Consider the following 144,179-nt stretch of genomic DNA (forward strand, 5'->3'; position numbering starts at 1 on the left):
ACAAGACATTTCACACCAAACACCCCCACAATCACAAGTTGCCCACTTCCGAGCACACATACAGCAAAACAACATTATTTCCTCAATGAAGGAGCAGATACTGATCTTTTATGTTCTTATGAGAAGTGTAAGTGAGGAGAAAGACATCATCTGCAGTAGTGCAAGCAACAGGATGCTGACTGCAGCTCACTTATCGGCCACCAGTGTCACTAATGAAAAAGAATTTCTGATTCCTACATATAGAACCTTTAAACTTTTGGGTTGAGCCATGAGTGGTCTTTTCTCCTCTAACCAGCGTTTATAAGACGATGGCATAAACTGTAGCCTTCATCCATCAGACTACAGTAGAGGAGGGGAATCAGTCGCTGCAGTGTAGAAAAGACCACAACTTTGGCTTGGTTAGCTGTGACCCTTAAACTATACGTCTGCTTTTATTCTATATTTTTTCATTTTTGCCGAAGGGAAAGTAGTCTGTCTTTTTTTGGAAGAGCAGGGGAAGTAGTTTTAGTATTATTTTCCTTCTCTTGTGAGATGTATTATCTAAAAAAAGAGAGATCAAAAAAAGTCAAAAAGAGCATAAAGATGTGTTTTGCATCATGGTGAAGCCAAGATGAAAAAGTGACATTTTTTTCTCTATGAATGCAAAAACAGATTTCTTTTACTTGTGTAAAAGATCGTAGTGGATACACTCTTAATATAAACACACTTGCTATCCTGACAACTTGACAGGACAGGTTTGTTAATGTTGACCATATTTGACTCTGTAACCTGAAAATGACCCTTCAGTGTTACTGTAACACAATATGAAGTGATTTTAGAGTATGTAGGCTTCACTGCTGCTGATACATTTCATACAGCAGAGGAATATCGCCCTCAAGTGATTTAAATTCAGAACTGCATCAACATGTTCTCAGACTTTGGATTAGTTTGACTTTTCTATGAGAGGATATGAGCTTGAAGAAATATTGACTTAGATCTTGAGCGAAGTATCGGAGATTTTATCCAATTTTTTAGTTCATATTCCAAATATGTGTTGTTTCACCAGAACATGAATAATGAAGACTTCAATCATTTAAATAAAATGGCTAAAATATAAAACACTCAGGTACTTTGGTGCACATACACTGCACAATCCTCTATTACTTTCTAATTTCAACAACTGAAATACATCAAGATTTTTTCAAAATGTTCGATCTGGATCGACATTCAGACGGTGTGTCTGGTCGTTTTATTTGGAGGATTCGTTGGTCCCAGTAAGCCATGACTGTGTGACAGTGAGCCAACATGCACAGTACCAGGATCCTGAAACTGAAGCAGCTAAATGGAGTTTGGCCATCATTAATTTTATTGTTTACAACTATGCTTTTAGTACTGTTAACCATCAAAATGTCTTCTGTGAAAAAGGCCTGTTGCTTAAAGTCCCCTTCTGCTCAAAAATAGGTTTCTTCTGGATGTTTGAGCTTCGCTGTGCAGAATGATGTATGTGCAGAGTTTGACGCTAGAAGGCTGTTTTCACATTTATCTGCTGAAAGTGGAAAGTTTCTCTTAGCTCATTGGAAAATCTAAGTTTAAGGTGTGTACTTACGAGCATGATTTGTGACATTGCAACAGTTTTGGAATATGCAACTAACACAAATGTGATGTGGAAACTTGAAGCCTCTTGTGCACAAACACAGAATTAACTTTACAGTGAAGTAGGAGACATCTTGAAATGAGAAATATTTGCATGTTCATAGATTCTGAATTTTTTTTTATGAGGTAGAAGGAGTAGACATCATTTTAAAGATCTGCTCCAGACATGTTTTAAAACATATGAAAAGACTTTGGTTGTTGGGGAATACAATAGTTTCCCATTAAAAAATGTTTAATTACCACTTTCAAATCCTTAGAATAACATCTACTCCTTCTCCCTCATTAAAAATCCAGAATCTATGAATATGTAAGTTCATAAGTAGCATACTGGACCATGATTGGCTCCAAACTAGTTGTGATGTCACAAATCATGCTCGTAGGCCCGCCCCTTAAAATTTAATTTTCGGTGAGCTCAGAGAAACTTTCTACTTTCAGCAGATTGATGTGAAAACAACCTTCTAGTGTCAAACTCTGCACATACATTATTCTGCACAGTGAAGCTCAAATATTCAACTGCAGGAACAAGAAAAAACAACATATTTTTGAGTAGAGGGAGACTTTAATGATGTAATTTAGCTTTTTTTGTGGAAAAAAACATATCATACACAATTATCAATGAAAGTATTTATTTTTATATGTCTTAATACATGTCTGCAGGGGATCTTTAATGTAAGGTTTAGTCCGGTGCATCAGTTCTTGTGTAGTTGGGCGCGTCTGACACATGATGGCGCTGTTGTGTTGTTTTTAGACTGAGGAGGGACCTGACATCAGGAGAGAGACACGCAAACACTCACAGCCAGCACTATTTCTGTCACAGTGAGCTCATAGTGACATGATACCGGACACGACGGTGTTCCTGATCTTCAAAGGGCTCCTGTTGGACTCAAAATGATCATTTTTGCGTATGTTTCAGTTTCTTATTATTAAGACAATTTCTTCATCTCACTTTTGGAAATCTCCAGTATAACAATTCAATATTCATGTAGATTATGTGACGCTTAAATCAACTTTTTCAGTTGCCTTTTCACATTGTGCACTGCAGCCTCGTGTGATACAATAATCCAATAGGATTTGAGTCTCGTTTTAGATACATCTCTGATGTTCAATCCTGCCTTTGACCTGAATTAAAAATCTGAAATCTGTCTATATAGATAATATCCCTTCCTAACAATTTACCTTTAAATATTTTGAGGCCTAATTCTATAATCTGCAAGAGAATATACAACAGATTAAGTCTTGTGTCATCATGTATGAGTCGAGATGCCGAGATGAATCTCTTCTTTAATATCTTTAAATGAGCTGACACACACATTTAGCCCTCACCGATCAGATCTTGTCAACACTCCTTCATTCACTCATATTTTCCCTCTCAGCTGTATACGTGCTGCTGTCTCTCTCCCTCTATAAGCAGGAAACTGGAGCATAAAAGACTCTTATTCTCCATAATCAAGGTCAAGAGCGTTTTTCAATATAACCTTTGGGAATTAAAGCCTGGAACAGCGCCAGCTCGCCCTGCCAATCATTTCCACAGCCGGCTGAATAATACAAAAGTTGTTGACCTTTTGCACCTTAACAGATCAATAGCTTTATTTATTTATTATTATTAAAAAAAAAGAGTTCACAGAATTATCTATTAATATTTGTATTTTGTCTGGATCTCCTCTCTGCGGCGTGATGAATTGTTTCAAATAACAGATGGTGCTGGAGGGAGAGACAAAGCGGGAAAATCTGGTAGCAATTATCCTCAATTATGTTCATTGTTATTTCGAGCTAATTATTGTTATTGTCACTTTTGTTTGTGCGTCTTGCGGCGTTATAGCCTGCAATAAGCAGGCCTACGGAGGACAATGGGGAGCAGGGATATGTTGTGTCGATGAAATATGGCTTTTATAATTGAGCCTCGGCAGCTGCTCTAAATAAAACTAAAGATGTAAATGTACAGGCAGAAGTTTCATATCAAATTCCCCCAAATGTCTCTAGATCACATTTGTCTAATAGCGGGCCTAAAGACTGTTTGATACGAGCTAAATATCCATAGTTTTGCACTTCTTTAATTTTCATTTTTGAGGCATTAAACCTTCATTACGCACTGAGCTCAAGATTTAATTTGGTTATTTGAATTTGACAGAAACCTGGAAGTCTGAAAGCTGCAGTACTTGCTGTGAAAAAGGTTTTTTTTTAATGAATGAAAAACAAATAGAACATTGTATTTCCATGCCTTAAAGTTCCAGTCAAATCTTGTAAATTTTTAATCTTTCCATGCTTTGATATTTTAGGTAATGAGGTCGTGATTGTCCTGCAACCGAGAAATATCCATCCTGCTGAAGTGCCATTTAGCAAACTATTCCAGCAGGATCATGACTCTGCTCTGCACGGAACTTCCCCTCCAGTCAATTGTCAGTGTTGTGTTGCGCACCAGAATTAATGTTGTAGCTATAGATATGAGTTTTTGCAAGGACAGAGGGGACCCCGGACAGGACAGAGGACAGAGGAGGACAGAGCTGCATGGGGCGGACCTGACTCCACTCTCGCCTTTGTTTGGGGGCGGCTCCTCTCCTCTCCTCTCCTCTCTTCTCCTCCAGTCTTGTCCCCTCCTCTCCTCTCCTCCGGTCCCCTCCCCTCTTCCCCTCCCTTCCCATCCTAGCTCCCTCTCTTCCCCCGGGGCGGGAGAAGCCCGTGTTTGGTTCTCAGAGAGAGTCCTTTGGGAAGAGTCACAAAGCGTTTCTCCTCAGAGAGAGAGAGAGAGAGAGAGAGAGAGAGAGAGAGAAAGAGAGAGAGAGAGAGAGAGAGAGAGAGAGAGAGAGAGAAGCGCAGCGGCGAGAGAGAGCGGAGCCATCCGGAGGAAGCAGCGCTGCTCTGGACACCACAGACCTCAACACGTCCCGGACCGCTGGACTGAGGGCGAAGAAGAGATAGTAAAGAGCGAAAAGAGGAAGACACACGTGTCAGATAATGATGACATCTCATCTGGGTGCTAGCTGATCTCTCTTTTCTCTCTGACAGCTCAAACTGTGGATCTTTAAGCGCATCAGGAGTGACTTTTTAACAGCTTTCCACACTGGGTCAGTCCACTTCCTGCAGTCCTTCTGGCGATATAAATCGTGTTTTTAAGAGTTTGGACACTATTTCGATATGATTTCCCCTCCGTTTTAGCACCCACTCTCTGCTCAGGACAAGAAGGGATAAAAGAGTCCACTGCTTGATTTCTAGCGAAGCGCGCAGCAGCAGCAGCAGCAGCAGCAGCAGCGGAGAGCGCACCCACGTTGCTCCTCTTGAATCAGAGTGACGGATCCACGGGAGAACAAGTGCACAGCCAGGCGAGGAGAGACACGAGAAACGGAGGGACAGGCACCGAGCCACGGAGATTTGTTCATGTTCGGGATCCAGGAGAGCATCCAGAGAAGCGGCAGCAGCCTGAAGGAGGAGCCGCTGGGAGGCATGAACGCTGTCCGGAGCTGGATGCAGGGGGGCGGCGTGCTGGACGCCAACACGGCCGCCCAAAGGTGAGCTTTTGCCCGTGTCGGAGGAGACACGCTGCCATCCTCCTCCTGCATTTACCAAAAATCATGGAAACAACGTGATTTTTTTTCTCCTGTGTCAAGACTCCACAGCCGCCTGTGCAGGACATGAGGCTGTGTTGATGCTGCTGTCTGTTCGGCGCTGTCCGGAGAAAGAAACCTGGATTTAACTGCTGCTAGGATGATTTGGGAAATTGATATTCTTATGGAATGATACACCAGCACATTGAATAGCCTAGTTAATTTTAAGACAACGCACTAATATAGGCTAATTTCAACATGTGTTTGTGCCACAGATTTTTACGCACAAAGCTCATATTATGTCCGTTTTACTTGGCTGAGATTTAATGAAGCCAAAAGGACAAAATAAATAAATCATGGGTGTTTAAAATTTAGACAAAATTTTTTTACATGTTGCCTTTTTTTTTAAATAAACAAAGTTGTATTCAAGGGGAACAAAAATCCCCCCTTTGGTGCACAGAGTCAGTGATGTCAAGGTGAATAAATCATGATCTCATGAATATAAATAGATTTGATTATATTTTCAGAAAATCTTTTTGGGAGTTTTGGGAGTTTTTCATAAAATAGCCTCTCTGGAAAATCATTAAGATCTTCAAGATCAGCCTTAAAAGGTTCAAATCAAGCAAATTAAAAAATGTACACAGCTTATAGGCCTTCATATTTTTAAAACCTTATGTTTCCAAAGTTAAACTACTGTAGCCTCCACACCATCCTAACACCGACTCATCCGCGCCTGTGTGTCCGCAGTGGAGTGGGTCTGGCCCGGGCTCACTTTGAGAAGCAGCCGCCCTCCAACCTGCGGAAGTCCAACTTCTTCCACTTCGTTCTGGCTCTGTACGACCGGCAGGGTCAGCCGGTGGAGATTGAGAGGACCAACTTCGTGGACTTCATCGAGAAAGAAAAGGTTGGTGCAGAAACTCAAACTCACATTATTCTCGTTAATAAATATCCTGAAGGATTATTTATAATTTAGATTTTCTCAAGGCTTGATTATTCCATTGCTGTGTCACTGATTTTTGTTTATTATCACGTTTTACATAATTACAGTAACTTATCAATGTTTACTGTAATTAAAAATAACAATTATTACTAGCCTATTATTTGACTGTTATTATTATTATTATTATAGCCATTCTGTTGCTAAAATGATATATTTATAATAGTAAACAATAAATGCACATTGTAATTCAACTATACTGTAATTCATAAACCTCCTTCGATCCATTTGTGCATTTGACAAATAGAACAAAAATCCCTTTCGACATTGAAATGGTTTTAATTTACAGCTCTTTTCAACACAACCACTTTTCTACATAAACAACGGCGGGGCGACCGGTCTCCTCATCAGTTATGACACCGTTTAAATTAGCTGAAATTTACTGTTGGAATTTATTTGCCCTGCAAACATAACCGGTGATTACAGAGGAATTAAAAAGCCACAATAACAGCATGATGATTACACACGGTAGAAATTACAAGGCTGCCCCCGCTGTGAACATAAATCACGTTTATTTAAGTATTCAATAACTTGGATATATTCCGCAGGCCTACATCTGCAGAGACGTGCTTTAAAAAAAAACAAAAACATCCTAAAATGTTCAATAAACAGCTCAGTGTTTGTTGTGTGTGTTAAGGAGACGAGCGGAGAAAAGACCAATAACGGGATTCATTACCGGCTGCAGCTCCTGTACAGTAACGGTGAGTGAGGAGCCTGACACTCAAACACTCCTACACTTTATTTAACCAAATCAGCTTGAGGAAGAGAACAAATTCACAGTGACTAGCTGATGTTTTTTTTAGATTTAAATATGGATAAATGTGTATTTTCCTGGAAGCAGTGAGCTGAAGTGTTGCAGAAGGCCAACAGGCTGCCACAACTTGCAGAAACTGCACTTGTAGTGTTTGACAGTTATGTAATTTCTGGATTAATTTCACTGTTTCTGAGCAAGTGTTGCAAGTGATTTATTTAGCTGCTTTGTCATTGTCTCTAAATGAGTTTATCCATATTGAAGTGTTGCTGTCAATGTGGCTGTATGTTGTGCTGTTCAGGCCTATCAGACTCTCTCTCAGCTGGGAGGGAAACTATACAAACTGGCAGGGATATCACAGCTCCAGCCTCCTCTGGGATTAAGACATGTGGGCAATTAAAAGCTACAATTTGTGCTTTGCGATTATTGATTTGATATCTCTGGAAATGTTATGTTGCACCAACAAAACAGTATGAGAGTTTAATGGGTTCTGGGTGTTCGAATCACAGTTTTTTTTTTATTGTATCATAACTGGAGCAGAGAGTGTAACGACAGAGGATGTTGTACAAATTGTAAATCTTATGGTAATTTTATGATTTTGGGCTATAAAAATAAAATTGACTTGACTTTACTTAGGCTCAGTATTACAATAAAAACCACAGAAATTTAGTAACATTGATTGTCACAGTGTGAAGTGATGAACAGCTTCTGGCTGATCTTTAATACACACACTCGAGCTTCCAAAGTGCAACACTTTTCACTTGTGACCCCTTAAATGAGGCGATGTCAGGTTGCCTGTGTGAGCAGTTCAACCACAAAATGATTATTCCTTCTCAGATTGTCTTAAAATGATTTCAAGAGGCCTAAAGAGGTACATTTATTAAGAGGAATGTATTAAAAACAAAGATTATAAAAAGTAAAAAAAAATACATATAATTTTATATATATGTTAATCATCTGCCAGGCCTTAAGATTTATATTTCAACTCTCTTGGGGGGGGTCTTGACCCCCAGGTTGAGAACTACTGAGCTACTCCTGGAATAATTAATCTTTACCTGATTTGACTGAACATGATTATTAATGTGTGTGTGTTGTGCTTGTCAAAATCAAATGTCGAGTTTATGATTTCCTCTCTTCTCCTGCGTCCCAACAGGCATCAGAACAGAGCAGGACTTTTATGTTCGACTCATAGACTCCATGACTAAACAGGTAAACACACATTTTAACACACACACACACACTCACACACTCTCACAGCAGTCTGTCACCTCTCCTGTTACCTCTCTGACAATGAGCTGCTCCACTGATCCGCCTGTACTCCGCCGCCCTCCTCTATCTGCATGCACTTGCACACACACACACACACACACACAAAAACTGAGTGTTTATGTATGTGTGTGTCTGTGGGTGGGTGTGTGTGTGTGTGTGTGTGTGTGTGGGTGGGGGGCACGCACACTGCATGGCTTCAGGCGTTTTTTTGCCTGTACTTCTCTCGCTGTGATTAGAGCAAGGAGGCAGCGAGCGGGTGTTGAGGAACAGGAGCGTAATTCTGCTGCTCACAGTAGGAAGTGGAAAGATATAACGGCACCTCTGGGATTTGGTGTGCTGAGCAGCAAGCGTTTTCTGATCAGATCCAATTTTTCTGTTAATGTTTGTGTTTTTGTTTATATGTACTGTACGTTTATGAGCGAGAGACGGAGAGAGTATGCAGGGAGAGAAAAGAGAGACAACAGATAGAGGACAGACAGACAGACAGTTTTGTGCTCAATGTTCTTCAGGTAAACAGTCAGACTGAAGATTTTTCGTTTTGTTTTTGCACAAGAAACAGAGAGTGAGAGTTTTCTACGTGGTGTAATGCATTGTGTATGTGTGTGTGTGGCGAGATATATGGAGCCACACTATGCACTGAATACTTGCTAATGTGACTCCAGGCCCTGATAGGGTGTCACATTGCTGCCGCCGCTGCGCTGCACCACATGCTGAGTGTGTGTTTGTGTGAGTGTCTGTCTCTGGCAGGCCTAAGAGACCACACTGTTCCCTAATAACACTGTTTAGCTTGAGCCTGGTGGGGTAACAGACCGGCACGCACACACACACACACACACACACACACAGTCAGTCGGGCTTTGCTGCCAGTGGAAGGTCCAGAGAGAAAAAAATTTTGACCCCTTAAAACACACCCACCCACACACATACACACAGAGTTGTGTTTCCATCACTTCAGAGGACATTACATTGACCTACATTAATTTCTCGGAGACTTATCCTAACCTTAACATAACCCTGAACTAACCTTAACTTTAAACCAAGTCTTCACCCTAAAATTAATGATTTACGGTAAGGGGACTTTGCTTTTTGTCCCCCTAAGGGAGGCGAGTCCCCACAACATGAGGAATAGCTGGTCCACAGTTGAACATGTGCGGGTTTGCCTAAGTGCCTTTATACTGAATACCTGCATATGCTCTTTCCCATTTGTTTTCCTCTTATTCTCTCTCAGAAACTCCTGCCACCACACGCACACACACACACATACACATACACAGACCGACACTCATGCAGGCAGATTCCTCAGCGTCTTGGGGAAAAATGACTTTTCCTTTTCAAACATAAAATCTCTTTATGCTGGATAAAAAAACAGCCGTTATGTGTGTGTGTGTGTGTGTGTGTGATTCACAGCGGTAAAGCAATGGAACACTAACAGGTGGTCAAACCAAAACAGCCGTGTGGTTGGCTTCATTGGTCAGTGATGTCATGGCCACTTTCTCTCTCACCGCACACACACACACACTCACACGCACACACACACACATACACTGCTGGTCTGCCACTCATTGTTCCCAGTTACTGTTTTCTTTAGGAAAAAACAGAGTTTGCATTGCCGTTTACTAAAACTTAATTCACCGTTAAAGACACGCTGTGATCCATACACCAAAATTCAAAACACATGACTGGAATCTTCTGTCATTCCCGAACTGATTGACGGCCTTTTAACCAGTAATATAGTGTTTAACAGTAGACAATAGCTAAGTTGTTCATGTTTCAGACGCTGTTAAAGATTTTTTCTACATCCGTCAAGTTTGTCAGCTGAATTCCAGTTCCTGGTCTGGAAGTAAGAATATTCAAAACCATATTGACATAATTCAAAATGACCAGCAGCTTTACAATCTGCTGAGCTGTTCACTGCACGCAGCACATTTTTAAAAAGCGATGTAACATCGATTTAATATTTCTCTTTTTAGCAGACTGTAACAAACACAATTTCCCACAATCCCAAGATGTTTGAGGTTTTAACGTCGCCAGCTTGACACACAGAGGTCGTTCAAGTGGCTTTAAAGACGAGACGACCTCAAAAGAATAGAAAGAGGTGAAGTTTAGGAGAAGGAAGGATGAGGGTGAAGCAATTTAGATAAATTATGATATTATATAAACTTCATAATGGGTTCAAATACTAATAGCAAGTGCTGCAGATACTAATTCCATGTAATATAGATATTTATATAATATAGATAGTAAACTTTGTTTTTTCAGAAAGACAGATGACAAAAAAAACCTCAATGAGAGATTACATTGAGGCACAAAAGTTAGTGGAGCCGCAGCTTGTCTGCAAGTGATGTCAGAACTTTTTCTCTCTATGTTTCTGAACACGATTCATTCAATAACATACGAAATTCTTATTTTTTTTCTCAATTACTGTGCACACATATATGCATTTTATATGGTCAAAAATGACAGAAGGTAAAATGCAGACTTCCAGCTTTGGTTGTTGATCATTGCTCTCCAGTATTCAAATCTGTAAAAGTAAGGTTTAATGTTCTGCTATTTAATGTTGGATGTGCTACAGGATGATATTATTTGTATCATGTTGAGAATATTACTGAGTGCTGCTCTATAAGGTTAATATCACTGATTCTGTTTATTGATGATTCTACTGCCAGGAAACTAACAATGTTTGGCACTTAATTCCTATCCTGCTATTTCTTCATATCTATTCTTTATTGTGTGTGCGTGCACTGAGAGGACCAGAACTGATTGTGTAAAGTGGAGGAGAAGAACGTCTCCTACTCTTCAAAGAAAAAGCAAGACTTGGTGTCGGTTGATCACGACTCTGTCCCGGAGAATAAAACGTCTGTCACTGTGGCCTTGTCGGATCACTAGCTCTCTAGTCGACCTGACACTAACGCAGGAGGAAGTGTGTTCCCCTGCTTATCGCCGCCTTGTTTACACGCCGCGCATGTCACGCAACTTCAAAGGCTGGAGGAGAGAGCGGCAGAGATGCTGTATGAAAGGCTCGGTAGAGGCGGAGGAGAGGGAGGAGACAGAGGAGGAAAAAGGCAGATGAAAGAGAAGAGAGGAGCGGAGCAGACAAGGTGACAGAGTGATGAAGACAAACGGAGGCCGGGACGGTGTAGAGGAATTTACACACTTAGCCAAGAGCCTGTCATAGAGGGTAGATTTAATTGATTCTGGTAGTCATTTTTTTCTTGCTTGGACCTTCAGATGGCCCAGGTTGCCAAGTTGGACAGAGCAAGCGTTCTCAGGAACTTAACACATTTAGAAGTTTGATCTAGCAGTTTATGATCCACAAAATCAGTGAGATCATGGTGCAGTTAAATGGACCCCAAATAGGGTCAAAATAGGGTCAGAACAAAGCAAGGATTAGGCTACTAGATTTTTGCCCAGGTCTGGTGCAGGAGGAGATGAGTCAACATTATGAAAAGCAAGGACTCAGTAAGGAAAGAACTCCAAAGGGAAAAAGTGACCTGCTAACGTTACGATCAACCAGGATAAAGGAAGCATGGTTAATATGAGTTGTTATGTGTGTGTTTCTATTCTGTCTATTGCAGAGTTATTAGAGGGAGGTGATAGTTTTAAGAAACTTTAAAAAAGTGAACACATATAAGGATTTATTGACCTCTTCTGTGACTTTGGAGGAAAGCACAGTTACGTCAGTCCTAATTCTGTTCATAAAGATAAATGCCTTCACCTGGCCCAAGGTGAGAGGGTTTTCTTCTTTGTCTTTGTGTGTGTGAGAGAGAGACAGAGCAAACAAAAGAGCAAAAGTACAAAAAAAGAGAGAAGAAAAGAGAGGTTGAGATGAGATTGATTCATATTTGTCCAGGGTAGAAAGCAAGTTTAAAGGAAGTTGCCTGGCCCACTCTTTTCCCAGGGCACAATGAGCAGGTCTAATCAGAGACAGGAATATGGCTTCTACGGTACATTTCCTCTTCAAATCCTGTCTGTTTTATCTTTTTAGTACAGTTCCCACAGTCAGATTTGATTTCATTAAACCGCAATTGAAGGAAAATTTTACAGTTTGAATATTGATGGAGAGGGATTAGAGAAGCTATTTCAAATGGCTGTTGGATCAACCTCTATGTTGTGTCAACAGGAGCTTCTTTGCTTTGGCCGAGGTCAAAGAAATGAAAGGTTTTCAGTCTGGATATCTGCGTATCTTGCTCTCTGCATAGACTTATTTGCTTCCCATTTGGCTGACATTGCACATCAGCCCCTACTCTGCCATTATGTCCGTCATCATACAGCTTCTGAAGTGGTTCTTTTGGAAATATTAGCTTAGCACTAGCTCTGTCTACCTTAAGCTGCACTAACTGAGTGAGACACATTAAACATACTCATGCCTGCATTGACTGGGCATGCACATCTCTACGGTTTTGGACCACAAAGAACCCTTAAGGCTCCAGGATCATGTCTCGCTACATTTTCAGCAGGTGGTTTTCAACTGGAATATATGCACATGCATGAAAGATTACAACTGACAAGGGCCCAGGGCCCTGAAGCAAATGGGGGCTCCAATTCCAGAAACGCAGAGGGTCCCCGAGACAACTAGCTATTAGTATGAAATGCTTTAGGCTACAACAATATTATAATGGGGCCTTTAGACTGTGTAGCCGCTGTTGCTGCCCTCCATTAATGCTGCAGAGCTCAAAGCTAGTTTTTGGGGGCCACGTAGGCTGTAGTTCCTACAAATGAGGTACTCGGTCTACAGTCTCAGCTCATGTTAGGGCCCATGGGACATGCTCGCCCTGGGGCTCCTGGTGGGACAGTCCAGGCTCGCGTCAAGATTAGATTTATACAATATTACTCTCTAAAGGGACATTTTTGGCATTTTTATATGCTATGATGTCAGACGTGTATGTTAAACATTGTCAAATTTCCAAAATTTTAGGTGAACGTGTGTAAAAATGCTCCAAAATTCTCAAAGTTAACACTACTTCCTCCTCGTGATGACATCAGATTGTTCGTGCATGCCCACAAATAGCCGTCTGTTCTATAGCCTTTGTTGCTAAAGTTGTTCACATTGTCTGCTCGCATATTTCGGATCGATTCTGGCTCAAACATGTGTGGATGTATTTGAGTTTCCATTTTCGAGCAAAGAATGAGTAAAAGAAGTGAAATCCTACTGTTAGTGTTTTTTTACATTTACGTGCATGATATGTCCCCTTTAGAGCGCCTCTCCTTTGTCTTCCTATCTACTTCTTCAAACAACCTCATCATCTGTCAGTTCTTTGAGCCCAATTTTTCCAAATGGCAAAACATCTTCACTGTCTTTCCTGCACAGAATGGTGCAGTGCGAAGGAATGACAGGACAGGAACAGAGCTGGATTCCTGAGGAGTTCAGAATTGAGTTTTTGGAGCTGTTAAGTTCCTGTTTGACACTTGATAACCTTTATAGATCAGTAAGACTGAGGATTCATAATATGTGAGTGTGTATAATCAGTGTTACAATTTAGTGAGTCACTGTTTTAAGTTTTGCACATATGACATCAGTAAATGTTTTGCAGATTGTTAGGATTTTGAGCTGTGAATAAACCTAAACTTATGTTCCCTTGATGGCAGCAGGTAGTGTGAAACCCAGCTGAAGACTATGATAGAGGACACTGAAACTTCTTTATTGTTTCGTGAGAAAAGTGAACTCGTCACTCATTGAAACTCGCTGCAGTTTGGAACGACAGATCAAACAGACTGGAGTAGACCATAGACAGACAGGGCATGTGTGCTGATTGATAGATATGTTAGTGGTGTGTGACTTGTGCTGTCGCTTTATGCTGAGCTTCCTTTAAAAGAACCAGGACTATTGTATAACTGAAAAACTGTAAAGCTGAAGCCCTTTAATAAACTGTGGCCACTGCGAATACACAACTTTATTCTTTGGAGCATCAGACGTCAGAGATTCACCTGATCAGCATGTGAGCAGATGCAACATGGTTGTTATTTTGTGGATTTTCTAAAATACACCTCGTTCACAGGTGTGTATGTGTGTGTGTGTGTGTGTGTGTGGAGGGAGGGGGGGTTGACAGACACCCCATGCAGAGACAATGAGCGTGAGTGTGTGCAGAGGTGTTGCTGCTGAACTATGTGTTCTTTGAGGTGAAGTGGGAATTAACCTGTTAATCAAACAACACCCCGATGTCACTGCCTTAAACTGATGAAAGAAAATATACATATATCACAGCTACACTACAAAAAAAACACAATCTTCCCAGTTTGACATCGTCATTGTGTTGTTCCACAGTGCAGCTCTGCAAAATATAACCATCTGTGTGCAGTGGTCTGAAAAACATGCAAATATGTTTTCATGCATTCATGCACTGATGCAGACAATGACTGGCATCTATCTTAGTGTCTGAAAAATGTGCTCATGTTAACACATATCTTATTAAGTTAGAAGTCATTTCTGGAAGTGTTCCTGTATTTATATCTTTTGAGAATAGAAGAGTAGGAGGACAATAAGGTGATGTTTTTGTGTATTTGTCCTATTTATAATGTTGTTCACTGTTTAGGTTTGCTTTTAATTAACAGATATATTGATCCAATTCTACTCATGACTTTGGATTTCACAGTTTATCACAATTTAATGAAGGAACACACTTGAAACCAACATCATATCAGGGATAGAGAAGACTATTTTCTGGATTTGAGCTGCTTGTTTATTCTGTTTTTCTGTCTGTCTGCTAACGATGTATTTTCTTTTCCTCTCTGTTTCTTTCTTTTCAGGCGATTGTTTATGAAGGCCAAGACAAGAACCCAGAGATGTGCAGAGTGCTGCTGACACATGAGATCATGTGCAGGTGAGAGTGACTGCATCACATGTAATCCTTCCTCAGCTCACGTCCATCCTCATCACAAAAACCTTCCGGCTCCTCTCCTCTCCTTGCCCCTCTTCCCTTGATCCCCTTTCCTCCTGTAACATACTTTAATTTGCAGAAACTTCCCACCAATCACCTCTCTGTACTCGAAACATTCCTTATTTTGTCACCCTCATTAACCCCCCAACACATACACACCCAGACGCAGACATACACATGAAGCCGTATCAGTTGAGGAAGATGGGTTTTAGCTATCAGAGTTGTTGCTTTAATTATAATCTAAAGATGAATTTCTTCAGAAGTAGGTTGGGAGGAAAGAGTTCTATTTATGGAGGCATTTTACCAACCTATCCTATACAATAGAAAATGTGTGTGTGGATGCATGTGCGGTATGTGTGTGTGTGTGTGTGTGTGTGACGCCTGGTTAATTAGGACACAGAGAAACTCATTAGTCAATCTGAACCCTCCTGTTGTTTCATGGCTAACAAATGGGCCTTCCTCCACAATCTGACTATAAAATATAGGCAGGGACTCACACTCACACACACACACACGCACACACAAGTATGCATATGCATGCTCGCTCACGCACACCACAGTTATAAAAATTCAAATTTAGCACATGAATTAAGTTGTTCTTATTCCCTGACCTTGTCACTGAACAACTTTAACTGTAACAATATAAATTGGGGTTCATCTATATGCACAAGCAGGGATTTTAGCTGTGAAATCAGGCGCACTAATATTTTATTCTATAGCTCAGGCTGTTCAGCTGCAGACGTTTATGGAAAACCCATTGAAATTCTGATTTACAAGGAATTTATAAATAAATTGTGTTTGGCAACATATTTTATCGTAAATTATTGTTGTTCATCATGTGTGGAATTGAGGATATATAATGTATATGTACATACAGTATATATGAATTTGTACAGTAGAAAGCCGTCCATGCTGCATCTGTCCTGCAGGCTTGTTCAAAATATTCCTCCGAGGGAGCAACAGTGCAGCAAGTATGACTTCTGCAGTGAGTGTAGACACTCGCTTGTCTGCAACAGCCGCTGGGGTCAAAGTTACGGCTGTTGCCTCATGTTCTCACATGCTGATTCTGCAGCGGGGGCCTCACACACAACACACAACGCAGAACACACACACAAAGAGCTCAGAGCGTCCATTAATCAGTGTGGCTCATTGTCATGATGGTGCTATTAGCCATATGCTCCCAGCCAATCTGCCACCGCACAGCCCTGAGTGGCAAACCTGGTTGGAGCTCTGGCACGAACAGAAGGAAGGTTTTTCTTCAGAATAGATGGAGGAGGCTGCTGTGCTGTGTGTATCATGTGTTTTTAGAACAAATGTTGGTTCGTCTCTCTGTATTTCAGATGATGATGATGATGGCTTCATCCTGTGAAATGCTGGTTAGTGAATAATAGTAATTGCTTCTTGAAAATGAGGGGTACTTTCGTATTTGATACCTCTTTGGGGAATAGTACTCATGGATAATCAATTATATTTATTATTTCTTACGAAATTACAACAAAGAAAACAGCAGACTGTGAGCAAATACAGATGAAAAGAAACCTTTAGTGGCCTTGAAACTTCCAATTAGGACAGACAGACAGGCAGATGTTTATTTTTTTCATATAATGGAAAGGTTTTGGTCATCAGTGACTGATTATATGATAATGGAAGCATATAGTAAGGTTTTATTCCCTTTGGTCTGTGTATGCAGTGATGCTGTAGGATAAAAGTATCCACCAAGTGTCATCATATTGGTTTGTTATTGTATTTTATTGCTGTTTTCATACCAAACTTTCTCAGTTGGCTTTAGGGCTGCAACTAACAAGTCTTTTTTATTATTAATTAATCTCTCTATTATTTTTATGATTAACTTATTAATCATTTGGTCCATAAAATGTTAGAAAATTGTTCCCAGAGCCCAAATTGACATCATCATATTGCTTGTTTTGTCTGACCAACAGTCCAAACCCAAAGATATTTCATTTACATTGATACAAAACAAAGAGAAGTAGAAAATCCTTAAATTTGAGAATCTGAATTCTGTAGATGTTTGGCATTTTTCCTCGATAAATAATAATTAATCAATTATCAAAAAATGTTCACAATTAATTCTCTCTTGATTGACTAATTGATGGATTATAAACATTTATTACTAACATTTTCACATAAGGAACAGGTGAAAATGGCATCTCCAAATCATGCTATTGAGATTCTATTGTTTAAAAGTGTATGTACACACTGTATGTGTGTGTGTGTGTGTGTGTGTGGAGGAGGGATGCGGGGGAGGGCAGATGATTAGATCACCAGGATCCAGAGCAATAAGTGCTACATTACCCCCATCCCGCCCCTCGTTTTCCGTCCCACTCCCCCTCCATTTATAACCTCTTCCACCCTGCTCCCTTCTTCTCTTCCTCTACTCTTCTCCTTTAATCTCCCCTCCTCATCTACCTCCCCCCTCTCCTCACCCATCCTTTCCTCCTCAGGCTTGGCTTTCCTCTCTTTCCCCTGCTCCCAATTTTCCCATTCCCTTATCTCCCATTTTCTTCGTCCTCTCTAACCTCTCACTGGTGCTTCGCTGTTCTCTGACGGGACCGTGTAGTGACCCAGTTCATAGAGCAGCAGAAAGGAAGTGACAGAAGAGAGCAGAAAGAGAGGCAGAGCGGCAGATACCGGAGACAATGTGTAAGGTGTAACGTATCAGTCTCTTTCTTTCCACCCCTGCCATCTGTGACAGTGGGAAACCTGAGATGTCTCCCCTTCCTCTTCTTCTCACATAAACCTTTCCCCCTTGTTTAGGCTTTCCCTCCCACACTCACCCTTTCACTCTTCACCACCACTCCCACCTCTGGCTTCACCCCCCCCCCTCTTCTGCTTACACCTTTATTCATAATTGATGCACGCAAGAAAGCCTCCTTGACAGACTTGTAGTGTACACATTGTGTGAATTTCGGTGTGGACGCCAGTTCTTTTTTTTTTCTTACATGTGTGTGTCCCACCCTCTCCTCATTTGAGCCTCCAGGCCTCTCCACCCTCCACCCCACCTGTTCATCAGTACAATCAGGACAGAGCAGAGGTTGTCATGATGAATTTTAAAAGACCACAAAGGGCAACTGTTCTCTCAAACTCAATAATAGCCTCTTGAATTTGTTTTTTAAATAAGCAGTAAGTGAGTCTTTAGCGGTTCAAAACTATAGAAGATTGTCCTGTTGATCTGTCAGCTGTGATGTCACCTGGCTGCATTGCGTTATAAAGATAAAGTTGTAAGTTTCCTCGTCCTAACAGGTGCAGCAAAGCTAACAGGCGAGAGAGAGAAGTCGATCAACACACCCACAGTCCTGAGAGGAAGTCTAATCATTTATTAGAGGGTCCAAATTTAGCGACTGAGACCATAATGACTTGTTGAAAAAACGTATTAACTTAGTATTTCTAGAGAGAAGTTGACGCCTTTTGAATCGGAGTCAGCTGGAGCCAGCATCTGGCGGCTGGCGGTGGCATTGCACTCTAAAGTACTTCTGCATTGACTTCAGACTCAAGCTGCGGTAGATGCTGCTTGGTTTTCCATATATATATGCATATATATGACTATTATATGCATTCTGTGAGGAGACCATGTACCCCTGACAAATCATTGTATTCATTTAGCTAAATGACCATCTACAAGCCCTCTCTTCTAATTATATACTTTTATATACTACTATTTTGCAACAGCAAATATGTCTATGAGGAAACGTAATGTCACCCAGATTACATTCTCTATTGTTATAACGAGGAAATGCTGATATTGAACGTATCAGCCGCTCTTGCAATACAATAGTCACTTGTAGCAACTAAAGCATGATTATGGTTTTATTTCTGGTTATGTTGAAACACTCACAGCGCTTGGTAGATCATGGTCTAAACTGAAACTGTAATTTTCTCCTTTCCCTCACAAAAGTGCTTTTGTTGCTTAACCAACCCGCGTAACCAGAATCTGGATGATCTCCATTGACGAAGTCCTGCACTTTGTACGCCCACAACCCACGACAAGTGGATAGAGAAAATGAACCATACATTAAAACTGCTTCTTAATCATTTGGGGCTCTTTGAGATTAAACACCCAGGGATCCATGGAGGTCTTAATCCAGCTGTGTCTGTTTCAGCTGTGGTGATGTATCTGTTTTAAAATCTAAACTAACAGTCAGTCGACTCACTTTGGATACTACACAGTGTGTGTATTAAGATGTACGGTAGCAGGATTTTGGTACGTATCACAGCTAAGCTCACCAGCTGGCTAGTTCCTTAAAAACTTAGTGTATTTCTTTCAGATCCTGCTATACACTCACTTTCCGTGTCATATAAGTCTATTTTTATCCGCGCTGTCAGCACAGCCCTGCTCAGCACAGCACACTCACTTCTTTCTGAAAAACTCCTGTTGGCCTGTTTTAGACAGACTTGATCAGTCGCTGTGAATATGGTGATAACGTTCAGCACATCAGTGAAAATAAAATACACATATGGTGTATCGCATCCATTTAAACATCTAAATTTGAACTCTTATAATGCACCGTGTGTTCCTTGTGTCTAAGCCTTTTCTAACTTTGCCCCTTGTCTTCTTCTCTTCTCTTAGTCGGTGCTGTGACAAGAAGAGCTGCGGAAACCGTAATGAGACACCCTCAGACCCTGTTATCATCGACAGGTACTGTCTCCCACTTCATCTCTATCTTTTCCTCTCTCACACACACACACAGATGCTGGGTGAGTACGTGTGTTGACCTGTTTGAATGGAGGTGTGGGACTGGATGTTTGTGTGTTTAGATGATCTGCTGTCACACCTGAAATAGATGCTCCTTAGATAGAATCAGCTGCTTCTGATGGGAGGCAGGGTGAAAATATGAGCCAATCAGACAGATTCAGATTGAAAACAGAAGACAAAAAGCAGGACTCATTGGCGTTGGTGACTCGCTGAAAGCATTAGGAATTCAAGGTCCGTTTACATGTGCACTTGAGCTTCAGTAATGTGATCATTGACCTGTGCAGAGGGGACACAAATACACATCAGCTGCTCAGTTAGTACCTCAAAGCTGGCAGATTTAGGAACACATTCACACTTATGCACACCTTCAGACATGAGTGAACAAACAGTGCTCAGATGAGTGTGTTTTTGTTCTACGTGATGCAAAATACAAAGCTGTTTACTAGCAGGAGCTGTCTGTCGCTTTCACTGCTGCTTTTTCCCCACCTGTCTTCCTGTCTGCCTCTCTGTTTCATTCTTCCTTCCTGTCTGTCTCTCTGTCTGTCTGTCAGGGTGGAGGACTTAAGTTATTCCTCCCTTACCTCCCCCTCCTCCCTCCCTCTACGTCTCTCCTGCAGCAGCACAGAAAAATGGGTCATGAGCAAAGAAAAAAGTGACAGAGAAAAACTGAAATGAGATCCAACCTCATTTTAATCTGATTTCTTCTTGGCAGTTGTTTTAACCCTCTGTGAGGCAGGTTTTTTTTTATGTGTGCAGGTCTGTGTGTCTGGCAGAGCGATTCACAAGGAGAGGAGTGAAATAGTGCTGATTCTCGTCACTGTCACCACATCATCAGAGAAACCAGTAATCATTTCTTCATGTAACCAGTAGAAGGGAAAAAAAACAGTGTAACTCAGGTTACAAAATATCAAACTTACCTACATTTTTAAGGCTTTTTAAATGAGATATGATAAATATATGGTAAATGGACTGTACTTGTATAGCGCCTTTCTAGTCTTCCGACCACTCAAAGTGCTTTTACACTATGAATCACATTCACACACATTCATATGCTGAATGGATACAGGGGATACCATACAAGGTCCCAACCTGCCCATCAGGGGGAACTAACCATTCACACACTGATGGCACAGCCATCAGGAGCAATTTGGGGTTCAGTATCTTGCCCAAGGACACTGCGACATGCAGACTGGAGGAGCTGGGAATTGAACTGCCAATCTTCCGATTAGTGGACGACCCGCTCTACCTCCTGAGCCACAGCCCCCCAAATATATAACATGATGCAGGGAAAAAACGATTTTGTGAAAATATTTGCCTCATTAAGAACTCATTTAGGCAACTGATCGGTCATCATTGTTCACCTGAATACACTTGATATTTTTCTAACTGTAGGTTGCCTGATGTCTTACAAAACTCCCATTTGACAAACTCAAAATTCATTTTTATATCAGGTCCTGATTCTTGGCATTTTGGAAATACCAGGTGTTCACCCTGACAGTAATCATTTAGCACAGGTTTGACAGTCGAGACAGTCGAGACAGCCGAATCATGTTTTGTCTTCCATCAAAGGCCACAAAGGAAGGTTTTACTACAGGGACACTTTATTCCTCTGTGGTCAAATATACATGAACTGTTATTTCATGTGTTTTAAAAAAAATCAAATCAAATCAAATCAAATCAAATCAAATCAAATGTTTGCAAGACAAATATCATAGCAGGTCTAGGTGTCGATATGTATCACGATCTTACTACCCAAAATAACCTCTCGTCTCGTGTCGTCTCGTCTCGTCTCATCTCCCTCCTCTCCTCTTCTCTTTCTCACCTCTCCTCTCCTCTCCTCTCCTCTTCTCTCCTCTCCTCTCCTCTTCTCTCCTCTCCTTTCCTCTCCTCTTCTCTCCTCTCCTCTCCTTTCCTCTCTCCTCTCCTCTCCTCTCCTCTTCTCTCCTCTTCTCTCCTCTCCTCTCCTCTCCTCTTCTCTCCTCTCCTTTCCTCTCCTCTTCTCTCCTCTCCTCTCCTCTCCTCTTCTCTCCTCTCCTCTCCTCTCCTCTCCTCTTCTCTCCTCTCCTCTCCTCTCCTCTTCTCTCCTCTCCTTTCCTCTCCTCTTCTCTCCTCTCCTCTCCTTTCCTCTCTCCTCTCCTCTCCTCTCCTCTTTCTCACCTCTCCCACTTCATTTTTGTGTTTGTGTAGAAATCTTATGAAGTGGATAAACACTTGTGTCTCAAAGTGAGCTTTGATGGAGCTATTTCAAAGAGCATAAATCTCAGTTTGTGTGTGTGTGTGTGTGTGTGTGTGTGTGTGTGTGTGTGTCTGTGTGTGTGTGTTGTATGTGTGTGTGTTGGTGATCGACAGGTACACATTATTGTGTGGGTGTCATTTATATGTGTGCATGTGTGTATGTGTGTGTGTGTTGGACATTATAGTATCTATGCACCACAGCCTCCATTCTTCTGTTTTTGTCAGCTATCTCAAACGTCTCAGTTTACACCCCATTATATAGTTGCCTGCAGGGTGTGTGTGTGTGTGTGTGTGTCTGCATGTACATGTGTGTATGTGGGTGTATGGTTGTGAACTGGGTTAGGCCACTGAAAGAATAAGAGACACAAAGTGACAAAATAATGGATGATCATAATCATAATATGCTTATGACTGTACTGGCTTAAAGTTTGACGACTGTGTGTTTGTGTGTGTGTGGCTGAAGGAGAGGACCAGAGTGAATTGTGGGAGATGTCAGGGAACTTGGTCAGGATGGAATGTCAAGGTTACCGTGGATACCGTGGGATACTTCCTGTAGCCCCCCCCCCCTACTCCACTTCACAGTGGTTCACAGCCTCTCAGTTTAACATCTGGAACTCTGCTGTCTGACCCAAACATGTGGAGAGAGAGAGAAAAGGGCAAAATAGGAGCTAAAAGTGTGTCGCTGTTTGTATACACGCTGATATTTTAAGCACTCCTTATAATTCTTAAATATGTGCAATACATAACATTATTTGAGTTCCTTTTTGTAAAAATACATTTTCTCTGGACTTTAAAGAAAGGCTATTGTGTAGTAAGTCTTGTAGATGATGTATGACCAAGTAATTCTGGCCAACAGAGGTTTATCTCTATGATCCAGAATGAATCACTAAAAATATCTGCTATCATAGTTCATGTTTTTGCTTGACGGATTTGTAAAATCAAATTTCTAAAGTGAAGCCAACAAGCTGACAATAAGTTGTCAGCTCTTGAATGATGAAGATGAAGTCATGACATATTCTGCAGTTGATATGAGGACTTTGCGCTTTACAAACATCTTAGTTTCTGAATGGTAGAAGTGATTCTTACACCTCAATCAAACTTCGTGCTCAATACCCTAAATGATACCTGAGATAAATATTGGATTGGATTTATCTGAAGTGTTTGTCCAGTTGAATAAGACCCTGGTTTGTTTATCCCCTTAATATGATTTGTTTTGGCAGATCTAAACATGTGTAGTGTGGACTAAAACAACCGAGCACTGAGACCCTTCAGATGAAGTGGTCTCGGTCTATCGTGGGAAGTTGATGAGTGAAATCAACAGTTGCTAGCTAGCAGCTAGCTGGAGGATGAATTGAGGTCTGACCTGGACTAGCAACAAAATGCCTTTCTGATATTTGGGCAGTTGGGACATCCTTTGAGTCCGTCTTCCTGTGTTTACGTTATCGCTCATGCCCCGGACACATTGAGCCAATGAGAGGAATTCATTCAATATTTTAAATATTTCTGCATTAAAGACGATGACAAAGAGAAAGCAAAGAAGAATAACAGCCATTTACAGTTTTCATTAAACACGAGCACACAAGCAAGACTTTTAAAATTTGTTTTTGGCTTGTTTTCTAGTTTTAAATGTGTATTATTAAGTTAAAAAGTATCTCAACTGTGCAAGATTATAAAAGTCTTCATATGCTGTTGTCCCTGTGAGGAGGAAGTGTCCATCAAATATCTCACTTCTGTATCTATTAACAAGGCAAAATCTCCCATTTCAAAGTCTTCCTTTTTCATCATTATTTTCCATTTCATCAAACTGTAGATACTATAAGCAATGCAGTCCACACAGTTCATCATTCCCTACACCACAGGCCGCAAATAAACAGACAAACAAACAAACATTTTTGAATTTCTGTCTCTGTGAAAAGAAACTGAACCAAGTGGAAAATTTCACCAACTCATCCACTGATTAGGATCAGAGCAAACAAACCATAGGTTTAAAACGCCCTCAAAGTCAATCTGAAATGAAAACTTACTTTTTCAGCTGTTAATATAACTACATCTATTTACATTAACTTACAGACAACATACTGTATGTCGTTGAATCCATGCAGAATACCAAATGGCACAGATAACAGTTCAAACATCAGATGCTTTAGTGGCTCAGAGGAAACATGAGGAAACGCTAGTGACTGACTGTCAGTGTTTTTGGTGGGAAGCCAGTGAGGGATCATGTTCTTGTTATCGCTCTAATGACTCCTGCTGGCTTGTCGTAGCCTCTGGACACAGGAGTGTGGGGTCTATTGGGCAGCGTAAACACCTTCATATATGTTACACCGCTCTGTTGAAGCTCCTCACTGGCTGGAGAAAGGAAGTTGTGAGACTTTGTGTGTATTGGATGAGAAATGTGACAGTCAATACTCCAGCTGTGTCCTTTTTCTAGCATCCTGTTACAACAGGAAATACTTCAAATTAAGGAAAACAAGATGACGTCAAAATGACATTTTATTGTGGCTTCACCTAAAAAGTATTACTCTCAATGTTTATTGTGCTTTATTAAACTTGCCACTGGCTGCTGCTTTTATTTGTGAGTGTAAACAGGTAAGAAAATAGAAAAGGGTTTGTGTGTGTGTGTTTACATGTGATTGACAGCTCATTGCATGGTGTCAGTGAGGATATCAGTCCCTGTGTGCATTTGTGTGTGTGTGTATACATGTGTGACTGACAGCTAGCTCATTTGGCCAGTGTGTGTGTGTGAGAGTTTGTGTGTGAGTGTGTGTGTGGCCCAGTTAATCCATGTTGTAGCACAGTGAGTGTCCCGCTGCCTCTCAGGGTTAATATAGGGTTAACGACATGCAACGATATCCTATCATACGCCTGCTTGACTCCTAAAGAGCCACATCCACTCTTCCCCTCTGTGTGTGTGTGCGTGTTTGTGTGGCTGCCATTCAGTTTCTCTTCCTTGTATCTCTTACTGTCTTTTTTCTCAATCACTCAGTATCCTCAGCTCCTCTTTTTCTGTTTTTTTTCTCTTACCATTCCTCTTCAACTTCCCCCACTTCCTCATCTCTCTCTTTCCTCCTCTTTTTCGCTCTCGCTCCACCTCAGCCTCTCTCTCCCCTTCCTTCCCTCCCTCCTTCTTTGCCTTTGCCTTTGCCGTTTTACTCTCTATATGGCCCTGAGGGGTTACCTACCTCACTGCTCAGCTCGCAGCCTGTTTAGACTTCTACGATTGGCTTAATAGGCTCAGGCTGTGTGTGTGTGTGTGTGTGTGTGTAATTTTGGGGTGGTATAGTCTCAGGCAGAGTGTGCTCAGGGCTTAGATCAGTGTCAAGACTTGAGGAAGGCAGTTTGAGAGTGTGTGATATTGTGTGTGTATAGGGGTGTTATGGGTACCAGTGTGTGTCCTCTTAGAGGGGGCCCACATAAGCCTGAGGGGGTTAGGGGGTTCCCTGTGTGTTTGTGTGTGTGTGTGCACACTCGATCTTGTGTGTGTGTGTGTGTGTAATCTAAGGGTTAAGAGGGGTCACAGCTTGAGGAAGAGATGATGGGAAAGAGAGGAAGGAGGAAGGGATGGGGAAACGATAGGAGGAGATGAAGATGATTAAAAAAAGGTTTTTGAAGGAGTAAAGGGAAGAAAAGAGGAGCGAAAGGGAAGGCAGAGGAGAAAGGAGAAAGAGAGAGAGAGAGAGAGAGAGAGAGAGAGGGAGGGAGGGAACGGTGGAGGGAGGAGGCTTGTCTTCGCAGACAGAGGAGAGAAAGGAGGTGAGGGGAAGCAGAGCAGGGATTGTTTCAGGGGATAAGTGCCTCAGTCTGGGGAGTCCTGTCAATCAAAGAGCACTGGGTGGGGGAGGAGGGGGCGCTGTCAATCAGCTGGTATGAGGGGTGGGGGGTGAGGAGGAGGAGGAGGAGGGGGAGGTGAAGAAAGGCAACAGAGGGAGCAAAGGGGATCTAAACGATCTCTTCATCTTTTCTGCTTTTGTCTTCCTCACTATCTCTCTCTCTCTCTCTCTCTCTCTCTCTCTCTCTCTCTCCCTCTCTTGTCCTAGTTACCAAAATATCTCTGCCAACCTGGTCTGTCACTGTTCGCTCAACTGTCTCACACACACTCGCGCGTGCGCACACACACACACACACACACACACACACACACACACACACACACACACACACACACACACACACACACACACATCTAAAATAGACAGTGAGATATTATGCCTCCTCCTTTCTTGACCTGTCCTCATCTCCCTTTTCCTTCTTTGCCCTCCTTTTCAGATCTTTTCATCCTCTGAAATTCAAATTTGCTTTACTTGCAGGACAATTATTCAGTACAGTATAGCATATTGAACACAGTTGGTAATATAGGTATAATAACGCAGAACATTACTGTAAAAAAAAAGACACCAAAGTATTTGCACCACACCAAACTATATACAGGGCAACATACAGTATACACTACACAATGTGTTACTATACCACACAGTATGATATAATTAAATAAAAACTAATTGCAGCAGCCGAACCATTAAAAAAAATAGTACAGTTTATATGGTCAATACAGTTCAGTACAGTATCCTGTGTTGCTCTGCTGGTTTTCACTAAGTCTATGACATTCAGTACTCTGACATATTTTGCTGCTATATCAGTATCAATGTTTTTTCCTGAGCAAATGTGGAATTTTGTTTTGGCCTGTTTTGGTATTTGAGTTTTATTTCAGTAAAGAATAGGTTCTTATGTCATTATACTCGCTGCAGCGTAGCAGGAAGTGTTGCTCTGTCTCTGCTTCTTGTTGTCAGCAGATCTCACACAGTCTGTTTTCTCTGAGGCCACCGGTCTCAACGGCCATGCGGGTTGTGGTCACTCAGTCAGTATTTAGTTCCCAGATAATTTGCTTCTTGATGTTGTCTGTTCAGTTCTCTATTTACTTTGAGATTTTGTATTAGATTTCCAGTGGTTCATGTACTTTTTTAGCCTCTCTAGCATGGCTCTGTGGAAATGTTGGTCAGTCAGTCCAGACTGAAATATTGAAGCAATTATTGGGTGAATTGCCATGAAATATTGTACAGACATTCATGGCCCTCAGAGAATGAATCATACTGACTTTTCTGCTACCACCATTTAAAAAAAAAAAAGTATCAAACTATTGGATTGATTGCCATGAAATTTAGGATTCTGGACTTTGTTTTGATCTTAATTAAAAGAGGAAATTGGCCATATTCAGCTCGGCATCAACATCAACTTTGTTGTGTTTCTGTGGTTGAAGTAAATTTTTAAATGAGTGTCTATGCCATTTCTCACAGTCTTGGTTTGTCAAGAAGTCCCACACTTCACTACCAAATAGCAAATTTGGTTCAATTATGAATTTGAATCTTTTTACCGAGGTTCAGGTTGGTGAAGTGTGCATTAAAGACACAAAACAACTCCTTTATACACTTTCCCTCCCTCCTCTCTCTCTCTCTCTCTTGCTCTCTCTCGTGTTGCTGTATCACTTCCTGTGTTACAGGTCAGCGGTTGCTTGGAGTTGAGGACTACTGGGAATTATTCATACCATCGACTTAATGTCAGCATTCACTACTCTCACAGTGTTTGTGTGTGTGTGTGTGTGTGTGTGTGGGTGAGAGACACAGCGAGAGGGAGAAAGAGAGAGAGAGGAGTATGTTTTATTCATTTCCCTCATTTAGTCTCTCAGTCTGCACCTGTCCTAGCATTTAGAAGCTCGGCATTCACATTACTTGCTGATTTAGTTTAACTGCCCACTTTTATGGACACACACACACACTAACACACACAATTTTATGTCGACTAACTGTCCAAACTGAGAGTGTCTTCGGCTTGTTCAGGGTCACAGAGTTTTTCTTGTCAATATCGGGAGCAATGCTACTTATTTTGTGTTCATTCTTTCTTTTTCTCTCCTTTTATGTCTCTAATTTTTACTTTCTCTCCTTATTTTGTCTTCTGACTGTTTGTCTCTGTGTCTTTGAAGAAGTATTGTCTTTCATTCGCTCTTCCTTTCTGTCTCCCCTTCAAATATCTTTTCCAGAGTGCACCAGGAAATATTACAAGTAACCAATAATGTGAAATATGGGGTATGTTAGGGGAGGGGGGGTGTTTTTGCTAACTTTTGGAGGAGAAGGACTGAGGAGAGAAGTTTTTCATCCTCCCTTACTTTCTTTTTCTCCATCCATCTTGCTGTGAGTGTGTCAGGGGAATGGGTTGGGGAATATTAGTAAGGAAACTGAACAGCCATGGGGCATGACTGGAATGGGTCCGCACAGATGTGTAATGCAACCCCCCACACTTTTCCTCTTTCTGTCCTCCCCCTTTCCTCCTCTTTCACCTCGCTCATCCTCCCTTCCTGCTCCCGTGTCCCCTATACACTGCCCCCAACGCACACACACACACACACACACACACATACAGACACACACACACCCTTAGGCAGGGATCACGTTACCTTAAAAGCTACAAACACAGACATGATGGCCTCACACACACACATTTTCCCATCTGTTCCTGTCGATACCGTTATGATGCCTCGTTTACTCTGAGAGGCTGCTTGTTGTCAAAAACTACAATTACTTTTATGCAGTTTGTGTGACCGCTTCAGTGGACTTATGCTCAGAATAACTGATAGCATACAGCATTCAGGATGACAGTTTACTAGTGTTTGTAATTAAATTTTATTTGGAAAAGTTTTGAAACACATTTGTTATATTCTTTTGAAAGGAATAATTTATACCTTTCACTTTTTGTATTTATTACATTTGGTCAAATGCTAATACCTGTGCTATTGGGCTATATAAAAAAAAAGGCTTAGTTCTATGATGTTCCAATGAAAAATTAGTCCATTAAAGGACCAGCGTGTAGGATTTAGTGGCGTCTAGCAGTGAGGTTGTAGATTGAATACGCCTCCCCTCTCCCCACCCTTCCAAGCATGTAGAGCCTACGGTGGCCGCAAAACTCAGTGACATGACGGGCTCGATGGAAGAGGACCCGCTCCCTATGTAGATATAAAGGGCTCATTCCAAGATGACGAAAACACGATTCTTATTTTCAGGTGATTATACACTAATTAAAATACAACAAAAGTCTTTAATTCAAAGCAACACTGTCTCCTGAGAAATTATGTTCACGTTCAACTAAATTGCAACAGCAAATATATTTTTTAGGAAACATAATTCTGGCTGAATTACATTTTCTCTCAACATAATGAGAGAATGTTATTAAATGTATTTGGTAAGTTGCAAAAATGTAGGTATTGATATTTCATTATTTTGTCCATCAAAATATCCAATCTGGCACAACAGTATCTGCTGGTAGAGACTACAGCAATATTAAACATTTTTATGGTTATTTTTAGGCACTGGCAGCACAGCTAGGGAAAGATTGTGGTCTTGGTTTAATAAAGAAAAGTCAGCAGTGACTTGAATGTGTCTATTAACATTAACCCTTTTGCTTTGGTTGCCCAAACCTAAACACACACGGGACTCAGGATAGGATACAAACCCCGGTCTCTGGTACCAGAGTCCTGTGTCTTGTATGCCAGCCATCCACTCTGACCTCCTCCCTCCAACTTGCAATATATAAATGTAGCACTTAATCATTTGAAAAAATGTGGCATGTGAACATAATGCAGGCACAGATTATGTTTGCCAACACAATTTAATTGGGAAAACAATTTAGTAGTATATAAACATAATTTCTTGGAGAAAGGGTTGTTCAAGGATATTGGCTCTTCAGTCCTAAAGAAGTAATAAGCTTGATTCACACCTTATTATTCAGTGCTACATCACATTGATTTTAGAAATTTTCTGCATGGTGTGTTTGACACAGTAACTACAGTAGTGGTTACTTGAAGCAGTTAACTTTAACGTTTGCCATGTTGGTTCCTGGCTCTGACACAGAAACATGACGTCTCTATTCTTAATCCTGCGTACAAATGTGTGATGGCTCATTTGTTTCGCCAACGGGGGGGAAACAGCCGTCAATGAGCACAACAGCAGACCTATTTGAATTCCAGAAAAAAAACAAACAGATATGTGGTGGCGACATAGACGTCTGGAACCAGACTTATTGTACAGTATCCTCCAGAGATTTGTAAACCTGACACACTATGTCAGAAATCACTTCAAGCCTCAGGTATCACAGTTTCATTGTATCATGGAGAGAAAAGCAAACAGGAGACAGGATTTCATGCAAAATCTATATCAGTCATTTCCATTAAGTTAACTTACTAATTAACCTACTAACTGACTGATTTACTGACTTGGCTGATTGATCACTAATTTGCTCAGTCAGTGATTATGTAACCTGCTACTGGACTAGATGACTTCTTCACCGGCTGTCAGGCAATCTAACAAAAGACCCAAGTAGCTGACGTGTGTGTATGCGTGTGTATGTTTGTGTGGTATGTGGATAACCTTCTGGTGGGCGATGAGACTGTGGTCAGGAGGCCTCTGGGTACCTACTCACAGAGATCTCTCTTACCATACACCCATTACTGGACATCTATTAGTCACACACACACACACACACACACACACACACACACACACACATACACACATGGAGTGACGGGGAGAAGTACAGAGCGGCTCATTCACCAGAGGTGGTTGGTGGTGGTGTGTGCACATGTGTGTGTGAATATCTTAAGCTCTGTCATTAAAAAGCAAATAAATTTAGTTTATCTGGAAACTCCCTGCAGACTACACACACACACACACACACACACTTAAACACACACACACACACACACGTTAACAGACACACTGATGGGAGTGGGAATTTTCCCCTTACCATAAAGTGAACTGGTGGTTGAGGTGTTTTGGGAGGCCGCTGTGTGTTTACCTACTGTATGAGAGTTTGTACAAGTGTAAAAAGGAATTTAGAGAGAGACGAGAGGAGAGTGTAAATGTGCCAGCCATGCATCATTTCATTATTAATAGCCGTGTCGGAATAAAAATGCTAACCTTGTCTGATCTAACGGACGGCTGAGTCTGCAAGCACTACACTCCTGTGTGTGTGTGTGTGTGTGTGTGTGTGTGTGGTGGGGTGAGACACTAGTCTACAATGAGGTCTTGTTTCCCTTTGTTTGGGGTGAGCTGGTGAAGTCATTGTAACCCACACAGGTATAAATATCTGTGTGTGTGTGTGTGTGTGTGTGTGTGTGCGTGTGTGTGTGTTGGGGCGGTGTTTCCCGTACAGAGCAGGCCAGGAAGAGAGCACCAGTGTCCTGCCGAGAGGGGCATTGTTATCTACCTCCTAACACATGCACGCACACACACACACATACACACACACATACAAATGCATCACCCCTCCCAGACTGAGCCGCCTGATCCGCACACCGTCTGTGTTGCCACGGTAACACATAGCACACGCCCAAACAACAACAAACATTGTGTATTACACCTCCATAGACAAAAACATCCCACCACACACACACACACACACGCACGCACACGAACACACACACACGCAGTAATGCAACATATGTGTGTGGTGTTTACGAAATGGACTGTCCTGGCTTTGAGACATGTTACTGTTATTTCTGTTCTGTTATGGAGCTATAAAGCGAAAAGCTGAACTATACACACACACATACACACACACACACACAGAAGCAGGCAAATGCAGTCCTATAGAACTGCAGAGGTGTAATCTGTCAGACAGGAAGCTAGCGAGGTTAGAGGTCACCAAGCACTAATCGATTAGCCGTCAGTTAGTGCCGTGCTCGAGAGGAGAGCACAGCTGAGGCCAGCTCTTCCTCACAGTGTGTGTGTGTGATTCACACTGTTTTGAGCTTGTGTGTACCCATTAGAAATGGCTTACGTGTATTTGTGTGCTTATATTTGTGTGTGTGTGTGTGTGTGTGTGTGTGTTCCGTGGCAGCGCTGTGTGGGTGCATGTGTTGCTTGGACTTATTGATCACAGAGAATTTCAACTGAATTTTTGGTCTGACCCTCCGAGGTTAACTGCTGCTCTCTCCCTCTCTCTCTGTCTCCCTTTGTCTCTTCCTCCCTTTCCTTTCTTGCCTTCTATTTCTCTTTCTCCGCTACACTTGAACTCGGGTCACGCTGCGTAGGTGTTATCCAGCTTAAGTGTCAAACCCACCGCTATCATCAGGGTGTTTATTTAAAATGAAAGACAGTTTCTGTAAATCTGCATTTCTTCTCTATGACCTGTTGGCTTTTGCATAAATATAACTGGTCTTCTTGGAATATTTATAATGCATGCTTTTATGAAAAACCGCCCCAACGCCAAAAGGTGATGGCAACTTGGTGTTTTTTCGTTGCTTGTGCTGACATACAGATGAAGAGTTTCATTCCAAAAGCAACATTTAAACCTCTGTAATGTTTACCTGTCCAATAATCAGATGATGATGTTTTACTGGATTGCTTATATGACTGAACCATTAATATTCCTGTTTCCATGCTATAGAGCACAGTCTGATTATTAGCTGAAAAAACCAACATCAAGTCAGTGTTTCCTGCCAGCTTTTATCTTTCGACTACATTTTTCTTTCACAGAGCTACTGTATCTTCAAGCAAATATTGCACTAAAATGACTTTAGTGTAAAGTTCACCTAAATTACAAAAAAACATGTTTCTCCATTTCCTTAAAAATGGCCTAGTTGCATAGATAGATTTGGTTTAATATGTCCAAATTTTGAGACATAAACCTCTCAGATTCCTGCTTCCACACTAATATGATGGAGATGAATGTAATTTTGTTTGTGGTGCTCACAGCATAAAAACTTGACAACAACAGCACCCTGAAACAATATCCTGGTTTCTGTGCTTGATCCACTGATCTTATCTTAAAGAAGTACTAAATGATCAGGAGTGACACAGGAGTTTGTTGGTAGCTTAAAAAGCATGAAGGATGAAACACATTGACATTTCTCATCAGCTGAACATTTCTGATATGCATCGTCAAGCATTTGGATTGCATTGTGTGTTGCAAAACACAAAAAATCTTGCAGATAGAGTCCACCATAGATTAACATTAAAGTGTTTTTAAAACACTGAAACAAATTTCAGGTAACTTTTTCCCTTCACATTGTGTTTATTAGACCTTTTTTCCAGACAGACACACAAAGTCAATGTGATTGGGAGGTCGTATCCTGGATTTTGCATGAATTATTTTCTAACTATAAATCATATTCTCCATTCAGAAGTGTTGTGTGAGTCTGTGTCTCCCATGTCTGTCTAATTATCAGCCCCTCCGCAGTCAGCGGGTCTCATGGGAGGCTGGTAGGTGAGAGTGAGAGAGAGATATCAGGGGATTAGTTTTTAGAAGGTTTAGAAGGTGACCACCTCATTATAAGACTACATGTTATAATGATTTGTGGTATATAGTGTGTGTGTGTGTGTGAGTGTGTGTGTTTTATAATGATGCTCAGAGTCTCTTCCTTGGGGAACAGCAGTGTTTGTTGTCCTTCTCCAGGGACCCGAGCTCATGAACTTTCACCTTCCTAACTACATCCAAACCCACCTACCTAAGATTCCCCTGCTTTGAGTTACCAGTAACCTCCCCCCAACACACACACACACACACACACACACACACACACACACACACACACACACACACACAAAGACACAGCTAGAAAAAATACTCAGAGAAAGAAACATTTCTTTTCATGATTTAGGGGCAATTTTGCAGAATTGCAGGTTTTAACTGCAGCTGAAAGTCAGATGTTTGCCCATCAGTGACTATATGTTCATTTTACATGTGTGTGTGAATGTGTGTGGAGGCTGTTAAGCAGTAACAGATAGCCTGAGCGCGCTGTGCGGCGATGCTGTCATTACCGTTGTGCTTCTCCGCTGATGTGTCACGGCTGATGTCACACGCTCAATTGGCCCTGCCGACAGCCGCCATCACTCAGGCTGTTTACTACACTTTTACTACAGTTATCACTCACTGGCTGTCGCCGCCGCTGTGAGGACCAGACTTACTGCGCTGCTGCCAAAACCATGCGCTGAGATAACACTAGAGGCATACAAGTCTTCACACACACACACACACACACACACACACACACACACACAGATGTAGCGGCTTGTGCTCTTTGTCTTGCCCATCAACACACGGAAACACTCATTTAGGTAGGAGAGTGTGTGTATGTGTGTGTTTTTGTGAGTGTGTGTGCGTGTTTGGAGGAGTTAGAGGAAGAGAGGAAAGGTGGAGGAGGGGCATAAAACAAAACCTCTGTAGTTAGAGTCAGTGTTGCATTGTTTTTCATTTTGTGGTTACTTTTTTTATTATATATAGTTTATTGTGTATGCAAGTGGTGTGTTCATGCATGTGTAGTCAGGAGTGTGTGTGTGTGTGAGTTTCTATTCAGGCAAGTAGGCCTATGCAACTCTATGTACCTGTATATGTGTGTTTTCCAGTGTGTGTGTGTGTGTGTGTGTGTGTTTGAATCTAGGTTATGCTTCTTATTTCCAAATGATTAACTAACTCGCGTCTCTCAGACTGTTCGTTCCACCTCGGCCTGTGCCTACCCATAAGGCCCCGTGTCAGTAGGGAGCGCTTGATTTATGCCGGTTGAATATGTAACGAGAGGTTGTAAATTCACCAGCCGGGGCTACATGCATCACTATTCCGCACTGTCGTAATTTAGGTGCCATCCGCATATCTGAGATGCTAATTGGTTAAATTACCAGGTTAGTTCTGGAGATTTATACCCGTCTGAGAGTGGTGCGAGGGGAGAGAGAGCGATGGGGGATGGAGGGGTAACTGGGGGTTAGGTGGGGAGGCAGGACGGAAAAAATGAAGAGGGGAGGGTTGGAAAAGACTGCTTGAATAAAAAGTGCAGGGGGAGGAGAGGAGGAGTGCAATAGGGCAGAGGTGGAGGAAAAGATGGGGAGCAAGAGAGGAAAGATGACTACAGTAGGCTAGATGTTTGGGTTGATCAGGAGAGACATTTTGTTTCCTTTAACTGTCCAGAAAGTGTCAACTTTATGTTTTTTTAGCCACAAGTTTCAGCCTTGAAACTGAGCACTCTCAGCAACTGAGGATTACATGCCTTATTCATCAGCAGCAACATGACAAGAGCTACGGGAACCTACAAACACCCATTCATATATTTTATGTATAAATTAAAGTAGTTAATGCTTTTTCCTTGTTAGCAGTATCTTCAGAACTAATTCACACCTCTCTGTTGTACTGTCTGGCTTAAACATACCAATAGAGCCTCTCCTTCCAACGGTCAAAGTTAATGTTCCCTAAACTGAACCAAGTAGTTTTAGTTGGCTAAACCTAACCAAACCATAAAGCAGCATGAAATGATTTGTTTTGGCCACTTGGAGGCAAGCAGAACAAGCTGAAAATACAACATTGACATATTATCACCGTGATGGTTAACAATGTTAGAAAACAGTTGCTATTTACACATCCAGCAGACACAGAGCAACATTAGGAGCTGTGTTGGTGTCCACCTGACAAATGGATGTCCAGTATTCGCACTCTTTTTAGCTGTTTTGTTCACCAACTCCTGAGGGAAATATCTGGCTCCGTCACCAGCTAGCCGTCAGCTTTGTCTGTCTGCTGTTAGACGCTGGGCAGGTAGCGCCGCAGGCCGTATGAAACCAAAACAACAAGCTAAAAGAGGCTAAAATGCTTTGTAGAGCTGCAGAGGAATGGTGATAATTCTTTGTGTGTTTGTTTTACATTACACATAGTCAATGGATCAATTGTTAATGTATTAATCTTTTTTTACACATTTTGGCACATGAGGCAAAAACACTGGGTTATTTTGTCAATAAGGGACTGTAGGAGGACTTGTTGACAGCGACTCATGCTAACCACACCGCTCTGCATTTATTCATCCCCAACCAATTGTACCTATTGTATCAGCCAAAATGTGACACAAACAACAAAGGGAACGTTTACTGATATGAAAATGTTGCATGTTGAGAGAGTCAGCAGAGGAATAAAACTGGCATGAGGCATCCTTTTTGTCTGCTGCAGTGTGGATGGCAATTATTGACGCAAATTAGCTTATGTACACAAACACACACACACACACACACACATACACTTGAACGACAATATATATCTTTTCGTTCCCTCCCTGTGTGCTCCACCTCTCTCTCTCTCTCTCTACCATCTGTCTGCACTCAGTGCCAGCCGGTAATTAGTCCTTGTAAAGTCAGTGTAGTGAGGAGTCCCTGTGTTTAGATACTGCTGTCTAGTCAAACACTGGGGAAGGGGGGTGGGGGTGCTAACAGCCTGTGTTTTATCTGTCAAGTTCGCTGCTGTTATGCAACACACTTCAGGGTTAAGGTTAAATCTCAGGAGATGCAGCCGGAGTGTTGTGACTTTATTTACCAGTTAAATCAGTTTGTTTGCTGCAGTGAACGGGCAGCCACACATAAATGATGAGAGAGACTAATTTATTAAAATGTATTTGTTTTATTTTATGCTAATTCTTGTCTTTGAAAATCTTGTCCATGTGGAGCAACTGTTTATTTATGTGCTTGTGTGTGTTGTGCTAAAAATGAGTTGGTAAAAACATTACTCATACCTGCTTTATGTGGTTTAAGGGCCACTTAAGACATAAAGTAAAGTCAGACAGAACAAAGTAAACAACTGGTCTGCTTGCAATCAGCTCCTGAACAGGTTCACACAAAGCTGATGGGGCCTAACCCACACGCTGTCTGATTCTGTCAGACACTACAGTTTAAATTCACATTACGAATATAATACAGGATTAACTCTGACGAATTATGTATTAGGATTTAGTAGGTTAGCTCAGAACTCACGTTGCTACATAAATATGTAAATAATCAACTAATTAAATTATGTTTTAACTATATTTTTTGTAAATTATTGTAACATATTTTAAAAAAAAACATTTTTTTTGTGATTTAACTTGAGTATCACATCAAGTAAATGCCTTACATTGTGTAATTTACTCAAGAGATTATGAGATTGACAGATGTGTAGTAGTTTTGTACTACTTCAAACATGTTGGACAAAAACAAAAACTTCCTGTTGTATTTATCTTAAGATACTCATTTAGTCTAGGGAACAAGAAAATGGTTTGTTTGGGGCAGCTTTTCCTTTTTCTATATCTCTAACAAGCCTTATATAGTAATATGTCTCATAAAAACTCATTATCCTTATTTTCATAGTTATGGTAGCATTCTTTTTAGTTGCAATAGCTTGATAGATCTGGGGTTGGTGTATCACCCTCGTAAATGATTAGACATTTTATTTAGAAATAGAAATAAAGGTAGGAAAGTTATTAGCCAAGTAGGGCTGCAACTTATGATTAATATGTTGATTATTTTCTTGATTAATTGTTTGGTCTTTAAAATGTCTTTACTATCACAGAGGACTAAAGAAGCCAGAAAATATTCACATTTAAGAGGCTGGAGCCAGAGAATTTAGCATTTTTTCTTAAAAATGACACAAAGTGAGATTATCAAATTATCAAAATAGTTTGTGATTAATTCCCTGTCAGTCAACTAATTGATTAATCGACTAATTGTTGCAGCTCTATATCCAAAGTTTGCATTGCAAAGCGACTATGTGTCGTGGCCTGTCTGGTTGTCTGATTATTCGTGTTGCCTTCACTATCGGACTCCAACGTTAGTTGCTGTCTCTCTATTCTCACCGCTTAAGTTTATGAGAAAATGATGCAAAAACTGATAGGAATAATGCTTAAATATTCCTTAAAATCAAATTCCAAGTCGCAGTGCAACCTTAAAAATGTCAGACATTCTTAACAAACCTTGAACTGACAGAAAAGAGGGTAGAGATGTGGTGATCAAAGATTTACGGTGTGTCCTATGTGTATGACGCAAACTCAGAGGCCTTTCACTTGATGCCAGAGAGAAAGAATAGCATTTATTAATAGGACTGTTGTTATTGGTTTATGGACACACACACACACACACACACATACACACACAAAGAAAAAGCCCCCTAAGCAGAGCTGGGCTGAGAACAAAGAGTTTGTATTTACTGTAAGCCCAGGTGACAATACATGACAAACTGAAATAGACTGGTGGTCTGCACCCTGTATATGTGTGTGTGTGTGTGTGTGTTTGCCCTTCCATATACATTAGTTCTGCTCCAGTCCATGTGCATTTACATGTGTTTGTGTGTGTGTGTGTGTGTGTGTGTGTGTGGTAACACCCTGGGCAGCTCGCCCCGCAGATGAGATTTCCATCCGAACAGGAAGTAGATTGCTGCCACTTCCTGAGCAGAACACAGACACTCCATGAATGCTGTTTCATCACACACACACACACAAACACACACACACATTCACACACAAAATGGTTGATAGGTTTATTCTTGCAGAGTTGATTTATATGTATAACATTTGCACCTTTTATGTCTGTGTGTACTCTGTATGTGTAAATGCAACATGACATTTCCTGACTTCCAAGACACTCAGACAATAGGAGGTAAATTCAGAGTGATGTTAGTAGCTTTTCACTGTCTGGCCTTTTGCCTTTCTAGTCTCCCTCTCTCCTCTCTGTTCTGTCTACTCTCCACCTTTTGTTGTATGAGTATGAAAACAAATCCAGGAACAACTGAACTGATTCTGCATTTTGTTCTGTATTCACTTTATATTTTAGATTTGTATTTCCTCCTCCAGAAATAAAATTTATATGACAAAACAACGAGAAATACGTCAAAATTGTATGTGATTTGTGTTCTGCATGAATGTAGAGCACCAGATTTTTAATCGTGTAAAGATTTACTGTTCACAGACAGACAAGTAGGCAGGCAGAGATACAGTACAGCGCTGACAGACAGACAGAGTAGTGGGCAGGCAGGCAGGCAGACAGGGTGTGTAAGTTACTGTTGTTGCTTTTTATAATTAGTTCAGGAAGCTTCGACAATCATCTGTCAGTAAAGAGAGGCGGTATCAATCTCCGTCTGACAATAGCAGGAAAGACAAACACGCACATACACACACACACACAAAGCTCAGTATTCCACCACATTCCACCCTTGTGCGTGTGTGTGTGTGTATGTGTGTGAGTACAGTATAGGCTCGTGTTTAGTTAATGTATCTTATGTAAGTTAATCAACAGTGGGGAGACTCACACTTCTGCTAAGAGGCTAACACACTCCTTGTACACTTAACTGAAATGCTTCGGATGCTGGACGACAAAGGTTGTTTCTCTCTTTCTGAGATCAAATTAAATTTTAATGATGCCCGTCACCTGTGCAGCAGCAAACAGTGATGGGACACAGCACAGAATAAAATCAGAAAAGCAAAATAGGAGCATCCTAGAGGGAGATATTAAAATATACAACCCATTTTTAGTATGTATTATGGATTGACAAAAAATAAGGCATCATTAGGTTATGAAACATAACCTACTGATGAACAGTAGAGTTACTTGAGGGGAGGTAATATGTTAAGTGAAGGTTTCTTACACTAAAAGCTGTTAAAAACATGAAAGATACGTTAGACCAGTCGCTAACCAGACTCATCATCAGATAGTTTAGTAATAATAAGTTAAAATTCTGACCTTTAATGCTGCAGGCCAATCAGCATAACATTAAAAATCTTGTGAAGATCTTTAAGCTTTGTCAAAATCAGGCTACTGGTATCTGAGATATCACATACATAAGGGATTCAAGACTCCACCGCTTCACATCGGGGTCCTGCATCACTCTGTGGTTTATTTCGCAACAATGACCCGCTCGTTGTACATGATCCCTCTTATTATATGGCTGCTTACTAAAGAAATCAATAATTTGACACAAAATATTGATTTAAAAATGATTTTATTGCTTCCGCTAAAAAAATAGTCCGTTAGATTCTATGGTTGGAACTGCATATAGCTACATAAACTTTGTAGCTTTCTTAAGATTAGCCTGCTTAGCGTCATAATTCAAGTTAAGTACAGATTTAAATACCCAGTTGCTGGATTTGAATGTAGCACAATTCCTTATGTAAATGTAATGTTACAGAGCCCTAATTGCTACGTAACTGGCAATCAAGTACATTTTACTGTTGGAATTTCGAAAAGATGCATAAAATGAACGCAGCACGTGATTTAGGTTTTCTGCTCCATAACTGTTGAACTGTTGAACTGTCTGTTACCATTTTCTTTTTGATTAACCAGTATTTAAACCATACCATTTTCCATTTAGTGTTTATTTCATGTCCGTCTTCAATTCTGTCAATTCCTCTGTCGTTCAGCTCTTTGTGTCTTTTATCCTCTCTTGTTTTTTCTGCGCTGTTTTCTTGTTTTCTTTTACTTTTCTTTACTGTGGACAAGTCAGCCATTAACCAATTGAAAGTTTCGTGCTCTCCAAATATATTAAAATGAATATTAGAAAGATCACGAATGAGCCGACGTTGTTAAATTTACTGGACTTATTTCTGCCGATTGATATAATTAGATGTGGTCCTCCGGAGTCTATTATCAGAACTGCGTCCATAGCAACGGCCTGCTATTTATAGCAACGGTCTGCTATTCAGAAATAACGGACCGTAGAATGCTGTAATTGACCAATCAGGGCAAGTATCAACAAAGCTGTGCAATGAAGTTAAACAGATGGACTGACATGCATCTATCTATTAAAACTTAAAAACTCAACCTGTTTGTAAGATGAAATGTCTCACATCATTATGAAGCACTAATTATTAGTATTAATGCAGTATGGAAGATTTCATATATAATACATCATATTTTCAGTAAAACGATATATTGCACATCAGGTGACAGTACAGTCACTTAACTAAGGTAGATAATGAACGTACAGAATCTGCCAATTTGTGTCCACCATCGCGTGTTTTCTCTTCATCCCTCCAAGTTTCTCTCCCCCTCCAGGCCAGAGCTCCTTCATTTATTCAGTAAACTGCAAATGTGTTTTTTAGGAACTGTTTTACGGCGACCCCACGCTGTGTTTACGATTCCTCTCGCCCAGGAGGAGAAAGGCCGAGCCAGCCCGGCGAGGAGGCCACAAACTCAATCCAGGAAGTTGCTGAACTTGCACGAAACCTACTGAACCTAACTCTTCCTCTACCCTCCCTCTTCCTTTTTATTCTCTTCTTCTATCCAAAAGCCTTCCCACTCCACTCCCTCGCCTCCTCCTTTTGCTTCTTCTCTCACTCATTTTCATCTCCAATCCACTACTTCTCCCTCCGGCCTTTCATTTTCTTTCTTACCTCCAGTGCCAACTCCCACTGATAGTGAGCAGGAGCAAAGGAGATGAAGGATGGAGCTTCATCTCCTTTGTTCCTGCTCACTATCATCCTATCTCCTCTCCTCCTTTTCTCATGCCCAGTTTGCTACCTTCACCTCTCACCTACTCATTTTTGCTCTTTCTCCTCCTATTCTCCACCAACCATTTCCATGTATATGTGATCATATACATGTACAGTATGTATGTATGCATGTATGTGCGCTTGCCTGTGTGTACAGACAGTTGTAGGTGTGTGTGTAAAGGTGTTCATCTCATCTCTACAGGGAGTTCAGCATCCTCGGCTTCTTCTGAACACATAAGGACGAAGAAGGAGGAGGAGGAGGAGGAGGAGGAGGAGGGAAGGCAGATAGAAGCCTTTTCTTTGGTCTAGCAAGACAGCTCCAAGCCCTCCTCCTTTTCCTCCTCCTCCTCCTCCTCCTCCTCCTCCTCCACATCCTCCCTCCATCTCTCTTCCTCACCCGCCACCTCCCGCTCCCTCGCATTAATTCAGCGAGGTATTTAATATTTCTTTTAGTAGAAAAAGCGATTTCTCTGTGCAGCTCGCTGGGGCTGCCGCTGCGCTCGCCAACGCTTTCACCCTCTTCGCACACCTCACCCCTCACCCTGCACACATGGGAAGTGCTTTTTTTATGGACTAGCCAGAATTATAAATGTTCAGCTGTGTTTATGGCTTATTAGGCAGTTACAGGAAGGAGGGGAGCATGTGTTTTATTGGCTTAATTGGGAAAGAACAGCTTCCATGCTGCATTAGCACTATTTTCCTCTCATCAACGGCCTTGGCTGGCGAGGCAGCGCTCTGTGCAGTCAAAGGTGCCCTCGCTGTGCCATTCTTTCTGCTGAGGCCGAAGAAAGGGCTTCTATGTGTGTGTGTGTGTGTGTGTGGATGCAAGGCAGGGAAAGAAAGGTGAGTTTGAGCTGAACGTGCACAGACATATTGATGCTAAACAAGTGAATGAAATCTTCTCTGCCATGAGAATATTGAGGTAAATGCGTATATGGTTCCTCTCTGACGGCTGAGAGTGTAAGTGTGTGTGTTTGCAGGCAGGCATGCGTCCTGGTACTTGACTGTGAAGCTGCTCCTTTCATTAGTCGAGAGGAGAGACGATCCTGGATACTCCTTTGAGTCTGACAACACAGAGTGATCTTGTAATGTGTTTTATCTCTTTTTCCATCCCTCCTTCCCCCCCTTCCACCACTCCATCCCTCCCAATCCCTTTAATTCTTCCCCCTTTCACCTCCCTCTCTCTCCGGCGCGTGTTGCGCTCTGCCGCTCTGCCGCTCTCTCAGCATCTGAGGTGGAGACTAAACAGCCGAGTTATTTATTGTGATGTTTTCGTGGCCGCCTGGTTTAAATAACAGTTTGGTCTCTCTGCAATCCTCCCTCTCATCTTTCTGCCTTTATACTCTCTTTTTTGCAGCTCGCTCTGTTGCTCTTTTTCTTGCTCTCTCCTTCTACACAAACACATGCACACACACACACACACACACACACACACACACCCCTCCTCCCATCATGCTCTGGATAATGGTACATTGTTAACGGGCTGGCTATTGTTTGTGTTGTGTTCTTGGCTAAGTGGAGGGTGAATAGTTTTTAGATGACAAACATGTAAGCTCGCTGCCAGCCATTCTGATCTGCTGGGCTGGAGCTAGTTATACACAAAGTCGTCTGAAGCCCGCTTACCCTCAATCAGCGGAGATATACAGTGCACTGTGGTGTCACAGCAAGAGTTGTGTGTATACATGATACATCTTTGTGTGTTTGTGGATTTTTGTGACACCATTAAGTCTGCAAGTTTGAAATACAGAGTTGACCTCACTGACTGGCATATAAAAGTGGTTGCGCCAAACTGACAATGGTTGTTTAGATTGCTGGTCTACAGATGAATATAACTCTCATCTGCAGGGGCAGAGAGGAGCATTAATCCAGTCTAGTCCAGTTTACTCAACTCTTAAAGAAACCACAATATAAATCATGAGTGTGAGTGTGAGTTTGAGTCTTTATGTAAAGGCTATGTGTTGATTAAAAGTTAAATATTCATTCACAAAAAGGACAATTGTTTGCATCAACTTGTATGTTTTCAACACCTACATAACATGTTGTCCTTAAAGGTCCAATCTGTATCGGTATAAATTTAACTTAATGATGAAAAAAACGGGCATTGTGTTTGCATGTTAACTGATCATATTTGAAGTCGTAGCCCAGTTTTACTGGTATGATTGACAGCATCATACAACATGACTAACTTAACTTTCACTGTCAACTGTCAATGAAAGACCTGCGAATCAATTCTGGAAGTCACAGAAGGGTCCGATCCTGAGTTTTGGATTTTGATGGTGGAGTGACCCTTTTGTTGATTATGGATTAGACTTTTTTGTGTCATGTTTTGTATATATGATATGATGCAGTGCTACTACTATTAATCTACCCAAATTATCTAAAATTGCCTCCATAACAATAAACTACAATATTAAAATGCTCTTACATGTATTTGTTAGCGATAAAAACAAACAATATAATATATCACAATAATATAACACTTTAAAAGAAGCCAGTCTGCATAATGAGTACTTTTACGTTTGGCTCTCTAAGTACATTTTGCTGATAATACTTCTGTACTTTTACAATACCATTTTGAATTCAGGACATTTACTTGCAGTGGAGTATTTTTAGACGACAGTATTTCTACTTTTACTTAAGGATCTGAATACTTATTCCACCACGCTGACCTACCACAAACCTCCAGAAACCCCATCATCTGTCTCTCTAGGCTTTTTAGAGCTAGATCTATCATAGCTGAGTGATGCACATGTGTGTGTATCTCTCTCCCTCTCTCTCTCTCTCTCTCTCTCTCTCTCTCTCTCTCTCTCTCTCTCTGTCTCACACACACACACACACACACATACACACACACACACATGCAGCATTTATGGAAACAGCTCCATCGTGGATGTGATGGAGGGTGTGAAGCTGCATTTTAATGGATGATTATGTTTTATGTTTTCTCTACAATGACCTGCACTGGCAGACCAATATTGTTCCCCTCCCCTTCCATCCCACCCCTCACATACACACACACACACACACATACACATACACACACGCATACATACATTTCCACTACTACGACTACCCCCCCTCTGTAATATCCGTCCACCATATGCCCCTCACCCCAACCATCCTCACACAGACACACACACACACACACACCCAGCCTCCTCCCCTCTCTGTGTCTCTGTGGCTGTGTCGGGGTGACATCAGGTGCTCTCCTCTCTCCTTGGGGCAGAGAGGAGCGTGACTTAACATCCAGCCTTTATAGTAAAGGACATTCTCCTCTCTATTACCTACTGATGGAAAGGTCAACCAGCATGAATAGAAAGGTTAGAACCGCTCATAATGTAAAACGCATGCTCTTCTCTTCTCTTCTCTTCTCTTCTCTTCTCTTCTCTTCTCTTCTCTTCTCTTCTCTTCTCTTCTCTTCTCTTCTCTTCTCTCCTCTCCTCTCCTCTCCTCTCCTCTCCTCTCCTCTCCTCTCCTCTCCTCTCTGCTCCTCTCCTCTCCTCTCCACATGCCCTGTCAGCACTCTCGCCTCCTTACATCCTTCTAATCTGACACACAGAATAAGTATAATAGAAAGAAAGACTGACAGGACTCTGTCAAAATCACATTCTGTCAGTACGAAGCAAGAGAAGGAGGAGGAAGAGGGACAGATACCACTCCTCTATCAGTGCTGAGTGGCAGAGCAGGACAAAGAAGAAATTATTTTGAATTCTGCGGACCATTAGCATGACTATAGATGCATTAAAATGCTAGATAGTGGGAGCAGAGAGGGGAGGTGAGGGTGAGGAGAGTGCATGGAGGAGGGAAAGTGGAGGGAGGAGGGGGATGTGACTGCATCATAGAAACTTGACTTGGTCTTCATGCCTACTCTGATATGATTTTAAGCGGGATTTGATCAAATAATTCAGAGATTTGATTTGATCACTCAAAAACGGTTGCAACAGTTTTGGAAAGCACAGACTAATTATGTTGTCCTGCCGATTACATGGTCAAACGACCTATTTGATCGTTTAATTTGGAGGAGTTGTTGTTAATAGGAGATATTAGCTGGTTGCCCCAAGTTACATTAAATTACATTACATTTTCCCTCGCCCTTTGTGTTCCCTTTTTTGGTTGTTACTCTTGTTTTTCCCCTGTTGTCTGGTGTTTCTCAGACCTTTTCTTTGAACGGGGGAGGACTTTGTAGTGACCTTGACCTCCTTCATCCCCTGTATGTATCCATTTACTTTTATTATTGGATGACTTTTACCATGATGTGAGCTATAATAAACTAAACTTTAAAAGACAGGAAGAAGTTAGGAAATAAAAGAAAAGATTCCTTTCCTTTTACCTTTCATTTCATTTCCTTTCTTGTTTTTTTTACATTCCTCTCCTCTAAAACAAATATAGATTTCAAATATAGTGCTTATAAAATATGGCCACCCACGGATACCATCATGCAGGACAAACATACAAAAAAACGCACATGAAATACTGTTTAGTCCCTTCTTCCTACTCCTCAGTGCTCTGGTCATTACTGAGAGCACCATTCAACCTCGACCTCCCCCTTTCTATACCTCTTTCTCTCTCTTTCATCACTTCTCTTTCACCACTAATTCAGTTAATGTTGCCTGAGCGGAAGTATCCATTACATCACCAATGGAGATCACGCTGTATAAAAGAATACCACGGGTCACATACACACATTTACATCACTTTCAGATCAACCATCACTGAACACAATTATGAGATAGTAGCCAACGGTTTTCACAGCTGATTTACCTCTAACTGCTTTAACTGTAATAATCAGGAACATTTGAAGTAATCTGTGATAGTGAGTCAACCTAGAAACAGTTTATTAAACTTTGATAAAGTTTAATAAACCATTTCTATCACTAAATGAGGCCTAACATGTTACCAGAAGTTTTGGGATATTCTATCACAAAAGCTGTAGCTCTTTTTTGTCCCTTCTGAAGCCTAAAACCAAAGAAAAACAAGATAAAGTTTTACTGTAACTCGTTAAAGTTGCCTTAATTGATTTTTGGCAGCTAGGGAGCAGAAGTATTTCCAAACAATCTGAGTCACACAGCACTAAAATATTATCACTTCATAAGTTGTTATGGAGAGCGTTTGAACAAAAAAAAACGCCTATCACACAAACAGCAGATACAGACACAGATAAATCTTAGCCTATATTTAGAGTCATTTTTCAGGCCAACTGATGAATGAAATCACTCTGCTTTTAGCTCTGTTTTTGATCTCCACCAGCTCCTGAAAAAGTTAGCAAAGAAGTTTTAGCTGTTAGATTTATGGCTTTCTCTATAAGCTAGTCGCTAACTTTGTCTGTTTGGTGCTGGGCAGGAAGGGTGCACTGATTTTATCACAACTTTTTTTTGTTGTTGAAAACAGCTGCTCACTTCAAACGGGACATATCATCCTTTTTGTGATTTTCTCTTATTTATATACTGTTATAATGTCAGATGTCTAAACATGGTCAAAATTCCAAAACATGAGGTGAACGTATGTAAAAATGCTCCCTGAAAATCAAAAGTCAGGACTTCAACCTGCTCTGAACGCTGTGTTTGCAATGTAACCTCTACTTCCTCTTCATGATGATGATGACAGATTGTTCACACCTGCCAACAAATGGACGTCTGCTCTGTAGCCTTTGTTGCTAAAGATGTCCCACAGTTTGTTCACTTTGTCCACTCACATATTTTGGATCAGATTCTGGCTTGAACATGTACAGATGTATTTGAGAAGTTTCCATTTTGAATACATGAGAAAGAGAAGTGAAGTCCGACTACTACTGTTGGTTGACGTAGCTGAGGTGCAGTTTCTGGAAGCTGACGAATGAGAAGAGAGTGGGCTCATCGAGAGAGCAGCTAAAACATCCTGTTTCAGACAGAGGCTGAACTGAGGGGCTACATAAAGGGCCAAATAAGGAGTTTTAAACTGTAAATCATGCAAAGATATTTCAGTAGAGCCCTAGAATATAAATATAGACCTGGAAATGTGCATGATACGTCTCCTTTAACTTTAATTCAGGTTGATGATGAGGCAGCTGACTAAACAATAAATGCAGGCCGCAGAATAAAAACAATGAGTTAAAAAGGCAGAGTTGCAGAGTTGGATGATGATTCTCTGTGGGTTCATTGCTGTTCGGTACTACACCTTTCATGTTTCATGTAGCTTTTGGTACACTGTTGATATCAAAATACTTATTAATGCAGTTTTAATTAAAAATTTTACAGAAGAAAAGACTATCCACATTAGAGTCCAGTTTCCTGCCAAAAGAGTTGGTGCAGCACAGTGCACACACAAATCTGGCTGATGATTCTGTGTTTGTAGTAAAAAGTGTCACCTCTGCTGGTTACATTTCCACCTTGTGTGTGTGCTAGTGTGTACGTGTGTGTGTGTGTGTGCTAGTGTGTGTGTGTGTGTGTGTGTGTGTGTGTGTGTGTCCCAGTGTATTCCTGGACCGATTCTTTCTCCCTACATCTGCTATTAGACTCTGCTATTGTCTGTGTCTTAGCTGTGAGCTTTAATCTAATAAAGTGTGTGTGTGTTTGTGCGTGCGTGTGTGTATGTGTGTGTGTGTGTGTGCAAATCAATAGTGATATATAATTCACTGCATCCCGGCCCCACCACTCTTTATACCCACACATACTGCCTATTTAATATTGCATGAGGACACACACACATGTACAGAGCTGGGGGCAGGGGGAAAGGAATATATGTGTGATGTGTGTGTATGCACACCCCTTAGGATCGTAAAAGAGGGTCTTTTACACCCCTCTAACCTCCTCTGCCTACGTGATCTGAGTGCAGTTTTACCTTTTTAAACTTCCCTCTTTCTCTCTCTACCATCACTTTCTCTTTTTAGGCTTTATTTTCTAATCTTTGTTTCTCTTTCTCTCTCTCCTGTATCCATATTTCCCTCTCTGCCTCCCTCTCTCTGTATTGTTTTGAACCTTACCCTTGGGGTCTTCACATTCACTCTTTTTCTATGTGAATAAATAAGAATCCATCTCCACATTTAAATAGCTTCAGGGTTTCCGGGACACACATTTGCACACATACACACACACACACACACTTCTCAGTCATGTTTATAAATCATTAGAGTTTGGGGTCACCGGGGGTCACGTCTTTCTCTGTGGCCACCGTGCTCCATCCTGATTGGTTGTTGACACTGTGGGCCACTCAGCATGCTTGTTAGCTTAGCTGTGCTTTTACCCTCACCTTGCCTCTAGTGTGTGTTTGTGTATGCTGAATTATTTAACAGTTACTGCCTCTGTGTATGTATTTCCATATGTGTGCACATATGTGTGTATAAAGAAAAAAAAGCTCAAAGTCTCAAATGCCCCCTGTCCTCCCGTTTGTTAGCTCAGAGTTTCATCAGGTTGAAGCGTATTTTATTCCCGTTCACGTTCACACAGAGACACAACAAACATGTACGCAAACACGCACACTTTCTCTTCGTCTTTTGGGCCTCAACATTCATATTTCATCGCCTTATGACTCTCTATGAGTTGCTTCAGTGTGTTTTATTGTGACATGAAAGAGCCACTCCATAAACATGTTAATGGCTTTGATCACATAATGAGCTGAACAAATAGGAAACAACAGGGAGATTAAACAGAGAGGAGGATTAAAAAAAACACAGTGTATGCACACTGCCTGTACAATCTTGGTTTGTCTGAGTGGGAGCTAATTAGTGGTTTACGCTGCCATTCTTTTACACTTAGAGACTTGGCATAACAGGAAGCAGCGCTGACAATAGTCAAGGAGTCAGACGTATGCACACACTCGTACACACTCAAACACATCTACGGAGATATTTGTCATCATGATAACATCCACCCTTGACAGAGAACAAAAGGGGGGAAACTGTTAATTGAACAAAGGCTCTAATTAAATTGGGTCATGCGTTTTTTAATTATTAATAGTTTTTCTTTGTTTCATTTTTTAATTAATTTATTTACAAAGAAAGAAAGAAAGAAAGAAAGAAAAAAGAAGGAAAGAAAAAGAAAGAAAGGAAGAAAGAAAAAGAAAGAAAGCACTGGTATTAAATATTTTCAACAACCAGTGGCTGCTGGCTAAATAGGCCTTTTTCATGGAAAACATTTTGACATGTTACAGTAGGAAAATCACAGGTGTAAATAATAAAATGAACAATGGCTGAATTCCATTTAGCTGCTTTAGTTACCAGTCATGCTATTGTGCACCCAGGCTCACTTGTCAAGTTTCTGTCTGAATGTAACGAAAATTTGATCAGAATTTCCAGGAAATCAGAAAAAGAAAATACAAATGAACACGTTTCCATCTGCTACTGTTATGCAAATATATAAGTTGGGCGCACATAGAGATAAACAGTCGGTGGCGCTATTTCTCCCGTCAGCAGTCAAACCTCAAACGAAAGAAAACAATGTGGAAAATGTGACATTTATGTTTGTTTCATGTATCAATACTTCTTCATGGGTCCATTGTGATTTATTCGCTAAGTCTGTTTCTATCGCACTTTGTCACGTTTTCTTGTTCATGTTTTTCTCGATACACCAACCTCTCCACCTTGGCCAAGCTTAAAAACTTTTTTACAATGTTTTGACTTTTTCTTTTGTGGATTACTAATAAAATTAATACCAAAACACCTTTGTTTGAATGAACAATTAACACAGTGACACAGGATTACGCCTTGGAAACTGTGGGATTTTTCAACCTGGATGCTATTTTCCCGTCATTTTGTGTCTAAGTGACTAATGAGGACAACAATTTTTTAAATTGGTCCAGTATTGAGTGAGAGTGTTTCAGCCAACAGCTGTGAAATGTGCTGCAGTGTAATCGTTTTGGGACAATTGCAGCCCGCCCAATATGGATCCGCAGGATCATGGATACTCATTGATTTGATTGATTTATTTTAATGTGCAAAGAAAACCCCCCCCACAAGGCTGCACTGCTGCATTGCATTGCCTCTGGTACAATGAGGTTTTTAAATTTATTTTAATTGTTTTTAAACAGTTTGTACTCATTTTTACGCAGTGCTATGTAGTTTTTATGTGTTGGAGGGCTGTGTAACCACGCAAAGTGAAGACCAGCTGCGTAAAAATAGAGATGAGCTTCCGTGGTCAGTGTAGCAGCTTCAGTTGATTATAATGGATGTGCTCTGCTGCGGCAGATGTGTTGCGTCACGTCCACGCTCGGTGTGTTTTGGCCCTTATAATAACAATCACAACAAGCACTTTTAGTGGACATACATTGAAGAAGCGCAATTGCCCCAAAGGATTACATTGCAGCCTGTTTTGCGGCTGCCGGCTGAAGCACTCTAGAGCAATTTCAAAAATTGTTGTCCCCATTAGTCACCTAGACACAAAATGAGGGGAAAATAGGGTCCAAGTTGAAAAATCCCAAAGTTTCCCTTTAACTAATTTACCTTCTTCCACCAAGAGATTTGATATTTAATGTTTGATCAATTGCATTCTTGTAGAAATCAGCTGTAATTATAGATGTAAAGGCAAATTAACACAAAGAGAGGAGAGGAGAGGATTTGTTTCTATTCTCATCATTATCCAGTCCTCTGTGCTCCTCCTGAGTGGAGCTCCTTGTTTTGGAGTTCTAGCTTGTTTTGTAGTCAGCGTCTCTTTTCTTCTTGTTTCTTTTTGTGTTTTTGTCGTGTGACTTCCTTGCGCTTCTTCCTCTCTGTTCTTGATCCGTGAGGTGTTGTGAGTTGTTTTGTCTGGTTAATTACCTACACCCCAGTTGGGGAGGTGAGTGTTGTTGTCAGTGTGTGTGTGTGTGTGAGAGGGAGAGAGAGAAAGCATAGAGAGGGAGGTGTAACTCTGTACTGTATTGCAAGACCTCACTTATATGACAGCATGTAGACATGATGGCTTTGCTGTCGTTCAGGTACTAGACACAACGTTGCTGTCACTCTCTCTCTCTCTCTCGCACGCACACACACACACACACACACAGTGAGGAGTCTCCCATTGTACTTCATCTCTTGCTGTCTCTTTCTGTGGAGGTGGTATTTCTTTGATCACAGCAGCAACACTGATTAAAAGGAATGATGCCTGTCGAGACGGCAGCTGTATTTATAAGACTAAAGGGGGACATGGTAGCATCTTTCTTTCTCGCTCATTCACATTCTTTCTTTCTTTCTTTTTCTCCTCACACTCACTTTTTCTGTCTTAAATACTCATCTTTTCGTCAAGTTAATTTGCGTAGTGTTTGCGATGCAGCCCGCTGATTTAGTTTTCAGTGTTATGCACGTGAACATGTTGATGTGTATGTATGTGTGTGTGTGTGTGTGTGTGTGTGTGTGTGTTCCTGCATGCTAAGCGTTGTGCCAGATCAGGTAGTTTTGAACAGGACAGCAGAACCTGTCTCCTGCTTCCCCTTCATCTCTCTTTAACAAGTTCATTTATTCATGAGTGTGAACACACACACACTTGGTTTGGGTGGCAGGAGGATAGACTGTTGGCAGATGAAAGAGAGAGTTCCTGAGCTGTTGTTAAATAGTCAGTCACACACACACAGCATGACACACACACACACACACACACACACACACACACTATCCCAAGTACACTTGAATTGAAAGTTAGTGGGGATAAAAAAAAAAAACCCCGCTTTGTTTTCAGATTTATAGATTTTAATTATTAAAAATTTAAAAGGGAGAAAATAATAAGCATTAATTATTCATAAACAGCATGTTAATTGGTTCTTGAATATTCAAAACAAAACAAGGCCATGAATATTCAGATGTATAAAGAGCGGATTAGAGAGCGCAAATGAAGAAAAAACATGCTCTTCTAATGAGAAGAAAAGAAAGGAAGAGAAGGAAAGAAAAGAAAGAAATGTAATAGGTGTTTTAAGAGGAATGACAGAAAAAGAGTAAAGCGAAAGAGGAGGGAAGGACGGGGTGAGGAGAGGGGTAGAGATGAATAAACAGGGGGAGGAGGCGCTGAGGAGAGGAGAGAAAATGAGATGAGGAAAAAAAAAACGACGATGAGGAGAGAAAAGCAAAAGGAAAAAACAGCGGAGAGTCAGGGGGGTCTTTTGTGTTTTCACCATGATGGATGACAGTGTTGACTAAACGAGCTAAATTAGAAGCTTTTTCCTGCAACACTGTTGAAATATTATTAACACGCAGCAACTTTAGTGAAACATATGATTCAGCTGCACATAATGACCTTGGCTATTGATTTGGGAATAGAGGGAGCGGCTGTTTTTTGTTCTGGCAGAGTGTGTGTGTGTGTGTGTGTCCTGTGTTAGAGAAAGTGTATCACATGGTCTGATGAAATGCAGGTCTTCTTATATTCTGTCATTAAAACATTAACTCCTCAAATGCCTGAATATACACCCTCTACCACATGCACGCACACTCACACACACAAACTTAATAGCTTTAATTAGCCGGGCATGTGTCCAGTCTTGTAATTAGCTAATAACAGCAACATGCATGTGGTTAATTAGTGGTAGGAGGTGCTTGTGAATTAGAAAGCCAACGACACCATTAATGTGACTGCTGCAGCTAAAACCACCGCTAGCTGGAGACACATAAACAAAATGATCAGAAAGTAGGTGTATGTGTAACTTTGTAATTTGTTTGATATCTGTATTGTTACTTGAACAATTATCAGAAGTAAAATTGTGGGATTTAGTTGAGTTACCTCCACTATCTAATCCTCCCTACTCCCTCTCTCCCTCTGTTTTTTTTCTTTCATGCTTCCTCCTGTTCTCCTGATGCCGCTGTGATGTCTTTAAAGGTAAGAGAATTGTGTTACACTTCATGTCTTTAAAGGAACATTACATCATTTCAGCTTAATCTCTCATTACACATGAAAAGGAACAGCTTATCTGAAGAGCTTGTCATCTTCCTGCGTCCCTTCTCTTCCTCTCTTCTCTTCATCCTCTTCTCTCCTCCTCCTCATCCTCCACTTAATTGGTGCCCCATCAACCCGTTAATCAAATTACTTCTGAACCAAAATTGACAGTTTTCATTAATTATAAAGGATTATTCTAATTGCAATTCAAATTTATTCATTTACAACAGACGGCGCTCAGTAATATTTCAGTGAATTAGCATATTAAATGGAGTGGTTCGTACATTAGTTATGGTAATGTATGCATGTTTCCTTATTTGGACCGGGGGAGCCATATGCGTGCCACGCGGGCAGTTTACGTGTGTGTTTGTGTGTGCGTGCGTGCACAGGTGAGGAACCTCGACAGTGTTTAATTTGTTTGACAAACGTAGCGGGAGTTTAATCCTCTACACTGCCCTGTACATTTCCCTCGCCTTCTCTCTTTTTCCTCTCTCTCTTTTTCCTTCTTCTCTTCTTTCTTTCCTCACCCCATTTCTTTTTCCATCACCCTCATTGATCACCTTTTCCTGTTAAGGTCATAAAATTAACCTTTAGGTTGCTGTCCTCCAAACGTTGTTGAAAAGATTGTTTTCAGTCATGTGTTTTTAAGAAAAAAAGAACAGCTTTATTGGTTTTGACAAAGAAAATTGTATGAGCCTTCACTTCCCTGTTTCATTATTGCATCTACAGTGGCAGAGTCCAGTAAACACATCTGTTTTGCTCTTTGCTTCTCTGTCTAAAGAGACTCACAGATAAAGTGAAAGAGATACCAGAAGCACAAAGAGGAGAAGAGCTGCAGCAATTTGTAGCATTAATGTTAAAGGGTCGGTCTGAACGAACAATAACCAGATCAAACCAGAACAGAAGGAAGTAGTGAGTTTTTCTAAATATTTCATTCAGCAGGATGTTGTGACTAAATAAAATATCAATCTCTTTAAATATACAAGATATCAGAATGGAGTACACGTATCGTCCCCTAGCATAATGAGCACATGCAAACAAATGGACTGTGGAGAGATATACACACACTGACACTTAAAGCCCAGATGAAATGGCATTACATAAATAAATAAATCTTTAGGTCACCCACAACTTAGTATTAAACTCAAAACTGGTAGAGTTCAATGTGAATAGGTTTACTTTTGCATAAAGAGCAATACAAAGCAAACCGAGGCCTTGATCCCAGGATAAAGAACCTAATGAAAAATCATAAAATATTAAATTATATACCTCTCATAACCCCTCCTAATGAGGAGTTTAATTGCTAAAGCCCACCTCGCTTGATCTTGACACTTTAGTAATAATCCAAACATGACTCATCTCAGAAAACAATGGTGTCTCACACTTCTCTCACATGTATCAGTTGTACTTGGTATCTTCCGCATTTCTCCCAATACACATGGCCTAGCGGCCTTCGCTCATCACACACAGAAGATTAAAATATGACATTGCTGATTCTCCCCTTCCGTATTCCCTTGGGAACTATCTCTTATAGATGTAAATGTTTTCTTTGCACAATTATTGGCCTATTCATGGAGGGACAGTTTTCCATCACACGTTGACCTCCGTTTTTGTCCAAAAACTATTAAAAACATGTCAGTGAGTCACACTGCTGCACGAGGTGACCCTGAAGAGTTTGGACATGTTAGTTTAGAAACAGCTCCAAAAACTATTAACAGCGACCACATTTTTGCTCTCAGGAGAACAGTTCCTGGTACGGCAGACATCACTGAGTGTAGTTTCGTTTGCAAAGATTTGCTAGCTTACTAGCTTAACCATTTGACTTCTTTGAGAAATTTACAATGTGGCACAAAGTCAAGAGGCAAAGGAACTGCTCTCCTGAGACTGAAAATGTGATCGCTGTTATTAGTCTTAGGAGCCATTTCTAAACAGACTACCGTGACCATAATGTTCGGGGTGAAAGAACATGTCACCCAGTGCAGCGGTGTGGCTCACTGATGTGTTTTTAATAGTTTTTGGACAACAACGGAGGGCCACAGCACAGAGGAATAAGATTTATCAGGCTTTGGATACACACACAATACTCGTTAGTAGGGTGAGCTCATGGTTGGTTTGGCTCTGCACATGAGATTTATTGACAATGAGACAAATATAGAAAATCACCAGTCTTATTTAAATACAAACCAACACTGACCGTTGGTAGGAGACAGGATACAAACAGCAGATTTCATTGTCAAAGTCAGATAGTTACATGCAGCCATCGACCTCAAGAGGTTTTGCGGTGTTATGACAACTTCATGCTACTTTGGCTTTTGCTTCTGTGAGAAAATCTTGAACACATGAGGTCTTTGTCAGGAAAACATAAACAGAGGTTGTTGTACTATTTAATCAACTGACTAATGATGTAATGAAGACCCACACAAAAATGCTGTTTACTGTAGTTGGCAGAGATACAGTGGAAAAAAGAGAGAGAAGGTTGGACTGAGAGAAAAAGATGGCAAGCAAACTCCAAACCTGGAGCAACACACGCCTCACATCTCTCAGTGGAGAAGAGCTTTATAAATGCTTTTCTCAATCAGTGTCGTTATAACTGAGATATAGATGACCTAACAGGCAGTGAACCTGAGAGTGTGTGTGTGTGTGTGTGTGTGTGTGTTTGCGTGAATGAGTGATGGAGAGAGGAGGGAGAGGTTCATGTCAATATCACTTCCTTCATCACTCCCTTCCTTTCCTCTTGATCCCCCCCACCCGCCCACCTCATACACATGAATTAATGAATTATTTGTAAGTCCAACGACAAAGGAACACACACACACACACACACGCACACACGCACACACACACACACACACACACACACACACACACACACACACACAAGCCATACAAGTTAAGTTTATCTGTCTGTAACCCTACAATGCACTAGTACTGTTGTATTGTTATCTTGTAATCACCAAGAGTGTGTGAGTGTGTATCTGTATTTGGGATGATAGTTTTGGCAAAGGGTGTGTGTGTTCAATATATGTGTGTTCGGCAGTAGTGATAAACTGTGTGTGTGTGTGTGTGTGTGTGTGTGTGTGTGTGAGAGAGAGAGAGAGAGAGAGAGAGAGAGAGAGAGAGAGAGCAAGACAGAAAAGTAAAAAGGGGAGAGTGCTTGAACTGTAGATCGATTTGAGGTAAGCTGTGTGTGTTTGTGTGTGTGTGTGCATACATGTTTGGCCTAGAGCGAGCGATTCTTTAGCCGCTCACCCTTCACTCACTCCCCCCACCTCCCCCCATCTCTCCCATGTCCCTCCTTCTACATCTTCTCTCCTTTTTTCTCCTCCTTTCCTCCTCTGCCCCCTCCCAAATCAATCTCTCTCATCTATAATTCAACAGTTTGCCTTCAGCCTTTAAAATATACACCACAGTAACCTCCTCCCTGCCTCGAAGTCTGTCTAGCCCTGCATCCCTGCCCCTCACCTCCTCACTGTTATCCCCTGTTTCTCCCTCTTTTCTGTCCCTCTGGTGAGTAAGACCTCTGACAGTATTTGTCTTGATGGTAATCATGTTGTAATTTAATCTTATCATGGCCCTTAACTGTAGAGTAGCATCACAGTGCCACAGTCCTGGTTAATTTCTTATTAAGGGTCATTACCTCTGTTGTGACTCCTGTCCAGCAGCGTATTTAACAGAGTCCATAACAATAAAGGTGAATAATCCCTTGATCTACATGCAAATAACCCGGTGAATTTATGTGTTTATTTTACATCTACAAGCTCGCTGAGTATATCTGAAGTGCAGCGGCATCAACCTTAAAACAAGACTGTTCCTCTCAGTTCCATGAATAGTTGACATTTTGAAGATTTAGTTTGACATAGTTACACACTGATATGTGAAATATACGCAATACATATGAAGTCTTTGGCTCATTAGGTGTTTTACAATTAAATACAGTCAATACTAGAAAACAAATATATTCATAAACCCTAAAAACATACACAAGACTTAAAGGAGCCCTGTGGAGATTTCTTGTAAACAAATACAAGTTATGTTTACAGTCAGTGTTACTCACTAAAACTCATTGTTTGTATCCCCAAGGTCTAACAACAACCTATTGACTGTATAGAAATACGGACGTCATGACAGCTCCCCAAAAGTGAAGCCAAAGTATCTTGATCGCCCCCACCAGGCTGCAGTATAGGTCATAAGTCCCGCCCCCTCTGTATCAGTGGATTGGACATGAGCCAAAAAAAATTACATGTACACATCAAATATGTTTTTCCCAAAGATGGTTTTGTGTCATTTTAGATCGTTCTTATCACTCTGATGTTTGTCAACAACATTTTTCTGATAAGTTTGTTTTTAATTAGACATTTGATGATATAAAAAGGGGGTGTGACATCATGATTGACAGCTGTGACAGCCAATATCAAACCTCTGTCAGGGACAGCTGAGGGGTTGTGTCCTGCGGCTCCAAATGACGTCACACAAGCAAGATGGCAGCTCCTGGAAAGGAGATATTTTATCTTCGCTTTTGCAAAGCGGCAGGAAGTGGAGGCACGTCGTCAATATTTATATACAGTTGATGCAACAAACGTGTAAAACATTTCAGAGGCTGATTTTTCTCAAAAGTTTGAATCCTGTATCGTTTACGTCCCTGTTCGCCAATCTTCTTCTTCTTTGCCTTTGTTGGCGCATTGCTGAATTTCTTGGAGCATTACCGCCAAATGTACTGTATTATTGGAATAGTGTGAAACAATTGGCAGGAACATGTATCACGTCACCTGCATGATCCACTAATAAAACTGCTTCATAGTGCTACTAGAGGTCAGAAACTCCACAGGGTACCTTTAATCTACTTAAGACTTAAAACAGGACAGATTTCAAAGGATAATTCCTTTTTGTTTCCATTAGGGTCTTATTTATCATAGTTTCAGCCATCATTCCTATCATCAAACTATTAGACTGGTTTTAAACAAAGTCCATCACATTTTACAGACCTGGTTCACCTTTGATCTACTATACTTTCCATAGTTGTGCACACACAGTTTTCCAGGGCAATAGTTAGTTATGGACATTTTGAGTGCGCTCACCTTTGCTTTTCCCTCTAAATAAAGTGCTTTAGATAATTTGTTCACAGACTGATCGCTGGATGGTTTGTGTTTCTCCCCCTGTTGGACTTTGTTGTAGCGACATCACTGTAATACAGAATAATCACAATAATTCTTTGCTGTAAATGGGTCGTTTTCTTTCATTATTTGTACAAAGCAGCTTCTCTCTAAATTTCAATTCCCTGACAGAAGCATATCTGCATTTAACACACAAAGGACTGATCCTATTAACTCATAAAAACATCATAACTTCACTTGTAAATGTATTGATAGTCTTTCATTGTAATAGTTGCTGCTACTGGTGCATAGATTATGATTGTGTGAATGACACTGTGCTGCTTTGTCACAAACTGATGACATCAGTGACACCATTACATGTAACAATGATGTAATGACACTTTTACAGGTCTGAACAAGTAGACTGTACAAGTTATTAATACTCACTTTATCTCAGCCCTGCCAGACGGTACGAACCCGCTCGTAGACATCACACACGCTGGCTATCACCACCTCGGCCTGCTCCGTCATTTAAATATGCAGAGATGACAACAATGACAGCATTAATAGTAATGATAGCAATATGAAGCTAAGCCCTCATCATCATCATCATTAGCATATCTCCAGGGAGATGAGCTGTGATTGACAGCTAGCTGGGTGTTTTTTGGGCTGCAGCTCGGCTATCAATTACCTCTGTGCATATCAACCATCATTATGTAAAATAACTCCGCTTCGCTCGGCTCTGCTCAGTTCTCTTAAGTCTTGTTCTCTCGCATAACTCTCTTTCCCTCTTCCATGCATTTCCTCCCTCCCTCCCCTCCTCCTTTTTTCTTTCTTTCGCACTCCATTTCGCTCCCGACCACTCTCCCCTTTTACTCGCACTTTCTCCTCTATCTGGATTTCTTATTCTCTCCACTCCTCTTTCCCGCTCTCACGCTCCTGTTACTTTTAGCATTGCTCATCCATGGCACTGAGTGTGTCTTCCCAGGTCCCCCCTTTTTTTTTTTTGCAAATGACAGCATATTTTCAGCCTCTTAAGTTACTTTATCCAGTAAAAGTTTGGGCGAGTCTCAACCATTGAAAGAAAACAGATACACAGGACTGAGCGTGTGATCAGTGCAGTGTGGAAGTGCAAATGGAAACACACATCAATCCTCTTTTGTTCATTTCAGTGTGGGGATTGTTGCATAATCCTCATTGTGAGGTGTTGCCCTTCTATCATACTGTCTCATACTAGGATGGCTGTAAGGCTGACACAATACTGTATGTTTGTAAAGCTGAAACAGTTGATTGATTGACACAGTTAGTTCCAACAATTTCGACAATCCACAAAAAATGCCAAAACCTTCCCGGTTCCAGCTTTTCATGAGAGGATTTTCTGCTTTTCTCTTTTTTTTTTTTTAATGTAATAAATAATGATAAAGTTTATTATTGTTAAAGTTTATTTGTGTAGCACTTATCAAAACCATCATTACAAAGTGCTTTGCAACAAAATGCTATCTGATGTCAAATAATCTTTAGTTGCAGCCCTGTAGTTTAAGCTTGAAAGACAATTTCCTTTCTTTCAGTTTGGCTCTAGCAGTACAGTTTCCAGGTTACGCAAGACTTGGTAAAACTCACATATCATTTAACCAAGGCTAAAGAGAATTTCCACTTTTCCTTCCAAATAAAATGAATTCACCTTCCTCCTCAGATTCATCTTCATCTTGCCTCTTTTGTGGCATTTCTGTCACCAGCACACAAGCTAAAAAATACCTCAATTATCCGCACTTTTGTTTCTGTCACTCTTTTAATCTGGTTACACCAACTGCAACAAACATGACTTCCTAATCTTCTTGTAATTATTACTATAGATTTAGTGTCACCTGTTACAGTGGCTGTCCCCGCACCATCGTTCAAGCCTCATATCAGCAAGCGTTTTCCCTGCTGAAGTGCTTTTGAATAAGACACTACAAGGGCAAAGAAAAAAAAGCAAGCATTTCCCCCACAGGAAGCAATATATTATCACATTATAATTGTGATAACAGCCAAAGAGGGTGATATAGTATTTCATATCCTTGTTTTTCCTATACTACATGACTGCTCAGATGGCGGGCAAGGGGCCTAGAAATGCTATCTGATGTCATCGCATTAAACAATAACAAGCACTCAGTGTAAACAGGAAACAGGAAGTTGATCTCAGACAGATCAACAGACTGAGAGGGAAACTCACACCACAAATATTAGCTAGATTATTTGAAATGACTGATGAGAAGGAAAGGCATGTTGAACTGAGAGGACGGTCAGCTACAGTATTAACATGAAGAGTGACTTTTTTTGAGTATTTTTAATGGTATGTTTCCAAACAGTCCTCCTCTTCGTGCAGAATGGTTCTAATTTAGAAAGCGAGCAACCAATAACTGATCTGGCAGTTACGATAGGTGCAAGTTGTTTCACGCACACGCACACAGAGAAAGATACTGCAGTCAAAACCACCATTCTGTTAGAAAGCTCTGCCAAGAAACTTGGCAGGCAGGTGAAATAAGACATCTAAAGCAAGCAGGGAGACAGAGAAGAGACGGACGAGGCAGGAGCAGCAAAAGCACTGATCTGTTGTTCAGTTTGTCTGCACTAACTGACTGGCTGCAATTTCTCCACCTGTCAACAACAACTCACCAGAATGCTGTGCGCATGTTTGTGTGTGTGTGTTTGTGTGTGTGTGCTTTGGAGAGATTTTTGTTTTTTTCTCTTCCAAGGCAGCATCGTTATTCTTGGCTCAGTAGAATGGTGTGTCTGTAGGGAATAAAACGGACACAGACATCCAGCCTTAAACACTCTTTCTCTCTATGCGCACACACACACATCCACAAAGCTGGAGTTCCCCCGGATGTCACCCTTGCCCTGTTGGCATTGTAACTGTTTAAATGACAGGAGAGTGGTCGAAACAAACTCCCACAATCCTCTTTCCTCATTCTCTCTTCTATTTGTTCCTCCTTCGCCCTCACACACACTCTCTCTACCCCCCCCCCTCCTCTTCTCCACAGTGTTTCTGTATCTCTACATCCCAACGCCCTCTCCATCCCCTCTGTCTGTCACTTCCTGTCTCTCTCTTCAGGTCTGTGTTAGCCCTATATATTAAATATTAATGTCAGTTGTGCTCTGAGCCATAATTGCCATCTCAGCCTCTGAATAATGGATGTAACTGTGCCATTCACTACTACACCATGGCTAACAGGCCAAGAAAACTGCATCCAGCTATGGTTTTCTACAATACAATGGCTAATAGACAACACAAGCATCCTAGCATGGTTGAATACATTTATCATTGCTAACAGGCTAAATAACACTTGCGTCCTAATGTGGTTGACTGCACAAAGCTAAAAAAAAAAACAAATATGAGTATTCAACTGGGGATGACAACATTATGGCTCATAGAAGCACCACCATGACAATATGGTTGCTGAATTGGTGACCAGAATTAAAAGGAAAGTTAGTATCGGACTTCCATTAATCTTCAAATGAATACTGTGTTGCTCCATGTCTCTGCTAGATTTGGCAACTAGAAGGCGACTGTTTGCTAACACGTTAGCCATAACAATTTTATAATAGTAATATTTATAATAATACAGCATGCCATGGCTGTGGGTGTGTCTGTTGTGGAGTTCTGTCTCCCCTCAAATGGCCAAAAAAAAAGGACCTTTTTTACAATAGACATTTTGACGTGTTGTAGCGGGTAAAGCACAGGTGCAATTATAAGTGTCAAAGTGTCCACTGTGAGAAAAAAATGTATCAATGTATCCTTAATCAGACAACTAACTTGAACCAAAATAATTTTACCTTACCTTTACTTCACCACCACCTTGCCCAACACCAAACATACTCTAAACATTCAGTATTGTCAGAGCCTCTAAGTTATAGATTTAAATAAAACCATCACAGCTCATAGACTGTAATACATCTTTTTGTGCTGTTTTGCAATATTTCCTTACTATGACCAGAGTCTTTGCAGATGATCAGGAGATCTGAGTTTGCATCCTGTCACAGACCTGCAATTAATGATTGCCTTTTTATTGACTGTTACCACAATCTTTCTCTGACCTTAACTAAGTGTTTTGTTGCTGGATCCTAACCATATCTCAACCATTGATTATTTTCCTGTATACTTCTCCCCAAACCTAAAACATTGGCATTAAAACAAAAACATAACTGAACATGATTCAGAGTTTTGGAAAACTGTCTAATATCAATGATTTTGCCTTTTCTGACAATAATGTTGTCAGTCACCATATAAAATGACAAGCATGTGAAAAGTAATAATCTTTCAATCTTCCAATTTATTGTATTTAAACATGAGTTTGTCTTTTTTCTGTCTTTCTGTTTTGTTTCTTTCCATCTTCATTTTTTACTCTACACTCACTACCACTCTAACATTTCCCTGTCCAGATGGTGTGTGTGTATGTGTGTGTGTGAGTCTCTTTGTGTGCTTGCAGCATGCAGGACTGGTGTCGGGTCAGCTCCCTGAGTGTGGTACTCACAATATAGCAAAGGTCAACAGCGCTGTTATCACTTGAACATGATCGGGCTTCGCAGAGAGGGAGTGAGATAAAGGAGAGAGGGGGAGAGTGCTCCCCTCCCCCACAGTCATTCAGACTCTTATAATTGCCCAGTTTAATTGGAGGCCTCTTAACGACCAGTGACTGGACCAGCCAATCAATTCACACAAGGTGTCTGTGTGTGTGTGTGTGCCTGTGTGTGTGTAGCTGCAGGGCCTTTCTGTAGCAGAGTTGATTAGGCCAGATGGGGTCAAGTGAAGGGGGAAGAACGCACACATACTGCATTAGAATGTAGAATATGTTCTGTTGGCAATCAATGAGAGAAAACGCTCTTGTAGGAAATAGACGGACGGAGTCAAGCAGTAGATGGAAATATGAAAAATAACGAGTGATATCATCAGATCACCAACAGGTTAAGCCACTAATAGACTGAATTATTATCTCTGCTAGGCATAAGCCTGATGGGGATCATGTTTTTGGTTGTGTGTGTGTGCGTGTGTGTATCTGTCTGCAGCTAATCTTCCATACTACTGGACCTGCCAGCTTAATATTTCTGTGCACATTTATGACTGTATTCTTAAGAACCTCTTGTGGTTGTGGTGATTCATAATTTTTTTTAAAAAAATTGAAAAAATTTGGACTGACTCTTCACTCTTTTTAACTGGCCAGTAAGAGATCAACGACTGTTTCAGTTAGGAATCTTGTTTCTGATAGGAACAACCAATCATGCCAATTGTTGCCATGTTAGATCAATCAATGCCAAATTTCAGTATCTTGAGTGTGGGTTGTGTTGAAAGTTCAAATAAATATTGATAAGACTCCTCATGAGCCTGTCGTAAAGCTTAGACTTTCGTCTTTTCAGGAGTCCTCACCATTTTACGATATGTGTTGTGACATATCAAAAGACATTGCCAGCAGTCGGCGAGACTAAAAACAAGGCTCACCTAGTGTGAAGCAGGCCACATTTTGGCTTTTCTAAAACTGACATCCATAAAAAAGTTTTCTCTTGATCTTGCACCGGAGCATCTGCAGATTAATACCATACCTGACATGTTATGATCCACTAAAGTTAGACACGATACGAGATGAATAAACCCCTGTTTTCGTTATCTTCGCCGCCATCTTGAGTGTACACACCTGGCGGAGATCTGCACTCTACTGACTGCGCTCTTCTAGTTTGGTTTGTGAAAACTCTGAAAAGGGGAAATTAATGCTCATGCTGTATTTTTTCCCAAACAAACCTTAAAAAAGACTCACGTGACAACATGTGATTTGTGATTTAGACTGTATCCATCAATACCGTACTCATTAAGCCACATTAACTATTTATTTTTATTTAAAGCAAACACAGAATGTAGAAGAGGAAAGAGTGTTGCAGTAATGCAGCTGTGTTGGGTCTGGGCCTTGCTCAGTCGTGCAGCATAAGAGACGACCTCCGGATGCGGCAAAACTAGTGTTACCGTGATCACAGAGCAGTAGCTTACTCAGACTACTGCATGTAAAGGTGCCATGTGGAGTTTTTGACCACTAGTGGCGCCATAGAGGAATGTTTTGATGACGGGGTCTCAGTATTGTTTATGTCTTGTGTTCTAAGTACAGTGGAAACAGCTTACAGTGATCATGTCTGTCCGGGTCAAATTCATCACTATAAGCGGATGATTATTATATCCAAATTTTTTTTTCCTTTTCTTTATTTCTCATGCAGATTACCATCTAATTGACATTTGTATATTTATTACATGAATATAAAGTAATGAAATGGGCAGCTTGACTATTTACAGAATTTTATGGACTGTTTCAAAATACAGTACAGCTGTTTCAAAAGCCTGTTGTGTCACTGCTGCATCTCGTTAGATCATTTTTGGCAGTTTGTCATAAGCTTCAAGGAGACTATGTTTTTCATTGAGGGAAAATTACTTTCTTTTTCCCGTCATGATTTCAATGTGCACACAGCACCAGCCTCAGGTCACCAGCCGTTTAGCAGACGGGTTACCATGAGGCAATAATGGTGCTGCAGCCGCTAAGTACATATCATACATGTAACATGGGAATAAAGTAAAAAAAAACATGGAATTACCATAGTTTAAACATTTTTTTTCCAGATGTTGTCATCTATGAAAAGCCCCAAAATGAACACTGTAAGCAGACTACTTGATTACTATAAGCAAATTATTTAAACCGCATTTGTATAGAAATGATTCTGTCTTGAGCTTTTTGATCCATATAAGCGCTTGATCACTGTAGCCGTGATCACTTTTTTTAAACTTTCGCTGACACGTACAAGATACAAGTTTCTTCAGACTGTAGAGTTGATTGTAAGTGATTACAGAAACATTGAAACTTATGATGACATTGACAATGAAACTGTAAATTAATGTGGATCTTCATTTCCGATACGGTTCACTTGATAACGTGATAAGGTATTTATCAATAACCATAAAGCATATTGGATCAGTGCAGCCCAAGTCAACTGTAAACAAAACAATGTTGTGTACAATAATAATTCCACAGGGTACTTTTGAGTACACTTTTGTGGTAGCTGTATTTTACTTTAGTATTTTTTATTTTTTTACTTTAGTACAGGAAGTTACATTTTTGAGTTACAGAGGCTCCTGAATAAGCTACAACATTAAAATGATTTAAATCAACACTCTGAAAGCTATTTTTTAGATTGAGTACTTTGACTTTTTGTAGTATTCAAGTACATTTTGTATTTTTACTCAAGCTAGATTTTAATTGCAGGGCATTTACATGTAGAGGAGTCTTGCTAAAAGATCTGAACATTGTTTTTCCGCCATTGCTTCTCATATTTCAGGCGAACGAGCTGGAGAGTATGAGCTTCCTCCTGCCTCCTTTACACAAAGATCTATAGCAGCGGGTCAGATGAGGTGGTCATGTTAATGCTATGCTAGTGTTGTGAGAAGGACTAGACAGTGGGAGGTCAGCAGAGGTCACCGCAGCTGTCCTCCGCTGTGATAGGCTGTCACCCAGGGGTGAGGGGTCAAGATAATTAGGCATGCAGAAATCCAGCGCCAGTGTTCTAACGAAGCCTGAGCTCGTTAACGCAGAGTTTTACACTCAGACCTGCCACTGGGCTGTGCTGCACCGTCACACATACACACATATATATATATACACTCACACGCAGAGTACATGTTTGCACACACACACACACACACAGACACACACACACACACATAAGCACACACCTCTTGTTCTGGAGGTCCAGTACAAGGGCTGTCATCTCTTGAACAGCAGAGCACCAGGCTCAGCCACAAGGGAACAGAGGTGATGCAGACTTGTTAAAAGTTCAAATTATCTAAGTACATAGTTTCACAGTTTTTAAGATAAATACAGAGGGTGGTGGACACAGTATTATTAATTCTAATATAATAGCTCCTCAATTTTTGTAGATCTAAATAATGTTCTATTTATGTTGCAACAGAAAGCTGCTGATTCAACTTAATGATGTTTTTTCATGGGGCTGTCGTTTGTGGAGTAGTTGAATCAGATTGTGTATTAAATATTTAGTAACAGCCTAAAAACATCAGCATTGAGCTTCTATAGTAGAAGGTTTATTGCAATGGCATTGTATTGTATCGCATTAGAATTCACAGCTACCCGATCATAAGAAACTCAAACAAAAGACAAAACACTGCTGAGTACGAATGCATAATGCAACTCAAAGGGGGAATGTGTGCAGAGTGCAGCACAGAGGAAATATTATCTTGCATGTGAGGTTGCGTTATTACTTTTATTGAGCTGTAACACACACAGATGTAACACAAACATACATGCAAACATGAACATGTGTATGTCTGCGTTTTTTGTGTGCCTTGTTGCTTCTGCCAGGCTGGCCAGCTGGCTCACACCAAAACACAACCTGGATGTGTTTGTTTGCTGTTGATGGCCATCTGTGTGTTTGATTTATTCTCTAATATAGATCCCTGACATATGGTCCCATTTCAAAAACCCAATGATTCTCCCCCTTTTTTTTAATGATTTGACATTAGGAAAGCACCTCTACAATAAAGATGTTAAAATCTTTGCTTTTCACATGCTGAAAGGTTTGAAACTGAGGATGAAGGTCAAGTTTAAGACAGACTAAAGGAAAGAAAGACAGAGGCAGGAGGGGGAGTTTTTTTTAAATGTCGGAACCGATAACAATATAACAGATATCTGCATTCATATCTAGATATCTGTTTTTTTCTCAAAGCAATTAGTCTTTGCTTTGAGAGTGATGTGTAGGTTAGAATGAATTTGGATGTAGCTTGAAGTTTGGATTCACAAAAGTATAAAACTGAAGGTCAAACCTAAGACTTTCTCAAACTTCAACTGGCTCACAGTCACATATTCTCGCCAGTTTTGCTTGAGTGTGCTGCTTTACTTCTCCTCATAAGTTCATCCAACGCCTTTATGTGGCATTTCAAAGCCGTCTCAGTTGGTGTGGATTTAAGAACAAAAAACATGTTCCACATATCCACAAGGAAATTCATTGTGAATTCTGAACAGTATGAAATATTAATTTCACTATCTGTATTTGGGGATCTGTGTGTACTCTGTGTAGGAGACTGGGCTTGAATTCACGTATCCTGAAGGAACGCAGTGAGGTCGTCTTTACTCTGGTCTAATGTTAAACTGTTAAGCCTCAACTATTGCATGTCCTCTCTGTCTCCGTAGATTCTTCCTCAAGTTTTTCCTCAAGTGCAACCAGAACTGTCTAAAGAATGCAGGAAACCCACGAGACATGAGGAGGTTCCAGGTAGAAATCAACTTTTTTTTACACTTCTTTTACTCTTTTTATGTGTGTGTGTTTGCATCTCCCTCTCTATCTGTCATTTTCTATCTTTATGTCTAGCAGTCTATCTCCTTTCTCTGTCCCCTCTGTGCATGTAACACGTAATACAGTACTGCGACACATAAACACAGGAATGTGTCTGCGTATGTGTGTGTAAGTAAATAAGCTATCAGCGCCCTCACAGGAAACATGAGATCCTGACCCTGACTAGTCAGAACATAAATACACACACAATGCTGGGAGACGGAAAGAGAGAGAGAGAGTAGGATGTTAGAGAGAGAAGAAGGAAAGAAAGAAATACAGAAAGAAAGAAAAAGACAGGAGGTTGTGGATAAGATTAAGTGCCGTCCAGCCTTTATTATTTCCTTATCTTCATGGCCACAACACAATCAGGAAGACACCACTTCAGTCTGAGTGGAGATACTGGGCGCCCAGAAGATACTGATAGATTTATTACCATGGCACGTGTGTGCGTGTGTGTGAGCGATTATGTATGTGTGTGTATTTCTGTTGGTGCACTCTTGTGTGTGTGTGTGTGTGTCTGTGCTATGTATGTGTGTATGTGTGTGTGATAGGACAGAGAGAGAGAGAGTCATACAGTAGCGACAGTATCTGTGCCTCTAATTGTGCAGCTCTATTGTAGTGGAACCAGAGAAGACAGCTCTGTTTCCCTGGGAGATAATTAAGGGCCGGACCCATCAGGAACTATTGAACAGAGGAGGATAGACACCACACACACACACACACACACACACACACACACACACACACACACACACACATACATACACCGCACAATATCTTAGTGTATGTTGAGTGTGACGGTAATAACAGTGATAACGGGTTACATTTAAAGAGCTTTTCACAGTTTCACGGTTTCAAGTCCTCCTCGCAATGATCTATAGACCCCCGACTTTGTAATCCCTCATTTTTTCTTTTTTTTCCTCTTACTTTTCTCTCTCACCCCTTTCCTTATTCTCACCCCAAATCTCTCATCTTTTATCTCCTCACTTTCTTGTCCCTTTTCCCGCCCATCTCCTGCTCACTCTATCTGGCCCTCATCCTGTCTCATCCCCTGCTCCTCTCCAGGTGGTGGTATCGACCACAGTCAGCGTGGAGGGACATGTCCTGTCAGTCTCCGACAACATGTTCGTCCACAACAACTCCAAACATGGCCGACGGGCCCGCAGGCTCGACCCCGTGGAAGGAACGCAGTCTTACCTAGAGCACGGTAATACGGGAGTGTGTGTGTGTGTGTGTGTGCGTTTTTGTGTGTGTGTGTGTGTGTGTGTGTGTGTGCATGAATGTGTGTAAGCCTAAGCAGCATGGCCACCAGATGGTTGATGGTTTAATCCTATCAGGTGATTCCTGCCCCTCCATCTGGCTAATCCAACCCACTAAAACACACACACACACACACACACACACACACACACAAAATGCATGGTGTGGTGCTCTCTCTTTCTCCGTGTGTGTGTGTGTGTGTGTGTGTGTATGTGCTGCTAGGTCTAATATCATTATGCTTCTTTTTCACTAACAAACCCAGAGTAAGGGATGTTGTTGTAATTCAGCTGAATACTGATAATCAGACACACACACTTACATGATGAGAGTTATTGTTGTGATGTGTGATTGGATCATATGAGCTTATACACACAACAATCAGATAATATTGAAGTGACATAAAGCTGACTGTATCCAGTCTGTTTGGAGTATTAGGATACATACTGAGCTCTGTGTGTGTGTTTTTGTCATATCATTAGTTTAAAAAAATTAACTGCAATAATATCTTGTCAGTTGTCCTTGAGAAGAAAGGCTTTGGGATAAGGAAAGAATAAATAAATAGCACAGGCAGGCAAGGAACACAAAGCTACACTGTCAGAATGATGCTTGAAGAAAAATATTTATAATGATAAGACAAAAAATGGACAATTTATCCTCATCTTCACAGAATAATAACAATAATAACAAAAGTATTTTGAAAGAAGCAATAAAATAAATCTTTTTCTTGAGTGGCTCATCTATCACATAATACCTATAAAGAGTATACAAACTTCTTTTTTTCTTCTTTTGAGCAAGTTCATTCTTGACTTTTGGCAACAGAAGTCCACTTACTTACTCACTTAAAGGGTCACTTAAAATAATTCAGAGCTGATGGAAAATACAGTGGAGCTGATGTTTAAAATTCCAGTTATTCTGATGATATATTCCTCTGCTGTAGGTCAACAAGCATTCAGAATAATTCTCATTTTACATGACACTGTCCAAAAAAAATCTCAATAATTGAATAAGTGATGGTTTGAAAATGAAAAGAGAAGAAGCCCACACCTTGATCTAAAACCTCACCGCTTATTTCCTTTATTTATTCTCTCATTGTACTCATGGAACAATTTACAAAGAGAGACTTGGACTCAGTCTTTGACTCGTCATTGTATTCAGTATAAGTGTTGCGTACTGATCTGGATGACAGCCAAAAGCCGAGGGTGTAGCATGAAGAAGTATGAGGTGCAGATGCAACAGCGATGAAAGGCTCCACTCCAGATCCCCCCCTCACTGTTTAAAGACTGATTGTTCTTTAAAGGAAATGCTTTCCTACAACCATGAATAAATGTTGAATAGAATTTCACTCATCAAGACTCAATGTTGATACTCAAGGTTTTTATCAAACTATGGCAACTATCTATTAATATGTTTTACTCCTCTCGCCAGGAGCAGCCCCCTGCATTAAAGCCATCAGCCCCAGCGAGGGGTGGACTACGGGGGGCGCGACAGTCATCATCATAGGAGACAACTTCTTCGATGGTCTCCAAGTCATCTTCGGTACCATGCTGGTTTGGAGTGAGGTTGGTTTGCCTGCAATCATCATCCTGTCAAGATGTTGTTTCAACCCCTCGACTGTGTGTTTTTGCCCTCAGACCGTTGGAAGTAATTCAATATGAAAACATACTTTTCCTCATGGTCAGGCTCTTAACTGTCTGTGATCATGTGTGTGTATGTGTGTGTGTGTGTGTGTGTGTGTGTGTGTGTGTGTGTGTGTGTGTGTGTTAATGTTTGTCTAAATGAGGTTTGCCTCTCTAATGAGTCCCCACCAACAAGCAACCGCCGCCCCTCTCTACCTTCCTCACCCACACTCCCTCTGTTTCTTTCTCTTTGGAATACTGATCAAATCAGCAGATTTTGATAGCCATCGGCTTAATGCTCACAAAAACACACACTCTCTCTCTCTCTTGCTCTCTCTCTCTCTCTCTCTCTCTCTCTCACACTCACACACACACACACACAGACACACACACAGAGCTCACTATCATACTTTTCCCCAGCGCCACTCCTCTACAGAATGTTTATTTGTCTTCTGACTCCACTCACCGTGTGCGCCGAGCGACCATGGCTCCCTTCCAACAACAACACTAAGTGTGTGTGTGTGTGTATATATGCTGGCATACATGGATGGGTGTGTGTGTGTGTGTTAAGAGCTGAGGGGTTTGTTTACAGTGTTGAGAGCCACACTTACACACACTAACATGTGTACAGAGTTTCAGTTCAGTTCAGTTCAGTTCAGTTCAAACTGACTCAGCTCTCTTGGCGTTCTTCAGACTGGCTCCTAATGGATTTTGGCCAACCAAATGTTTCATTTGCACTCAACCTGATTATTGAGTCCTAAGCGAGAAAACACAGTTTGAAAAATTTGTGAAATTGATTGCATGTTTGCCAAGTTCTGTTTGTTTACAGCTCTTCCTCCTACCTGCATGTTTTTTGTAAACCAGGGCCAAATAGTAAAAACTATATTTAAAAACTCACCAGAATGTGATGCTCAAGTTTTGGTATTTGTCACATACAGCTCTACATAATGATTCCCTTTTCACCTGCTATCAACATCAAGTGCTGGTTAATCAGATTTTAATTATAGTAGTAAGTTGATGTTTATTTATGTGGCATTCCAAATAGTATGTGTCCCATTCAAGACATTGTTGTAGGTCAAAAATATAAAAAAAATGTAACAATACTTCTTCCAGTAAAACATTCAATACAAAATGATTATAACATCATTTGTCCAGATTCCATGTAATACATGTCAAAAAACAAGATTTCAAATATATAAATATAAGGGTATCTCCTTTTAAATGTTTGCCCCATAAACTTAAACTCAAGAGGAGAAAAAGGAAACTGTGTTTGCTGAAAACACCAAATTCAGGACCTGTAATCTGATTTTATGCAAAAATGCATCAAAACCCAATGTACTGTAAATACAGCTCAGTCAGAGATGCCTTTCACCACCTTAAAAAGTTCAAATGCAATACATCTCCAACCCACAAACTAAAATAAACTTTGGAGTGGAGGTCCAGCTCAGTGAATATCATAACATTTAGAAATGGTCAAAACAGTTTTAAAGGGTGTAAAGCAGGGAAAAACACTTGCAGCAGATGTATTTTAATGCTACATAACCTGGCTGCACCAAATTGAGACTCAAGAAATTCTAAACGTTATCTCACTATTTTTCTGTGATTTTAGTGATTTTGTAACAACCTACCAAACACCAGCAGTGTCCTGATGCAGGAAAATATTTTGTTCTGATCAGGTGATGTATTTTTGTGTGCTAACTTTTCACCCCCCACACCCCTCCCTTCCCTCCCTTCCTTCCTTCTTTAGTTGATCACGCCGCATGCCATCCGGGTGCAGACGCCTCCCAGACACATCCCCGGGGTCGTTGAGGTCACTCTGTCTTATAAGTCCAAACAGTTCTGCAAAGGCACACCAGGAAGGTTCATATACACAGGTAGGTTCGTTGCACGCACACACACACACACACATACACACATACACACACGTTCTTGATTTAAATATATTGTCTTCATTTTTCTTACATTTTCTTGAAGGTACGTTCATGTATTTGCATTTTTGTTTTTTTTAGAATTGTGTTTGCATAAATAAGAGCATTTGGTGGTGTGTGTGTGTGTGTGTGTGTGTTTGTGACTGTGCCTGCATGTGTGTGTGAATAGCGTCTATGAGTTGCAGTTCACTCTCAGGCCAGACAGTGTTGAACTAATGACTGTAGATTAGTCAACATTAACGACCCACACTCGTTAGAATGTTGCCATAATCAGAGGCTCGTTAAAACCAGCTACAATTAAACAGTCTGGTCTTTATAGCCCTCCATACTGAAACTATTAGTGAAATCATCCAGAACACCCAGTTTACTAACACACACATTAAACACACACACATACACACACATACACACACACACACACACACATACACACATACACACACCCAAGGTTGGGAAAGTGTGTGTGTGATTTCTGACTGGACTGTTGACTGTGAATGAGCGCCTTCCTGCTTCATTCAGCAGAGCAGGAAGAGGAGAGAAAAGAAGAAGAAAGCATGTGTGTGTCCATGTGTGTATGTGTTTGCTCATTTTCTTCACACATATGTGGAAATGGATGGAGGTGATGTGATGTCTGGTATTGATCCACTCAACATGGCTCCATCACATCATAATGGTGACGTCATTCATGGCAAAAAAAGAAAAAAACAGCTGCTGTATAAATTCTTTCAGGGATGAGACATTTAATGACCCCCAGTAATAAACCAAAGATAAAGATGAGGATTTAAACCTGATCAATGAAGATGAAAAAACTTTTCTATAAATACATTTTCTGGGTTACCGGTGGTGTTCATGAAAGCGTTGACATTTCTTGTTCGAAATGCAAAATGCTCACGGTGTAAAGAAAGTGATGAATTTTGTGTTCGAGCTTCAGCTACAGTTATTAGTTCTGAATAAAAGCAAGGCCCTTGTTTTAATATATGTGATAAACACAATGTGCTTTTCATAAAAAATGTGTACAGCAACAAGTAACATAGAATAAGATTAGAAAATACAAGAAAACCACAACAGAACAGAAGAAAAAAGGAAATCAAGCACAAATAGCTCAACTTATATGAACTCATTCAACAATGTGAAATACTAGGAAACAGACTTAACAGTACTCGACACATTGGTTGATTGCCAAGTAGTTCCTGGAAGGTGCAGTGAACAAAACACAACAACACAAAACCAGTTAGCATAACATATGGGCAAATGAACTGTGAGTGCAATAAACCAGACCCAGAATATTTTGTTTTTGTTTTAAATATCTTGATAAATGAAGTATTTTTTTATTTTTGTGTGTGACGTGTCGTCTAAATGTCCCTGACTGGTAGTTTCTTTGTCCAGACGAAGGTAGTCGGCTTGCTTTTTAGTCAAAACATCTTTGGTCTGACCCTGAGGCTGGCTGGCTGGTAATTGGTCCATCTGGTGTCTAACTGCTTCTCCTATTGGGCGCAGATGACCCCCTGTGACCTCGCGATTGGCTGATCGCTTCAACATGTGACCCAGGAAACGCGATCCGTTACTGCGGTTGCCTGACCCCGCCTCAAGGTCAACTTCTTTCTGGAAGTCACTGGTGAAAGGTCGCGGCGGTGAAAGCCGATTGGCTGTTGTGGTTTTTCAGTGCTTTAGCTGTGGTTGCCTCTGGGTGTAAGGGCCGAGCAATTAAACAAGCTCACGAGCACGCGCATACACATGCAAGTATGCAACAACATGCACACTTGAACACACACACACACACACACACACATAAAGCCACACTTGCAAAAAGGTCATGTCTTACACAACTTACCACACACACTTTCAAACAGGGGCAGGAGTTAAAAGTAATTGTAAATCAGAGAGATATGAGGGAAAGATGGTCAGCAGTCTGGTAAACAGATGGTCTACCACATACATACATACATACACATACACAACACACACACACACACACACACACACACACAGAGCAGTATGGCAGCTTCGTCTGCCTGGTGGGAAGAATTAACATTCTCGACATCATACACTCCTATAAACACACAATGGTACAAAGTGACAATCAATAAATGCTCACGCAAACACAGACGTCACATACACACGTGAGCACATGCACACACAACATACATGCACACACACACACTCACATATCGAACAGATTTATTGTCAATGCAGCTGCATAAGAAAATCCATAGCTCAACTGTGGAGAAGAAACTTTCAGTAAAGGCTGAGAAAGCGTCACAATTTTAGACTTTTCTCTCCTTTAGGAGCAATTTCACTTTCATTTTACAGACAGAAAAAGGGAGAAAAAGAGAGATTGAACTGTAGAGGAGAGATATACAGAAAAAAGGAGAGACATATATATATATATATATATAAAGAGAGACATAAAGGTGGACTTTTAAAACTAGATTAAAGAATTAAAGATTAAAGAAGTATTGATCCACTCACGAGTGGATCACACACACACACACGCACACACACACACACACACATACACTGGTACACACATGCAGATACACACATGTACATACACATATACAAACACACAGAAAGTCACAGAGAGAAGAAGAGCTGCAGAGAAAGAGATCTCATCTCATAAGGGGAAGAATGAAGCAATAATTCAGTGGTATTGAACTGCTGGCTGGCCAGAGAATCGATCTAACCACACCTCCTCTCCTCCTCCTCCTCCTCCTCCTCTTCTTCTTCTTCTCCTTTTACATCAGTTTTTTTCTGTCCTTTTACCCACTTTTCAGCTTCACCCGCCCTTTCCTCTCTCTTCTTTGCACTCTTTTGTTTAAACACCACCAAAAGATAATAAATGCACCTCTTCAGCGCCTCTCCTCTTTGGCACTTTCTCCCCTCTTCTTTCTTCTGTCTCTCTCCTCTGTTCACGTTTTTATTGTGAAACAGGAGTGGAGGATCTGTCCTCATGAAACTTCTATGAGTATTGATCTGCGGGCAGCTCTGGACTGAGAGGAGGAGTGAGGCTGGAAGGATTCAAGGAGGAGTGATGGAGGAATGGTTGGATGGATGTGTGGATGAAAGTGGCAGAAGGTGTAGTTAAGAGAGAGGGGGGAAAGAGACGGAGCAGAACAGGGGGAGGAGTTGGGGGGGAGGGGGGGATTCGTGCTGAGATGCTTTCATGGGCAGCAGGGTGGCAGAATGAGTCGAGATCAAACAGGTTCAAGCCTCAGTGTCACCAATCATCCCATCTATTCTGCTGAGGTGTCTTTGTTTGTTGTTTACATATTTGAGGATGTGCATCCAGCTGGGAAAATTTCATGACAACATATAGTATATATGGACATTTTCAGCTTTTAGGAATAGCAGAAGGTGCTGGAAGATTATATATAATAAAATTACTTTATATATTTCTATGAGAGACCTCGCATACCACATGTCCCAACTTGGAAAACAAGCACCCTCCCTCAGAACATGAGACTCACTGGACTAAAGGGGGATGTCATTTGGGGTACTTGTTTAGTCTGTGTTGTGTTGTGGCCGCTTCTCTTGGCCACTCTTGAAAAAAGAGATCTCCACAAGGACATCCTGGATGGAGAGTAAAATCTATATTTACCTTTTTCTGACAAATACCTCTTGTGACTGTGCGAATGAAGAGAAGTAAAGATAGAATAGCGTGATGTTGTCGTAGCCTCGCAAAACCTTCACAGTGTCATGGTGCATAGTTGTAGTAAACATACAAGTGACACTGATGACACTTTCTGTCATCACTGCCCTTCTCTTCCTCTTCTCATCTAATATATTAATCTGTTCTGGCTGAAATACCTACAGATTTATGTTCTGTTTTCAGTTTCCATGTCTTCTCTTTGCTTTGATATGATGCATGTGTCGTTTGTTGCATGGCCACATGTGTCCAGATAAAGAAATGATAGCATTCACATTAGAGGACGTGCATATTCATAAGACTTATAGGAACCGTCACCACTGGATTTTAGGTGCTTAAGAGGAACATCTACTTCGAGCAACAGTTAAACAGACTAGTGTTTACTCTCTTAGGCTTACTTCCACCCGGTGATATGGATCATAAAATAAACATTTTCTTTCTGTTTACAGTATTTATGCTTTGTGATGTATGTATTTTTAATTTATAACATGGCTTACAGACACTTAGACACACAACGTTACTTTTACTGTAAGTGTTTTCATTCTATTCAGCAGCAGAGACAACTGCATTTAAGAAGCTCTTAACCGTGTTCACGTATACTCGCTCGTAAGTGCTGCTTTGGGAAACGAGTGTAAAAATTAAAGAGCGTTGGGGTAGAAACACTATTACTATCTTAACTACTAAGACCAGTCATTATCGGGAAAACAGAGCCCTGTTTTGTCGTTCGGGTTGGACGACTCGTTGGGGTAGTTGGTACCCTCTTTGAGAGTTTCTCAGCAGAAGCCAAACAGCTGGAGGCTCATGGGCAGAAGCCCAGTTCGACTTCCAAGTGTCCAAGCATCCCAACATACACACCTACATGACAGAAAGGCTCAGTGTGTAAACTAAAGAGAGACTGCCTGCTTATAAATCACTGGATACATATAATGATGTACTCTGTGCTGGAAGGGATGTTTCCTCTTGGGATATTGAACATTTTCCATCCATCCTTTTTACGATCCACACAGTTTACAGCACAACAACAACCCCTCCTCAACTCCCCTCACCAGATCCGCTACACTGTGTTCAGTTTTCTGCCCCATCTGAGCACGCACATCTCAAAACAGCATCACAGGGAAACCCGTCTGTATGGTTGGAGATAAATATATTCAGTGTTTGTGGGTGTCAGTGTGACTAGTGTTCCTATGGCGAATGCACTTCGACTGGTATTACCGAGGCCTTTTACAGCTGATGTGTAATCAATTGGACGGCTTCTGCTGCACTGATACTATTTCTGTTTCTGCGCGGAAAGAAACCACCAAAGAAATCATTTGAGAAACCTGACCTTTTGGCTTCAAAGTACACGCACACGCATACACACACTGTACGTTAGCACATATACACAGACTTACACAAACCCATAAACGCACTGAAACATTCACACACCATCCAACGATTTAAGGTACATATCGTTCTATTAATAAAGAGTCAGTTGGAGGCACTTTAGGCCTAAGGCATCGAAACCACTCTAAGTCATCCTGTTATGTATGTGTCTCTTTGAATGTGTGTGTGTCAGTGTGTGTGTTATATTAGAGTTGGAATCGGGTAAACGTCTCCAGAGATGTACAGAGTGTGTATCTGACATTGGCAGTTAATTCTGACAGTTGATATCCCTCCGACTGTTAGGCAGCTGTTTTTGTAGTTTTGTTTTTCTCAACCATAACTGAGAAAACTCCTCCTTCTCTCTCGCCTCCTCTCTCCTCTCACCTGATTTCTATTCTTTCACTGCTTCTCTCCTTATGTCTGTGTCTTCCTTCACTCTTCTCTCCTTGACCTACCTCCTCCAGTCCACTCAATCATGTTCATGTAATTATCATATATGAATCGTAAAAATCCTAATTGCTCCCAAATTTAAAATATGGACTTTCCTTGGAGTAGTAATTTTCATTACATCCATTCATTTTCAATTTTCAACATCTGCTCTTTTTACAGCTCACAATTTATGAAGTTATGTTGCTAACAAATTGAGTGGTTTAGGACATAACAGAATCCAGAAACTTGGGTGTGATTTGATAATAAAACACACACACACGCACGCTAAAAGAAACTGGAAAGCAACACATAACACATTCAGCTGCAAGTAATTTATCAGTGCTGGATGTGGAAAGTACCAAATATCACTCCAGCTGCAAACTTGGACATCTCACACACACACACACACACATACACACACACACACACACACACACACACACACACACACACACACACACACACACACACACACCCTCAACACCCCACACCTTCTTCTATTCATTTAGTGCAGCCTCTCTACATCTTCCTCTCTGTCTTTCTCTTTCTTCTTCTCTTCTTCTTCCCTCCATCTCTCACTCACACACACATGCGGTAACTTCAGCACAGGAGGTTCAACAACAGGGTGAAGACACATGTTCAGTACAGACAATTAAACACAGAAACACACATGCAGACGCCTACGCATAATACTTTAAACCCTCACACAGACTGACAGAGCTTTCAGACTTGATTGACATATTGATTGTGTAAAGACTGTAGAAAAACGTAATTGCAACATTAAAGTGAACACTAAGCGTTCTTTAAAACCGTTCAGATTATACCTGCAGCATTTTTTATCATACAGATGCTTTTGACACCATTAGTTACTCCATCAGGTCTATTCATCAATGCACATTTGCATGTAGAATTGAAACTTCTGCACTCCATCACAGGGCTGCTGTCGCTATAAATTGCTTAAAGGGTTATTCCACCCAAATTATTTCCTCCTTTACGTCTAGTGGTATTTAACCATGCAGATAGTTTTTGGTTTTATTTGTTCAGGTTTTAGACATTTCTGTTGCCACCCCAATACAGAGTGAGAATGATGGAAATTTGTGCCAAAGCACTGAAAAATGATCTTTGAAAAACTCAAAAGCGGTGTGTTCTTCCAGAAACAATGTTACTCAAGATAATCCACAGACACTTGCAGCAATGTTGTTTTTTTTAAAAATGGAAATACTTTCTACTAAGAAATAGTCCCTATAAAATCAGTCAGCATAATAAAGTGAACATTGTTTCTGGGATTTCATAATGCTGTGGAATTTTTTAAAATGTAATTATACAATGCTTATACCAGCATAAATTTAATTCTCTTTACTCTCATTGTATCGTGATCACCAATATCTCAAAACCTCAACAAATACAACCAAAATAACTTACTGCATTGCTACCGTACATACCACTAGAGGTAAGTGAAAAAATCTTGTTTGTGTAATTTGGGTGAACTGATCCTTTAAGTGGCAGTTGGCACACAGATTGACATGTTTTTGTGTGCCAAACGAGAAAATACTTCCACCAACGTCAGTGGGTCTTGAATTACATTTTAGATTAATGTTGTAATGGATTTTTTCTTCATATATTTCGTCATGGAAACTCAGATTATTCATATCAAAGCATAAATGTCGTCAATACTGGGATAACGCCAGGCTAAAGTGAAGAAATAAGGGCACAACCCTAAAACATATTCACATCAGATACTAGAGCTTAGATGCTTATCAGGTATGAATACCAAAATTAACACATTTGTACACTGGCAGCCTCTCAGCACAACCACAGTCCACTGAGCAGCCTCACTGGAGCAGTTTTAGCATCCTGCTTTAAGAGAATTTCCACAGTATTTGTTGATGTGGTTTTCTTCCCAGCCAGATTTTGAACTGCCAACCTTTCAGTCACAAGCTCGCCTCTCTAACCTCCAGGCTCTTTGAGATCATGCTGAGCAGGTTCATTATTTTCCAACCCAGTTTTACAAAAAACAAAACAAAAACAAAACTACTTGATACCAGCTTGGTACATGGGAATAAAATGTCACACAATGGCTGCACATTTTAAAAGCCATAATCTAACAGCCATCTTTTTGAAACAAGCATACTGAAGCATAGTTGACTCAGGCAAAGCTGATATAGATACAGATGGTGAGGTGGGAGATGCCCTCAGTATCTCTGAGATTAACCATATAGCATGTCATCACAACATGCATGTACAAAAACATTAGGTTTTGCATCAAATGAATGTGTAGACAGACATTAAGTTATATTTAAAGTCTGCATATTTGTATTTTTCCCCATCAAGACTCATGAGTTATAGAAGAAAGGAGTTGTTTAAAGGATAGGTTCAACTTTCTTCAAAAGTGTCTTAAAATAATACTCAAAGGCCCACATGAACACTGAAACAGTTATGACTTGTTGTTCATACTGGCCATTAAAAGATTCCTTCCTAACGCGCTTCCAATTGAGGAAATGGGTGAAAAAGAGGGAACTTTATACTAAAAAAAAAATGTAATTTTGGAAGATATACTCTTGGTTTATCAACTCAGATGGCTGAAGCCTCATATTAACTTTTAGATAAACTCTGGAATATATTTTTGCACAGAATGAGGACTGTGGATTTCGTCCCCCATTGTTAACATGGACAATGCATTAGAAAGGTCAGTAAGAACAGGAGGAATGATTACAGCGAGCGTAAACTGTTTGAATATACATATGGACATGTGAGTATTGTTTCAAGACATGAAAAAAATGTGAATATATCCTTTAAACATCTGCCATGACTTTATTGGCTGGACTTTTTTGTTACACCCACAAGCGCAGCATGAAGTGTCCACTGAAGATTCACTCTTTTCCAGACTTGGAAGTGCCTATTTCATGAGATCTTTAAGCATCTTCTGTCAGGATAAAGTAGGAAACCAGAATAAGAAGAACAAGAATAAACAATAAAACGCATTTTTTTCTTCCCCTTTTTACTCATTATCCCTCTCTCTGTTTCTCTCTGTCTTCTGCAGCGCTGAACGAGCCAACCATCGACTACGGTTTCCAGAGGCTTCAAAAGGTCATCCCTCGGCACCCCGGGGATCCCGAGAGGCTGCCAAAGGTACCGAAACAATTTATATTCAACCTTTGCACCTTTATCTGATGCTCTGTCCCGTACTTAGTAGCTCTTCAAAAAGACAAACCTGTAACTTCTCAGTTACATTGAGCTACACTGACATAAATTCAAAACACAAAGAGCAAAATGAATTTGTGTTTTATTTGTTTGTTATGTGTGTGTTATGTGTTCTCAAATCTCCTGTGGGTTGTTTCTTTACCTCTTCATGAACTCATGCATGTGTGTAAGCTGCTTTACCCCGTTTATAAGCTGAGTGTTTGAATCTTCTGCAGATCAGAGAGTCATTCATATCTGATTATTTGTTTATCAGCTGCAGATCAAGCAGAGTGTTTAAAAGGATCAGCAGATGTAAACAATTAGCACCAAATGATGAGCTCTGCTTTGATACCAAACCCTGTCATCTTGATCTGTACATGCAGGGAGATTTTTCATTGTGCGTATGTATGTGTGTGAGTGTGTGTGTGCGTGCATGTGTGCGCATGTGTGTGAGCTTACCAAGTTGACTCGGTTCAACTCTGAACTTGCCAACCTGGGTGGGCGGGGTCATGACCTTGTAAACAGCTGCCGTTGATTGGCTCCCCATCCGCACTGGAGCTGATCCAGGATTGGCAGTCTTAGCTGTGACATCATCAAAGAATGGGCGCTGGTCATGCTGTGATGATGTGGCGATGACGTGATGTCATCATGGCCGTGCCGACACCCTGGCTCCTGCACATGTGTTAACAATCGCACATAATGTAATGTGCGTTATCATTATACATCTCAAACACTCCACACCTCAAATGTGGAGTCTGTGGATCCAGAGTCACAAACGTTTTTGCTTTCACTTGCTTACAGTATACTGTTGTGTTTTTAATCTCAGACAATAATGAGGTTTGAGGACTTTTTCACAGAGGGCCATTCTCTTTAACTTCTTCAGGGTTTCAGGGTCCTGGTGTTGTGCATGCTGGCTCACTGTCACACTGTTGTGGTTTACTGGGACACTCAAATAGATCAGAGCCATCGTTAATGTTATTCGTACCAGCTGTGCTTTTCTGAACGTGACAAGTCAAAATGTCTGTTGTAAAAGAGACCTATTATTTCTAAATCTGGTATTGAAACCTACAGTTTGCAAACATGAGACAATGGGAGTCACATGATTGATGAAGGTAGCTGATGCTATACGTATTTGCTGGTCACCTGGGGATTTAGGCAGAGCTAAAGGCTAAAAGTAGATTTTGGATTGGTTCAGTGAAATGAGGAAGATGAAGTATTACTGATTGTTAAAAACTTGGGATCATAATATGTGCAGGAACTATGTTACAGATGGTTCTAGGTAGATACAGTATGAGGTTAGGATTCATTTTTTTAACAGAATAAGCAAGAAGTAGTTTATTGGTATGGTCCCATATTCCAGGAATCACATCCATATTAGACAATTCACACTTCACGGTTTATGTCCATTGCCAGCATTCTGTGCCAATAAAGGAAGTAGTTTGCTTGTAGTGAAACAGAAAGTAAGTGCGTGAAACTGGGGGAGGTGGATGGTTTCCATCTGGATATCACATCCTAGAATTGGTGTTTGCCTTTGTATTAACTGTAACTACAACCATTCCCTAACCTTAACCCTGATCATACCTTAACCATGGCTTAATGCCATAACCACAATCTTTCTCTAACTGTAAATATTCTGGAGTACCAAGCACAGATATTGTACATAGATAGTGAGAATTTCTAAAAAACTTTGAAATTGGATGTAAAAGAGATCATTATTGAATGTAGGTACAGAACTATGAGAGCTGTTAGCTGTTACAGCGACATAACTTTCATCACTAGTACCACCCAGTGCAAACTTGTGTGGGTTTTGCGTGGAGACATCTGAAGTAGACCAGCTGCAAAGGTTGAGGAAGCAAACAGGTGAAGGTTAGTTTTAGAGTCCCATCGGTGTCATTCCATGTTTTACTGCAGGCAGGTCTGAGAGCTACATTGTCTTTGACAGTAAATAGATATGCCTAGTAGCATGTAGATTTTTGCCAACAGTGCTACCTATTCTGTACATTTTTGCATCTAAAAAATCATAGTAGTCATGGTGTTAGTTAGGGTATATTTTTAAATGTTAATTAATGCTGATTTAAAAGACTAATTGGAAGACTGCAGCAAAATTTATACACATTTCCATGACAAACCACAAGGATGTCTTCCTTTTTTGATACCACTGACCACTGAAGATCTGACAGGTTGAAAAAGCTTTTTTTTTTTTTTTTTTTAAACTTTGACTAAAGCATAAATTGTGCAAAAGGTTGTAGGAATCAGGAATGGAGCAAATGAATGAAGTCAGAAATCAGAGAAGATTTAGTCATTTTAAGGGATTTTACCTGCATGTGACCAGGCCTGTTGTGTTATAGCAACTAACAATAAATGCAATAAGTTTCTGCAGAACATTTGTACAGGAAATGATGTCAGTAACATGAGGTGTGTGATACCAGAAGTGATGTTAGTTCTACTTTCTGGTAAAGTCTGAGTCAGTACAGGGAAATGATTGGCTCACTTTTGGCACACATAAACACAAACTCATGTGCATGCAGACAAACACACTCACTGCATAATGGTCAGAGCACGACCTTGTTAAAACAGAATATGTAATGCTTCCACCTTTTCTGCCATAGGTTTCTGCTGAAATGTAAAGGGGATATAAAGCTTTACCTCCTCTCCACACTTCTTGTTAGATTTATTTATACAGCGGGTAATGTGATTGCAATCTAATTGGTTAGACCTGCATTTTGAGCTGTCAGTTCCCATGAAGCAGCATGGAAAATGATGTGGTTGCTACTTAACTAGTTAGCAATAATTCTTGGTTTATTCTCCTTTTTTAAAAATTCCCCATCACTGTATGTTGTGGTTGTTTCTGTAAAGCCAAAACACTGCACAGAAGAGTGCAATTAACAGTTTGAAAGTGGCAAACTTAAAGAGGAAAAAAATGAAAAATATTGCTTCATCTAAGCATTTGCCAACACATTTTCTTTTGTGGCTCATACCTGTCAGGGGGAATAAAACAAACGAGCACATTACTTCAATTAAATTGGTCCATAAATACCTTAAGAACCAAATATTGATATCACTTCTGACCCCAATCCACAATAAAGCACTTTTCTAGGGCCTAATGTATTTTCCTTATCCCCATGGATAACTGGTCAAGCCTATTATAAGCAACATGATGTCACACAAGATATTTCCAGGCAAAGCTACAATGAGAACCGTCAATGCAACCAGAGTAGTTGGATGCATTGATTAGGTATCAGATCCAACCAACGGACGAGACTAATCAGAGCGAATCGAGCAGAAACTTCCAGAGTTTTTACTTCATGAGGGGCACTTCACTATTTTTCAGTTCACAGAGCATAAAATGAAATATTAGAAAACAGTTTGACGTTTGAAGAAGCTCAAATCTCCCGTCTTGATGACAAACAGCGTTTAAATTGAGTGGAACATGTGACTGCTCCACCTTCCTTTTGCTGCAAACTGTTCTCTGTTTAGAACAAGGTTCCTCGTACATGTTTGTATCTGTTTCTGTGTATGTGTACCAGTGTGTGTGTACTGTACTTGTGTGCAGCGCTGGGTAATTTATCATAGTGTTGCCTAGTGGTCGATTGAGACTTTATTACTGCTGCCCACTAGCAGTCACTGTGTGCCTGTGTGTGTGTGTGAGAGAGAGAGAGAGGGAGAGAGAGAGACTGTATATGTATTTGTCTTATCTCTTATCTTATTTGGATGCTGGATGCATGTGGGAGCAATGTGAATATATTCTTTTGTTTTTGTGTTTGCAGTATATGAGGAGGTTATAGTGTGTGTGCACTTAAATGTTTTGAGGACATACATCAGTTTACAGTCACATTGTGGGGACTTGCCTCTCTTTTGGGGACAAAACAAGTCTGTGTGCAGTTCTCCTCCTTCAACTTGACAAAAGCAAGTTCCCATAATGTAAATCATTAAATTTTAGTTTAAGATTAAGGTAAGGTTAAGGTAAGACAATGTAGTGTCCTCTGAAGTGATGGAAACCCAACTGTGTGTGTGTGAGTTGATATGAGTAGGTCGGTGATGGAATATAGTGGGTGTTTTGGTTGGCGCCACACACACACAAACACACACACAGACACACACACACACACGTCTGCTTGTCGCGAGTATCGATCAGCCCTTTTATTGAAGTTATAAGAGTTTGTTGCCAGCACTATAAAGAAGGCAGACAGACAGACAGACAGACAGACGGGGCAGTGGGGTGTATGAGAGGATTACGAGTGGACAGCCGATTCTATAATTGTTCAGTGAACATTCAGGGGATTTTGCTGGCCACACACACACTCTCTCTCTCTCTCTCTCACACACACACACACCAGTGTTCAGCTGCCAGTTTGTGTCATAGTGATCTCTTCAGCATCCATCCATATGTGCGCTTATAGTTGCTATATACAGTGAAACACGTACACACAGTGAAGCCTGAAGATAGATAAACTGTGTTCCCACTGTCCTGTTTAACACTATTGGGGAACACTTTGAAGTTACACAGAACAGCCTGGGACTTTTTTTGTTTGTTTGTGTATTGTTTTTAATTTTAGCATGGGTGGACTGAGGACTCCAGCTGTTTTATGTCCCAGTTACACACTGTCAGACCTGCAGCTTCTCAGTACAGCCACAACTCATAAGAATGCTGCAAAAACTCTGTTTTTTCATGGAGGCCTTCTAAATCTCTGTTCTGAGTTTAAGAATCTCAACTCAACACTGAAAATGTTTGATAATCAAGAACAGAATTTTGCCATAAAACAGATTTTATACTCTGATCACCTGTGTGGGCAATCTGCCAATAACTAAGCGAGTAAGAAGCAGAAATGCCTCTCTGGATGCACAAAGAAATCAATCACCACTCTTGGATTGTAGTACCGTCCTCACTGCAGCGGAAAACTGGTGGAAGAAAAAAAGCAGCACTAAAGACAATAATGGTTCTCACGGGTTTTGGATTATTTTCTAAAATGTAATGAATAAAAGGTGATGTCATTGCACAAACTGCACTCTTGCGTGAAAGTTTTAAGCACGAACATCCGACTGTGTCTGCATCCATCCTGAACCCAGATCATGGGAATATGCTTCTGTGCTTGCAAGGAAAGAGACACACAACAGCATATTAGTGTATTAATGTGACTGTAAGATAAATGTATTTAAGTTATACTGTGTGTTATTATACAGCATAATTCTTGCCCACTCGCATCTGTCCATTTAATTTATAGCAATTGTGCTGCAACTAAAATCTTTAGAGTTTTGCAAAAACATGGAATATGTTGTTTTGCTGAATTTTGAAAACAGAATTTAAGTGACAGCATCCAAAAGCAATGCGGAAAAACAGAAATGTCTGTAGTTGAAGTTGGGGTTCAAGATTTCAGTGTTTCCCAGTGAAAGAGTTCAGGTTGGAAAGGTTGACCAGTGTGTGTCACCCCGTTACTCTGTGTGATTTCCTGTGTGACTCACTCAGCTGACATGGCCATGCGACTCATTTTGATGATATCATGCATTGTACTGAGGTCATGTCATCGGCATCACCAATATGAGTAATCCTAGTGATGCATGAACATAAAGACATGGAACTCTCTCTGTCTCTACTGAATATATATCTGTCACTCGCTCATGTGTCGATGCCAGCATCATCTCAACTCCGCTGAGAAGAGATGAAATCTGAAACCGCACGTCCTAACACTATCTCACCGAGTGAGAGAAGATGTTCCCCAGAGGATGTGTGTGTGTGTGCACGGATGTCAATACTTGTGTGTGTGATTTTTCGCCACATCCCTCTGAGCCCACATGTAAAGTATGACATCATCTCTGTGCAAGGTGTGACCCTGCATGTATGGCATCCCTAATGGGACATTAGAAGCGGATCAAGCGGCTAATGTACCGGCATTAGGGAGGAATAAGTCATATGTGTGTCATGTCTGTACCGGCCTGGCACACGCACGTTACATACACATCTGACCCCCATGGATGCTCAGCTCAGCGTTTCCTGGTTCTAATGCATAGAACATGTGTGTGTGTGTAATGTATGGTTATCACATTAGGGCTGGTCATAACTCAGACTGTAAAAGCACCCAGACACCTCCTGTTATTCTTTCTCGCTGCCAACAGATCTGTCTTTGCTTTCACTCATCCCCTGCTTCTCTTTCTGCCTGTCAGTCAACCTGTCTGCATATTTATACAAGAATAGATTAAACTAAATGTTTAAAAAGTATTGATGAGTTAAATAAATTTAATCAAGGACTTGAATCTTTCATTCAATCAGATGGCTTTGTTGAGATTGAAACAGATTTTTTAAAAACCGACAAGACATGAAAATGAAATGACAGATGGGTACATGTCAGGCGTACATTGCATAAATATTTGACAATCACACAAATCAAGGCAAACATTAAAGAATAAAGCTTTAACATCTGGCTTTATAGCAGCAATTACAGGAATCAAAGAAAATGGCAGGAATCTCAGATTTAAAAATAAGCATTTCAGAGTCGGTTTCTTTAGCTCTACTGTCATAATTCGTCATATTCATCTACTGTAAACCCAGAAATCATTTGATGGAGGGCTAAATGCAGAAGGAGAAGGTCAATCCCAACACAGCCCAGTGTGCACTGAATTAATGATTTGCATGTCAATTAACATTTTGACATCTTAGTTTGGTTGAAAAGTGAACTTTTTATTTATTTATTTATTTATTTTAAAAATCACCAGCATATCAATGACTACATTTCAATGTGTAATTTGACCTGCTTGGCAATGAAGTATAGTCATTTATATGCAGTTGTATGTAATTTAGACAGACACTTAGACAGGCCCAGTGTTAAGCTACAGTATATGTTTATATGTCTTTCAACCTGAAAACCTGAAAATCACTGAATCCATCTCACAGTACTGTGAAAATGTGACTCAGTTCAACAGAATTGATGCCTGAAAGATATATTTAGTCCCAGATTTCACAGGAAAACAACTTTGGTGCCACAGTTAGATCTGTTTCCAATGTTGCTGCAAGCTGTCCTACTGACACATGTTTAGACCCTCAGGATGTCAAAGCCAGATTATTTTGACTTTTTGATCAGTTTTGAAACATAAATGACACCAACAGTGTTGATCTTTCAGTCTCATTCGTATCCACACAATGCAGCTGGAAGCATTTTTATTCTGTATTAAGGAAGCGGTAATCTGACAAACAATGCTTTCTTAGTTACAGATGCAGCCTGGGAGAGATTAATTAGGCAATGTGAGTTGTGGGGTGTCTAAATATGACGATAAGACGTAAACAGGCAAACTATTCAAAGTGCATCGATCCCTGCAGTCGGTAGCTATGACTGATGTAGCGTCACAAGCCAGCAGACCTGATAATGATGATGTTACTAGAGGATCATCTTTCCTTCCCGTTTATCAGCTACTGCCTTACCGGAACCACTCGAACATTCAGGATCAGGTTTCTGTGAGTGTGAGTGTGTGTCTGTGTGTGTGTGCGTGTGAGCTGCTCTGTTCGCCAGTCTAATGATGAGAGGTTAACAGAGAGCCAGCTTGGCCATAATAATGTGTAAAAGATTGAATTTAGCACCATGGGCAGGCACACTGAAACTGCTGACTGGCTCTGTGACCTCTCATATCCTCACACACACACACACACACACACTCACGGATGGAGAGGCAATATGTTCCACCACGCAAAAACACACAGGAGAGCACGCATGGAGCCAACCATAAGTGTGTGTGTTAGTGTGTGTCACACAGCGCAGGTTAATACTGTGAAGCACAGAGTAATTTTCTCTCTGTCGCCGGGCGGCCTCACGCTGTGGAAACGACAACACATTAACTGTTAAACAAGACACCTTAGACCCCGGGGTGGGAGCTGAGAGGAGAGGGAGAAGCATAGAGGGGTGGCTGGGTATAGGAAGAGAAGAGAAACAATAAAGAGACTGAGAAAAATAGAAAATTGTAAAGGGGGTTAGTGGGTGGGGAAGCTAAAAAAGACAATTCCCAATGTGGAGTCAAAGCGTGAAGAAGGGAGCGGTGGAGAAAAAGGTGAAAATGGACCAGGGAAGCAGAAGAGGAGGAAGAAGAGTGTGGAGGAAAGACTTAGATAAAGAAAAAGAGGATAAAAAGGACACTGAAACATCAAATTCAGGATTAATTTAAAACAACTTCTATCACAAGAGATTTTAGACAATAAAAATAATATGCAATATATAAAAGTAAATCAGAAATTTTGCCATTTGAAAGGTTGTCCGGACTGTAACTCCAACAGAGCCACAGAACTATTAACAACAAATCAATGTGGTCTGATTTGAGCAGCAATGAACAGCAGAAGATCCTACAGAGCACTTTAGATTTACTTTAGAGTATATTTTAAACACCTGTCACTTTAGGATGTCATTTAGATGCATAAAAGCACTTGACTTGATAGCAGATAATCTGCCTTTAAAAGCAGTAAAGAGCAATTTGTTTATCATGAATAGATGGTGAAATGGATGATGGTTGACGGTGTGTGTGGGGGAACGAAAGAGGGGAAGGAGGGATAGCATGTGTTTTTGTAAAAAAAAAACAAATTTTATGTGTGTTTTTTTTTCCAAGTGCAGTTGTGGGCCTGCCTTCATGTGTGTCTTCACACACATCCAAAAGACTACATAACTGAACATGTGTTTACACCTTTTTCTACTTTCTTTCTGTTTCTCTCAGGAGGTTATTTTGAAGCGAGCAGCCGACCTGGTAGAAGCCCTTTATGGTTTGCCCCATAATAACCAGGTAAGGAACAAATATACGCATGCAAATATCCAGCTGGAAAGAGGAAAAAGCGTGAAAGCATTTCTTTATCTGTTGTATTTATGGTGATTATTGTTAAGTGATTTCTTCCTCCTGTGTAGGAGATCATCCTGAAGCGTGCGGCGGACATCGCAGAAGCTCTCTACAGCGTTCCACGAGGACACACCCAGCTGTCTGGCTCCACCCACAGCGGCATGATGGGGGTCAACTCCTTCACTGGGCAGCTGTCCGTCAACGTCTCCGAGCCCTTACAGGCCAACCAGGGTAAGACTGAGAGTGTTTATCATCTTATCGTCGTGTAGATTCATCTTCATTGTAACAACTTTGTAAATAATACACATTAACATCTCTGATATGGAAACACAAAATATCTTTAATTTCTATTTGAAAGAAAAAGAGTTAAGTTTTCCTTATTGTTGCATGACATATACACAATTATATATATAGTAATATAGGTTGCTCAAGCACAGTATCATAAAGAAAATACATGCGATGTAATGGTGGAATCATGTTTTGAGTTATTCACAAACAAACTGACAGGATCTGATATAACAAATCCTTCCTGTGTTATGATAAAAAGTGAGTTACTGTTTCAGAAAATGCATTTATAGTATGGTGATTGTGTAATATTTCTCGCAAAGAGCCAGCTAGACTGTTTTGTTCTGAGGCAATTCAGTTTAATGCTTAAAGATCCCCTCCAGACAGATAATAATGTGTGTCTAATATGGCTTTTTAAGAAAAAAAAGTATAATTACCATGTTAAAATCCATAAAACGGCATCTACTCCTTCTCCCTCATTAAAAAATCCTGAATCTATAAAAGTGCAAATATATTTCATTTCAAAAGTTTAACTGCTGGACACAGTCCAGTCTCCTACTTCACTGAAAAGTCCATTATCAGTCTCTGTGCACTGGAGGCTTCAAGTTTCCACATCACACTTGTGTTGTTTTGAATACTGAACCAGGATTGGCGCCAAACTAGTTGCATTGTCACAAATCATGCTTGTGGGCCCGCCCCTTAAAATCAGATTTTCAATGAGCACAGAGAAACTTTCCACTTTCAGTAGATAAATGTGAAAACAGCCTTCAATTGTCAACTCTGCACATACATCATTCTGCACAGTGAAGTTTAAACATCCAACTGTAGGAACAAGAAGAAAAACACATTTTTTAGGGGAGGGAGAGTTTAAGAAATTTTTGCAGTTATTCTGAAATCTCTGTAAACATAGAACTTTGCAGCATGTTGCTTAAAAACATAATAAAGCTTATAAAAACAATAATAAAGTCTGGTTATTTACTCCTTTATTGGCCACCACATATGCTTTCAATCATCAGTGATTTTATTATCTGTACACTTTCGCCTCTATAAACAGGAAAAGTAGTCAATTTTCTGAACATGTTTCATACAAATTTCCAACCTTAATCTGAGCAGAGCTACACGTCACTTTGACCAACTGTCCAATCACCACATGCTCCTCTTCCTCTCCACCATATTTCCCGCAGGTTTCGTGCGCAGCAGCAGTAGCGTGTCTCCTCACGGTTACGTGCCCAGTTCCACACCACAGCAGACCAGTTACACCTCAGTCACCAGCACCATGAACGGCTACGCAAACAACGCCGGCATGACCAACCTGGGAGGCTCGCCCACTTTCTTGAACGGCTCTGCAGCCAACTCGCCTTATGCTAGTGAGTATACATATGAACCAAACATGAACCAAAGTGAAGTAAAGGTACAAAAATCCACCTCATGTGTCATTAACTCCATAAACTACCACCACTTAACGCTGCATACATGTATATAATTCTGTAAATACACACCACATATACACACATGTACATACCTGCAGACTCACAGATAAAAACAATGGTGTGTACACGCAAACACATTCTCAACCACATCCACACGTCTGTAGACAGAAAGTTAAAGTCTCAGATGTGCTGTGTGGAGGTTCCCCCATGGGGCTTTCTGTCTCTGTGTCTTCAAAAACAATCAGCAACTCACAGCTCACAACTCCATTTTGTCCTCGTCCATCTTCTCCCTCCTTCCCTCGCTGCCTTTCATCTGACAGCCACACCTCTCCTCTCTATGTTGGTTAATTGCATCCCTTTTACATTTAGCAGAAACCAAGTGGGCGATAGGGAGAGAGTGTGAAAGAGAGATACAGAGAGATGTGAGATGTTGTTTGTCTACCTGCATGATGATAAAGGAAAATGAAGTTGTGAACGTTTGACTTGAGATGATTTAACTTTAATGGAACCGTCATGTGCGACTTCTTGTATTTTTTGTACTTTGAATGACCAAATGTATGTGGGCATTACTAATCATCTCATCTCATTCCAAAACCATTCATACTGTATGCTGATGTGTGCAGCCTGCACTGTCCTGGCACAACTTTCAAAAAGATTTTGGAACCTAGTTGCGGGGATTTGCTCTGGATTTGGCCACAAGAGCATGAGCATATGAGCTCAGTCAAATTCTTCCACACCAAAGTCTGAAAACTTTGTGTACGGGGGAACTGTCATGTTGAAACAGGAAATGATCCTCCCAGAACTGTTGCCACAATGTTGGAAGCAAAGTATTTTCTAAAATATCACTGTATTAAGATTTCCTTCAACTGGTACAGAGAGGCTGAACCTAAACCATGAAAAACAGACCAAAAGAAAATATGTCCACATACTTTTGGCCACATAATTTATTCTCAAAAAGCCAACTTCAAGCCAGTTTTCAAGCCATAACATCTTAAAAAATGTGTACTGCATATCATTACTCACATAATATGGATGATTTTCTAATTGATTAAACAATAAATTGGAAAATCATGTTCACTGAAGTAACCATTTTCTGTCTCTTTCCTTTACTCTCACCCTTCATCCCTAATCTACCCTTTTCTTCCTCATCCCACCTCGCTCCTTCCTTCTTCCTCTCTCCTTACTCCTCTACCACCACCTGCAGTTGTCCCATCTAGTCCCACTATGGCCTCCTCCACCTCTCTCCCCTCCAACTGCTCCTCCTCTTCTGGCGTCTTCTCCTTCTCTCCGGCCAACATGGTTTCGGCGGCCGTTAAGCAGAAGTCCGCCTTCGCTCCAGTGGTCAGGCCCTCCTCCTCTCCTCCACCCTCCTGTACCAGTGCCAACGGCAACGGGCTCCAAGGTAATTACCATGACAGCAGCCAGTCATTTAGAAGATGCTTAGAGGGAGGGCTTCCCCAGGAGATGATATCAGGAGGATTTTTGCTTCTCTGGTGAATTTTTGAAGCTAATACGTCACTGGAGTCTCTGTTTTGTTTCACATCATTGTGTTAGTCTTCTCTGCTCATGTAATTCATCATCAGTGATGACACAGATGAGAATATCTGATTCATCCTGATGTGAGCAAGACGAAGAATATGGTGATATTAAAAAATGAAGGCAAATACAATTAAAGAAGTCCTCATACCTAAACAACATACAGGTATATGATTTGTCTGTGCCTTCCAAAAAGACCCAAATGAGTTTATCAAAAACTGACTGACACAAGCGTTTTCTCTGTCGCATCTGTGTTTACAGTTTCAAATTTCGCCAACTAAAACCAATGTTGATTGTGATAAAAGACACGGCTCAGAAAGCTGTCTTCAGTGTCAAAGGTCATGCACATTGTACACCCAATCATGCACCTCGACCTCCTCCGTAAGACTAGAATCATGCAACATCCATACTTGCTGCTTGTGCTACTTGTAAGCAGAGGTTGAACAGACAAGTGTTACTCACATGCCTGCAATCAGTTGTGTGTCGGGAAAATGTGACCATAGTTAATTTTAAAACATTTTAAAGATCATTTCTTGACCACATTTGACAGTCAAAAGTGTAGAGAGACAGGAAACATGGGTAGAAAGAGAGCAATGAGATGCAACAAAGGTCTGCAGCTGCAACCGCACCGTACACGCTGCAGCCATGTTGTATGCGTCTTAGCAGGCTACTGGGGCGCCCCGTTATAAGTATTTTTAAATGAACAATTTCTCTGATGAGGACAGTCTCAATCATTTTATTCAAGTCTGCTTTTTGTACTACTTCATCTTTGGAATTAATAGTTATTCACTCTCTCTCTCTTCTCTCCTGTTTTTCCTCTTTACTTTTAACCCTTCCTCCTCTTATTCCTCTGACCTTTCACCCTTCTCTTGTCATTTCTCTGTCCCTATCGCTCTCCTTTCCCTGCCTGTCTCTCTGCCTCTCTCTCTCAGATCAAACATTTGTGGACTCTAGCAAGTACTCAACAGCCAGCTCTCTACAAGGCCTGGCCTTCACCTGAAGTATGTTCCTCAGCTCTCTCTTCTTTCAGTCTTGTTGACTAATTAATTCTGTGATGAATGACTTCCTGGTTTTGTATCTTTTTCATTCTTAACCACTTTCCTGCTTTTTCACCCCGACTTTTTATTTGATGTCATACTTTCCTTGTCTATCTTTTTTCTCTCTCCATCTTCCTGTTTCATCATCACCTCTCCATCCTCTTCCTCCTAAAGTTTCCATCCATCTCCCGTCTCTTAGCACAGATCAAGCCATTCTGTTGCTTGGTAACTCCCCCCTGTCTTCCTATTGGCTGGGAAAAAAAGACAGGAAGTTAGATATTTAGAAAGACCCCCCCAAAAAAAGACATTTGGCAGAGAGAATTTATTTCTCAACATCTCTGGCTTTGTTTAGCTGTGCGTGCATTTGCGCTTGCATTTCTCTGTGTGTGTGCGTGTGTGTGCGTGTGCAGAGACAGCATGTGCGGGGGTGTGGGAACTCAAAGCTTAGCCTCAAAGCATAGCTGAAATACCCACCCCACTTGCAGCTACACACACACATACACACACTTTCCTCTGTCACACACACTCGATGATCACACACTGGCAGCTTACTAGGGAGCGATCAACAATGACAGCTGTTCGACTCTCTTGACAGTTTATACTGTCAGTATACCTGCCCTGTGGTGTGTGTGCGCGCACGTGTGTGTGTGCACACTCGTGAAGGAAAAGAGAAAAAACCGGAGGCTCGACTGAAACAATAGCTGAGTTTTGTCAAGCTGGTACTAAAAATGAATTCTTTTCTCTTTACAGTTTTCACTTCTCATGAAATATAAAACCAGTTTTTAATTCCTTTCTCCAGTCTGCTGTGTATGTGTGTGTGTGAGTGTGTGTGTGTGTGTGTGTGTGTGTGTGTGTCATTTTGGGCTGGGCCCTTCTTCTCACATGTTGACACCCATCCCTCGGGTTTAAATACAACACACACACGCCATGATGCAATCTGTCAGGCACACACACACACACACACACACACACACACACACACACACACACACACACACAGACATACAGTAAAAGACACCAACTGTTCACATGCAGAATTAAGTGTGTGTTTGTGTGTGTGTGCGGCATCACAAAGAGCCAACTTACATGATTTGTCCCTGCTTGATTTTACTGATTTATTCATCTATTGATGTTTTAAATGTCGCTGCAGTCACACAACTGCACAGATGGGAAAACATATTGATGTATTTACGGGGGAATTTTTTACGACGATGAAAATATTTTGGCTATTTTGGCTTGGTTTTAAAAACCTATTTTTTTTCTCCCCCCCTTCCTCTCCCTCTGTTTCCCTCTTTCTCTCTCCACCCAACAGCAATCCCAGGAATGATCGTCCCACCCATGTAAAGGTGTGAGTGCATGCGCGTGTGTGTGAGTGTGTGTGTGTGTGACTGCGTGCGAGACGAACCAAGCACACTCACACCGATCCTGGCGGAGGATTTCGGTGCGAGTCAGACTCCGGTCAGGGACGGAAGCAGCTGTCCCGATCTGAAGGAACAAACCCAACTCAGGCCCTTTCTAACACAAGAACAACTGCAAGAAAACAAATGAAGAACAAAAAAAAACAAAGACTGTTTGCAAGGAAATAAGTTGTTTAGACTTTGTACACCTTGATGCTTTTATAGGAGAACGGCCACACCTACATTATGACTCTCCACAAACACAGGAAGTGTATTTATTTAGGAGAGAATCCACTTCCTCCCTCGAGTGATTGTTGATTTGTTTTTTTTTTTTCTTTTCGTGCAACAATTAACGTGTGATAATCATCTTCTAACTATATCTTACATGAGGGATTTTCTATTTATGAAGTTTGGTCATTAATGAAGGAATATAATGTGAAGAATACCTGATGATGATGATGATGATGAGTAAAAGCAATGATGTGGGATTCATACAGGGTCAAATCCAGCCGACACAGACAAGCCAAACCAGACACACACACTTTCACTTGTCTTTGCCAAATCCATACTACCGTTACTCTCTCAGCACAAATACTCAGACTGAGAGCTCTTCCTCTGCATTTTATCGATCAGCCGGAGGATTCAGATGCTTACTGCCTGCGACTGATGCTGCAGTTTTAGCCATTGAAGAAATGCCAGTGTTTACTTTGAGCTTGCTTCACATATGTCTGCACCGCCGCTCCCTTGTGCTACAGTTTTCAGGAAGTGCAAATCAGTCTTTCAGCCAGTAGAAGGTGCACAGAGAAAGAAAATTCTGTCATTAAACAAGCAAAAGAAGGAAGTTATAACAGAAATTGTCTAATCGCAGTGCTAATTGAGGAATGGTTTGACGAAAGCTTCACGTTTGTTACAAATTATAATATAGAGTCATTCATAAAATCGGAGACCGTAAAGAGGCCATAAACAAGTGCAGCTACTTCCCCACAGGGGAGTGTGTGATTACTGGGTGCCAACAGCTGCTTCAGGATTTGACCCAACAGCTTTGCCACTGAATTCGTTCACGATCTGTTTTAAAGTCGGACACAGCCACAGTGACCTCTAAAAGAGGGAGAACATGTCTTAAAGACTGCTGCCATTTTGATTTTCTTGTGTTTGAGATTTTCTTTCTGGAGTTTAGATGAATCCTTATTTGTTTTTTTTTGTTTGTTTGTTTGTTTTTTTTTGGTTTGCTGTGTTCTTAATATTTTTATTGTGATCAGTCGGCCAATCAGATTGTGTTTCTTTTGTTACCTGCCCACTGATCCGGTTAGATTGATAACATGAGTGAGGAAAATTAACCAATGGTGTGTCTTAAATGCGCTGCAAAGAATGTCAAGTCACTACATCTTCAACTGAGTCTTAAAATCCTACTTTTTGAAATGTTGTGGAAACATCTGCCACTGAGGTACACTGCCTTTGCTCATTTTTGAAAGTGCAAATATGATGCAATCACAGTATTTCACCATATTTGTGTCCCATTTTTTACTTGTTGTCTTGAGATGTTACGATGAAAACATTGTTTGCAGAACATGAAAATTAGCCAGCGGTGTGTCTTAAAGGCCCAGGGTGTGCAAGAATGAGAAAAGCAGCTGATAGTTTGATAATACAAGTCACTTCTCCCTCAGCCCTGCAGTCTGAGTGTGTAGTGTGTGATTCAATAGTCTTAATTCATTTATTATCATGTTAATTTTGCCAAAGCCCGTATTTGAGACATGAACGCCTACACAGTCTATGACGTTCAACATGTCATCACACACAGTCAGAAACAGTAAGAATGCCACGTACGACTGTCAGTGCTTTATAAAAGCATCGTTTTTACATCTGCATCAGGTAGTGTTCATAAATACATCTTCATGTTTCATTTTTTTTTTTTTTTTGTAATCTAACTCAATTACATTGCCCATGAATAGAAACTGAATGAATATGGATACTTAACCAGACAGAAAACGTGACTTGCTTCACATGAACTGTGCTGATTATCTCATGTTCTTGGTAAACAAGAATACATTTTATATTTTTGATGGGTGTACTGTTCCGGATAATGTAAGAAATTACTGCAATTCCTGCAATTTTGAAGTTTACATGAAAATAAGTGAAAGCAACCCACTCAGACGGAAGTCAGCACTAAAGCAGTAATCAAAAATTTGGATGAAAGATCAGGGACAGTATCAAGAATGCAAAAAAGGCAACAAAAAAAAAAAAACATTTAAAAAAATTGAAAAAACTTGTGATTTCAGGATAAACTGAAACCCTGAAAGAAATCCTGCAAACTCACATCCCTTAAGATGCTCCTCATTTGCTTTGTCTTCATGTTTAACAATTTTAATGTTATTAAGACATCTTATTTGCTTTTGTATTATAGTATCTGTTTATTAAAAGCCATACTTCCACTGCTAATTTCAATCAAACTTAAATAAGCCATGGTGTATTTTTTTTAATCATTTGTAAAGAAGCAGGGGGATGTTTTCCATTTTGTCTTGATTTTATCAATGTTGTTCATATCATTGTTGTTCAAATTAGCATCATTTTGTTGCATTATATAGGTGTAGAGTTTATAAATATGTCATTATGATTATCTGTGTTTGTCTTCCATGTGATGGATTTTAAGATGGAACAGAGTTGCTTAATGAAGATATTCCTCAGCCCTCGTGCTAAACATGAAACAGCCGGCTGAGAGAGATGGAAGAAAAAGTCTCTCCTCTTTCGCTGTTCTTTTCTTCTGCAGCCACTTCTCTTGCTTCAGTCAAGTTTTCTGTCCTCTCTCTCTCTCTCTCTCTCTCTCTCTCTCTCTCTCTCTCTCTCTCTCTCTCTCTCTCTCTCTCACCCCCTCTCTCTCTGCTCCCTTCCTCCATTCATTTCCCTCTCCCACCTTGTTTTGATTGTGCTATTAATACTCTGTATGTTTGCCCTCCTTCTTGCTTCCCCTCACATTTCCTTTTAAAAAAAAATGAGCCACCTATTTATTTTATCTCAAATATGGGTCTGGAGACCACTTCTGTATGTGTCTACATGTGAGAGTGTGTGTGTCTGAGCGTGTGTGTCATCATTTTTCCTCCGAAAGATAATTGTGATGTGTTAAAGCTGAGGGATGTTTTTTTTTATAGTACATATATAAATACCTGTACAGGAGGGAGTAAATAGAGGGTTTTGTTAAAGCAATCTGAAGCACTTGTCCAACAACAGTAATGACATTTATAATGGCTTGTCTGTGTTCAGGCTTATGAAGCACGGTGGTCATCATTCATACACACATTATTGGCAGTATCAGTGTGGAGGTGAAGAGAACAGAGGAAACTACTGTAAAGATGATAATGTTGATTTTTTTTTTTTATTATTATTTTGAAATTTGAAGTGTAAAATAACTTTTGGACTCTCACTATATTTAATTAAAGTTCTTTCTTCTCTGTGAAAATGTGTTGTTTTGTGGCGTTGTTGCTCAAAATTTGCGTTAGTTTGTTTAGTTTATCAAGAAAATATGTGAGGAGCAGATTAAAGACACATACATGTAGTTTTTGGCTTTCTAACCAGGAAGACAAAAGGCACATAAGAACTTTGCTCACATGGTCCTGACAAAAAAAAAAAACTAGCACGTCATAATTTTTTGCCGTCTTTTGCAGAGTCTATACAACAATTTCTGTTTTGTGACGTCAACCCATAAGAGCACAGAGCGCTCTTCTGTGCACCGCTATGGGGTAAAGTGAGTGTTTTACACACCCTCAGGTGAGGAACATTATACCAAATTAATCACAGCTGTGGGTGCGACATCACCTTCTGCATACACACTGTATGTATGCTGCTCACACACTCACCCTTTTTCTACCAACCAGGAAGGAAAAAGACAGCACACACTTTCACCGCTGAGTGATGATGGATCGTTCTTGGTTCACTTTCATTCATAAAACTGTGATTACATACATAAACATTTGGTGCTAGTGCTGCCAGGTGGAACAGTAAAGTTGGCCTCCCGACACCTTACCAATTACCTATGAATGTCCCAAAAGTCAAGCTATGATTGGTCAGGACCCAATGTGTAGTCTGTTATGTCTTTCAGCCAAGTTACTACAAGAATGTATGAATCTATAATAGCTTAATCTTACACAGTGACTATCCCTAAAAGCAAAAACATAATTTAGTTTAAGTGTTAGAGCTTCCGACACAGCGGTGAAAGCACAATTTCAACAAAAAGTCAAGCTGACTAAATGTTCACCTTGATGGATTACTTACCTCAATCTCGAGCAAGTCTCTGCAAAAAGTGATTTTACAGTTTTTTTTTACTATTGGTTACATGCATGATTCAATACTGAGTCCACATCTTCAAAACTCTTCACACTGTCAACACAACAGCAACAATTATCAACAAAACTGTGACAATATTTGCATTGCTCTCATATGAAAACCATTCAGTGACTACAGCCTTCAAATTTCCTCACAAACAACCAACAGAACTCTGTGGAGCCCAGTTTGCAAAAGCTTACGTACAAGGGGTGTGCCCGAAATACAAAAACGTTACTCGGCAAAGCACAAATAATGGGTTTTTTATGAACATTTATTTTGTACAAATATTTTCAATATTATTTGTATTCGGGAAGAAAAAAACATGTCAAATACCAGCGCGCAGGTTGGTTACATCACTATGTCAGTCTCTCTCCTCTGCTTCGCTGTTACATCTATCAGCAGGTCTCAACGAGGGGAGTCACATCCACCTGCTACATGACGCACATTTCCTTATTTGGATATCACTCCTGGAGTTGGGGGTGTTCCCCAGAGATAAAGCTGAGCTACTGACACATGTGAAGTGCTCCCGAGGGACTCTCCATAACCTGTTGTTCCACTTCTCCTTTCCACAAAGTTAGGTTGTAAAAAATAGGCAATAAATGAAAGATGCAAAACAGTAATCGCCTTTGAAGTTCTTCCCTACATGTTACATGGTGTACTGTCTCTGTGTTATGGGTGTATAAATAGGTAGAGGTCTGTCTGCTTGAAGGCGATGAGTAAAGTTTTAGCTCAGTAGTCAACGCAGTCGTCTATGATCTGGGAGACTCGAGTTTGAGACCCGATGTGGGGACCTCCTTTGCAAGATAGTTTATTCATGAACACTTATTTTAACACTTTAATATCATAAAATTAAAAGCATTCTAAAAACAAAAACAGGATTTTTAAGCCTCTCTCCACTTTTATACAAATTCTGGCGTCTCCGCACATCCCAACCGCCCACCAACTCTACTAGCTGATAGGATTTGCTTTTGTGTGTAAAATGAATTGCTGTGTGTCGGTAAAGTTGACTGTATGAAGAGTTTTGAAGATGTAGACTCAGTATTCAACCATGCATGTAAAATATTGTAATACTGACATGAACTGATACAAATATATCATTCTAAAAGGTGAGACTTTGGGTAACAGTGTTGGTTGTTGTAATTCACAGAAAAGAAAACATGCAGCACAGAAAAATAATAAAGTACTTTGCACCCTGAACAGGTAAAGTGAGAAATCTTTTTGAATCTTCGGCCTAACGTTTGTCCTGAAAGACTGTAAGCAGCCATTTATTGATAGTTTCAATCAATCCAACTTTATTTGTTCATCAGCAGTTCAAAGTGCTTTACGAATGCAAAAAAGGAAATTTATAGTGATATAAGATTCAAATGTGATCAAAGCGAAATAAAATAGTTAATAAAAAAAAAAACACAAAATGTGACTCATCACAAAACAATGAACTCATTCTTCCAGTAAAATCATACAGTCAGAGAGGTCCTTCTGGTTCAAGCCGTTACACAATGTGTTGTAAAACTCAGACGGAGAAGAGTGTTCACTCAGTGGGTATATTTGTTTCATTATTTAAATCTTTTTCTTTTTTATTTCTTCTCCATTCTTCTGTCACATCAAGCTGTTTCTGTCTCCAGCAGCTCTGATGTTGAGCAAGGCTACCAGCACTGCCAACGATGTGGTCATAAACATGGAGAAATACATTGTGTGTGTGTGTGTGTGTGTGTGTGTGTGTGTGTGTGTGTGTGTGTGTGTGTGTGTGTGTGTGTGTGTGTTCATAAACAATACTAATTCTCTGGTGAGACCAGTTTCTGTAATGAGACAGATGGGTCCTGCCTGAAGTTAGCTATCAGCATGACTGCAGGCAATATGTGTGTATGTGTGTGTGTGTGTGTGTGTGTTTGTGTGTGGGAAAGAGAAAACCAGTGTGTATGTGTGAGGTGTTATTCTCCTATTCCTAGCCTGCAGGCTTAATCAAAGAGGAGCCACAGATGTCTTATTGACACCAATTAGTTTCTGTCTCATGGCACACACACACACACACACACACACACACACACACACACACACACACACACACACATAAATACACATGTACTAAAGTGTGAACACACATTCACTTTTTTATTTCATAGAGTTGATGTGACTTGAAATTGGGACTATTTATGGCCTCATTTCGAGGAGTTGAGGAATGCAGTTGATTCACAATTCACAAGAACATACTAGTCCGATTGGCTTGTGTGTCTGCATGAGTGTGTGTGTGTGTGTGTGCGTGTGTGTGATAATACCAAGTCTGATGAGACAGGACTGAAGACATCCATTAGCTAATGGATCTCTTCTCTCTTGTTTTTTTCTTCTCTCTCCTCTTCTTTTATCCCTCTCATCCTCCCTCCATCACCACATCACACTCCCAGTGCACTTAACCCCATCAGGAAGAACACACAAGAACCACACACACACTCACACACACACACACTTACCCCCACTCTGCTCCCTCCTCCTCCCTCCTCCTTCAGCTGGATTCAAAACCTTTATTTACACAGGCTGTGCATGCTGACAGTACGCCTTCTTTTGAGGTTTGGCTCAGCTTACAGAACAGTTTCAAAATCAAGAATATGACCATTCATGCCATATTACAGCAACACAGGACAATGAAAAGTGGACAGAGCAGCTTTATAAACCACAAATGTGGAGCGCTGTTGTAAGACATGAACATAGCCAAGTACTTTTGGTGTTTGGGGAATTTATGTAGATATGTTCAATAAACATATGATAAATATGTTTAATCACAAATGTTTAAGGATCTCCTTCACACATGTGTTAAGACATATAAATATACTCAGCTTGGAACAATAATGTGTAAGGAAACTGTAATTACCACTTTAGTCAAGTCAAGTCAAATTTATTTATATAGCACATTTTATACGGCAAGCGTAAACTCAATGTGCCTAAAAACAAGTAAAGATCATACATAACAAATATATTACATTAACATTACATATATAAAACAAATAAGATAAAACATAAAATAAGATGTTACATAAATAAAAACATGTAAAAACATATAAGACAGTATAAAAAAAATCATTATCATTGTTAAAAGAAATAACAATAATAATACTGTTTCTAAAAAGAAGGTTTCACCCATTAACCTAACTAAAAGCTTGTGAAAAAATATATGTTTTAGTCTGCTTTTAAAGGAAGACACTGTTGTAACAGACCTGAGTTCATGTGGTAGAGAATCCCAAAGAGTAGGACCATAATGGCTGAAGGCACAATGAGCTGATTTAGTATTTATTCTAGGTATGGTGAGGAGACCTTTATTTGATGATCTCAAGGGTCTATCTGGTGTGTATTCAGAGAGCATGTCAACAACATAGGTGGGATTTACTTGAAAATCCTTAAAATTGCTCCAACTCATTTTCCCTCTATATATGAATAGGCAAATATATTTCATTTCAGAAGTTTAACTGCTGGGCAGCAGCAGGACGCAACTCCCCTTGCTGCAGCTACGATCTTAACAATCAGGTTGATGCAGTCTAATCTCATCACACAGCCATACTAGCCCAGACCAAATAATCTAACTTCAAAGCTGATGTTACTCCAACACAGTTCCTCTTCATTGGCCCTTTATACTTTATATTGTTTGTTTGTTCCTAATCCTATTAAATAATGATTGTTCCAGTCTAATAATTGTCACATGTTGTGATAGATTTTGATAGAAAAAACAGAATTTTTCCATGAGGAAAGGCAGACATATACTTAAAGCAGCTATAATCTATATTTTATATAATAACAATGAGTTGATAACCTTCATTCACAGCAGCGATAGATGTGCATGTTCACAATAGCAGCAGCCAGCTTGCTTTTCTCTGTTGCTTTCTGGGGCAACTGCTGAAAGCACCTTTAGTGATTGACATGCCTTGCATTAAATAAGTGATGAATAAAGTAGATTCAACCTTTGCATGCCATAGTACTGAAACCTTAACAATGTTTCGCTACGAATCATGAACTGTTGATGGAGGACCTTGGGTGCAGCCCCACCCTCTGCCACTGAGCCTCGTATCCTTTTGCATCGGTTGATGATTTCCTATTTCGCCAGAATAAGCGTCACTAAACCTCAAAGAATGGACCTAAGCCGTTTATGTATTCAGCTGTCGGTTTTATAAACTGATAGCAGAATGAGACTTTGTCCAGTTAAGAAAAAGCTCCCATCTGCACTCTCACACTCTGTGTCTTTAGGTGGTTGAGGGTGACTGTTTGTTTAAGGCAGTAAAGAGGAGGAAGTGTGGAGGAAAGAAGCAGGAAGGAGTTAACAAAAACAGAGGATAACAGGAAAGAAAGAGAGAAGAAGGTATCAGAGAGTAGGGAAAGATGTGGAGAAAAGGAGGGTGACATGATGACATTGTGTACAAAGGGTGAGCGGTGATGTAGTCTTCTATCGACAGGAAGGTGATGTTGCTGTATGATTCAACAATCGAGGTCTGAAGAACAATGAAATCTAACTGCCCACTGTGTGTGTGTGTGTGTGTTCAACGGTTTGGCCTGAGCATTTGAAAGAGGAGCGCTAAAGCTAAATACAGACGATGACTCCCATCACTGATGACACTCCAAAACCACTTGTAACACACACTCTCACAGATACTGAAACACACTCACACACACTCATAACCACTCACTTAAGTGGAGGGTTTGAAATTGAGCTGGGACTTGGAATGAATACTCCAAACAATTATCTTTCTCTCCTGCGTCTAGTAATCCATTTCCCATGAATATATTCACATCTGCCTCTTTTTTTTCCTCCCCCAGTCCTCCTCCTCCTCTTCCTCCTCCTCCTCATCTCTCACACATTTTCACCTCCCTCTTCTCTTCACCCTCACAGGTGACGGTGTCTGTCCCTCAGGCTTTGGACAAAACTTGACAATACTATGTGATTGTACTATACTGATTTATGGCAGCAGATGCCTGTCACACACTGTCCACACTGAGGTTACCATCGACTGCAAGTGACGCACCACACCATGTTGGCAAGATGACAACTATAATGTGGCTTCCTTCCTTTTTTAAAATCATTTGAAGTCATGGGAGTAATTTTAAGGCCAACAGTGTTGACTTTTATAGAAAAAACAAGCCACCAGAAATTTTCCATGAGGAAAGGAAGACATACCCAAGGCTCATTATACTATTTATTTGTTTATTTATTTCCTAACATAAAAATCAGGGAATTGACAGAAAAGAAATCTATATTACAAAAGTTCAAATAAAAGTCTTGCAGCGGAAAACAAACAACCCCCCCCCCCCCCCCCCCCCCACCCCCAAATCTGGTTATTTTTAGTTAATTTGGTTTAAAAGAAGAAAAAAAAGCCTTACATATCCCTCTGATATGATTTTACTTCAGTCTTTAGTCATTGTGGACATGAATCACTGTTGGATTTGTGATTTTGCTGACTTCTGTGACCTAAGATAAAACATAATGATATGAAAAAAGGTTATTATTATTTATCCAAAACATTAGCTAGATTTAGTCTTTATTGTCCAGCTGGCTTGTTTTCACAGCCAGCACATACACAGAAACATACAGATAACCAAACTGCAACCTACAGATATAAATACAGATACATAAACACATAACATTCATTCCCAGCCTGTATCCCATATACATGTATCACACACAAGTCTGGCTCTATAATAGGTCAGTGAGGAAGTTTGTTTAGTGCTGCTATGGCAGAAGGGACAAAACTTCTGCTAAAGCAAGCTCTCTTACATTTCAGAGTCCTGTATGTACAGCCTGACAGCAGTAGTGTGAGATGTGGGTTGAGGGTGTGATCAGTGTCATTTACTATTGTGAGTGCAAGGCGTGTGATGTCTCTGTCGTTCATGTCTGAGAGGTTGAGTGCAGGGGAGTGGATGATTTTGGAGGCAGCATCCTGGTAAGTTGGCCAACAGAAAGTGCTCTGAGATTGCAGAAGACATGGAGTCTCTGCTGGGATCGTTTGGATATCAGTGATGTATTGATCAAAGCTGAGTTTATCATCTAAAGTGGGTCCAATATATTTGAAGCTGTTGACCTGTTATACTGTCTTGCCATGGACGGAGGTAAGGTTCAGTCCAGTGAGGGGTGTGTTTGATATGTTGATGACCAGTTCTTTTGTTTTGTCCAGTTGGACGTAGTAGTGCACCATTGTGTGAAATGAGAAATGGAGTGTTGATAGGCTGTGATGGAGTTATTGTAAGCCTGAGGGGCTCTAGTGTTGGGGATGATGGTTGATTACTGTGCCTATTCTTACAGTTCATTGTCTGTTGCTAAGGATGTTGTGGACCCAGTGGATGAGGAGTTGAGAGATGTTGAGGTGGTGGACTTTCTTGATCATTTGGTGGCGTTGAATCGTACTAAAGGTGGAGCTGAAGTCGAGAATTGAAGCGAAGTTGCCAGGTGATTCCAGATGTTGGAGGAAGGAGTGGAGGAGACATGCCATAGCATCCTCTGTCCGCTGTTTGGCCCTGTAGGCAAACTGATATGGGTCAAGCTGTGGTCTGACAGCTGGTAGGATGGTGCGCAGGATCAATTTTTCCAGGCATTTCATGGCTATTGGGATGAGTGTGACCAGTCAGTAGTGCTTGGGTTCAGAGGGATGGGGTTTCTTTGGTACTGTTATGATGGTGGATGTTTTCCAGAGGGTGGGATTTGATGCTGTCCTATAGGATTCCTAGAAGATGGAGTAGAGGATGGGGGAGAGCTCCATGGCGCAGAGCTTGAGCACCCTAGCTGGGATGCCGTCAGGCTCTGGTGCCTTGCCAGGTGTGCGCCTGTCCAGCTGCTGTTGGACATCCTCCATTGTGAAGGGTGGGTGTGAGGGCTTGTGAGAGGGGAGGGCACTAAGCAGCTATTCACACGCAGCAGAGTGGTTGTGGAAGTTAAACCGTGCGTAGAAGGTGTTGGCAAAGGTGGTGGGATCTGTGATTGTGGAATGGTCTTGAATTGATTGACAAGTTACTGTTCTTACTTTATGAAAGGCTTGTTTTGTGTCCATGTTGCTAAACTCCTGCTCCAATCTGTTCTTATATTTGAGTTTGGCCTTGGTAATGTCATTCTTGATCTGTCTGTTAATTGTTGTAAGGGAGGCCCAGTCCCCGCACTGAAATGCCTTCGGCTTTTCTTTCAGGCTGCACTTAATATAGGAGGTGATCCAGGGCTCGGAGTTAGGATATTTTCTAAAAGTTCTTGTGGGTATGGTGGTGATCCAGAACTTGATATAGTCAGTGATAAGTGATACTCTGTAGTCTGTGCATGCCAGTGAGCCTTGTAATTGTGTGATGGACAGAACGCTGACATGGACACTAACAAGACATGACAGACCGTGTCGTCGCAACCGAGCATGCGCTCAAAGAGGATTACAAAACCGACAAAGCTTTGTCTAGGTGAAGGTGGGTTGCTTGATCAATGTGATTAAAATCTTTTAAAAGAAAACTTGGCTAAACAGGCACCAGAAACACATTGTTACAACAAATACAATACAGACAGATATGAACAGACTAAGACAACTGTCACAAGGAGCAAATCATGCATTTTGTTTGATTAAAATTCAGCTTGTTTGTAATAATAATCAAGATTAACCACCACTTAATTTGCCTTTCCATTGCTGTAACATTACTAATACTACTAATCTAATTTTTCACCTGCCTCTCTCTCGCTGTGCTCTGCTCTGTTTTGTTCTAGTTTTGTCTTGTCTCCGGTATTTTATTTAGTTACAGCATCAAGTTGATGATCTGTGAAGGATTAAATTGTCAGATTAATCTGGAAAGGTGACTACTGGAATGGTCATCACTTATTACTTTAAGATATCATCCCCTGCCAGGAAGTGGAGATTATCAATGAGATGTTTCCCAGAAATGGTGTGGTGATTGGTGATGACATCATCCTGCTGATCTCTACAAAGAAAAAAAAAGAACATTAAAAGCAGCATTTCGGGACTGCAGTAATGATGTCACTGCAGTTGCAGTGCACATGTGCATGTTGTCCCAGACTACAAAATGTGAATATGGTATTGTCACATCCCACTGGGAAAATAGAGCCCATCCCAGTCATCTCAAGGATCTCACACACACACACACACACACACAGTGTCCTGGCAGTGCTCTTGTGTTAAAGGCCAGGAGTGTCAAGCTTGTGAGTTTCTGTTCACCTTGCAGAAACACTGACTCCAGTCTGTGTCTCACTACAGAAGCTGCTCTCAAACCAAAAAAAAAAACAAAAACAGAAACAGCCCGACTTTCTACATGAAGCTAAATGTTGATTGTTGCAGAATAAATATAAGAGGTGTCTTTAGTCCCTTTTGTGATTTGTCAGGTACATTTTGTGTGTGTGTGTGTGTGTGTGTGTGTGTGTGTGTGTGTGTGTGTGTGTTTGTGTGTGTGTGTGTTTATATATACACTCACTGAGCACTTTATTAGGAACAAATGTTAAATCGAATGCAATCCAATACAACAGATCTGCCATAAATTCTACTTTTACAAAGTTTATACATTTTCAGTTTTTGTGAGGTGATAATTCTACTTTATGTTTATTATTGAAGTTGTAGTAGATGGTAGTGTACTGGAGTGCATTAAGAGTTCCTAATACATGTCCACCCTATTAATATACATGACGGGTGCAAAAAATTACAACCAACCAGGATTAGGGACAAGAGATTATACTTTAAAGTGAATGTTGCAAATGATGAGGTTGATCAGCCATCAGTCCCCAACAGCAGATTTGTAGCCTGCTGGCATAAATCTCATGTCAGCACCCTGAGCAGCGGGTTGTTTGTGTAAAAGTGGTCTTTTCTTTGTGTGTTCATATGCTATCACTTTGCTAACCCGTTGTTTTCACATTTATTTGCAGCGGTGCAAAGTGCCTCACAGAGCCTCACATTCACCCGCATAAAGACTTTGATTTACCAGTAGGGAGCAGTTTGACACCAACCTGACATTACTGCATGACCTACCACATGGAAAGTTTTATGTTTATTCCAAACAAAGTGCTTTTCCTGCTGCAGGAAAACTTAAACCGCATCAGTTACTGTGTCTCCATGTAGTTTTATCACTGAATTCCAGACCAATATCATGTGATTGGAACAGCAGATGTAGGATTTTGACCTGAGTCTATGTGGAATTACTATGTTATTTCAATCAACAATAAAAAGTAAGAAAACAGACATTTATTTATGAGAAATATGTGTCACTTTAACCTCTCAGGGCAGAGCTCACTCCCCCATAATGCTCTCTGTCTCTCTCTGAGGCAGTGTTGCTGCCCAGTTAACCATGAGAAGTGTGGGTGTATGTAAGTTTGTGTGCGTAACTTCCTCATATTAGCTAATTTGTTAATATTTGGGCAGAGGGAGCTTATAGCGCAAACACACATGCACACACACACACATCCCGTGTTTTTACAATTTCTCAACAAATCCCCAGTGCAGTCCTCTGAAGCTCTCGGCTGCCAGCTGAGTGCTCAGACAGGAGGTCTGCAGCCTCCACTGACCCCCTCAGGGACCCCTGGGAGCCTCTTTCAGAGAACCGTGGTTCGAGTGTGTAACACCGAGCCTGTACGAGGTTTAATCTCTTGCTCCTGATGCAATAAACACAGAAACACACCACCAGGGATTGAACAGTTATCAATAGTTTGTCAGCTGCCATAGACTTTAGCCCTTCCATGCAGCTGGAGCTGCGTCTTGCAGAACCCACAGCCTCTTTCTAATGCAACATGGAGTCCAAAAAATACAGTGTTGTTTTCTCAGCAACGCTACAGTCAAGTTGTCTAAATGAAATCTTTATTTTTGATGAAAATAATCTTCTTTTTTCTGAAATAATCAACTCCTTATATTGATTATTTTTCATCACTATGGTCCAACAGACTCATTTTTAATGCAACTTTGAAACTTTCTTTTTCTCAAGTAAGGACATTCTTACATCTTCCCAAAAACTCTTAGGAGGAAGTTGCAGTGTCATTTACGTAGAAAAACGTATTGCATTTTTTTTAGAGCCTATGTCCCTGTAACAGTTAATAGTTTAACATTTTGGGAAATTATTTGCTTTGTTTGTAAGAGTGAGAAGATCAATATCAAGCATTTAACCCCCCCTACCCCCCCACAGGACCTAACTATTTAGGTCTTTACCTTCCCAATTTAAACTGCTGAAGGAAAATTCTGGTCCAGGCCTGTCTGAGATTTAATGACAATTCAATACAGAGGTAGAAAATAATTTGAGGAGATCAAGGCTTACCAGATGTTCAGTTCTGCATTAATTAAATGCAAGAGGCTCCATTGGTGGAGACGTGTCACCTCAGCTGCTGGTGAGATGATGAAATACAATCCAGGAAAGTCGGTTTGAGTAATAGATCCATGATTTTGAAAGCTTATCAGATGCCAAAACACTGCACAGCTGTTTATAATACTATGAGGGCGGACAACTCTGGAAAGTTATTGCAGTAAGAAACATTTTATCCTCTAAATAATCATCAGGTAAACAGTGGACATACAGCATTCATGTTAAAAGTAATTTACCAGGAATGGCCACTTTTATTTGATTGGCCAACCAAGCATCTTGATGGATGACGTCAACCTGCGTTCAACTTTTTGGGCAATGTTGTTATTTTTAGCTAGAGCCCTCATTGGCGACCCACTGTGCTAACAAAGTGCTCTCACTGAAATAAGGTTGCATTATTCATGCAGCCCTGTTGTCTTTCTGAAACGTCCTTAAGGGGATCAAGATGCTCTGACAGAAATGCTTGTTGGATGGTCCAACAGCATCGGAAACCCCCTCCTCCACACCAATGTCAGTGGGGATATTTACACCCTCTTCATGCATCAGTTAGCCAGAGGTGCAGAGGTGAGAAGGTAAGCAGGGTTTAAACTTCTCCCTTGACTCTTCTTTTTACATTCTTTACACAAAAGTTTCTGTCACTTTTTTGTATGTTAAAACCAACAAGTCCTTCCAAATTAAACAACCAAATAGGTTGTTTGACCATTTGTACTCCAGAATGACACATAGGAGCATTTTCTAATCTGAGGCCCCTGTGGACAGCAATCTGCATAACAACATTATTTGTCTGTGCTGACAGACTGAGAAAGATCATGATTTGGGTTAAAACAATCACTTTGCTGAGGTTAGGGTAACCATTGGGTTAAGTTTAGGGTACGATTGTGACACTTGCAGTTGGGAACGGGTAATAAACAGTGGCCTCCTGTGGCGACTCATCCCACCACCTCCACATCGGTAGATTTGTCAACTTCATAGACGTCATCTCAACAACGCCACTGCTCTGGGTCATAATTATTACAGCCACTAGATGGCATCTGTCACTGAAACGTAACCATACATCGTTTTTGGGCGACTGACATTATAACCTATTGCGTTATCTTTCTTGGGTTGACAGTCTCGTTCAAACGAGTGCAACACTATGAATGTCTTTAGGGTGAGACTGTCTGTATGTGTACACTGTTATCCCTACATTTAAACCATTACTGTGTCACACCCCTCTCTATGACAGCAGGATTTTCACCCCGCCTTCAACACTTTTGCCTCCTTTCCCAAGCAACATTAACATCAACATAGCTGCTAGGTCTGCAAACTCGTTGAAGATTTTCTAGATCAAACAGTGGTGGAGATGATACAAGATTTTTGGAACTATAATCCAGATATGAATTTAATCAGAGGCCTCTCCAATTAAATTGTTAAGATTAGAGACATCCTTTCTTTTTTCTCATTGCAGAAAGTCATGGCTCAAACATAAAAAACCCAACAAAAATTAAATAATAACCAGTAGGAATATTTAAATCATCATGTTTAGGAATGTCTCAATCTTTCCTCTACAGTAACATCCTAAATTTCGGTCACAGAAGAGTAACTGAACTCCCAACACACACTTTTTGGCTGACAAGAGTGATTTAACTGACTTCACTTATCACCTCCTAATCTACACACACAGACACACGCAGCCACCCACCCACACACACACACACACACTTACTACATGCATGCTTCGTGCTGTACGTAGCCACACTCAAGTCCACAAGGCCACGTATACAAATATGTGTATGGCATCCTGTATGCACACACTCTCTGGCACACACAGAAGTGGACACACACACACACATCCAACTGGGTTGTTTTTCTAAGGGGTGTTTATGTAAAGGAAGTTGGATCCTGAAACTCGCTGCATACTTCACATTTATGAAGGTTGGAAACGGCCCGACTGCTGATATGATTTCACCAAGAAGCAAGCAGGAAAAAGCTCTGACATTCGCATATGGAAGCCATTATCCTTTCTCTACATCGCTTTCTTTCTCTATTTATCTTTACCTCTTCTTCCACTCCCCCCCTCCTCATTCTCTGACTTTCTCTCCCTCGTTCCCTTTTCTTTACTGTAATTTCTCCTCACAATTCTTTCCTCTCAGTTTCTCACATGCTCACATGCTGTTTGTGTTTATGAGTGTTTGCTTGCACGAGCGGCATGCATGTGTATCTGACGCCTGCTGAGAATTGTTTTTGTGTAGACACAAACATCAGAAATGAAGTGCACAAATGCACACATAAACATGCACACACACACACACACACACACACACACACACACACACACACACACACACACACACACACTCACGTACACACAGTGAAATGGTTTGATTAACAGCTAGTTGGCTTGACTTTCCTCCCTGGATCAGCCACAGTGTTAGGCATTAAAAACCCATAATTTACTATTGACACACCACCAGATCTCTCTCTCTCTTTCTATGTGTGTGTGTGTGTGTGTGTGTGTGTGTGTGTCTATCTCATAAACCCTCCGCCCGACATCCACTCCCAAATGACATCAGAATAGTGAAGAGTGAAAACACAGTGCATGACTGACAGAGACCAGGACATGAGTAGGAGTAAACCCTGACACTGTGTGTGTGTGTGTGTGTGTGTTTGTAGAAAGAGAGAGAGAGAGAGAGAGCTCTCACGCCCTGGATGCTGTAATGACACAATCATCTCTGGTTGAACAGAGTTGGTGAAGACAGAAGACATTCACATAAGGAAAGCAAAGGAAAGCACCTACCACACACACACACACACACACACACACACACACACACACACACACACAATCATGCTGAAACTGAGATCCACCCTGCTTGACTGCAGCTCGGTTTCCAAACATTGCATCAAATTCCCAGAAATATGACAACAGAAATGTGAGAAGCCAGAGCGAGTCTGTCACTGACCTTGAAGTCCAGCGCAGACCGAGGAGTCATTCTAAACTGATATTTTACTTGATTCATGTATGGTTCTGACCATGTCTTGTTAACATCAACATCCATAACAGATAAATGATGGTCAGAGTTCCAAAATCAACTATTTGTCTGAGAGGTTCCCCCCCCCCCCCCCCCCCTTTCTGTACTCTTTCACAACGTTTTTGGCTTTATTAGAAAGAAAAAAATGTTCAGAATGAGATATGGACCATTTTGAAAAAAGGTGAACATGACTAAACAATACTTCTCATTACTTGTTACAATGTGGATTGTGTTTCCATAGTTTTTCTATCATTCCTGTCGGTTCATGTTCAACATTGTCAAACTAATCCTAAAACACATCTGCATTGATGGGGGCTAAAAACATAGCAATCAAACAGCTTCTAAACAATTCACCAGATAATCTAAATCACTGTATATGTTGGAGGTAAAAATGAATGTGAACACACCCCAAATGTTGGTAATAATCCCTCTTAAAATTATGTGCAGACACATCTGCAGTAAGTATGGTAGGTCAAAGTTGAACACGGTGGTTGTGATGGATAATTACAACAGACAGGTTTGGATAATAATTTCACCATTTTCCTTTGCTTTCTCTTCCAAATAACTTTGACTAATCTGAGAGTTTGTTTAATGGGGACTATACAGGTCTACACTCATACTACTATCCATTCTACTGGAATATGGTATGATTTACAGTTCAAAAAACTCATTCATCTCATATTGGCTCTTTAAGCAGCCCCTCAGTTCAGCCTCTGTCTGAAAGAGGCCGTTTGCTCCTGTCTCTTTAAGGCCCCCCTTAAACCCACTCTGTTCCGATTGGCCAGCTTCCAGAAGCTGCCCCTCAGTAGACTTCCGCCAGCTCTGGAGGCTACGTAAACAAACAGCAGTGGCAGGATTTCACTTCTTTTTCTCGTTCTTTAATTTCATATGTCAACTTCTCAGATACATCCGTACATGTTCAAGCAGAAATCTGATCCAAAATATGTGAGTGGACAACACGGAACAACCTTAGCAACAAAGGCTATGGAACGGATGGCTGTTTGTGGGCATGTGTGAAAAGTTTGATGTCATTACGAGGAGGATGTAGAGGTAAAATTGCAAACAAAGCGTTCAGAGCAGGTTGAAGTCCTGGCTTTTGACTTTCAGGGAACATTTTTACATATGTTCACCTCAAGTTTTGGAACTTTGACCATGTTTAACATGGACATCTGATATTATAATAGTATATAAATGACAGAAGTTCACAAAAAGCATGATATGTCCCCTTTAAAACTGGCCTGTATCTCTGTATTAGCTTGTATCTCTTGCTCGTCAAATTTGTTTTTAAACGTCTTTTGCCACTTTTCCAGATCTTAGCAATTATCTTGATGAGTGCAATGTTAATGCTGATAGGAATAATGGCCAACACTACAGAAAACAAGATTAAATAATGATAATAAAAAAAAAAAAGATCCTTTAATATTCTTCTGATGGCAGAAAATTAAACTTGGTATTTCAAGTATCTTCAGCCACTGGTTGACAAAAATAGAGAAACAAGATAAATTCTCTTTCCAATATAAAAGACAGATGTAAATGTAACACACATGTAAGAAAATCCCAAAGCCTTCATAAAAAATCAGTCTGTGGCCTGTCCATCTCCCATAAATAGAATAGACTGGGGTCTATTTAGGAAAACTTTCACATTTGCAACACAATAGTCTGAGGTCAACCACATATCAGCACCAGAGAGGAGCAGGAGGTAAAGAAAGACTGACTACAAGAGGAGAGACACTGGAGTCTAACAGAGAGACAAAATAAAATAAAATCTGGCAAAGACAGAAAGGTCACATGCCTCTTGGACTTGTAGGGGTCCCTGGAGTCTTACATTGTTTTACTCCTGCGGTTGTAGCCACAGTGTTGTGTTCTGGTTTGGGTTAGGTCTGATATGTTACTCTATTGAAAACACAGCAGTGGGACAGCCTGGGAATGTGGCGGACAAACTACAGGAAAAATGAGCTGAGAAATGTCGGTTTGTTTGTTGAAGTAGAAAAAGGAGCGTGAAACCACGTGAGTTCATCTCGGGAGAAAGTTGGGGTTTCATTTAGTCCACAGTCTTCTTCCATGTGGATTTGCACATGCTGGCTTGTGTGTGTATACAATTGTGTATGTGCTTGAATATTCATCTAGAGAGAGGGCGGGTCTATTCTCCACCCTGCGGTGTGATTGGTAGTTTGCTGTCCTCATTGATGGATTGATGGAGGCTGCTCTCCTGCGGTTGGTTGAAGGGTTAATCCATCATTCACCTGTCCAGGTGCACTGCAGACATTTACTCTCCTCTGATCTCATCAAGCTTCTCATCCTCTCGTTTCATCTCCTCCTCCCTCTACATCCTCCACCTCCTTAATCCTATCAGTTAGTTTTTTGTGCTTTTTCATGTTGATTGTTGGTAACAATATACTCAAACATCCTAACTCTAACTCTAAATCAAGTTTAATTTCGCAGAATGATTTATACATTTATTCATTAGCCTTCCAGAATAATATAATGACATGTTTTCTGTCCTACCAGGGTGAGTATGTTGGACATGCTTTCAGCTCTGGGCCCAGCTAGCCTCTCAAGTCTTTCACACATCCTAGAACACAGTCTAAATCTGGTAAAACTGTATTTAATTTTGAATTGATGGAGGGGTCCGCTTGCTGAACAGAGACCAGTACTGAAAATATTCCACTTACAGAAAAAATTATACAACCTACACATAACGCAGGAATGACAGGGTGTTTGTGTTTTACATTTTCTGGTTCAGACTGCAATCCTTATATATTTAAACACTGGCATCATTAATGTAGGAGTGGATGATTGCAAGGTTTGTGTGTTTTCTGTACATATCATGAGTATTTTTTTTTCAATGTACATATGGTGATGTTTTTAATATCATCTGGATTTTATGTTTTTTTGTCTGTTTTTCCTCCTGTGAAAGCACACAGAGCTGTTTTCTTAAGAAAATGTGCTATACAAATAAACCTGAACTTGCACATGCTGTACATATTTTGTGGTCTTGTAAGTTGAGCGTGCTAGTGAGGCTGCCAGCAGCCAGCCGCGCTAAAAATGCATGTACTCATGGTGTTGCAAAGTGTTTTGGACACTAGTGTCATCACATGGCTTACATTAATGGAATAGGTTGCGCCGTGCTGTCTGGCACATCATATACAATAATTTACCTCTTATCGCTGTCTTAAGGAATGATTTTCATGTCAGCCTACAAGGAGACTGAGACACTTTGGCCGGTACACACAATGCAATCTAATGTCAGCACAAGATCACCCAAACTGCAGCTTTTAAAGCCAAATCTCCACCTGATAGTGTTGCGTTCACTTGCATTTCAGCATTTCTGAGCAGCACCTGCAGTGCGCTGTGATTGTCTGGCACCTTTTCCGGGGCTGATGTGTGTGCTACAGAAGATACACCAATTCCAATTGTGAATTCTTCCCATCTGGACTGTTGGTATTGTACTTCTTCATTTGAAACAAATACTATCTTAGTTTGCACGGCTGCAGCATAAACACATCTTAGCAGCATCACTGCCATGTTTATAACAACTGAGAACAACGAAACTTGTCTTTAAGTCTTATGGGGACTTTAATTCTATTATATAAACACACACACAGAGGCACAAAGACCCACAACATGCCTCCATTCTTCTCGTACAACCACCTCTTGCCTGATTCCCTTTCCCCTCCTCTCCCATCACCCCCTCACCCTTTTACCCCGTGCTTCCCTCCACCCCTTGTCCCATTCAATTATGTTGTAGGCCAGTGTACTCGAGGCAGCTATGCTGGTGGTGGTCCAAAGGAAAGCACCTACCACACATACACACACATACACACACACACACACACTCAGACGGACACTGCGAGGGTGGTAATCCCACTCTCTGTGAACCATGTGGAAGCCATTGCTGTGTAATCTGTTGTAATTGTGTTGTATTTAAGAGAGAGCTGGTCTACATTACCTACTTCATTACCATGCTGTGTGTGTGTGTGTGTGTGTGTGTGTGTGTGTGTGTGTGTGTTAGAAGACGTGCAAGAGACAGAGGGAGAAAGGGAAAGGGATATTCAGTACAAAGAAAAGATGCAGAAAATTAAAATAGATACAGTACTCCAAAAGAAAAGAGACTATTCACACTTTGTCGCAGTTTTCGTCCATTATATCATATCCCTCTGAAACATTTGAACACAACTATAACCTAAAGTGCGTAAAGTGAATTAAACATGCCAGTGGTCATGCTCTGGCTGTACAGACATATACTTTACACACACGTAAACCCACACACCATTTCAGACGTAGATTGCATAATTACACATAATGGAGTGAAGGCTGCTAACACTCTGAACGTTAAGTCTAGCGTGTATGTAAGTACACAGACCACACTGTGTGTAGTTTACCTGTAAACAAGCTGAAATGAGCCATGTAATATATGCTGCTTGGTTGAGTCGATCATTCAAAGAAGCTTAAATTAAATAGTGGTACATTATGGGCCTAGAAAGCCAGCTGGACTTGCGTCTTTGCAGGTCTTGGCTGGCTGACATTAAACATTTTCTAGAGCCCAGAATCATGGTTGATGAAGGATGAATGTGTGATCATCACCATCACAAAAATATGAATGAGAAGTCACACAAATATCAAATATTGCTCTTGTGTTAGGTTACAGTAAGTTACACTTTGAAAACTAAACTAAATGTGATTTAATTTTATGATTTGGGTATGTTTGTGCAGCTTTTGAAAAAAATCTGAACCACATTTTCACCAGGATTGTCTCCTTTTTCAACAAATAAAACTTGTTATATATATATTTTTTAAGATGTCATTGTTTTAAAAAGGTATTAGTTAAGGGCAAGAGTCTGCTGTTCAGCTGAGCTGGCCAGTTAAAATAACATAATAATTGCCTGAGCATAACAGCCCACAGTTTTCAACCCAGCTTGTAAAGTGTCAGAGATTTGATTTGTTGAGTTTTTAAGTATTCTGTGGGAGCATTAATGATTTGTTTCTTCAGTTACAGCAAAGGGTAAAAGTGCAGTTTTGCGATAGTGAAAGTTTAGCGTTGCTGTTTTTATTACTTTAAGGAAGTTTTGGTTAGTTGTGTTTCAGATAAGGAGCTAATATGCTGTATAAAATTGCTCACCAATTTAGGATTGTGGGGCTATTGTGAAGTATTTGGAAGCAAGTTGACAGTATTTCATCATAACAGTACATTGTTTTTGGTTAAGTGCTTTCTATCTATCAATTATGAAATGCTGCATAATTTTAAGGTCTTTATGTTTCAGTAACTTTTGTATCAGTATAGAAATACAAATGTTAATGTTTGATACTTGTTATACTTTGTTGTTGAGGCAGTGAGTGGTTTTGTTTCTATGCTGAATTATTTCTTTTTTTTAAAACCACACTTGTACAGCAGACTAGAATAAATGTACATTCATGTGCATTCTGAACAATGCCCCATAACAATCACAGTCTTACTAATCAGCTATCCCAGATGAAAGTTTAAAGTGCGCATATCAGCCATAATCACACATTAATCGTACATACAGTACATTGTGTTTTAAAGATGTGCAATGTGGCAATACAGTGAGTAGAAGTCGAATAAGTCCATTGGCTTTTCTGCTTATGAGAACAAGCAAAAACTTTCTTAGAAGCGCAGCCAACTACCTGCTTTGTCCTCGCTTGTCCGAGATCAGCCCTCCTGGATGAATCGGCAGTGGAGCCTCCTAGCGGCATCACTCACAGAAACTGCTCGCAAGTCAGGCCTGCCAATGCAGCAGTGATCAATGCACTGAGTTCCTGGCTGCACACTCACCACCATCCATCCTCAGGAGAGAGTCACAGAGAGAGAAAAAGAGGGATAGAGGAGAGAAAGATGGAGATGTAAGCATCAAGAGAGACAAAGACGATACTCAGTAAAAAGTCCAGTCTCTCAGCACCCTGCAGAGTGAGATAAATAGGAAGGGCAGGCTGATACATGAGCTGATGAATGATTGAGCTTACACATTCCCCAATAGCCTTCCCATCACCTTCCTCCTCTACACACATCCTCACTCCCTCTGTTTATTTATTTACTTCAGCGGAGCAGCGTGGGACCAGAGAGGAGAGGTGATGAATGGAATGGAAAGTCATACAGGGCAGGAGCAGGATTTGGACTCTGTGTATATGAGAGTGTGTGTGTGTGTGTGTGTGTGTTGTGCTTCTATTCTTGTGAGAACCAGTTTCAGGCCTTTCAAATAATGACATTTTTGGGAAGAGATGTAACTTTGGTCAGTTTGCACTTCATCCAGAGGCCAGTTTATGGTAAGTAAATTGGGGTACAAGTTTAACGATGAGATTAGAAGAAGCAGTAACCACCAGGAGCCAAATGTTGAGGCCAATGTGGAAGTGCCTCAAGATCTAGTTCCTCCGAGAAAAGACTCACTGCACTGACGTCAGTGGGAAAGACCCCAACTTTTCTCTCAAAATACAAAGTCAATCTTTTTTTCTTTCCACAACAAGTTGTGGTCTTGCTGGTGTATTTACTTTTAAAAACCATGCTGAGGAAAAATGTTGAGATCTGTGTTACTGAAGCTGAGTCACAGGATTATGTAGCAATGTAATCCTGGTGCTTTGCAATGCTGATTTACACTTTGAACAGAGTAAATTTACCACAACTCTGACGCATAAAGAAAAGACAGTGGTAATAAAGAGCTGACACTGATAAGATAAACTAACCATCTCCTGGCTGTTGTTTGAAGTTTAGTGTACAGACCAAGCGGCAACTATTCCGGCTTGAGGCTGAAACCAATACGGAAGTACCTTAAAGTGCAAAGCCATCAACGGCTTCTAGATGCTGGCTCCAGTTGACTCCCATTCAAAAAGCATCAACCTCTTTCTAGAAATAAGTCTATAAGTTTTTTCAATGAGTCATTATGCTCTCAATCACTAAATTCAGGCCCTCTAATAAGTGTGCTGGTGGTCATTTTGGAAATTATTGCTCTGTTAATAAGATTTGAAGACTTATAGTAGTTTTGATGTCTGTCGTGTGGGCGTTGATTGAAAGCTGTGATTGACAGTTGGCTCACCTGCTGCTCTCCCTGGCTCTGGGACTCATGCTGAGTCAGACTATTGTCGCAATATTTCGGTAAGTTTAATGTTACTTGATTACAATACCTGCCGTGTTAGCTAACGTTAGCCCAAGTGTGCACTGCTCAATAACTAACGTTTGCTTCAGTCTGAGGTAACGGGGCATGTTTCCAGAGCGTGAAAGGCAGCAGCCTGTACATTGATCATAAGCAGCAACTCTAGTCATCAAACTGGCTCCAATGAAAACCGATGGGTGACATCACATCTTGCTACATCCATCCTTCAAGTTTTTGCATCCTCATACACTCACACATTTATGCTGATCATGGATATATATCTGTAAAAGTCAAGGCAAGTACAGGATAGGATGGAAACTGAGACTGGCCAGTGATGACAGCATCCTCTTCATGCTGCTGCATGCCAGCACACTCTTCTTTAAAGCTTGTGTGTGACCAACTTCAATTGTGCTCAATCAAAAATCAAACTTCATTTATTCAGTGTCGTCACTCATTTCTCCTTCAGGAAAACAGGAGCTTGTCACAGCAAGCAGGACCCGGGTAGGTCACCAGGCCATCACACAAACAGACTCTTGCATAACTGTTGGTAGCAGTTCAGAGTCGTCAGTTCAACTGACTTGAGTTGAAACTGGAGCCATAAGAAAAAATGAACAAGAGCACGAAGAATGCAAACTACTAATCGGCTCACTGAACGTGAAGTGGATTTTAGAGTCAAGTCCATTAAATTTATATAAGCCAAAATCACAAATCACAAATCTGCCTCATAGGGATTTACAATCTGTATACCCTCAGTTCCAATAAAATGCTTTAAAAAGGAAAAAAATATTTTTCTTTCCATTTATAATTTACAGGTGGCTTGATTCAACCCTACCTCCTAAAAATGACATTTAGACATAATATTTTTTTCCCAAATGTTTTTCCCAATTTTTTTAATGAAATGTTATCACTGGCTAAATTATGTTCACTGGCAACGTTTGCTGTACAAAGTGCATGATTTTGGCACTGGAGACTGAGGTTCACGTTGTGTGTCAGGTTAGCTGGTCAAGTTTAGGCAAGAAAACTACTTTGGTTAATGTTAGTGAGAGACTGTGCTTTCAATAAAATGTGATTTTCCCCTCTAAACTTCTCACATGGTTTCATTTCAACAAATGTTCAAATGATCCATTATTTCACCAAAAATCAAAAAGTCCAAAAACTGAAAACAGATTTGTGTATCAGAACTTTGTTTTTCCTTCTTTTCTCTCCCATTAAACATCTCACGACCCCTCAGAATTCTCAAGAATCTGGTGATCCTTTGGAGGGGCCCGACCCCTATGTTGGGAACCACAGGACTAAACTAGCTAACTGTATATAAAGTAGTTGAAACTAGCTCCACCTCCAGCAGCTACAACAGTAACATGCTGCTTACACACTGATGCTTCAGTATTAATAATCTAATGATGTCATATATAATAATATATCAGTCATACTTTTATTACAATACTTTAACTACATTTCGATGCTAATACTTATGTACTTTTACTTGAGTAGGATTTTTCATGCAGGACTTTTACTTGTAATGGAGTATTTTTACATTGCTGTATTAGTACTTTTACTTAAGTAAAGGATCTGGATATTTCCACCACTGCTTGTCGTTGCAAATTCATTGTATATACAGTGGGGGAAATAAGTATTCAACATGTCAACGTTTTTTTCCAGTGCAGCTATTCACATGCAATCAAGACCAGACATTGGTATTAACTCAATAAGGCAACACAGCCAAAGAAATCCTAACATTCCAATCAATAAAAAAAGTTATGTGCATTAGGTTGGAATGACCCAGGAAAAATGTAATGAACACGCGAGCTGAAAACTTGGTGGAGAAGCCTTTTGTTTGCAATGACAGCTTCAAGACACTTCCTGTGCATAGAAACTAATCTCTCACAGTGTCCAGGGGGGATTTTGGCCCATTCTTCTAAGCAGGCAATCTTCAAATGTTGAAGATTTCTTACAATGTGTTCAGCACTTTTTTTCTTGTGTCAGTCCAATTTAATACACATAACATTTTTATTAATAGGAATATTATGATTCCGTTAGCTGTGTTGCCTTATTGAGTTAATACCAATGTCTGGTCTCAATTTCATATGAAGAGATGTTTAATCAAAAACAAGTTGACATGTTGAATACTTGTTTCCCCCACTGTGAACGTGACTAATTTCTAGGAGTTAGGGTTGTGTGATTGCACACAAAGTCAATAGAAAGACTGAGCAAACTGAAACAATGACACATCTGCAAGAGTTGAAAATGTTTCAGCTTTTGAGGCTGTGTGACTAATTCATAAATGTGAATGAGAACAGTCAGAGTCTGAGTTGTCACACGAACACACACACACACACACATACACACACACAGACACGGTGAATAAACTACGTTGTATTTGAATGAACCTTCACAAACCTCTAGTAACAAAAAAAATCCTGCTTTTAGATTTTGAAGGAATTGTATTGAAAGTGAAGTCAGCTGAACTGTAGTACCAAGAGAAGTCTTTGTTGCCGGGGAAGATGGAAGGCAAACAGTGAGATTTTTGAAGAAAACAATGTAATGTGGGGGGCTCTGATCCCTTCCTCTTCCTCTTGTCTCCTCTCCCCTCATCTCCTCTTCTCCTAGCTTCCTCCATACAGATTTGACGTACAGAGGATTCCATCTTGATGTGTGAACGCTCGGCTCTTTGCACTCACTGGTCTATTTACAAAGCAGTCCAAGTGTTGTGAAGAATGTGTGTGTGTGTGTGTGATTTTCTTTGCTTGTGTATAAATGTTTACATGTCTCTGGAATGTTCTGAAATGTGATCTACTCTCCAGAGAGTGCCAACAGCCACATACGTACACACACACACACACACACACACAAGCTCTGGTGAACATTACTGGTTGGGTGTCCTGGTTATACGGTTGGTTAGATCAGTTTATTCAGTGCATTCCTCATCTGTCTAAAACCGAACACTCAGTGAAGAAATGTCCTGGAGAGATTTATTGTCATGTTACACACACACACACACATACACACACACACACACACACACACACACACACACAATATGACATTATTGTGGTATGGGTTGCATCAGGCTAGAGGGACAAATAATGAATCAGAGCTTGGATACGTTGAATTGACCTCCTGTAAAACAAATTCTGGAGAGCGGAGTGACAGAGGCACCACTTGATCTCAAACCCCCACCCATGTAAGACACACACACACACACACACACACACACACACACACACACACCGCATAGTGGGCCAGGGGTGAATACAGTTGGTCTATTTGACAACTAATGAAGCAGGCCTCAAAGACAAGATGGCACATACACACACACACACACACACACAAACACACACACACACTCACGCACACAGGCACACTGCCATCCATGACTCTGAATAACAATCACAACAAATGAAAGTGGCTGTGAGGGGGAAACTTTCCTCATTGTCTGTTTTAATTTGAGTCTTATTTAACGAGTCGAGAATCAAACGTCGGATAAGGGGGTGGGCGGCGGGCGAGGCGCAGTGCGGTGCGGCGCGGCGCAGAGACGACAACAGATGCTGAGAGGGGGAGAAGAAGAAGAAGAAAACGACAGAGAGACATCAGACTCCATCAGTCTGAAAATAGAGCAGTTTTTTGTTTTATCCGACAGGGAGAGGTGTCGATAATTAGGCTCTGTCAGGTAGAGTGGGGAGTGAGTGTGTGTTCCTGTGTGTGTGTGTGTGTGTGTGTGTGTCTTCCTGACAGTATGTGCTGAGAGCATTGTAAATGCAGGGGTAATGGTTGTCAGTGTGTGACATCTATAAATGGCCCTTTAGTTCTCTTCTCAGCACTACATTGACACACACACACACACACTCTCTCTCTCTCTTCCTTTCTCACACACACAGTCAGCACTGCACTACTAAGTTACAGCAAATCTTCATTTTCATGTTCATCGATTTAATTATCATCAGCACCAACACACACCAGCCCCTTCACTCGAGGGAGTAACACTGGGAGGAAGGAGGCTGGAGGTTCCCATGCAGCTTGTTAACATCACATACTTGTAAATAAAAAGATTGCATTTGACTGTCAAATTATTGTAATAGATTATTTTTTTCTTATAAAGGAAGAGTTTTATCTCAGAAACATGAGATAAGGTAGCAATAATCTGATAAAGTCACTCTTGCATTCATTCACTTGGATAACAAAATAAATATCTGCTGGACGGTGTTTTTACATTGCATTACAGCTTTTGGGGCTTTGCATATTATTGGATTAGAAGATTTTTTTTTTTTTGGAATACAGGTTTTAAAAGTTGTCCGTCTCAGGGGGTTTTTATGTAATTTATGTATGGTGTACAGGTAGGTTTGCCGCCACCAGTTTTTATGCATATTTTCACATTTGGCTGAAGTGGAAAAGTTGGCATATCCATCCAACTAGACCAAAGTCCTTAAAATAAAGACAGAGAGGAGGTGTTAGGTGTGTATGTAACCAGAACATGATGGTTTTGATTCCAGACGGAGGACTTAGTTGCATGTCAACTAAGTATCACCACAGTAGCAGATAAAAGCACAACAGAGATCAAAAAGACTTTAAAAAAGGAGAGAAAATGAACACTTCTGAGGTTAGAAGGAGCAATGATGTACCAGAGTGACTGGTGCTCGATTATTTATGTAATCTTGTCACGTCCTGTTAATTATGACCGCATAAGGGTTGATAGAAACATGCACTGATTACATTTGGTTTTGGTGAAATTTCAGAAATTCGATACAAACTCATAACTTGTCTTGTTGATTTTACAGTGTGTCTACAAGAAGCATGTTTTCCTATATTGTCCAATGAAGTTAAGTGAGGGAGTAAAGCAAATTTTCTAATTAATATAACAGGCCTTTTTCACAATATTTTGACATGTGACAGAAGGAAAAGCACAGGTGTAAATATTCAAACTGACGATGGCTGACTTCCATTGAGCTGCTTTAGTTTCAGGGCCCTGTTATTGTGCACGCTGGCTCACTTTCACACTGTCATGGCTCACTGGGACACTTAAACAGCACAGAGTTAATGTTATTAGTAACACCTGTGTTTTTCCTACTATGACGGGTCAAAATGTCTGCTGTGATATTTTATTTTTTTATTTAAAAAGCCAAAATAGACATGTTCACATTAAGAGAGTCAGTGAGCTAAAAACACAACAATGATAACATGTTGTGTAAGATGGTAACTAAGTGATGATAGATTGGCATGGTCATCCTAGAAAAAGGTTAAAGGGCTAATGTGTTGCTTCTGAAAAAGGATCCCTTTCGAAAAAAAAGTCTTCTAGGCTACTAAAATAGTCTTCTAAACTATCTATCACTCTCTGCCTCTGTTGCTCACATAAACACACACCCTCATCGAGGTCACAGTTCAGGCAGCTGGATAATAACATTACAACTAATGGACTCTCGTCTGTTTATTCATAAAGGTTTCCTCTTTCTTTTTTCTCTGTGTGAGTAGGCACAGTGTGTGTGTGTGTGTGTGTGTGTGTGTGTGTGTGTGTGTGTGCGTGTGTGTGTGTGTGTGTGAGCGCACGCAGAGAAGACCGTTTTCCTTGGTTTCACGTTGCGTCTCGGGGGACCCTGCGGTGACTATACCCAGAATGCTTTGCTGCACAGACAGGTCTGTGTGGGAGTGAGCTGCTAGTTTTATTACATTACATTCAGGCACAGAGACCCACTGTAGCAGAGCATCAGGACGCACACTAATGCAACCGATACACCAACTAGGTGTGTGTGTGTCCATACCTGCATGAGAGTGTTTGCATCTATCTTTTTGTGTATTTCTTTTCTAATTTTGTGAAATGACCATGATATTCTCTTCTCCATTAACGTTTTCTACACTTCTGTTTATGATACAAACATGCTGCGTATGTGAGTATTGTATGTCGGTGCCTGTGAATACGTGTTCTATGACATATGTCTACTTCTGATGTCTAAATCGTCAGCAGGCCACAGGTGCCGTTCAACACCCCCTGATGACAGCAGAGAGTGCTCATGGGAGCTGCGGTGCAGATAGAGAAGCCAGGACAGACAGCTCCTAACAGCTGGCCAATCATCTCTGCTGAAAACCTTTCCCTTGATGACATCACCAGATCTGAACAACTGAGCTGCCTTCCAGACGTGCTGGAAAGTCGGAAATTCTGACTCTCTCCTTGGGAGAATGCAATGAAATGGCTCTTTAAGTCTTTAAGTTTAAGTGGAAAGTCAAGATTTGTTGATCCTCAGCATCACCATTTTGACATATTATTATATTATATATTTTTATATTACATATCACTTTTAACATCATTATACAACTTATCATTCTAGTCTTAATTTTTTTGAGCACCTGTGCTTTAAACTGTATAGTAGAAGGTAAAACTTTACTATAAGTCCCCCTATTTACATAGCATATATAAGCAGTATATAAATAGTTAAAGTAATGTAGAAAAACCCCATAAGTGGCTGGTGTATAAACAGAAAATTAATGACATAAAATATGTCTTCATATGAGAAGTTATAAATACTGACAAATACTGTATATCAATAAACACTTATATCTATTTACATTTACATACAGTGTGTTGTAAACTATTTATTAAATGTTTATATACTGCTTATAAATGATAAATAGAGGTACTTAAAGTAAAGTGTTACTGATGTTGTATGTAGAAAGAATCCAAGAATAGTAAACACAGACATTTGCGCTGCCATGTTCCTCCCATGATTATTCCGAGCCGGACTTCAGGAACACACAGAGGTCACAATTCCCACGTACCAGCCGGGAATTTCCAACTTTTGACTTGTGTGATATCATGAAGCGCTCAGGGAGTCCAATAATATCCAAGGAAACGATGCTGCCTGGCAACTAAAAGAGTTACAACATGGGGCATTTCCTTTTTTGCTGGACCAATGATTCTGTAAATGTTAATGTCAGTTTCAAGACTTAACATTTTTTGGGATTTTTCTCACCTGATTACACCTGTTGTTAATGAAACTTTAGTATACAAAATCATGTATGTATGATTATTGTGCACCTGATATTATTTTTGACCAGGCTCTATTTAAGAGCAATAAGCCCTTTTTTATTTATTTTTTTACAGCCTACTGGTTATTCATTTATGTTTTTAGTAACACCTGTGCTTTTCTTGCTATGACAAGTCAAAATGTCTGCTCCGAAAAAAAACCTGTTGGTTACAACAAGGTCAGATGTACACAACATGTTTATGAACTTAGCTAAATATGAAATTATAAAATAATGCATTGCTACATGTGTGTCTTGGTATGTATGTATGTGTGCCAACATTTTGACCTGCCTAGCATTACTCTATTGCATGTACCTTCATAGTGTATAAATAACTTTCATAAAACATCAGATAAACAAACTTTATTGTTGTATAAAGGTAAGATAATAGTGCCTATCAGTTCTAATTCTGTTTATCTGGTCTTGAGAGGTCTTTGTTTCGGCTTTTAGCTTCCTACCTCTCCTGCATAAACATTTATTCATTTTGAATTTATGTATAAGTGAGTATATGTAAAAGTGTGTTTTTAAAATGTTTGAACATCTTTGTGCACAAATAAAATATTTTTTTAATTAAGAAAATGTAATTTTTTTACTGTGCAAACAAAGAAATATATAACTAATAATACATAAAAACATATTCAATGCAATTTAACAGTGCTAAATTGAAAATTAAGAAGGGAAGAGAAAATTATTAACCAAATTTCAAATGATTTCAGATGATTAACTTGACCATATTTCTAACTAAATGGAACAAAATGGACACATACAAACAAATATTTGAAACATGTTTTTGATGCTATTTTCATACAGTATGTTTGGCTTGGCACAGATGAATAATGAAAATTACTTACTGGAAGGCGCCTGTTTCCCAGGGCGACAGTTAGCGGCTCAGAGAGGCAGGTGAGCCGTCATGTGATAGTTTGTTGACAAGTTTGTTCACCCCACTAGGAACGCAGGAAACTGGAAAATGGTTTATCACCTCATTGGTCCACTATTTTTACAACTAGTTCCCAGAGTTTTTTTTTCATAGCTGCTGGTGTTGTGTGGATTTACAGAAATACAGTCATATCTAATGCCGGGACCAGTCTGCACAAATTCAGCCCGATTTTTGACATGATTCTGTTGTTGCTGACAACTTTCCAGCGTCAGGGCTGATTATGAACATCGGGAACAACGAATGGGCCTTGTAGTATGAAATCATCAAAGAACAGTTGTGTGGTGACACCCCGACAAAAAGTCTAGTATGTCAGAATTTTATTTATTTTCCTGCCTAGTTTGACACCTACAACACATTCCTTGATGTTGACCAGTAGGATGACAGAATGCTCTCTGGCACACATGTGTAAACACTGACACAGCCAGCGGCTGTCCGGGCGAAGTGAGTCGCATTAAGTGTCTCAGATAGAGGGAAGAGCAGCGGCTCATCGCTGCCTCCTCCACAAATTGATTCAGGCAGGAAAACCTGTGATCAGTCATCAGTGACCATTTTCTTGATATGGTTTTCCTGCCTGAATCAGCCTGTGGAGGAGGTGGCGATGAGCCACTTCAGTTATAGTGATTGTGAAATTATCTAAATTTAAAACATATCTTTATATCTTAATTTACCAGAGTACACAATTTCCAAAACTCAATGATTTTTCCCTCCACAAGACCTTCTTTTTACATATAGTGAACCCGGTAGCCAGCTACATTTATGTAATGTTCTTGACATGTTAACACTTTCATTACCTCAAGTTCTCTTTAAGGATAGACAGCCCATACTGTCCTCCTCGTGACACCTAGAAACAGGTCCACAATCATTTGTTCTTTCCTTTCTTTTTCTTTTCGGAACACAAGACCGCCAGTTTCACACGTATAGCTTTTTTAGCCATGATTGACAGTTTCTTGACCCTCCTCCCCGATGACCTATGAACTCATGCAAGATCGTGAACGATGATTGGTCGGGGTCATACTTGTAGTGTTGCCAGTCTACTGACTAATCTGACACGGTGACCATCGTGAAAGACAAAAATATCGTGTAGTCTGATCCCGGCATAAGTTTACTTAAACGGCTCCCAGGCACAGGGAGCTATCTCTGTTTAATGGACTGACATTTATAACAAGCCCAGTCCTCAGCCACAAATAGCCTCGCTGCTGTTTGGAGCTGGAATAGTTAGCTTTTCTCCGTGGCGTGAGCAGTCGTTTGGAGTGTTACTAATGTGAGGTGACAGGTAAACTTGCGAGCCTGTCCTCCATAGCAGCTCCCACTGCTGAGACTCTGTGTGAGTGTGTGTGTGTGCTTGTGGCGCTGTGGGGGAGTAGCCAGCACTGTGTCCGGGCAGTAATCAGGTCGTAAACTCCATCAGGCTCTGTTTTCGCTTGGAGACTTTGGAGGGACGAAGGGGAAGGTGGGAGGTGGGCGATTAGGAAGAAGGCAGTAAAACTCTGGTTAGCTCTGTCAGCTCTCCTTCAATCAACAGCGAGACGGGGGGACGGAGCAAAGCCAGAGGAATGAGGAGAGCATAAAACATGCAGGGGAAAAAAGAGGGGGGACGTGAAACAGGTTGGCAGAGAGCACGAGAGCAGCAGGACAAAAAAATATACGGCTTCTCTGGGGTTTAAAAGTATTTGTAAAAATGTTTTATAGAATGTTACAGCCTTCTGTGGTGGCAGATGGTCAGAGTTTGACACATGTGACAATAAATAAAAAATATAGGACTCAGTGCGGGGTGGGGGGGGGGGGGTCGGTCCACCAGCCCTGCATAATCTCAATCATCACATGTCTCTAGTTTGTCAGTAGCAGCAGACACATGTGGTGCACGCAAACACACACACACACACACACTCTGCAGACTTTAGAGGTCATCTTTGGGGGGAAGGCTGTAGACAAAGAAGGGGGTGATGATAGGCTGAGGCGGTGTGTGTGTGTGTGTGTGTGTGTGTGTGTGATGATACAGAGTAGATGTCAACTCTGTCAGATTAGGTGCTAGTTAAAGCAACTGTTGTGATGAAACGCTGTTTAATTAAAGTGAGAGAGAGACACTGGACATAATCACACACATACTTGACACATAAGATAACACACACCTGGCCCGATGGCAGGATTTTCTGTTTTTCCGCTATCAGAGACACGATCCAGCTGTTTTCATGTGTGTGTGTGTGTGTATGTGTGTGTGTGTTTGCATGCACGTGTGTCCTTGTCGGGGGACTAATTGTAACTGGACCCAGTAATGAAGCTTTTCAGAGCTTCCTGTTGTGACTCTCTGCTCCTGTCTGGGTTCAAACACTCGTGTGCACACAGTAACCCAAACAACTGAACGCTCAGTTCATGGCTGCAGAAGTGTTTCAGCTCATATCAATATCATCAGTCTGATTGATTTATTTAACCTCTATTTCACCAGGAAGTCTGTTGAGATACATTATCTCTTGGATGAAACCATGTTTAGATTTTTACAACTTGTATGCTACTTTCATAGTTTGGGCCATCGATCATATTAGTAATAATAACATTGAAAGCAATAAGTTAGTAAGCCTTTCTTGTGGAAGATGTGTCACAGTAGGAAAATGCACATGCTCACATGGCTTACTGAGACACTTGAATAGATCATCCTCTCCATCTTTAATGTTATATTAGTAACACATGTGCTTTTTCTACTATGACAAGTCAGAATGTCTGCTGTCTATTGTTGACTATATCTGCAAAAAATAAAAAAAAAGTCCAACAGTGACACAAGGATAATTCAGTTAGGTTTTAAACAAAACCTCAGATAGGCCAAACTTATTTGCAGACTGTGAGATCATTACTCAAACAGTAAAGATCCATTAAAGTTCAACTTTAACCTGTGTTGTACTTGGCATACTTGTGCGCACAGTTTTCCTGTGCAATGAGGAGTTATGACTGACATTATCAATGCTAAGCTGTTGGCTTTTTTACAACCTGCATGATCTTTTGACTGCTCATGTTTGTAGCAAAATCTGACTTTGTACACACTAAAATTTTACCCAGTTTGAGTCAATATAGCACCAACACAACATAACTTTACCCAGTAGCAATCTGTTACTTTGACCCAGTGTTACACAAAACAAGCTTTAGCTAAAAACTGTCACAAATGTAGTGTTTCTTGTACAAAATTATGTGCATGTGGCATTCAAAAGATACAAGTTATAAGTTATTACAATCAATAACAAACTGTGGCATGCAAGTTTAAAAGAGTAGAGCAGATATAACAAGCTTTGGTTTGGTATAAATCCAATCCAATAACAGTAAAATGAAAAATAACACTAAAACTGTCTTGAGTGGCTTTCTGGGTAACATTAACCCAGTATTGTGTTGGTGCTATTAACAAAACTGGGTAAAATTTGAACCCAGTGATTTTTAGTGTGTAGTAGTGATGTTACTGTGCTCCTACATCTCAGCAATTAATTTGGTGAGTACAAAGTTTTATAACTGATAGAAAGAAACTATCAGCTGCTGGAAGAACAGTTGCTCTAAATCATCCACATTAAGGTGGATTAACCTGAAAAATGCAGTTTACATGCAAAAATGTAAAACATCTTCTTGAAAGCGACTTGCTTCTCGCTTAAACGTCACTCTTAAATGCCAGAAAAAAGGTATATTTTTCATTTTCCTTCTCTTTTCAGGAGTCAAACAACATCATTATTATTATTATTACATCACTGTGTCTGTGAAAGCATACTTCATCATTTTCCTCACCCTTTCCCTGTTTTGAAAAGCCCCGTCTTTGCGGCCAAAATGGAGAGAAAAAGTTGCCAACTTCGTGTGGGCGTAAACACATTCTCAGTGATAGGCTAATTTATGGTAATTACTGTTTATCAGTTTCTCCAAATCAATAGACTAAAGATTTATAGTCACCACTGCGGATATTACGTTTCCACTGCTGTTAGTTTATCTGACAGCAGGTCAGCAGCATCTCAAAAACATTTTTCTACAAAATCTGATGGACTCACACCAAACACTTCTGGTCAACTGACTAGATGTTGCTGATAATCTGGGATCTCTGCCAAGTATTATTTTTGGTCCTCAGCCATAAGCACAAGATTCATCGAGACAGAGACCTGACCCCAAATGTCATGGTTGGTAAAGTTTTTTAAAAAGTTTCAATATCAATTAGATATAATGCAACAATGTGTTCTTAACATGTATCCTCAAATGTATTGTTATCTGGGCTATCATATCTTAACCCTCATTACTCTGATATAGCAGCAGTAAATTCTTTGTTTTCAATCAGAACAGGAAATGCAGGCTATGAGAAGATGATAAAATATTGAACGTGTGAGTGGTGTGAAAGGACAGTTTTGTGAATCTAAGTTGTCTGCTGGCTTATCTTCAAAGATTTAATCACTGATTATCGGAGGCGATTATGAACATCTACAAATGTTGACATTTCTGCTTTCATATCAAACGGTGTATGATTCGTATGTCATTGGCGTGTGAAAAGCAATTAAGGTTTTAACAAAATTTTCTCATTCTCAGCCCCTCCCCCTTTATGGCATACATTCATACACAAACAAACACACACACACACACACACACACACACACACACACACACACACACACTCCCTCATGAGATCTCACAGTCAATGTTTGAAGCTGTAAAGATTGTCAGGATGCGTTTTCTTCCAGAAAGCCCATGGGCCTCGTTTTCATTTCGCATCTTTAGCAACTGAGAGGTGCTTTCACATGTTAAACAAGGTGTGTGTGCTTATGTGTGCGTGCGTGTGTCTTGGTTAGTTATGGAGGTTTGGCATCATCAGTTCAGAGAGGAAAGAAAAGCATATACGGTCGCGTAGAGTGGAGTGAAAATGTATGTTTTACATAATGGTGATGAAGTGTGAGAATGTGTGCTGATAGAGGGGGATGGTAATATGGAAAAAGATGAGTGTGTCAAGGGAGAACATTCGATATGAAACACTCTAGTATGATTTAGTTTAATGTATCTCACATTAGCAAAAACAACTGCTGGAACTAGAGATTGTCTTGTCTCACAATCAGTTTTTGTCTCTTCAGTTTTCTTGTTTGGGTTGGATTATTGGGATATGGAAGTAAAGATGTGTAAGAAATGGAGCATACAGTATTATTCAATTTTCATTATTTTCTATTAATTTTGTACTTCTTGGGGAAATGCTGAGAGAAAAGGTGGACAAAAGAGATGAGTATTTATTTTTAATAACAGCTTTGACATTATGTGCCATCAGCTGTAGAGCCACTGACCTGGAAACACATTGATTTTGATAGAAACAGAGATATTAAACCTCTTGAAATCTCGCTGAATTACAGGTTTCCAAAACTATGTCCAATTAAAAAATTACTTTTGACAGCTACTTATGAATTTACCCTTGGATTGTTTATAATTGGACAGTGTGAGAACATTAAGGAGAGAGGATTCAACAGCAGGAAAAAGAAGATGAGGATGTTTTTGCTGATTGTCACATGTATTCATTTTATGTTTCTCTCACTGCCACCTTTTACAAAATGTTAAATATTATAGTGTACTGCTGCATCCAACTGCAGTAAACATGATTTAATTTAATTTCTTCAGAGCTGATGCGTCTGGGAGTGAAAAGCCAAAACACAAAATGAAACTTTTTCAAACCCTCCATCACTTTTGGCACTATTTCCAACATAAAAGTTAGTGGCGTAAACGAATTGCACAGCTAATTAGGCTTCCAATGAAAAACGTAAAGGTTCTAGGATGCACTAGTTATGCATGAAAACACACACACACACACACACACACACACACATACACACACACACACACACACACACACACACACACACACACACACACACACACACACATACCAGCTTGTCTAGACCATTCAGCTGCAATGAGACCTTAAATTGTAACTCTTCATTAGTAAGCCAGTTCACAAAAATTATGGTCTAATCAGCTGAATTATAACCCTCACAACAAATCAACAAATCCCACTAACACACACACACACACACACACACACACACACACACACACACAGTTCCCCTCCTTGCCATGATTACGGTACACCTGACTCATGGGTGGCAGTGTTGTTGTTGTGGTTTATGTTGGCAGTTTAGTTGAGGTTAACACAACACCGTAAATTACTACAGCATGTAGCATGTGTGTGTGTGTGTGACAGACTGACAGACTGTCCTGTGGTGTACAGTCAGCAGTGTGTGTGTATATATATCTGAACATGTGTTACAGCGCCCTTCATGTGTGTGTTTGTGTGCTGCTGTAATTGAGCAACAATCGTGTGTAATGGCTGTGATTGTTATCAGGGCAGCGAGGTCAGGTATGATAACTATCTGGGTTGCCAGGTTTGGTCTTGGGGTTACAGGACATGGTCTTGTCTTGAGGGCCTCTCCTGCACTTATTATGAAGCCTGTAATGAGTGACAATAACCACTTAATAGAGCGGGGGAGGGGGAGTTTTGTTTTCTGGTTCATTCCCACAGTACTGAAACTCTGTTATTTATTATTGTTCAAGTCTGAGAGCCTTTCAATTTATTTATCAAGTCATTATCAAGTATTAGTAGAAAGTAGTTAATAAGTAGTAGTAGAAAAGATTTGAGTAGCTTTTGTGGTTCAAATATTTCTCCAAGAATGCCTCTTTATCTATGAAAATTGAGATGAATCTTTCTGAGATTTGGCAGCCGCACACTCACACCAGCATTTAAAACTAGAGCTGCAATGATTAATCGATTAATCAGTTAGTTGATCGACAGAAAATGTATCTTTTAATCAGAATTGTTTAGATAATCAAATAATCATTTTACAGTCATTTTTTAAGCAGAAATGCCAAATATTTGCTGGTTCTAGCTTTTCAAATGTGAGGATTTTGTGGTTTTCTTTGTCCTCTGTGATGTTAAACAGAACGTCATTTGAACATGTCAACTTCTTGTGCTATAGAAAATTATAAAGAGCATTTTTCCACTACTTTCTTACATTTTACAGACAAAACAACTAATCACTCAATTTAAAAAATATTAAGTTAAATATTATGATATTAATTGATAATGAAAATAATCATTAGTTGCAACCCTATTTAAAAACACAAAATTTTGTGGCGATAAGTGGATTTGCTCATCGGAGTGAAGTAATCAGCACATCTTTTTTTTCTGTCAAGCTAACTTTAGTAAACTTTGACACACAAATTTGTCCTCTTGACCAATAGCAACTGGACTTCACAGTGTTGATCTTTGAGGGAATCAGAGCTTATTATCTGTGTAGCACCAACCACTTTTATCTAACCCTCCTCTGTCAGAGTATAAACAGCTCCACACAAGAGGTTTACAGACAATATTGAGATAGGAGCTGATGGTACAAATATGTCTTTTGAGTAAACTGTGTGAACTATTTGCCTTAGCGGATAGCTTTTTTTTCCTTCTTCAATTACCCCTTTTGTGTGTTTTTTTTAAAATATTATTTTAAATCTGACACCTGAAAGTACAGAAAGACAGAGGAAACAGAGGAGAGAGAGGGTTATGACATGTAACAAAGGTTTGCAGGTCTGTGGTTATGTGGTACACGTCTTAAACCAGTAGACTACTGAGGTGCTGTGGAAACGGCACAGGGCAGAGAAAACAGAAAGAAGCTTGAGAACACAAATCTCACAGAGCTCATAAACAATATTAATAAGGGGAGATTTTAGAAGATTTTGAATCACTGCTGACTCCGGGTGACCATAATAGTCTTTCTTCATCCATACTTCACTGTAGATCATAAAGCAAACTGGTCTCAGGCTGACAGTCTTAAACCTTTGACCTTTTTCAGCCAGTATACAGCTAAGTGCAAACATACCACATCCACACGGACACACAGAGGCTTAAACACAGTGGTCTAATGGTTTCCATAATGTGTTCATCAGTCTGTGGCCTGGAGGGAATGATTGGTAAGTCATACTGTTGAACTTGGAGAGCGGCTCGGGGCTAAGATCAGGTCCTGGGCAAAGCTTAGGGGCAGCTGCAGCCGCTCATTTGTGGCCACCCAGGACAAGATGGTGCATGTGTGTATGTGTGTGTGTGTTACTGAGTGAGAAGGCAGGACAGCTGCAGGGGTTTATTCATAGTGCACTAAGACTGATGTCTCTTTCCCGTTCTGAAAACCCGCCATCCCTCCATCATTCTGACTTACTTCTGTCAGTTCATTGTTCTTTTACAACTTCAGCAACAATCCCATCATCCGGAGGGGGGAAATAACACATCTGAGAGGGAAGGAGATCACAACTGTTTCTGACAAGTCCCTCAAAAGGAGAGAGAGGAACATGACATTAATAATACGATATTTTTCCAACATCAATATATATCACTGTGTGGCAAATGTTTGCAAGACTACATATAAAATACTCAAATTTATGTTTAAAGCAGCAATAATTGATGTTTTGGTGACTTGAGTCAGTGGAAAAAGTTGTAAACACAAAACTGACATTATCACCTCATAAAGTTGTATACACTTCATACAACTAGATTAGATACATGTGCATTGGAGCAACATTAGCATTCATTTAGAGTCACGTTTCTGGCAACCTGATGAATGTAAGTAAGCATAACAATCCCCTTTTAGCTCTGTTTTGGGCTCCACCATCTGACTCCTCCGCTGCTAAATGCTTCACCAAGTTCACCAGCTAACTTTGTCTGTATGTTGTTTGGTGCTCTTCAAGTTGTGTACAGCAGTTCTATCACAGTTTGTTTTTGCTGAACGCAGCTACCTGCAACTGGAAACAACGCTGATAAGAGCAGCAATACTGGACCAAACTAAAACTCTGGAAAGCTGAGGTGAAATACAAAGTTTTTGGTAATTGTCCATGGGTTTGAAGCAAGCCCTTTTACATTAAACATTGTCATTTGACCCATTGTTAATATAAAGTATTGATTAGTGCAGCTTTAAAGTTATGAGCCCTGTTCCACTATCCTCTCAAGTCATTTCATTTCCACATTTCACATAATTTCACAGAATTTTGTAAACCAGTAACACAAGTAGTAATTACATTATGATTTGACTGAAAGTCAGTGTAAAATATTATTTACCAGCCCTCACTTTTGAACATTTCATGGCCTCCTCAAATTAAAAGATGCCACATGGATCCCCCCCCCCCCAAAATCACACAAGCCACAATCATCTCTCCTGACGTCCCTCTTGTGTTTTATCTTAAACAAAATGGTTGACACCACACCAAACTTGGGAAAGTACTACTCCCCCATCTGTCGACCCACGCTGCATTTTGATGGCCCTCAGGGGACATTTGCCCTTGAATACTGACAAGGCAGCGGCCTCCCTGCACCGTATCCCACCATTAGTTGAGATATTGCAAAACTGGGCTCATGTCCATTGTACCAGTTACAGCTGGTTGCATCAGGAATCTGTTCTCTAAACACACAACATGTAATTAAGTGACGGGTGGTATTTATAGATGCACCCCCCTGTCCATCTGTGTTCTTATCTATCTATCTATCTATCTATCTATCTATCTATCTATCTATCTATCTATCTCTTCTCTTTTTGCCCTCCCAATTGTCTATGTGTAGGTCTACAACTGCTAATACACTCATTAGCCCCGAGACACACACACACACTTGCTCACAAAAAAAGAGGAAAAAAAACACACACAAACAAGCCACAACTTGCCCAGCAGATACACATTTAACCATGATGCCTCAGGGGACAGCCAGAAGGTAGCCAGAGGGTAAAAACAGAGAGAGAGAAAGATGGAGGGAAGAAAGAAAAGTGCAAACATCTAAAGTCACATTGCAGCTAGCTTCCTTCTTTGATTGGAATTGATTTAAGTTTTGTTACCGCAATAATTAGTGTTAAAGATAATATATCTGTGCATGTATGCATATTTTTGCATCAGCTCACGCACGCCAACAAATCTTCATAACTTTGACAGACATCCACTTGTTAATGGAAGCATCATATTTGGGCATCATTCCCATTTCCTGTCATGAATATGTATTTGACCGAATGGAATCTACCACAACCAGACCACAGAGATCTCCTGACGCACACACACCTGAATACCGGAGAGTGTTAAGAGATGTACATCAACACTTTTCTGTAGCTGCACAAACAGAAAATACGGAGACTTAAATTAACTCACCAAGATTTTAGAGGACTGAAGAGAGAAACCAAATCATTCATGTGTCTCATGTGTAGATCATTCACTCCAGCACTCAGAGCGAACACTTCAGTATAAAATACTGCAGGTTGAGTGACAGTATAGGCAAGTTATCCAAACCCAATCAGTGGTTTATATCCAGAAATGTAACATGCTTAATGTAATGTTTTGGTTTTGGACATTGTTTTGAATGGAAATAAGGAAAGTGTCACTTTTACTGAGAGTTTCCAGAGCTATCATTTAGTATTAGCAATTAGATTTAAGGCTACAGAATTTGGTTAAAGTGCCGTGAAAAAATCTAAACAATATAGTCTCCTGATCTGTTTAGAAACAAAAATCTGTTCTATTTTTGCCCACCCCATCAGATTCAATAATAATAATAATTGCTTTAAATATTTAATTGTTTTGTCTCAAGACATTTTAGAATTTAATATATGTAGCTACTAAAAATAAATAATAATAGTCACAACTGTGACTGACGTTATGCTACATCGTGCTACACACTGTCAGAAGGTGGTTTCGTGTAGCTAGCCACTAGATGGAATTATGGCTAAACAGCTATCTCTCTCTCAACTTCAGAGACTTTTCTGCTCAACAAACCAGATCCAGACATGCTTGAGATCATCCATGTTGACTGGATGCCTGAACAACTTGACTCTTTTGTCTTTTGAAAGACAACTAATTGACACTTTGGATTACGATGATATGATCAACCTTTTCAACTCAAAGCTCAGAACACTCCTCCTTGTGTGGGCATAGTAGCTGCAGGTAAGTGTGGTGGGAAACTGTCCTTCCATGAAGAGGATGAATAATTGTGCAAAGAAAACATTTACATCTATAAGAGATGGTTCCCAAGGGAATACGGAAGGGGAGAATCAGCAATGTCATATTTTAATCTTCTGTGTGTGATGAGCGAAGGCCGCTAGGCCATGTGTATTGGGAGAAATGCGGAAGATACCAAGTACAACTGATACATGTTAGAGAAGTGTGAGACACCATTGTTTTCTGAGATGAGTCATGTTTGGATTATTACCAAAGTGTTAAGATCAAACAGGGTGGGGTTCAGCGAATAAGCCCCATATTAGGAGGGGTTATGAGAGGTATATAATTTAATGTCTTATGATTTTTCATTAGGTTCTTTATCCCGGGATCAAGGCCTCGGTTTGCTTTGTATTGCTCTTTATGCAAAAGTAAACCTATTCATATTGAACTCTACCAGTTTTGAGTTTAATACTAAGTTGTGGGTGACCTGAAGATTTATTGGCCCATCTGAAGATTTCCCACAACATAAGCCAATGTTTTTTTTTTATCCTGGCCCACCGTGGCATGTTATGATAGCGGTTTCTGTGAGGTGGTTCTGGATTGTAACATATTCGTTGTTCAATTTGTGTTTGTAGCTACTCTCATAACAAGGGTTTTGCAGTGTTGGATGTGTTATTATTGCGTTATTTCCTCTTTTATCTATAGATAGTCATTCATCTTACTGACTCATTGATATGCCTCTATGGTATTCTTACACGAGAACTAGGAATACTAAAATTCAATACCAATCTACCAGGTTGTTCCCCCAATATCATTATTATATTTCTAAGCTTAAAAAAACTCTGGCCCATCCAGATTTTTCCAGGCTGTGTCATTAGCCACGTTCTGTATCTGCCACTGTCTGTGAGTCACGTGACAGTTTAACTGACTAAATTTTTGTTCAGACTGAATGCAAATTTTAGAAGTGGTATATCACATAAAAATGCAGATATTGAGATGCATCTGCAGTGTTTTCAGTCAAATGTTTCATCTTGAGTAAAAAATGTTCGATTACCCTGCAGCTTTATGACTCCAAAACATAAACATACGGAGACAAGAAGACAGATAGAGTGATTTGGAAGAAAATGAGAGAAAGAACTGGAGTTCCTGGTAAGTTTTGAGATCATTCAGTTTGAGCTGTCACACAAACACAGGCACACTCCACAGTAGCTTACAGCTAACGTCTGTACAGTCAGCACACCGGCTCTTCAGGGCGAATAGACACGACTTCGAAAACAGTTCAGCGGTCTGACTCTGATTTTAATAACTAGTAGTAAGTATTAAGAAATGTACAAAAAAATATACATTTCATTTTTTAAGTTCAAGATATTTTGCGTCGGTTCAGATGTTGCATTGTTGCTGGACTCTCATTTGTTCATATTTAGTGTTTGTTCTCATTTTGACTTGACACTGCAGAGCTGTGTGGCAGGAATAAGGCGAGACGGGAGACAAGCCGAGTGAGAAAAAGTGGAAACACCTCTGACATGTTAACACACTGCAGGGTAAGGTGAATAACCGCAGTTTTCTGTATCCACAGTGATTAGTGCCACAACAAAAAATGTAGACAAAACCTCTGTTGCAACAACATGCATATTGGATGCAGACACACACTCTGTTATACTCTAATGTGTGACAGTGATGTGGAGCATCATTACAGAGACACAAAACAAACTATTTTTGTTCTGCAAAAACAAAACAGAATTCAACACTTTGTAGCACTCTGTTCGAAGACAAAGTATAAACAAGCAGTATAATTATGGGCTCATTTTGAGACAAACAGCCAGTATCTGTGTATGTGTGTTATGTCTGTCTGTATGAGTGTGTGCAAACACAACTTACGCTTTCTATCAGGGATGAGATGAGAGGAAAAGGATGAAAGATACTCTGTCTTACTTGGCAGATGACAAATAAATGACAGCACACACACTGACACACACACACACACACACACACACACACACACACACACACACACACACGCACACACACTCCAAACAAATTTGTTTGAAAAGTGACAGAAGTCTCACACTGTCATTACACAGCTCATAGCTGTCATTTTAGTGTTTCTCATCAGTACATCACACAGACAAAAATGTGTTAACACATGCTCATGCAGAGACATGCGCACACACAAAAACAAACACACACACACACACACACACACACACACACACACACACACACATACACTGGTATACTAAGCTCACAAATGTGCAAAATAATTTTAACACAGAGCGAATGCAAAGCCAGGGAGTTACAAAAATCAACAAACTGCCTTTTTAGTTCTGATGAAGCCCCAACAGCAAGTGCTAATAAATACAAACACAGATATGATGGATACAAGGCTGTATGTTCATATGGGGTAATATTAGCATCAAAAACCGTCAGTTCTATTCTCTCAAGGGAGCGAGACACCACTAGCACAAATATGATGGGTTTTAGTATACATATCATATAACACTCTCATATGTCAGAAATGTTTACCTCCACAAAGGACTGTTTTTCAGAACATGGATGATCATGTTTTAAAGTCCATCAACATTTCAGGACTAATTAGTGCTTGAACTGTTGTAACAAGAAAAAAAAAAATCTCTGAGATATTTACTCGAAATTTGTCAATAAATATCTTCATTGATGTTGACTGGTGAGCTCAAATCAGCAGAAATGTGTGAATGGATTAATTGCAGTATTTCAAGTTGAGTGTCTTCAGCCAATCACAATCACCAACAAAAACAATTTTCTATTTTGATTTAAACCCACTGCAGTGCTTGTTACTACAAAACTGGCTCTAAAACTATGATTTTTAAGATTTCTTCACTACATTTGACCCCTGCGTTGCAAAACACACCAGCCATTTTTCCACAACGCTGGAAAAACACTGAATTAAAAGATCAATCTTTTATTGGCTCAAATTTCCACTTTTTAATACAAGAGAAAGCTGAAAGAAAAGGAGTGAAAATTGATGTTAGGGGCTCCACTCTCCAGTCTCTGATAACAAGAATACTGCGTCTTCTCTTCTCTTGCCTTTGCGCCAACTAAAGTGCAGTGTTTCATTTTTCAAAATGACACAAAAAAAAAAAAAATCTAAATTGGAAGGATTGAGTGAGGCGTCATTCTTTAACTGCTCCTAAATGTATTTGAACTGAAAAGTTTTACATGTTTCCAAAAGCAATTCCTACGTTCTTTTTTTAAAATTTCAAGTCTGTTAGTGTTTATTCATAATGTCTGCAGGTGTAAAGATGATGTATAGATGGCTTAAAATGAGCACACAAGTCTGATTCTACTCTGTTTCATTGCATTTCACATGCTGTCTTGTATAGTATAGGAGTGTTTTTGAGGGCTAGAACGGTGGTGATGTACAGAACCATACTGCCCCCTGTTGTGTCAGACAGATCATGGCACCATATCCTAAAGCCTTCAGTCTTCATCATCAGTGGATGACAACTCTCAGGTAATCTAACCAGAGTCTTTGGTAAAGTCTTATATCAGATAAACCCTCTTCATAACCTTTAGTTCACCATCGTCTAAACACTAACATACAAATTCTAAGTTATGCCCCCACTTTTAGAAACAAGAGCGTACTATATGACCCCACATTTCTCTCTCTCTCTCTATCTCTGCTACATGTATCCAAACTTGGCCAGTTAACTTTCTCCTGGAGCAGGAGAGAGGGAGAGATGGATGAACACATAGAGAAAAAGGAAACACGCTATAGATGACGGATGAGCGACAAAAACAGCGATGAGAATGGAGAGATTGATGGCATGGCTGAGAGAGAGAGAGAGAGAGAGATGAGTAGAAGGGGAGAGAGATGGGGTAAAAAAGAGTCGAAGCTGGCAGCAAGAGTGAGTGAGAGGTTGAAAGAGGAGATGAAAAAGTAGAGGAAAGGTTCATCTCTCTCCTCTTCCTCTCAGTCCCGTTCTCTCTCTTCTCTCGTCTTTCTCTCTTGGCCAGTTGTCAACTCAGTAGGAGTCAGACTACCATCTGTCTACTGGAGAGGAGTGAACAGCCCTCCACCTACTTCTTCTCCTCCTTCCCTCCTCCTCCTCCTCACTTTCCTCCTCCACCCCCCACCCCCTCCTCTCCCTCTCTCTTCCTTCTCCTCATGAACCTCTTCCTCTTCATTCTGACAGCGTGTGAGAGAAAGAAAACCAGACAGAGCCAACTGACAGACAGGATGCTAATACGCTAATATGCTAATCCTGCTTTGCACTTGTATGCTATCTAAGCTGTTTGAAAGTGTATGTGTGTGTGCATGCATATGTGCGTGCATGTGTGTGTGGCGAGGCCTAGCCCCTGGGTAATAAAACAATACAAAGAGAGCTTTAGGCCTGCTGGGCCTGCAACAGCACTTGAATACCAAATCAGCCAGCAGAGATCACTGGGGGAAAAGTGTAGTGTGTGTGTGTGTGTGTGTGTGTGTGTGTGTATGTGTGTGTGTGTGTGTGTGTGTGTGTGTGTGTGCGTGCGTGCGTGTGTGTGTGTGTGTGTGCGCGTGCAGGAGACAGATAGCAGAAAGAAGCCTTGTTTTTTTTTCCAGCGGTGACCGTTGTTCAGTAACTCCTGCTTCTAAAAGTAGGAGAGTAACTTCGCAACAGTTCTGGGCACAGATGGATGAATTTCTTTAAAAAAAAAAAGAGAGAGGAAGATTGATGACGGGGGTGCAAGAAAACCAAACAAGAGAAGGGATTTATAAAAAGATGTAGAGAGTATAGCTGTAGAGAGGATTGTACAGTTAAAATGCTATTTCTACCGGTTTCACTTCTCTGTTGGTTGATACACACATGCACACACGTTCATATATAAACACACCCATCGCCCTTTTTTTTTCTTTTTTTTTCTCTATCTCACCCTTGTCTGTCAGCCAGCCCTTGCCTTAATGGACCATACACACAATTACTACTGATTAATCCACCACTTAACATCTGACCCCACACACACAGGCAACACACACATACATGCACACATACACACACACACACATACACACCACTTAACATTCTGGCCCTGCCCTGGTATCACTGGCTTCTCAGGTACCCAGCATGCTGCAGCAACGCTCCAGGGCAGCCCCTCTGAGACCACTGCTGTCTGAAGAGGAGAGTAAAACTGTGCGTGTGTGTGTGTGTGTGTGTGTGTGTGTGTTAGTGTG

At 40.4% G+C, this 144,179-nt stretch overlaps 1 protein-coding gene and 1 long non-coding RNA gene across 5 annotated transcripts; one reads left to right on the forward strand and one right to left on the reverse strand.

Moving 5' to 3' along the window:
• The first annotated feature begins 2,453 nt into the window (after positions 1–2,453).
• Positions 2,454–98,384, forward strand: LOC122995833 (transcription factor COE1-A-like). 4 transcript variants are annotated; one of them, XM_044371210.1, is made up of 18 exons: positions 2,454–2,534; positions 3,909–5,135; positions 5,919–6,075; positions 6,806–6,869; positions 8,073–8,128; positions 14,933–15,006; positions 19,649–19,717; positions 67,365–67,446; positions 68,572–68,713; positions 70,192–70,325; positions 72,130–72,256; positions 80,788–80,876; positions 89,613–89,678; positions 89,798–89,960; positions 91,199–91,381; positions 92,649–92,846; positions 93,913–93,981; positions 95,330–98,384. In XM_044371210.1, exons 2-17 carry the CDS (start codon positions 5,005–5,007, stop codon positions 93,978–93,980), a joined length of 1,803 nt encoding a protein of 600 aa, XP_044227145.1. In that variant the 5' UTR covers positions 2,454–2,534; positions 3,909–5,004; the 3' UTR covers position 93,981; positions 95,330–98,384. The 4 variants fall into 4 exon arrangements, with proteins under 4 accessions (XP_044227145.1, XP_044227146.1, XP_044227147.1 ...); XM_044371211.1 differs by having other exon boundaries at positions 6,809–6,869; XM_044371212.1 differs by lacking the exon at positions 93,913–93,981.
• On the reverse strand, positions 80,401–81,988 carry LOC122995834. Its single transcript, XR_006406862.1, has 3 exons — positions 81,727–81,988; positions 81,387–81,599; positions 80,401–80,670 (listed from the first exon to the last, which is right to left on the reverse strand). It is a non-coding gene; the product is annotated as an uncharacterized LOC122995834 (long non-coding RNA).
• Positions 98,385–144,179: the final 45,795 nt, after the last annotated feature.

This window comes from Thunnus albacares, chromosome 13 (genome assembly GCF_914725855.1).
Source record: "Thunnus albacares chromosome 13, fThuAlb1.1, whole genome shotgun sequence".
Lineage (NCBI taxonomy): Eukaryota > Metazoa > Chordata > Actinopteri > Scombriformes > Scombridae > Thunnus > Thunnus albacares.

Coding starts and splice junctions, on each gene's coding strand:
- LOC122995833 (XM_044371210.1), top strand. CDS start 5,005: ATGTTCGGGATCCAGGAGAGCATCCAGAGAAGCGGCAGCAGCCTGAAG. Junction 6,870..8,072: donor GCAGCTCCTGTACAGTAACG/GTGAGTGAGGAG, acceptor GCGTCCCAACAG/GCATCAGAACAGAGCAGGAC. Junction 19,718..67,364: donor GACCCTGTTATCATCGACAG/GTACTGTCTCCC, acceptor CTGTCTCCGTAG/ATTCTTCCTCAAGTTTTTCC.